This window comes from Petromyzon marinus, unplaced genomic scaffold, assembly GCF_048934315.1.
Source record: "Petromyzon marinus isolate PM22_M1 ecotype Great Lakes invasive population unplaced genomic scaffold, UKy_Petmar_22M1.pri1.0 PM_Scaffold_14, whole genome shotgun sequence".
Lineage (NCBI taxonomy): Eukaryota > Metazoa > Chordata > Hyperoartia > Petromyzontiformes > Petromyzontidae > Petromyzon > Petromyzon marinus.
The window spans coordinates 934,012-1,078,190 of NW_027423102.1; the positions used below are offsets into that span (position 1 = coordinate 934,012).

Genomic DNA, 144,179 nt, shown 5'->3' on the forward strand with positions numbered 1-144,179 from the left:
ACGGTGCACATAGCCTGGCACAAGCGTCGTGGTGACGTCACCGCCACTTAGTGGCGAATGGCGGTTGTTGTTGTGTATGTATGTATGAATTTGTGTGCGTGTAGACGAGGCAAGCTGGACCGAGCGGGAGGCAGCCTCCGCCTATCACCAGGTGGAGTGCGCTGACCGCCAGCTCCACGTTAATCCGCCCCAAATCACCCAAAGGTAAGAACGAGAGAGGAGCAGGAGAATCATCAAAGTCTAAGAATGATGGCAGCTCAGATCAAAGCAGCTCAACCAAGTGGGCTGATATCATCGTCATCATCATCGTCGTCATCATCATCGCCGTCATCATCGTCGTCATCATCATCATCGTCGTCATCATCATTGTCGCTGTCGCGTGGAAATGCATAGCAGCAGCCAAATAACACTTGGATACAAGCGTGGTGATGTTGATTCCTCTAAATGTTGAGCGGGGAGATACTCACAGAGACACCCATAGACATACACTGACAACCATAGACAGAGACACCCATAGACACACAGAGACACTCATAGACACCCACATACACCCATAGACACTCATAGACACACAGAGACACACAGATACACCCGTAGACACACAGAGACCCACAGAGACACCCAGACCCAAAAAGAAGTTTAACTTTCGTAGATGCAACCTGTACCGCCACGTGGGTCTACATTAGCGTTGAAGGGTTCCCGACGACTCGGAGGTTTAGGGGCTTTCGCCGTAAGTTTACTCGAAGCTTATTACAGTACACGAGGGTGTAACAACTTCCCCAGGGGTCCCGGGCTACGTCCCACTAGCCCCCCCGTCACAGCCGGCTGCCCCGTGCTGCCTCCTCTGCGTCCGACCGTGGGTTCAGCCAACCCGGCCGACCGAGGAGCGCGGTCACCTCCAGCCCTGTACGCTGTGCTATCCCCTACTCCTACCCTCTTGCCCCTGGCTCCCCCCGTTCCACCCTACTCCGAGCCCTGGCTCCAGCAACGACCCCGCCTACGTCACGGGGTTCCCCTTTTTATACCAAGGGGAGACGTGACGTCATGGAGCCGCCCGGCGCGCATGACGTCACGTTTCGTGACGCCATCGCGCCGGACGGCACACCTGACGACACGTTTCCATTTGACTCCTCTGCATTAGTAAAGGTCTCTGGTGAGTCTCTGTGAGTCTCTGTGGGTGTCAGTGGGTCTCTGTGGCTCTCTGTGGGTCTCTATGAGTCTCTGTGGGTCTCTGTGGGTCTCAATGAGTCTCTGTGGGTCTCTTTGAGTCTGTAGAAAAATGCGTTTAGAGCATTTGCCTGCCACGTGATGATAACGATGATGATGATGACGATGATGACGACGGTGATGATGACGACGATGATGATGACACCAGCCACTTTGGGGGGGGGGGGGGCATAGCGCGGTTTGTGTATACAAAACAAGTTGATAGCTTCAGTTGTTGTGGCTGATGTTGTTGTTGTTGTCACGTGTGCAGCGATCCAGCGTATCTTCAAGACTTCCCTGACGAAGCGCCAGAAGCTGGAGCTCGCCGCCATGGACGCGGTTTGGTTTTTTACTTTGGACGAGGGGGAGGAGGAAAGCCGAGGGGGCGTGGCCAATGGAGGATATGACGACGACGATAACAACTACATCCTTGTGAGACTCACACACACAGTCACACAAAGATAAAGATAAAGATCCCCCATATAGCCTTAACAGACTGTAGGGGCAAGTGCTGTTAGCGAGCACCTATGAAGGCCGGAACGGTCCACGAGGGGGTGGGTGGCCAGCACCACGCCCGACCGCCTTTGGCTCCCTAGTGGCAATGTTTACACACCGCACCAGGTACTCATTTGAGGCTGAGTCGACCTAGGGGAGGCCCGGGACCGGTTCAGATAATCGTCACTGGTGTTGGCCGTGAGCGGGAATCGAACCCGGGTCGCCAGGTTCATAGCGCAGCGCGCTAACCGCTACACTACCGCTCCCCACTCACACACACAGTCACACACACACACACAGACACACACATACACAGACACACACACACAGACACACACAACTACATCCTTGTGAGACTCACACACACAGACACACAGACACACACAGACACACACAGACACACACATACACACAGACACACACAGACACATACAGACACTCACACAGCCACACACACAAACACAGACACACACAGACACACACAGACACATACACACAGACACAGACACACACAGACACACACAGACACAGACACACACACACAGACACACACACACAGACACACACACAGACACACACAGACACACACAGACACACACCGACACACACAGACACACACACAACTACATCCCTGTGAGACTCACACACAAGACAAAGACAAAGATCCCCTATATAGCCTTCACAGACTGTAGGGGCAAGTGCTGTTAGCGAGCACCTATGAAGGCCAGAACGTTACACGAGGGGGTGGGTGGCCAGCACCACGCCCGACCGCCTTTGTCTCCCCAGTGGCGATGTTTACACACCGCACCAGCTACTCATTTGAGGCTGAGTCGACCTAGGGGAGGCCCGGGACCGGTTCAGATAATCGTCACTGTTGGTGTTGGCCGTGAGTGGGAATCGAACCCCGGGTCGCCAGGTTGATAACGCAGCGTAACGCTAACCGCTGCACCACCACTCCCCACACACACAGACACACACAGACCCCCAATTTGACCTTCACCCTGATGCTTTCCGTGACCTCCCCGTGACCCCACTTTGACCTTCACCCTGACCACTCCGCGTGACCTCCCTCGTGACCCCTGCAAGGTCCAGAACGAGCACTTCTACTACCGCTTCGAGCTGAACGAGACGATTGGGCATGGCGGACAGGGCGTGGTGGTGCAGTGTCTGGACCACAAGACTCGGACAATGGTGGCGCTCAAGATCCTCGCCTCGCCCTCCAAGTGAGTGGGCCCTGGTGCAGCGGTGCAGTCAACAGCAGCAGCAGCAGCACCAACAACAACAACGATGTCAACAACAACAATGGGCCAACTATGGGACTGCTGTTGTCACTGTGAGCTAACACTCACAGTGACAACAATAACAAACTATGGCTGAAACATCCTTTACTTGACTCGCTCGAGCACCCACCACCATCACGACCACTGCCACCCCCATCACCACCACCACTGCCACCACCATCACCACCATCACACTACCACCACCCCTCTCTCGCTACCACCACCATCACGACCACTGCCACCACCATCACCACCACCATCACACTACCACCACCACCATCACACTACCACCACCATCACGACCACTGCCACCACCCCTCTCTCACTACCACCACCACACTACCACCATCACACTACCACCACCACCATCACAACAACAACAACCGCCATTCGCCACTAAGTGGCGGTGACGTCACCACGACGCTTGTGCCAGGCTATGTGCACCCTGAGGCCACGTGAAGTGTCGAACGCCGCTGGCAGGAGGTCACGGGGCAGACCCAGGTGCCACGGGTCGACTGACTGAGATGACTGGCTGATGCACCACCTTTGCCCCCTACTGTGCCAACCTGCTGTGCTTTAGCCACCCGGCACTCCGCTCGTTATTCTGAGTGTCGCTCCTCCGTCCTCCGTTGTTGTTGGAGGGCGACTACCTCCAACTGCCCAGTAGCGTCCTTCACGAGCCTCCTCCACAGAGGCCGATCTTGACACCGCTGGTACCAGTCATTGGCAAGTCCACTCAGCTCCACGTCCTCCTGTACCACATCACTCCATCTCTTCTCTAGCCCGTGCCGCGCCCGCCTAGCCCCCTCAATCCGGCCGAACAAAAGCTGTTTCGGCATGACCCAGCCATCGCAGCCTTCCCCGCCGGAGGAGCTCACCGATGGGACCTTGCCCAGATCTTTCAAGGATTTGTGAGCTCCTCACACAATCCAGTCTGGTTAAACCCAGGATGGATCGTAGGCAGGTCAGCCTAAATGTTTCTAACCGGCGAAGATGTTCCATTAGGGGTTCCACGTTTCGCAAGCATAGAGAAGGGAGGGAATGACCGTGGCTGAGAAGACCTGAAGCTTAGTGCGGAGCGACAGACCAGGTAGCTTCCTCACAGCGTTACGCAACCGATGAAAATATATTGCCGCTCGACTGATTCGGAGAGAGACCTCTGCTGTTAAACTGGAGCCAGTCATAAGCACACTGCCCAGGTATGGGAAACTCTCCACTCTCTCCACAACTGCCCCATCACCGATTGAGAGTTGTGGGGGTGGAGTGTCCGATGGCACAAAATACCCAGGCAGGTGCTAGTTTTGGTGGGGCTGATGGTAAGGCCCCACCTCTTAGTGGCACGCTCCTGTCTCAGCAGCAGCGTCTCCAACTCCTCCTCTGAATGAGCAGCTATTACCAAATCATCAGCATACATAACGTGGTTGAGCTATAGGGAGCCATCCCTTGACCGCACCCGGGCGTCGATCAGCCTCCCATTATATCTGTACTATATGGAGATTCCCCCGGTACAGCTATTGCAGGCTTCACGAACTACGTGGTCAGAATAGATGTTAAATAATGGGGGAGCCAGAGGACATCCCTGTCGCACCCCAAGGTTAACAGGGAATGGCTCTGACTCCCGGCCACGTAGTTTTACCCGGGCCCGCTCACCATCATGAAGGTCCTTAATGATCGTGAGCAGAGCGTCAGGTACTCCAAAAGCACGAAGAACAACCCAGAGCCCAGGCCTACTGATGGTATCATAGGCCTTGACCAGGTCAATAAAGCAGAGATGTAGGTCTTGTTGGAATTCCCTACACCTCTGCTGTAGCAGACGGACAGAAAATATGGCATCTGTGCAGGACCGCCCTTTCCTGAAACCACATTGGGACTCCGCAAGCCTCTCCTCAGCGTGCCTGGCAAGGCGATGTTGAATAATCCTTGCCAGGACCTTTCCCGGCACACTGAGGAGTGAGATGCCCCTGTAGTTGTTACAGTCTGTGCGGTCCCCCTTCTTAAAAAGGGGGACCACCAGGGCATCCTTCCAATCCTGCGGAACCCGTCCAGTGGTCCAGACTGTTGTTATGATGTCATATAGGGCAGTCTGTGCACAAACGCCGCCCTCCCTCAGCATTTCGCTTGGGAGATCATCTCTGCCCGCTGCCTTTCCTCGTCTCAGACTTCGGATTGCCTTCAGTACTTCCTCAACAGATGGCACCTCAGCCAGCCATTCACAGGGGGTGACTTCTTCCAATATTTGAGGCACCGCAGTCTCAGCAGGGTCATCCTCACTTTGTGCCACAATGTTTTCCTGGCTGAGGGATTTTCCCTCCCCCAGGACCTCACAGAAATGCTCAGCAAATCTGCAAACCTGTTCCTGGGGGTTGGAGATTGGGTCACCGTTTTTTCCCCTAATGATGGTAATAGGTGTGGCGCTGCAGATTACTTTTTTGATGGAGTTAAATAGAGATTTGTGATCACGGGCCACTGAGGCAGACTCCATCTCCTCAGCAACCCGCGACCACCACCCATCCTTGCAGCGCCTCACGGCTCTCCGAACCTCCGAGTGAAGGCTGCGGTAAGCCTCCTCATTCTCTGACGTGGGATTCTGTAGCCGATGACAGTGGGCCTGTCGCTTTTTCTCAACCATCCTGAACACCTCCTCTGTCAGCCAGGGTCTCTGGGGAGGTCTGGACCACGTACCCAAAGCAGCCATTGCAGCTGCATGAGTCACAGTCCTAAACCTCGCCCATTTATCCTCGACATCAGGAGGAGTCAGGGACGATGCCAATCCCAGCCGCAAGCGATGATGAAATTCTCGCTTGCAACTTTCATCAGATAACTGAGACCAGGCCACTTTAGGTTGGAATGGGGTCCTGGGTGAATACCCACCATCGGAGTGGAAGAATGGCAGGCGCATCTTACAGATGACTAGTCGATGGTCAGGGGGCAGATCAGCTCCACGGTAGGTCCTGGTGTCAAGGACATGGGCTCGCATCCGCTTGTCCGTCACTATGTAGTCCAGCAGATGTTCTTGCTTGGACCCGGCATGCATCCATGATGTTGTGTGGATGCGCCGATGCCGGAACAGCGTGTTGGTAATTACAAGCCCATGGGCTGCACAACAATCTAGCAGCCTCCTACCGTTGTTATTGAGCTGATCTGGCCCCTGCCCTCCAATCACTCCAGACCAGGTGCCAGTATCATGACCAACTCGGGCATTGAATTCACCCAGCATGATGACTCTATCCCGAGGGGCCACTTTAGCCAGCACCTGCGACAGGAGGTCATAGAAGGCATCTGACTCATCGGCTTTGCCTGCATCCCTCCACGGATGTTCATCTTCAATGGGGGCATAAGTAACGACGACCACCATTCCTCGCCTCCGGTTGATGGGAAGGCGAGCCCAAAGTAGCCTGGGACTTACAGCTTCCCACACCTCACCGCCACGCTCCCACGCCCCCTTCATTCTTTTGTTCAAAAGAAGAGCCACACCCTGTTGTTTGGCAGTCTGCTGCCCCGAGTAGAGGACTGTCCACCCCTCATGGTGGCAGGAGCCAGAGCCGGTCCACCGGACCTCCTGAATGCCACAGAGATCCAGGCGGTACCGGTCCAGCTCCCGACAGAGGAGTGGCAGCCTCTCCTCCGCAGTGAGCGTTCGAACATTCCACGTGGCCACCCGTAATGACTTTTCGTTGTTTCTGGAGGAGCCCCGAGGGTAGATATTCAATCTCCTGGCTCCGCCAATTGGGGTTTGGCCAGGAGACGTCATAGATGCCTGGCCCCCCGGGGCCTCCGGCACAAGCTTATTAGTTACATATTTCAGTTTAACTCGTGGTTTAGTGGTAATTAATTGAAGGTGGAGGGGTTACCAGCCCCTCGCACCCGTCCAGAGCCCCCGTTTAGCCCCTGTGGTGGACACATATGCCATGAGGGGAGGAGCCAATCAAAATTGGACCTCTCCCCACAGCACTCTCCACGACAGAGTTGCCCGTCCGGCACCGCACGGAGGTAGGGGGTTGTTTTGCCGGACCACCATCACACTACCACCACCACCACCATCATCACCATCACACTACCACCACCATCACCATCACACTACCACCACCACCACCCCCACACTACCACCACCATCACGACTACTACCACCACCACCCCCACACCACCACCACCCTTCCCCACCATCACCACCATCCCTCCTCTACGTTATGTCTAAACTCTCTGTCTCTCTGTCTCTGTGTCTCTCTCTGTGCACTCGCTCACTCGCGCGCAGCTCCATGCAAGAGGAGAACCAGCTGAGGGAGATGCAGATGTCCATGGAGCTGCAGAGCCACCGTAGCGACGTGGACTTCAACGTTGCCAGAGTCCTGGAGACTTTCTCCTTCCGAGGACATAAATGCCTTGTCATGGAGCTGTTGAGGTACGAACAGCACCAGCACCAGCACCACTCACTCACTCACCATCACCACTACCGCCATCACCACCACTCACTTACCATCACGACTACCACCATCATCACCGCTACCACCACGACTCACTCACTCACCATCACCACTACCACCAGCACCACCACTCACTCACTCACCATCACCACTACCACCAACACCACCACCACTCACTCACTCATTCACCATCACCACTACCACCAGCACCACCACTCACTCACCATCACTACTACCACCATCACCACCATCACCACCACCACCACCTACTCACTCACCACCACTCACTCACTCACTCACCACTACCACCACCACTCACTCACCCACCATCACCACCACTCACCATCACCACTACCACCATCACCACCCACTCACCACCACCACACCACCACCCACAGAGACCCACAGAGAGGGGCATCGCTGACGCCTCTGTCTCCCCGTCACAGCACGAACCTCCATTGGCTGCTCAGAGACATGGGGCAGGGGCACATCGACGAGGACATCGTGAGGGCCTACACCAGGGGCATCCTCCGCTTCCTCGCCTATGCCAAGTCCCGGGGCATCGTCCACGGGGACATAAAGCTGGTGAGCGGAGGGCAGGCTGGGGGCGCGGACGCTCGCTTCGACGCTCGGCACTCTGACAGATGTAGATGAAACTGGTCCTCCACGTTCTGTAGATGTAGATGCCACTGGTCCTTCACGTTCTGTAGATGTAGATGCCACTGGTCCTTCACGTTCTCCAGATGTAGATGCCACTGGTTCTTCACGCTCTGTAGATGTAGATGCCACTGGTCCTTCACGTTCTGTAGATGTAGATGCCACTGGTCCTTCACGTTCTGTAGATGTAGATGCCACTGGTCCTTCACGTTCTGTAGATGTAGATGCCACTGGTTCTTCACGTTCTGTAGACGCAGATGCCACTGTTCTTCACATTCTGTAGTTGTAGATGTCACTGGTTCTTCACGTTCTGTAGATGTAGATGCCACTGGTTCTTCACTTTCTGTTGATGTAGATGCCACTGGTTCTTCACTTTCTGTAGATGTAGATGCCACTGGTTCTTCACGTTCTGTAGATGTAGATGCCACTGGTCCTTCACATTCTGGAGACGAATATGCCATTGCTTCTTCACGTTCTGCAGATGTAGATGTCACTGGTTACAGATGTAGATGCCACTGGTTCTTCACGTTCTGGAGATATAGATGTCACTGGTTTTTCGCGTTCTGTAGATGTAGATGCCACTGGTCCTTCACATTCTGTAGATGTAGATGCCACTGGTTCGTCACGTTCGAAAGATGTAGATGCCACTGGTTCTTCACATTCTGCAGATGTAGATGCCACTGGTCCTTCACGTTCTGTAGACGAAGATGCCACTGGTTCTTCACGTTCTGTAGATTTAGATGCCACTGGTTTTTCACGTTCTGCAGATGTATATGCCACTGGTTCTTCACGTTATGTAGATGAAGATGCCACTGGTTCTTCACGTTGTGTAGATGTAGACGCCACTGGTTCATCACGTTCTACAGATGTAGATGCCACTGGTTCTTCATGTTCTGTAGATTTAGATGCCACTGCTTCTTCACATTCTGTAGATGTAGAAGCCACTGGTTCGTCACTTTCTGTAGACGCAGATGCCACTGGTTCTTCACATTCTGTAGACGCAGATGCCACTGGTCCTTCACGTTCTGTAGACGTAGATGCCACTGGTTCTTCACTTTCTGTAGATGTAGATGCCACTGGTTCTTCACTTTCTGTAGATGTAGATGCCACTGGTTCTTCACGTTCTTTAGATGTAGATGCCACTGGTCCTTCACATTCTGTAGACGAATATGCCATTGATTCTTCACGTTCTGCAGATGTAGATGTCACAGGTTCATCAAGTTCTACAGATGTAGATGCCACTGGTTCTTCACGTTCTGGAGATATAGATGTCACTGGTTTTTCGCGTTCTGTAGATGTAGATGCCACTGGTCCTTCACATTCTGTAGACGTCGATGCCACTGGTTCTTCACGTTCTTTAAATGTAGATGTCACTGGTTCTTCACATTCTGTAGTTGTAGATGTCACTGGTTCTTCACGTTCTGTAGATGTAGATGCCACTGGTTCTTCACTTTCTGTTGATGTAGATGCCACTGGTTCTTCACTTTCTGTAGATGTAGATGCCACTGGTTCTTCACGTTCTGTAGATGTAGATGCCACTGGTCCTTCACATTCTGGAGACGAATATGCCATTGCTTCTTCACGTTCTGCAGATGTAGATGTCACTGGTTACAGATGTAGATGCCACTGGTTCTTCACGTTCTGGAGATATAGATGTCACTGGTTTTTCGCGTTCTGTAGATGTAGATGCCACTGGTCCTTCACGTTCTCCAGATGTAGATGCCACTGGTTCTTCACGCTCTGTAGATGTAGATGCCACTGGTCCTTCACGTTCTGTAGATGTAGATGCCACTGGTCCTTCACGTTCTGTAGATGTAGATGCCACTGGTCCTTCACGTTCTGTAGATGTAGATGCCACTGGTTCTTCACGTTCTGTAGACGCAGATGCCACTGTTCTTCACATTCTGTAGTTGTAGATGTCACTGGTTCTTCACGTTCTGTAGATGTAGATGCCACTGGTTCTTCACTTTCTGTTGATGTAGATGCCACTGGTTCTTCACTTTCTGTAGATGTAGATGCCACTGGTTCTTCACGTTCTGTAGATGTAGATGCCACTGGTCCTTCACATTCTGGAGACGAATATGCCATTGCTTCTTCACGTTCTGCAGATGTAGATGTCACTGGTTACAGATGTAGATGCCACTGGTTCTTCACGTTCTGGAGATATAGATGTCACTGGTTTTTCGCGTTCTGTAGATGTAGATGCCACTGGTCCTTCACATTCTGTAGATGTAGATGCCACTGGTTCGTCACGTTCGAAAGATGTAGATGCCACTGGTTCTTCACATTCTGCAGATGTAGATGCCACTGGTCCTTCACGTTCTGTAGACGAAGATGCCACTGGTTCTTCACGTTCTGTAGATTTAGATGCCACTGGTTTTTCACGTTCTGCAGATGTATATGCCACTGGTTCTTCACGTTATGTAGATGAAGATGCCACTGGTTCTTCACGTTCTGTAGATGTAAACGCCACTGGTTCATCACGTTCTACAGATGTAGATGCCACTGGTTCTTCATGTTCTGTAGATTTAGATGCCACTGCTTCTTCACATTCTGTAGATGTAGAAGCCACTGGTTCGTCACTTTCTGTAGACGCAGATGCCACTGGTTCTTCACATTCTGTAGACGCAGATGCCACTGGTCCTTCACGTTCTGTAGACGTAGATGCCACTGGTTCTTCACTTTCTGTAGATGTAGATGCCACTGGTTCTTCACTTTCTGTAGATGTAGATGCCACTGGTTCTTCACGTTCTTTAGATGTAGATGCCACTGGTCCTTCACATTCTGTAGACGAATATGCCATTGATTCTTCACGTTCTGCAGATGTAGATGTCACAGGTTCATCAAGTTCTACAGATGTAGATGCCACTGGTTCTTCACGTTCTGGAGATATAGATGTCACTGGTTTTTCGCGTTCTGTAGATGTAGATGCCACTGGTCCTTCACATTCTGTAGATGTAGATGCCACTGGTTCGTCACGTTCGAAAGATGTAGATGCCACTGGTTCTTCACATTCTGCAGATGTAGATGCCACTGGTCCTTCACGTTCTGTAGACGAAGATGCCACTGGTTCTTCACGTTCTGTAGATTTAGATGCCACTGGTTTTTCACGTTCTGCAGATGTATATGCCACTGGTTCTTCACGTTATGTAGATGAAGATGCCACTGGTTCTTCACGTTCTGTAGATGTAAACGCCACTGGTTCATCACGTTCTACAGATGTAGATGCCACTGGTTCTTCATGTTCTGTAGATTTAGATGCCACTGCTTCTTCACATTCTGTAGATGTAGAAGCCACTGGTTCGTCACTTTCTGTAGACGCAGATGCCACTGGTTCTTCACATTCTGTAGACGCAGATGCCACTGGTCCTTCACGTTCTGTAGACGTAGATGCCACTGGTTCTTCACTTTCTGTAGATGTAGATGCCACTGGTTCTTCACTTTCTGTAGATGTAGATGCCACTGGTTCTTCACGTTCTTTAGATGTAGATGCCACTGGTCCTTCACATTCTGTAGACGAATATGCCATTGATTCTTCACGTTCTGCAGATGTAGATGTCACAGGTTCATCAAGTTCTACAGATGTAGATGCCACTGGTTCTTCACGTTCTGGAGATATAGATGTCACTGGTTTTTCGCGTTCTGTAGATGTAGATGCCACTGGTCCTTCACATTCTGTAGACGTCGATGCCACTGGTTCTTCACGTTCTTTAAATGTAGATGTCACTGGTTCTTCACATTCTGTAGTTGTAGATGTCACTGGTTCTTCACGTTCTGTAGATGTAGATGCCACTGGTTCTTCACTTTCTGTTGATGTAGATGCCACTGGTTCTTCACTTTCTGTAGATGTAGATGCCACTGGTTCTTCACGTTCTGTAGATGTAGATGCCACTGGTCCTTCACATTCTGGAGACGAATATGCCATTGCTTCTTCACGTTCTGCAGATGTAGATGTCACTGGTTACAGATGTAGATGCCACTGGTTCTTCACGTTCTGGAGATATAGATGTGACTGGTTTTTCGCGTTCTGTAGATGTAGATGCCACTGGTCCTTCACATTCTGTAGATGTAGATGCCACTGGTTCGTCACGTTCGAAAGATGTAGATGCCACTGGTTCTTCACATTCTGCAGATGTAGATGCCACTGGTCCTTCACGTTCTGTAGACGAAGATGCCACTGGTTCTTCACGTTCTGTAGATTTAGATGCCACTGGTTTTTCACGTTCTGCAGATGTATATGCCACTGGTTCTTCACGTTATGTAGATGAAGATGCCACTGGTTCTTCACGTTCTGTAGATGTAGACGCCACTGGTTCATCACGTTCTACAGATGTAGATGCCACTGGTTCTTCATGTTCTGTAGATTTAGATGCCACTTCTTCTTCACATTCTGTAGATGTAGAAGCCACTGGTTCGTCACTTTCTGTAGACGCAGATGCCACTGGTTCTTCACATTCTGTAGACGCAGATGCCACTGGTCCTTCACGTTCTGTAGTCGTAGATGCCACTGGTTCTTCACTTTCTGTAGATGTAGATGCCACTGGTTCTTCACTTTCTGTAGATGTAGATGCCACTGGTTCTTCACGTTCTTTAGATGTAGATGCCACTGGTCCTTCACATTCTGTAGACGAATATGCCATTGATTCTTCACGTTCTGCAGATGTAGATGTCACAGGTTCATCAAGTTCTACAGATGTAGATGCCACTGGTTCTTCACGTTCTGGAGATATAGATGTCACTGGTTTTTCGCGTTCTGTAGATGTAGATGCCACTGGTCCTTCACATTCTGTAGACGTCGATGCCACTGGTTCTTCACGTTCTTTAAATGTAGATGTCACTGGTTCTTCACGTTCTGTAGATGTAGACGCCACTGGTTCTTCACGTTCTGGAGATGTAGATACCACTGGTTCTTCACGTTTTGCAGATGTAGATGCCACTGGTTCGTCACGTTTTACAGATGTAGATGCTACTGGTTCTTCACGTTATGCAGATGTAGATGCCACTGGTTCTTCCCGTTCTGTAGATGTAGATGCCACTGGTTATTCACGTTCTGTAGATGTAGATGCCACTGGTTCGTCACGTTATACAGATGTAGATGCCACTGGTTCTTCACGTTCTGCAGATGTAGATGCCACTGGTTCTTCACGTTCTGTAGATGTAGATGTCACTGGTTCTTCACGTTTTGCAGATGTAGATGCCACTGGTTCGTCACGTTTTACAGATGTAGATGCCACTGGTTCTTCACGTTCTGCAGATGTAGATGCCACTGGTTCTTCAAGTTCTGTAGATGTAGATGCCACTGGTTATTCACGTTCTGTAGACGAAAATGCCACTGGTTCTTTACGTTCTGTAGATGTAGATGCCACTGGTTTTTCACGTTCTGCAGATGTATATGCCACTGGTTCTTCACGTTATGTAGATGAAGATGCCACTGGTTATTCACGTTCTGTAGATGTAAATGCCACTGGTTCATCACGTTCTACAGATGTAGATGCCACTGGTTATTCACGTTCTGTAGATTTAAATGCCACTGCTTCTTCACATTCTGTAGATGTAGAAGCCACTGGTTCGTCACATTCTGTAGACGCAGATGCCACTAGTCCTTCACGTTCTGTAGACGTAGATGCCACTGGTTCTTCACTTTCTGTAGACGTAGATGCCACTGGTCCTTCACATTCTGTAGTTGTAGATGCCACTGGTCCTTCACATTCTGTAGACGAATATGCCACTGGTTCTTCACGTTCTGTAGATATCACTGGTTCGTCAAGTTCTACAGATGTAGATGCCACTGGTTCTTCACGTTCTGGAGATATAGATGTCACTGGTTTTTCGTGTTCTGTAGAAGTAGATGCCACTGGTCCTTCACATTCTGTAGACGTAGATGCCACTGGTTCTTCACGTTCTTTAGATGTAGATGTCACTGGTTCTTCACGTTCTGTAGATGTAGACGCCACTGGTTCTTCACGTTCTGTAGATGTAGATGCCACTGGTCCCTCACGTTCCGTAGATGTAGATGCCACTGGTTCTTCACGTTCTTCAGATGTGGATGCCACTGGTTCTCCAAGTTCTTTAGATGTAGATGCCACTGGTTATTCACGTTCTGCAGATGTAGATGCCAACGGTTCGTCACGTTCTACAGATGTAGATGCCACTGGTTCTTAACGTTCTGCAGATGTAGATGCCACTGGTTCTTCACGTTCTGTAGATGTAGATTCCACTGGTCCTTCACGTTCTGGAGATGTAGATACCACTGGTTCTTCACGTTTTGCAGATGTAGATGCCACTGGTTCGTCACGTTTTACAGATGTAGATGCTACTGGTTCTTCACGTTCTGCAGATGTATATGCCACTGGTTCTTCACGTTCTGTAGATGTAGATGCCACTGGTTATTCACGTTCTGTAGATGTAGATGCCACTGGTTCGTCACGTTCTACAGATGTAGATGCCACTGGTTCTTCACGTTCTCCAGATGTAGATGCCACTGGTTCTTCACGTTCTGTAGATGTAGATGCCACTGGTTCTTCACGTTTTGCAGATGTAGATGCCACTGGTTCGTCACGTTTTACAGATGTAGATGCCACTGGTTCTTCGCGTTCTTTAGATGTAGATGTCACTGGTTCTTCACGTTCTGTAGATGTAGATGCCACTGGTTATTCACGTTCTGTAGACGAAGATGCCACTGGTTCTTTACGTTCTGTAGATGTAGATGCCACTGGTTTTTCACGTTCTGCAGATGTATATGCCACTGGTTCTTCACGTTATGTAGATGAAGATGCCACTGGTTCTTCACGTTCTGTAGATGTAGATTCCACTGGTTCATCACGTTCTACAGATGTAGATGCCACTGGTTCTTCACGTTCTGTAGATTTAAATGCCACTGCTTCTTCACATTCTGTAGATGTAGAAGCCACTGGATCGTCACATTCTGTAGACGCAGATGCCACTAGTCCTTCACGTTCGGTAGACGTAGATGCCACTGGTTATTCACTTTCTGTAGATGTAGATGCCACTGGTTCTTCACGTTCTGTAGATGTAGATGCCACTGGTCCTTCACATTCTGTAGACGAATATGCCACTGGTTCTTCACGTTCTGTAGATGTAGATGTCACTGGTTCGTCAAGTTCTACAGATGTAGATGCCACTGGTTCTTCACGTTCTGGAGATATAGATGTCACTGGGTCTTCACGTTCTGTAGATGTAGACGCCACTGGTTCTTCACGTTCTGTAGATGTAGATGCCACTGGTCCCTCACGTTCCGTAGATGTAGATGCCACTGGTTCTTCACGTTCTGCAGATGTAGATGCCACTGGTTCTCCACGTTCTGTAGATGTAGATGCCACTGGTTCTTCACGTCCTGCAGATGTAGATGCCAACGGTTCGTCACGTTCTACAGATGTAGATGCCACTGGTCCTTCACATTCTGTAGACGAATATGCCACTGGTTCTTCACGTTCTGTAGATGTAGATGTCACTGGTTCGTCAAGTTCTACATATGTAGATGCCACTGGTTCTTCACGTTCTGGAGATATAGATGTCACTGGTTTTTCGCGTTCTGTAGAAGTAGATGCCACTGGTCCTTCACATTCTGTAGACGTAGATGCCACTGGTTCTTCACGTTCTTTAGATGTAGATGTCACTGGGTCTTCACGTTCTGTAGATGTAGACGCCACTGGTTCTTCACGTTCTGTAGATGTAGATGCCACTGGTCCCTCACGTTCCGTAGATGTAGATGCCACTGGTTCTTCACGTTCTGCAGATGTAGATGCCACTGGTTCTCCACGTTCTGTAGATGTAGATGCCACTGGTTCTTCACGTCCTGCAGATGTAGATGCCAACGGTTCGTCACGTTCTACAGATGTAGATCCCACTGGTTCTTCACGTTCTGCAGATGTAGATGCCACTGGTCCTTCACGTTCTGTAGACACAGATGCCACTGGTTCTTCACGTTCTACAGATATAGATGCCACTGGTTCTTCATGTTCTTCAGATGTAGACGCCATTGGTTTTTCACTTTCTGTAAATGTATATGCCACTGGTCCTTCACGTTCTGTCGATGCAGATTCCACTGGTTTTTCACGTTCTGTAGATGTAGATGTCACTGGTTCTTCACGTTCTGCAGAAGTAGATGCCACTGGTTCTTCACGTTCTGTAGATGTAGATGCCACTGGTTCTTCATGTTCTGCAGATGTAGATGCCACTGTTCCTTCACGTTCTGTAGACGAAGATGCCACTGGTTCTTCATGTTCTGTAGATGTAAATGCCACTGGGTCTTCACGTTCTGCAGATGTATATGCCACTGGTTCTTCACGTTATGTAGATGAAGATACCACTGGTTCTTCACGTTCTGTAGATGTAGATGCCACTGGTTCATCACGTTCTACAGATGTAGATGCCACTGGTTCTTCACTTTCTGTAGATTTAGATGCCACTGCTTCTTCACATTCTGTAGATGCAGATGCCACTGGTCCTTCACGTTCTGTAGACGTAGATGCCACTGGTTCTTCACTTTCTTTAGATGTAGATGCCACTGGTTCTTCACTTTCTGTAGATGTAGATGCCACTGGTTCTTCACGTTCTGTAGATGTAGATGCCACTGGTCCTTCACATTCTGTAGACGAATATGCCATTGGTTCTTCACGTTCTGCAGATGTAGATGCCACTGGTTCTTCACTTTCTGTAGATGTAGATGCCACTGGTTCTTCACGTTCTGTAGCTGTAGATGCCACTGATCCTTCACATTCTGTAGACGAATATGCCACTGGTTCTTCACGTTCTGTAGATGTAGATGTCACTGGTTCGTCAAGTTCTACAGATGTTGATGCCACTGGTTCTTCACGTTCTGGAGATATAGTTGTCACTGGTTTTTCGCGTTCTGTAGAAGTAGATGCCACTGGTCCTTCACATTCTGTAGACGTAGATGCCACTGGTTCTTCACGTTCTGTAGATGTAGATGCCACTGGTTCTTCACGTTCTACAGATGTAGATGCCACTGGATCTTCACGGTCTGCAGATGTAGATGTCACTGGTTCTTCACGTTCTGTAGATGTAGACGCCACTGGTTCTTCACATTCTGTAGATGTATAAGCCACTGGTTCGTTACATTCTGTAGACGCAGATGCCACTGGTTCTTCACATTCTGTAGACGCAGATGCCACTGGTCATTCACGTTCTGTAGACGTAGATGCCACTGGTTCTTAACTTTCTTTAGATGTAGATGCCACTGGTTCTTCACTTTCTGTAGATGTAGATGCCACTGGTTCTTCACGTTCTGTAGATGTAGATGCCACTGGTCCTTCACATTCTGTAGACGCAGATGCCACTGGTCATTCACGTTCTGTAGACGTAGATGCCACTGGTTCTTCACTTTCTTTAGATGTAGATGCCACTGGTTCTTCACTTTCTGTAGATGTAGATGCCACTGGTTCTTCACGTTCTGTAGATGTAGATGCCACTGGTCCTTCACATTCTGTAGACAAATATGCCATTGATTCTTCACGTTCTGCAGATGTAGATGCCACTGGTTCTTCACGTTCTGTAGATGTAGATGCCACTGGTTCTTCACGTTCTGCAGATGTAGATGCCACTGGTTCTTCACGTTCTGGAGATATAGATGTCACTGGTTTTTCGTGTTCTGTAGAAGTAGATGCCACTGGTCCTTCACATTCTGTAGACGTAGATGCCACTGGTTCTTCACGTTCTTTAGATGTAGATGTCACTGGTTCTTCACGTTCTGTAGATGTAGACGCCACTGGTTCTTCACGTTCTGTAGATGTAGATGCCACTGGTCCCTCACGTTCCGTAGATGTAGATGCCACTGGTTCTTCACGTTCTTCAGATGTGGATGCCACTGGTTCTCCAAGTTCTTTAGATGTAGATGCCACTGGTTATTCACGTTCTGCAGATGTAGATGCCAACGGTTCGTCACGTTCTACAGATGTAGATGCCACTGGTTCTTAACGTTCTGCAGATGTAGATGCCACTGGTTCTTCACGTTCTGTAGATGTAGATTCCACTGGTCCTTCACGTTCTGGAGATGTAGATACCACTGGTTCTTCACGTTTTGCAGATGTAGATGCCACTGGTTCGTCACGTTTTACAGATGTAGATGCTACTGGTTCTTCACGTTCTGCAGATGTATATGCCACTGGTTCTTCACGTTCTGTAGATGTAGATGCCACTGGTTATTCACGTTCTGTAGATGTAGATGCCACTGGTTCGTCACGTTCTACAGATGTAGATGCCACTGGTTCTTCACGTTCTCCAGATGTAGATGCCACTGGTTCTTCACGTTCTGTAGATGTAGATGCCACTGGTTCTTCACGTTTTGCAGATGTAGATGCCACTGGTTCGTCACGTTTTACAGATGTAGATGCCACTGGTTCTTCGCGTTCTTTAGATGTAGATGTCACTGGTTCTTCACGTTCTGTAGATGTAGATGCCACTGGTTATTCACGTTCTGTAGACGAAGATGCCACTGGTTCTTTACGTTCTGTAGATGTAGATGCCACTGGTTTTTCACGTTCTGCAGATGTATATGCCACTGGTTCTTCACGTTATGTAGATGAAGATGCCACTGGTTCTTCACGTTCTGTAGATGTAGATTCCACTGGTTCATCACGTTCTACAGATGTAGATGCCACTGGTTCTTCACGTTCTGTAGATTTAAATGCCACTGCTTCTTCACATTCTGTAGATGTAGAAGCCACTGGATCGTCACATTCTGTAGACGCAGATGCCACTAGTCCTTCACGTTCGGTAGACGTAGATGCCACTGGTTATTCACTTTCTGTAGATGTAGATGCCACTGGTTCTTCACGTTCTGTAGATGTAGATGCCACTGGTCCTTCACATTCTGTAGACGAATATGCCACTGGTTCTTCACGTTCTGTAGATGTAGATGTCACTGGTTCGTCAAGTTCTACAGATGTAGATGCCACTGGTTCTTCACGTTCTGGAGATATAGATGTCACTGGTTTTTCGCGTTCTGTAGAAGTAGATGCCACTGGTCCTTCACATTCTGTAGACGTAGATGCCACTGGTTCTTCACGTTCTTTAGATGTAGATGTCACTGGGTCTTCACGTTCTGTAGATGTAGACGCCACTGGTTCTTCACGTTCTGTAGATGTAGATGCCACTGGTCCCTCACGTTCCGTAGATGTAGATGCCACTGGTTCTTCACGTTCTGCAGATGTAGATGCCACTGGTTCTCCACGTTCTGTAGATGTAGATGCCACTGGTTCTTCACGTCCTGCAGATGTAGATGCCAACGGTTCGTCACGTTCTACAGATGTAGATGCCACTGGTCCTTCACATTCTGTAGACGAATATGCCACTGGTTCTTCACGTTCTGTAGATGTAGATGTCACTGGTTCGTCAAGTTCTACATATGTAGATGCCACTGGTTCTTCACGTTCTGGAGATATAGATGTCACTGGTTTTTCGCGTTCTGTAGAAGTAGATGCCACTGGTCCTTCACATTCTGTAGACGTAGATGCCACTGGTTCTTCACGTTCTTTAGATGTAGATGTCACTGGGTCTTCACGTTCTGTAGATGTAGACGCCACTGGTTCTTCACGTTCTGTAGATGTAGATGCCACTGGTCCCTCACGTTCCGTAGATGTAGATGCCACTGGTTCTTCACGTTCTGCAGATGTAGATGCCACTGGTTCTCCACGTTCTGTAGATGTAGATGCCACTGGTTCTTCACGTCCTGCAGATGTAGATGCCAACGGTTCGTCACGTTCTACAGATGTAGATCCCACTGGTTCTTCACGTTCTGCAGATGTAGATGCCACTGGTCCTTCACGTTCTGTAGACACAGATGCCACTGGTTCTTCACGTTCTACAGATATAGATGCCACTGGTTCTTCATGTTCTTCAGATGTAGACGCCATTGGTTTTTCACTTTCTGTAAATGTATATGCCACTGGTCCTTCACGTTCTGTCGATGCAGATTCCACTGGTTTTTCACGTTCTGTAGATGTAGATGTCACTGGTTCTTCACGTTCTGCAGAAGTAGATGCCACTGGTTCTTCACGTTCTGTAGATGTAGATGCCACTGGTTCTTCATGTTCTGCAGATGTAGATGCCACTGTTCCTTCACGTTCTGTAGACGAAGATGCCACTGGTTCTTCATGTTCTGTAGATGTAAATGCCACTGGGTCTTCACGTTCTGCAGATGTATATGCCACTGGTTCTTCACGTTATGTAGATGAAGATACCACTGGTTCTTCACGTTCTGTAGATGTAGATGCCACTGGTTCATCACGTTCTACAGATGTAGATGCCACTGGTTCTTCACTTTCTGTAGATTTAGATGCCACTGCTTCTTCACATTCTGTAGATGCAGATGCCACTGGTCCTTCACGTTCTGTAGACGTAGATGCCACTGGTTCTTCACTTTCTTTAGATGTAGATGCCACTGGTTCTTCACTTTCTGTAGATGTAGATGCCACTGGTTCTTCACGTTCTGTAGATGTAGATGCCACTGGTCCTTCACATTCTGTAGACGAATATGCCATTGGTTCTTCACGTTCTGCAGATGTAGATGCCACTGGTTCTTCACTTTCTGTAGATGTAGATGCCACTGGTTCTTCACGTTCTGTAGCTGTAGATGCCACTGATCCTTCACATTCTGTAGACGAATATGCCACTGGTTCTTCACGTTCTGTAGATGTAGATGTCACTGGTTCGTCAAGTTCTACAGATGTTGATGCCACTGGTTCTTCACGTTCTGGAGATATAGTTGTCACTGGTTTTTCGCGTTCTGTAGAAGTAGATGCCACTGGTCCTTCACATTCTGTAGACGTAGATGCCACTGGTTCTTCACGTTCTGTAGATGTAGATGCCACTGGTTCTTCACGTTCTACAGATGTAGATGCCACTGGATCTTCACGGTCTGCAGATGTAGATGTCACTGGTTCTTCACGTTCTGTAGATGTAGACGCCACTGGTTCTTCACATTCTGTAGATGTATAAGCCACTGGTTCGTTACATTCTGTAGACGCAGATGCCACTGGTTCTTCACATTCTGTAGACGCAGATGCCACTGGTCATTCACGTTCTGTAGACGTAGATGCCACTGGTTCTTAACTTTCTTTAGATGTAGATGCCACTGGTTCTTCACTTTCTGTAGATGTAGATGCCACTGGTTCTTCACGTTCTGTAGATGTAGATGCCACTGGTCCTTCACATTCTGTAGACGCAGATGCCACTGGTCATTCACGTTCTGTAGACGTAGATGCCACTGGTTCTTCACTTTCTTTAGATGTAGATGCCACTGGTTCTTCACTTTCTGTAGATGTAGATGCCACTGGTTCTTCACGTTCTGTAGATGTAGATGCCACTGGTCCTTCACATTCTGTAGACAAATATGCCATTGATTCTTCACGTTCTGCAGATGTAGATGCCACTGGTTCTTCACGTTCTGTAGATGTAGATGCCACTGGTTCTTCACGTTCTGCAGATGTAGATGCCACTGTTCCTTCACGTTCTGTAGACGAAGATGCCACTGGTTGTTCATGTTCTGTAGATGTAAATGCCACTGGGTCTTCACGTTCTGCAGATGTATATGCCACTGGTTCTTCACGTTATGTAGATGAAGATGCCACTGGTTCTTCACGTTCTGTAGATGTAGATGCCACTGGTTCATCACGTTCTACAGATGTAGATGCCACTGGTTCTTCACTTTCTGTAGATTTAGATGCCACTGCTTCTTCACATTCTGTAGACGCAGATGCCACTGGTCCTTCACGTTCTGTAGACATAGATGCCACTGGTTCTTCACTTTCTTTATATGTAGATGCCACTGGTTCTTCACTTTCTGTAGATGTAGATGCCACTGGTTCTTCACGTTCTGTAGATGTAGATGCCACTGGTCCTTCACATTCTGTAGACGAATATGCCATTGGTTCTTCACGTTCTGCAGATGTAGATGCCACTGGTTCTTCACTTTCTGTAGATGTAGATGCCACTGGTTCTTCACGTTCTGTAGATGTAGATCCCACTGATCCTTCACATTCTGTAGACGAATATGCCACTGGTTCTTCACGTTCTGTAGATGTAGATGTCACTGGTTCGTCAAGTTCTACAGATGTTGATGCCACTGGTTCTTCACGTTCTGGAGATATAGATGTCACTGGTTTTTCGCGTTCTGTAGAAGTAGATGCCACTGGTCCTTCACATTCTGTAGACGTAGATGCCACTGGTTCTTCACGTTCTTTAGATGTAGATGTCACTGGTTCTTCACGTTCTGTAGATGTAGATGCCACTGGTTCTTCACGTTCTACAGATGTAGATGCCACTGGTTCTTCACGGTCTGCAGATGTAGATGTCACTGGTTCTTCACGTTCTGTAGATGTAGACGCCACTGGTTCTTCACATTCTGTAGATGTAGAAGCCACTGGTTCGTTACATTCTGTATACGCAGATGCCACTGGTTCTTCACATTCTGTAGACGCAGATGCCACTGGTCATTCACGTTCTGTAGACGTAGATGCCACTGGTTCTTCACTTTCTTTAGATGTAGATGCCACTGGTTCTTCACTTTCTGTAGATGTAGATGCCACTGGTTCTTCACTTTCTGTAGATGTAGATGCCACTGGTTCTTCACGTTCTGTAGCTGTAGATGCCACTGATCCTTCACATTCTGTAGACGAATATGCCACTGGTTCTTCACGTTCTTTAGATGTAGATGTCACTGGTTCTTCACGTTCTGTAGATGTAGATGCCACTGGTTCTTCACGTTCTACAGATGTAGATGCCACTGGTTCTTCACGGTCTGCAGATGTAGATGCCACTGATTCTTCACATTCTGTAGACGTAGATGCCACTGGTTCTTCACGTTCTGTAGATGTAGATGCCACTGGTTCTTCACGTTCTACAGATGTAGATGCCACTGGTTCTTCACGGTCTGCAGATGTAGATGTCACTGGTTCTTCACGTTCTGTAGATGTAGACGCCACTGGTTCTTCACATTCTGTAGATGTATAAGCCACTGGTTCGTTACATTCTGTAGACGCAGATGCCACTGGTTCTTCACATTCTGTAGACGCAGATGCCACTGGTCATTCCCGTTCTGTAGACGTAGATGCCACTGGTTCTTCACTTTCTTTAGATGTAGATGCCACTGGTTCTTCACTTTCTGTAGATGTAGATGCCACTGGTTCTTCACGTTCTGTAGATGTAGATGCCACTGGTCCTTCACATTCTGTAGACGCAGATGCCACTGGTCATTCACGTTCTGTAGACGTAGATGCCACTGGTTCTTCACTTTCTGTAGATGTAGATGCCACTGGTTCTTCACGTTCTGTAGATGTAGATGCCACTGGTCCTTCACATTCTGTAGACGAATATGCCATTGATTCTTCACGTTCTGCAGATGTAGATGCCACTGGTTCTTCACGTTCTGTAGATGTAGATGCCACTGGTTCTTCACGTTCTGCAGATGTAGATGCCACTGTTCCTTCACGTTCTGTAGACGAAGATGCCACTGGTTCTTCATGTTCTGTAGATGTAAATGCCACTGGGTCTTCACGTTCTGCAGATGTATATGCCACTGGTTCTTCACGTTATGTAGATGAAGATGCCACTGGTTCTTCACGTTCTGTAGATGTAGATGCCACTGGTTCATCACGTTCTACAGATGTAGATGCCACTGGTTCTTCACTTTCTGTAGATTTAGATGCCACTGCTTCTTCACATTCTGTAGACGCAGATGCCACTGGTCCTTCACGTTCTGTAGACATAGATGCCACTGGTTCTTCACTTTCTTTAGATGTAGATGCCACTGGTTCTTCACTTTCTGTAGATGTAGATGCCACTGGTTCTTCACGTTCTGTAGATGTAGATGCCACTGGTCCTTCACATTCTGTAGACGAATATGCCATTGGTTCTTCACGTTCTGCAGATGTAGATACCACTGGTTCTTCACGTTCTGTAGATGTAGACGCCACTGGTTCTTCACTTTCTTTAGATGTAGATGCCACTGGTTCTTCACTTTCTGTAGATGTAGATGCCACTGGTTCTTCACTTTCTGTAGATGTAGATGCCACTGGTTCTTCACGTTCTTTAGATGTAGATGTCACTGGTTCTTCACGTTCTGTAGATGTAGATGCCACTGGTTCTTCACGTTCTACAGATGTAGATGCCACTGGTTCTTCACGGTCTGCAGATGTAGATGTCACTGGTTCTTCACGTTCTGTAGATGTAGACGCCACTGGTTCTTCACATTCTGTAGATGTAGAAGCCACTGGTTCGTTACATTCTGTATACGCAGATGCCACTGGTTCTTCACATTCTGTAGACGCAGATGCCACTGGTCATTCACGTTCTGTAGACGTAGATGCCACTGGTTCTTCACTTTCTTTAGATGTAGATGCCACTGGTTCTTCACTTTCTGTAGATGTAGATGCCACTGGTTCTTCACTTTCTGTAGATGTAGATGCCACTGGTTCTTCACGTTCTGTAGCTGTAGATGCCACTGATCCTTCACATTCTGTAGACGAATATGCCACTGGTTCTTCACGTTCTTTAGATGTAGATGTCACTGGTTCTTCACGTTCTGTAGATGTAGATGCCACTGGTTCTTCACGTTCTACAGATGTAGATGCCACTGGTTCTTCACGGTCTGCAGATGTAGATGCCACTGATTCTTCACATTCTGTAGACGTAGATGCCACTGGTTCTTCACGTTCTGTAGATGTAGATGCCACTGGTTCTTCACGTTCTACAGATGTAGATGCCACTGGTTCTTCACGGTCTGCAGATGTAGATGTCACTGGTTCTTCACGTTCTGTAGATGTAGACGCCACTGGTTCTTCACATTCTGTAGATGTATAAGCCACTGGTTCGTTACATTCTGTAGACGCAGATGCCACTGGTTCTTCACATTCTGTAGACGCAGATGCCACTGGTCATTCCCGTTCTGTAGACGTAGATGCCACTGGTTCTTCACTTTCTTTAGATGTAGATGCCACTGGTTCTTCACTTTCTGTAGATGTAGATGCCACTGGTTCTTCACGTTCTGTAGATGTAGATGCCACTGGTCCTTCACATTCTGTAGACGCAGATGCCACTGGTCATTCACGTTCTGTAGACGTAGATGCCACTGGTTCTTCACTTTCTGTAGATGTAGATGCCACTGGTTCTTCACGTTCTGTAGATGTAGATGCCACTGGTCCTTCACATTCTGTAGACGAATATGCCATTGATTCTTCACGTTCTGCAGATGTAGATGCCACTGGTTCTTCACGTTCTGTAGATGTAGATGCCACTGGTTCTTCACGTTCTGCAGATGTAGATGCCACTGTTCCTTCACGTTCTGTAGACGAAGATGCCACTGGTTCTTCATGTTCTGTAGATGTAAATGCCACTGGGTCTTCACGTTCTGCAGATGTATATGCCACTGGTTCTTCACGTTATGTAGATGAAGATGCCACTGGTTCTTCACGTTCTGTAGATGTAGATGCCACTGGTTCATCACGTTCTACAGATGTAGATGCCACTGGTTCTTCACTTTCTGTAGATTTAGATGCCACTGCTTCTTCACATTCTGTAGACGCAGATGCCACTGGTCCTTCACGTTCTGTAGACATAGATGCCACTGGTTCTTCACTTTCTTTAGATGTAGATGCCACTGGTTCTTCACTTTCTGTAGATGTAGATGCCACTGGTTCTTCACGTTCTGTAGATGTAGATGCCACTGGTCCTTCACATTCTGTAGACGAATATGCCATTGGTTCTTCACGTTCTGCAGATGTAGATACCACTGGTTCTTCACGTTCTGTAGATGTAGACGCCACTGGTTCTTCACTTTCTTTAGATGTAGATGCCACTGGTTCTTCACTTTCTGTAGATGTAGATGCCACTGGTTCTTCACTTTCTGTAGATGTAGATGCCACTGGTTCTTCACGTTCTGTAGCTGTAGATGCCACTGATCCTTCACATTCTGTAGACGAATATGCCACTGGTTCTTCACGTTCTTTAGATGTAGATGTCACTGGTTCTTCACGTTCTGTAGATGTAGATGCCACTGGTTCTTCACGTTCTACAGATGTAGATGCCACTGGTTCTTCACGGTCTGTAGACGCAGATGCCACTGGTCATTCACGTTCTGTAGATGTAGATGCCACTGGTTCTTCACGTTCTGTAGATGTAGATGCCACTGGTTCTTCACGTTTTGCAGATGTAGATGCCACTGGTTCGTCACGTTTTACAGATGTAGATGCCACTGGTTCTTCGCGTTCTTTAGATGTAGATGTCACTGGTTCTTCACGTTCTGTAGATGTAGTTTCCACTGGTTCATCACGTTCTACAGATGTAGATGCCACTGGTTCTTCACGTTCTGTAGATTTAAATGCCACTACTTCTTCACATTCTGTAGATGTAGAAGCCACTGGATCGTCACATTCTGTAGACGCAGATGCCAATAGTCCTTCACGTTCGGTAGACGTAGATGCCACTGGTTATTCACTTTCTGTAGATGTAGATGCCACTGGTTCTTCACGTTCTGTAGATGTAGATGCCACTGGTCCTTCACATTCTGTAGACGAATATGCCACTGGTTCTTCACGTTCTGTAGATGTAGATGTCACTGGTTCGTCAAGTTCTACAGATGTAGATGCCACTGGTTCTTCACGTTCTGGAGATATAGATGTCACTGGTTTTTCGCGTTCTGTAGAAGTAGATGCCACTGGTCCTTCACATTCTGTAGACGTAGATGCCACTGGTTCTTCACGTTCTTTAGATGTAGATGTCACTGGGTCTTCACGTTCTGTAGATGTAGACGCCACTGGTTCTTCACGTTCTGTAGATGTAGATGCCACTGGTCCCTCACGTTCCGTAGATGTAGATGCCACTGGTTCTTCACGTTCTGCAGATGTAGATGCCACTGGTTCTCCACGTTCTGTAGATGTAGATGCCACTGGTTCTTCACGTCCTGCAGATGTAGATGCCAACGGTTCGTCACGTTCTACAGATGTAGATGCCACTGGTCCTTCACATTCTGTAGACGAATATGCCACTGGTTCTTCACGTTCTGTAGATGTAGATGTCACTGGTTCGTCAAGTTCTACAGATGTAGATGCCACTGGTTCTTCACGTTCTGGAGATATAGATGTCACTGGTTTTTCGCGTTCTGTAGAAGTAGATGCCACTGGTCCTTCACATTCTGTAGACGTAGATGCCACTGGTTCTTCACGTTCTGTAGATGTAGATGCCACTGGTCCTTCACATTCTGTAGACAAATATGCCATTGATTCTTCACGTTCTGCAGATGTAGATGCCACTGGTTCTTCACGTTCTGTAGATGTAGATGCCACTGGTTCTTCACGTTCTGCAGATGTAGATGCCACTGTTCCTTCACGTTCTGTAGACGAACATGCCACTGGTTGTTCATGTTCTGTAGATGTAAATGCCACTGGGTCTTCACGTTCTGCAGATGTATATGCCACTGGTTCTTCACGTTATGTAGATGAAGATGCCACTGGTTCTTCACGTTCTGTAGATGTAGATGCCACTGGTTCATCACGTTCTACAGATGTAGATGCCACTGGTTCTTCACTTTCTGTAGATTTAGATGCCACTGCTTCTTCACATTCTGTAGACGCAGATGCCACTGGTCCTTCACGTTCTGTAGACATAGATGCCACTGGTTCTTCACTTTCTTTATATGTAGATGCCACTGGTTCTTCACTTTCTGTAGATGTAGATGCCACTGGTTCTTCACGTTCTGTAGATGTAGATGCCACTGGTCCTTCACATTCTGTAGATGTAGATGCCACTGGTTCTTCACGTTCTGTAGCTGTAGATCCCACTGATCCTTCACATTCTGTAGACGAATATGCCACTGGTTCTTCACGTTCTGTAGATGTAGATGTCACTGGTTCGTCAAGTTCTACAGATGTTGATGCCACTGGTTCTTCACGTTCTGGAGATATAGATGTCACTGGTTTTTCGCGTTCTGTAGAAGTAGATGCCACTGGTCCTTCACATTCTGTAGACGTAGATGCCACTGGTTCTTCACGTTCTGTAGATGTAGATGTCACTGGTTCTTCACGTTCTGTAGATGTAGATGCCACTGGTTCTTCACGTTCTACAGATGTAGATGCCACTGGTTCTTCACGGTCTGCAGATGTAGATGTCACTGGTTCTTCACGTTCTGTAGATGTAGACGCCACTGGTTCTTCACATTCTGTAGATGTAGAAGCCACTGGTTCGTTACATTCTGTATACGCAGATGCCACTGGTTCTTCACATTCTGTAGACGCAGATGCCACTGGTCATTCACGTTCTGTAGACGTAGATGCCACTGGTTCTTCACTTTCTTTAGATGTAGATGCCACTGGTTCTTCACTTTCTGTAGATGTAGATGCCACTGGTTCTTCACTTTCTGTAGATGTAGATGCCACTGGTTCTTCACGTTCTGTAGCTGTAGATGCCACTGATCCTTCACATTCTGTAGACGAATATGCCACTGGTTCTTCACGTTCTTTAGATGTAGATGTCACTGGTTCTTCACGTTCTGTAGATGTAGATGCCACTGGTTCTTCACGTTCTACAGATGTAGATGCCACTGGTTCTTCACGGTCTGCAGATGTAGATGCCACTGATTCTTCACATTCTGTAGACGTAGATGCCACTGGTTCTTCACGTTCTGTAGATGTAGATGCCACTGGTTCTTCACGTTCTACAGATGTAGATGCCACTGGTTCTTCACGGTCTGCAGATGTAGATGTCACTGGTTCTTCACGTTCTGTAGATGTAGACGCCACTGGTTCTTCACATTCTGTAGATGTATAAGCCACTGGTTCGTTACATTCTGTAGACGCAGATGCCACTGGTTCTTCACATTCTGTAGACGCAGATGCCACTGGTCATTCCCTTTCTGTAGACGTAGATGCCACTGGTTCTTCACTTTCTTTAGATGTAGATGCCACTGGTTCTTCACTTTCTGTAGATGTAGATGCCACTGGTTCTTCACGTTCTGTAGATGTAGATGCCACTGGTCCTTCACATTCTGTAGACGCAGATGCCACTGGTCATTCACGTTCTGTAGACGTAGATGCCACTGGTTCTTCACTTTCTGTAGATGTAGATGCCACTGGTTCTTCACGTTCTGTAGATGTAGATGCCACTGGTCCTTCACATTCTGTAGACGAATATGCCATTGATTCTTCACGTTCTGCAGATGTAGATGCCACTGGTTCTTCACGTTCTGTAGATGTAGATGCCACTGGTTCTTCACGTTCTGTAGATGTAGATGCCACTGGTTCTTCACGTTCTACAGATGTAGATGCCACTGGTTCTTCACGGTCTGCAGATGTAGATGTCACTGGTTCTTCACGTTCTGTAGATGTAGACGCCACTGGTTCTTCACATTCTGTAGATGTATAAGCCACTGGTTCGTTACATTCTGTAGACGCAGATGCCACTGGTTCTTCACATTCTGTAGACGCAGATGCCACTGGTCATTCCCTTTCTGTAGACGTAGATGCCACTGGTTCTTCACTTTCTTTAGATGTAGATGCCACTGGTTCTTCACTTTCTGTAGATGTAGATGCCACTGGTTCTTCACGTTCTGTAGATGTAGATGCCACTGGTCCTTCACATTCTGTAGACGCAGATGCCACTGGTCATTCACGTTCTGTAGACGTAGATGCCACTGGTTCTTCACTTTCTGTAGATGTAGATGCCACTGGTTCTTCACGTTCTGTAGATGTAGATGCCACTGGTCCTTCACATTCTGTAGACGAATATGCCATTGATTCTTCACGTTCTGCAGATGTAGATGCCACTGGTTCTTCACGTTCTGTAGATGTAGATGCCACTGGTTCTTCACGTTCTGCAGATGTAGATGCCACTGTTCCTTCACGTTCTGTAGACGAAGATGCCACTGGTTCTTCATGTTCTGTAGATGTAAATGCCACTGGGTCTTCACGTTCTGCAGATGTATATGCCACTGGTTCTTCACGTTATGTAGATGAAGATGCCACTGGTTCTTCACGTTCTGTAGATGTAGATGCCACTGGTTCATCACGTTCTACAGATGTAGATGCCACTGGTTCTTCACTTTCTGTAGATTTAGATGCCACTGCTTCTTCACATTCTGTAGACGCAGATGCCACTGGTCCTTCACGTTCTGTAGACATAGATGCCACTGGTTCTTCACTTTCTTTAGATGTAGATGCCACTGGTTCTTCACTTTCTGTAGATGTAGATGCCACTGGTTCTTCACGTTCTGTAGATGTAGATGCCACTGGTCCTTCACATTCTGTAGACGAATATGCCATTGGTTCTTCACGTTCTGCAGATGTAGATGCCACTGGTTCTTCACGTTCTGTAGATGTAGACGCCACTGGTTCTTCACATTCTGTAGATGTAGAAGCCACTGGTTCGTTACATTCTGTATACGCAGATGCCACTGGTCCTTCACATTCTGTAGACGCAGATGCCACTGGTCATTCACGTTCTGTAGACGTAGATGCCACTGGTTCTTCACTTTCTGTAGATGTAGATGCCACTGGTTCTTCACGTTCTGTAGATGTAGATGCCACTGGTCCTTCACATTCTGTAGACGAATATGCCATTGATTCTTCACGTTCTGCAGATGTAGATGCCACTGGTTCTTCACGTTCTGTAGATGTAGATGCCACTGGTTCTTCACGTTCTGCAGATGTAGATGCCACTGTTCCTTCACGTTCTGTAGACGAAGATGCCACTGGTTCTTCATGTTCTGTAGATGTAAATGCCACTGGGTCTTCACGTTCTGCAGATGTATATGCCACTGGTTCTTCACGTTATGTAGATGAAGATGCCACTGGTTCTTCACGTTCTGTAGATGTAGATGCCACTGGTTCATCACGTTCTACAGATGTAGATGCCACTGGTTCTTCACTTTCTGTAGATTTAGATGCCACTGCTTCTTCACATTCTGTAGACGCAGATGCCACTGGTCCTTCACGTTCTGTAGACATAGATGCCACTGGTTCTTCACTTTCTTTAGATGTAGATGCCACTGGTTCTTCACTTTCTGTAGATGTAGATGCCACTGGTTCTTCACGTTCTGTAGATGTAGATGCCACTGGTCCTTCACATTCTGTAGACGAATATGCCATTGGTTCTTCACGTTCTGCAGATGTAGATGCCACTGGTTCTTCACGTTCTGTAGATGTAGACGCCACTGGTTCTTCACATTCTGTAGATGTAGAAGCCACTGGTTCGTTACATTCTGTATACGCAGATGCCACTGGTTCTTCACATTCTGTAGACGCAGATGCCACTGGTCATTCACGTTCTGTAGATGTAGATGCCACTGGTTCTTCACGTTCTGTAGATGTAGACGCCACTGGTTCTTCACTTTCTTTAGATGTAGATGCCACTGGTTCTTCACTTTCTGTAGATGTAGATGCCACTGGTTCTTCACTTTCTGTAGATGTAGATGCCACTGGTTCTTCACGTTCTGTAGCTGTAGATGCCACTGATCCTTCACATTCTGTAGACGAATATGCCACTGGTTCTTCACGTTCTTTAGATGTAGATGTCACTGGTTCTTCACGTTCTGTAGATGTAGATGCCACTGGTTCTTCACGTTCTACAGATGTAGATGCCACTGGTTCTTCACGGTCTGTAGACGCAGATGCCACTGGTCATTCACGTTCTGTAGATGTAGATGCCACTGGTTCTTCACGTTCTGTAGATGTAGATGCCACTGGTTCTTCACGTTTTGCAGATGTAGATGCCACTGGTTCGTCACGTTTTACAGATGTAGATGCCACTGGTTCTTCGCGTTCTTTAGATGTAGATGTCACTGGTTCTTCACGTTCTGTAGATGTAGTTTCCACTGGTTCATCACGTTCTACAGATGTAGATGCCACTGGTTCTTCACGTTCTGTAGATTTAAATGCCACTACTTCTTCACATTCTGTAGATGTAGAAGCCACTGGATCGTCACATTCTGTAGACGCAGATGCCAATAGTCCTTCACGTTCGGTAGACGTAGATGCCACTGGTTATTCACTTTCTGTAGATGTAGATGCCACTGGTTCTTCACGTTCTGTAGATGTAGATGCCACTGGTCCTTCACATTCTGTAGACGAATATGCCACTGGTTCTTCACGTTCTGTAGATGTAGATGTCACTGGTTCGTCAAGTTCTACAGATGTAGATGCCACTGGTTCTTCACGTTCTGGAGATATAGATGTCACTGGTTTTTCGCGTTCTGTAGAAGTAGATGCCACTGGTCCTTCACATTCTGTAGACGTAGATGCCACTGGTTCTTCACGTTCTTTAGATGTAGATGTCACTGGGTCTTCACGTTCTGTAGATGTAGACGCCACTGGTTCTTCACGTTCTGTAGATGTAGATGCCACTGGTCCCTCACGTTCCGTAGATGTAGATGCCACTGGTTCTTCACGTTCTGCAGATGTAGATGCCACTGGTTCTCCACGTTCTGTAGATGTAGATGCCACTGGTTCTTCACGTCCTGCAGGTGTAGATGCCAACGGTTCGTCACGTTCTACAGATGTAGATGCCACTGGTCCTTCACATTCTGTAGACGAATATGCCACTGGTTCTTCACGTTCTGTAGATGTAGATGTCACTGGTTCGTCAAGTTCTACAGATGTAGATGCCACTGGTTCTTCACGTTCTGGAGATATAGATGTCACTGGTTTTTCGCGTTCTGTAGAAGTAGATGCCACTGGTCCTTCACATTCTGTAGACGTAGATGCCACTGGTTCTTCACGTTCTGTAGATGTAGATGCCACTGGTCCTTCACATTCTGTAGACAAATATGCCATTGATTCTTCACGTTCTGCAGATGTAGATGCCACTGGTTCTTCACGTTCTGTAGATGTAGATGCCACTGGTTCTTCACGTTCTGCAGATGTAGATGCCACTGTTCCTTCACGTTCTGTAGACGAAGATGCCACTGGTTGTTCATGTTCTGTAGATGTAAATGCCACTGGGTCTTCACGTTCTGCAGATGTATATGCCACTGGTTCTTCACGTTATGTAGATGAAGATGCCACTGGTTCTTCACGTTCTGTAGATGTAGATGCCACTGGTTCATCACGTTCTACAGATGTAGATGCCACTGGTTCTTCACTTTCTGTAGATTTAGATGCCACTGCTTCTTCACATTCTGTAGACGCAGATGCCACTGGTCCTTCACGTTCTGTAGACATAGATGCCACTGGTTCTTCACTTTCTTTATATGTAGATGCCACTGGTTCTTCACTTTCTGTAGATGTAGATGCCACTGGTTCTTCACGTTCTGTAGATGTAGATGCCACTGGTCCTTCACATTCTGTAGATGTAGATGCCACTGGTTCTTCACGTTCTGTAGCTGTAGATCCCACTGATCCTTCACATTCTGTAGACGAATATGCCACTGGTTCTTCACGTTCTGTAGATGTAGATGTCACTGGTTCGTCAAGTTCTACAGATGTTGATGCCACTGGTTCTTCACGTTCTGGAGATATAGATGTCACTGGTTTTTCGCGTTCTGTAGAAGTAGATGCCACTGGTCCTTCACATTCTGTAGACGTAGATGCCACTGGTTCTTCACGTTCTGTAGATGTAGATGTCACTGGTTCTTCACGTTCTGTAGATGTAGATGCCACTGGTTCTTCACGTTCTACAGATGTAGATGCCACTGGTTCTTCACGGTCTGCAGATGTAGATGTCACTGGTTCTTCACGTTCTGTAGATGTAGACGCCACTGGTTCTTCACATTCTGTAGATGTAGAAGCCACTGGTTCGTTACATTCTGTATACGCAGATGCCACTGGTTCTTCACATTCTGTAGACGCAGATGCCACTGGTCATTCACGTTCTGTAGACGTAGATGCCACTGGTTCTTCACTTTCTTTAGATGTAGATGCCACTGGTTCTTCACTTTCTGTAGATGTAGATGCCACTGGTTCTTCACTTTCTGTAGATGTAGATGCCACTGGTTCTTCACGTTCTGTAGCTGTAGATGCCACTGATCCTTCACATTCTGTAGACGAATATGCCACTGGTTTTTCACGTTCTTTAGATGTAGATGTCACTGGTTCTTCACGTTCTGTAGATGTAGATGCCACTGGTTCTTCACGTTCTACAGATGTAGATGCCACTGGTTCTTCACGGTCTGCAGATGTAGATGCCACTGATTCTTCACATTCTGTAGACGTAGATGCCACTGGTTCTTCACGTTCTGTAGATGTAGATGCCACTGGTTCTTCACGTTCTACAGATGTAGATGCCACTGGTTCTTCACGGTCTGCAGATGTAGATGTCACTGGTTCTTCACGTTCTGTAGATGTAGACGCCACTGGTTCTTCACATTCTGTAGATGTATAAGCCACTGGTTCGTTACATTCTGTAGACGCAGATGCCACTGGTTCTTCACATTCTGTAGACGCAGATGCCACTGGTCATTCCCGTTCTGTAGACGTAGATGCCACTGGTTCTTCACTTTCTTTAGATGTAGATGCCACTGGTTCTTCACTTTCTGTAGATGTAGATGCCACTGGTTCTTCACGTTCTGTAGATGTAGATGCCACTGGTCCTTCACATTCTGTAGACGCAGATGCCACTGGTCATTCACGTTCTGTAGACGTAGATGCCACTGGTTCTTCACTTTCTGTAGATGTAGATGCCACTGGTTCTTCACGTTCTGTAGATGTAGATGCCACTGGTCCTTCACATTCTGTAGACGAATATGCCATTGATTCTTCACGTTCTGCAGATGTAGATGCCACTGGTTCTTCACGTTCTGTAGATGTAGATGCCACTGGTTCTTCACGTTCTGCAGATGTAGATGCCACTGTTCCTTCACGTTCTGTAGACGAAGATGCCACTGGTTCTTCATGTTCTGTAGATGTAAATGCCACTGGGTCTTCACGTTCTGCAGATGTATATGCCACTGGTTCTTCACGTTATGTAGATGAAGATGCCACTGGTTCTTCACGTTCTGTAGATGTAGATGCCACTGGTTCATCACGTTCTACAGATGTAGATGCCACTGGTTCTTCACTTTCTGTAGATTTAGATGCCACTGCTTCTTCACATTCTGTAGACGCAGATGCCACTGGTCCTTCACGTTCTGTAGACATAGATGCCACTGGTTCTTCACTTTCTTTAGATGTAGATGCCACTGGTTCTTCACTTTCTGTAGATGTAGATGCCACTGGTTCTTCACGTTCTGTAGATGTAGATGCCACTGGTCCTTCACATTCTGTAGACGAATATGCCATTGGTTCTTCACGTTCTGCAGATGTAGATGCCACTGGTTCTTCACGTTCTGTAGATGTAGACGCCACTGGTTCTTCACATTCTGTAGATGTAGAAGCCACTGGTTCGTTACATTCTGTATACGCAGATGCCACTGGTCCTTCACATTCTGTAGACGCAGATGCCACTGGTCATTCACGTTCTGTAGACGTAGATGCCACTGGTTCTTCACTTTCTGTAGATGTAGATGCCACTGGTTCTTCACGTTCTGTAGATGTAGATGCCACTGGTCCTTCACATTCTGTAGACGAATATGCCATTGATTCTTCACGTTCTGCAGATGTAGATGCCACTGGTTCTTCACGTTCTGTAGATGTAGATGCCACTGGTTCTTCACGTTCTGCAGATGTAGATGCCACTGTTCCTTCACGTTCTGTAGACGAAGATGCCACTGGTTCTTCATGTTCTGTAGATGTAAATGCCACTGGGTCTTCACGTTCTGCAGATGTATATGCCACTGGTTCTTCACGTTATGTAGATGAAGATGCCACTGGTTCTTCACGTTCTGTAGATGTAGATGCCACTGGTTCATCACGTTCTACAGATGTAGATGCCACTGGTTCTTCACTTTCTGTAGATTTAGATGCCACTGCTTCTTCACATTCTGTAGACGCACATGCCACTGGTCCTTCACGTTCTGTAGACATAGATGCCACTGGTTCTTCACTTTCTTTAGATGTAGATGCCACTGGTTCTTCACTTTCTGTAGATGTAGATGCCACTGGTTCTTCACGTTCTGTAGATGTAGATGCCACTGGTCCTTCACATTCTGTAGACGAATATGCCATTGGTTCTTCACGTTCTGCAGATGTAGATGCCACTGGTTCTTCACGTTCTGTAGATGTAGACGCCACTGGTTCTTCACATTCTGTAGATGTAGAAGCCACTGGTTCGTTACATTCTGTATACGCAGATGCCACTGGTTCTTCACATTCTGTAGACGCAGATGCCACTGGTCATTCACGTTCTGTAGACGTAGATGCCACTGGTTCTTCACTTTCTTTAGATGTAGATGCCACTGGTTCTTCACTTTCTGTAGATGTAGATGCCACTGGTTCTTCACTTTCTGTAGATGTAGATGCCACTGGTTCTTCACGTTCTGTAGCTGTAGATGCCACTGATCCTTCACATTCTGTAGACGAATATGCCACTGGTTCTTCACGTTCTTTAGATGTAGATGTCACTGGTTCTTCACGTTCTGTAGATGTAGATGCCACTGGTTCTTCACGTTCTACAGATGTAGATGCCACTGGTTCTTCACGGTCTGCAGATGTAGATGCCACTGATTCTTCACATTCTGTAGACGTAGATGCCACTGGTTCTTCACGTTCTGTAGATGTAGATGCCACTGGTTCTTCACGTTCTACAGATGTAGATGCTACTGGTTCTTCACGGTCTGCAGATGTAGATGTCACTGGTTCTTCACGTTCTGTAGATGTAGACGCCACTGGTTCTTCACATTCTGTAGATGTATAAGCCACTGGTTCGTTACATTCTGTAGACGCAGATGCCACTGGTTCTTCACATTCTGTAGACGCAGATGCCACTGGTCATTCACGTTCTGTAGACGTAGATGCCACTGGTTCTGCACTTTCTTTAGATGTAGATGCCACTGGTTCTTCACTTTCTGTAGATGTAGATGCCACTGGTTCTTCACGTTCTGTAGATGTAGATGCCACTGGTCCTTCACATTCTGTAGACGCAGATGCCACTGGTCATTCACGTTCTGTAGACGTAGATGCCACTGGTTCTTCACTTTCTGTAGATGTAGATGCCACTGGTTCTTCACGTTCTGCAGATGTAGATGCCACTGTTCCTTCACGTTCTGTAGACGAAGATGCCACTGGTTCTTCATGTTCTGTAGATGTAAATGCCACTGGGTCTTCACGTTCTGCAGATGTATATGCCACTGGTTCTTCACGTTATGTAGATGAAGATGCCACTGGTTCTTCACGTTCTGTAGATGTAGATGCCACTGGTTCATCACGTTCTACAGATGTAGATGCCACTGGTTCTTCACTTTCTGTAGATTTAGATGCCACTGCTTCTTCACATTCTGTAGACGCAGATGCCACTGGTCCTTCACGTTCTGTAGATGTAGATGCCACTGGTCCTTCACATTCTGTAGACGAATATGCCATTGATTCTTCACGTTCTGCAGATGTAGATGCCACTGGTTCTTCACGTTCTGCAGATGTAGATGCCACTGTTCCTTCACGTTCTGTAGACGAAGATGCCACTGGTTCTTCATGTTCTGTAGATGTAAATGCCACTGGGTCTTCACGTTCTGCAGATGTATATGCCACTGGTTCTTCACGTTATGTAGATGAAGATGCCACTGGTTTTTCACGTTCTGTAGATGTAGATGCCACTGGTTCATCACGTTCTACAGATGTAGATGCCACTGGTTCTTCACTTTCTGTAGATTTAGATGCCACTGCTTCTTTACATTCTGTAGACGCAGATGCCACTGGTCCTTCACGTTCTGTAGACATAGATGCCACTGGTTCTTCACTTTCTTTAGATGTAGATGCCACTGGTTCTTCACTTTCTGTAGATGTAGATGCCACTGGTTCTTCACGTTCTGTAGATGTAGATGCCACTGGTCCTTCACATTCTGTAGACGAATATGCCATTGGTTCTTCACGTTCTGCAGATGTAGATGCCACTGATTCTTCACTTTCTGTAGATGTAGATGCCACTGGTTCTTCACGTTCTGTAGCTGTAGATCCCACTGATCCTTCACATTCTGTAGACGAATATGCCACTGGTTCTTCACGTTCTGTAGATGTAGATGTCACTGGTTCGTCAAGTTCTACAGATGTTGATGCCACTGGTTCTTCACGTTCTGGAGATATAGATGTCACTGGTTTTTCGCGTTCTGTAGAAGTAGATGCCACTGGTCCTTCACATTCTGTAGACGTAGATGCCACTGGTTCTTCACGTTCTTTAGATGTAGATGTCACTGGTTCTTCACGTTCTGTAGATGTAGATGCCACTGGTTCTTCACGTTCTACAGATGTAGATGCCACTGGTTCTTCACGGTCTGCAGATGTAGATGTCACTGGTTCTTCACGTTCTGTAGATGTAGACGCCACTGGTTCTTCACATTCTGTAGATGTAGAAGCCACTGGTTCGTTACATTCTGTAGACGCAGATGCCACTGGTTCTTCACATTCTGTAGACGCAGATGCCACTGGTCATTCACGTTCTGTAGACGTAGATGCCACTGGTTCTTCACTTTCTTTAGATGTAGATGCCACTGGTTCTTCACTTTCTGTAGATGTAGATGCCACTGGTTCTTCACTTTCTGTAGATGTAGATGCCACTGGTTCTTCACGTTCTGTAGCTGTAGATGCCACTGATCCTTCACATTCTGTAGACGAATATGCCACTGGTTCTTCACGTTCTTTAGATGTAGATGTCACTGGTTCTTCACGTTCTGTAGATGTAGATGCCACTGGTTCTTCACGTTCTACAGATGTAGATGCCACTGGTTCTTCACGGTCTGCAGATGTAGATGCCACTGGTTCTTCACGTTCTGCAGATGTAGATGCCACTGGTTCTTCACATTCTGTAGATGTAGATGCCACTGCACGTTCGTTAGATGCAGATTCCACTGGTTCTTCACGTTGTGTAGATGTAGATGTCACTGGTTCTTCACGTTCTGTAGATGTAGATGTCACTGGTTCTTCACGTTTTGCAGATGTAGATGCCACTGGTTCTTCACCTTCTGCAGATGTAGATGCCACTGGTTCTTCACGTTCTGTAGATGTATATGCCACTGGTTATTCACGTTCTGTAGACGAAGATGCCACTGGTTCTTTACGTTCTGTAGATGTAGATGCCACTGGTTTTTCACGTTCTGCAGATGTATATGCCACTGGTTCTTCACGTTATGTAGATGAAGATGCCACTGGTTCTTCACGTTCTGTAGATGTAAATGCCCCTGGTTCATCACGTTCTACAGATGTAGATGCCACTGGTTCTTCACGTTCTGTAGATTTAAATGCCACTGCTTCTTCACATTCTGTAGATGTAGAAGCCACTGGTTCGTCACATTCTGTAGACGCAGATGCCACTAGTCCTTCACGTTCTGTAGACGTAAATGCCACTGGTTCTTCACTTTCTGTAGACGTAGATGCCACTGGTCCTTCACATTCTGTAGTTGTAGATGCCACTGGTCCTTCACATTCTGTAGACGAATATACCACTGGTTCTTTACGTTCTGTAGATGTCACTGGTTCGTCAAGTTCTACAGATGTAGATGCCACTGGTTCTTCACGTTCTGGAGATATAGATGTCACTGGTTTTTCGTGTTCTGTAGAAGTAGATGCCACTGGTCCTTCACATTCTGTAGATGAAGATGCCACTGGTTCTTCACGTTCTTTAGATGTAGATGTCACTGGTTCTTCACGTTCTGTAGATGTAGACGCCACTGGTTCTTCACGTTCTGTAGATGTAGATGCCACTGGTCCCTCACGTTCCGTAGATGTAGATGCCACTGGTTCTTCACGTTCTTCAGATGTGGATGCCACTGGTTCTCCAAGTTCTGTAGATGTAGATGCCACTGGTTATTCACGTTCTGCAGATGTAGATGCCAACGGTTCGTCACGTTCTACAGATGTAGATGCCACTGGTTCTTAACGTTCTGCAGATGTAGATGCCACTGGTTCTTCACGTTCTGTAGATGTAGATTCCACTGGTCCTTCACGTTCTGGAGATGTAGATACCACTGGTTCTTCACGTTTTGCAGATGTAGATGCCACTGGTTCGTCACGTTTTACAGATGCAGATGCTACTGGTTCTTCACGTTCTGCAGATGTAGATGCCACTGGTTCTTCACGTTCTGTAGATGTAGATGCCACTGGTTATTCACGTTCTGTAGATGTAGATGCCACTGGTTCGTCACGTTCTACAGATGTAGATGCCACTGGTTCTTCACGTTCTGCAGATGTAGATGTCACTGGTTCTTCACGTTCTGTAGATGTAGATGCCACTGGTTATTCACGTTCTGTAGACGAAGATGCCACTGGTTCTTTACGTTCTGTAGATGTAGATGCCACTGGTTTTTCACGTTCTGCAGATGTATATGCCACTGGTTCTTCACGTTATGTAGATGAAGATGCCAATGGTTCTTCACGTTCTGTAGATGTAGATGCCACTGGTTCATCACGTTCTACAGATGTAGATGCCACTGGTTCTTCACGTTCTGTAGATTTAAATGCCACTGCTTCTTCACATTCTGTAGATGTAGAAGCCACTGGTTCGTCGCATTCTGTAGACGCAGATGCCACTAGTCCTTCACTTTCTTTAGATGTAGATGCCACTGGTTCTTCACTTTCTGTAGATGTAGATGCCACTGGTTCTTCACGTTCTGTAGATGTAGATGCCACTGGTCCTTCACATTCTGTAGACGAATATGCCATTGGTTCTTCACGTTCTGCAGATGTAGATGCCACTGGTTCTTCACTTTCTGTAGATGTAGATGCCACTGGATCTTCACGTTCTGTAGCTGTAGATCCCACTGATCCTTCACATTCTGTAGACGAATATGCCACTGGTTCTTCACGTTCTGTAGATGTAGATGTCACTGGTTCGTCAAGTTCTACAGATGTTGATGCCACTGGTTCTTCACGTTCTGGAGATATAGATGTCACTGGTGTTTCGCGTTCTGTAGAAGTAGATGCCACTGGTCCTTCACATTCTGTAGACGTAGATGCCACTGGTTCTTCACGTTCTTTAGATGTAGATGTCACTGGTTCTTCACGTTCTGTAGATGTAGACGCCACTGATTCTTCACGTTCTGTAGATGTAGATGCCACTGGTCCCTCACGTTCCGTAGATGTAGATGCCACTGGTTCTTCACGTTCTTCAGATGTGGATGCCACTGGTTCTCCAAGTTCTGTAGATGTAGATGTAGATGCCACTGGTTATTCACGTTCTGCAGATGTAGATGCCAACGGTTCGTCACGTTCTACAGATGTAGATGCCACTGGTTCTTAACGTTCTGCAGATGTAGATGCCACTGGTTCTTCATGGTCTGCAGATGTAGATGTCACTGGTTCTTTACGTTCTGTAGATGTACACGCCACTGGTTCTTCACATTCTGTAGATGTAGAAGCCATTGGTTCATTACATTCTGTAGACGCAGATGCCACTGGTTCTTCACATTCTGTAGACGCAGATGCCACTGGTCATTCACGTTCTGTAGACGTAGATGCCACTGGTTCTTCACTTTCTTTAGATGTAGATGCCACTGGTTCTTCACTTTCTGTAGATGTAGATGCCACTGGTTCTTCACGTTCTGTAGATGTAGATGCCACTGGTCCTTCACATTCTGTAGACGAATATGCCATTGATTCTTCACGTTCTGCAGATGTAGATGCCACTGGTTCTTCACTTTCTGTAGATGTAGATGCCACTGGTTCTTCACGTTCTGTAGCTGTAGATGCCACTGATCCTTCACATTCTGTAGACGAATATGCCACTGGTTCTTCACGTTCTTTAGATGTAGATGTCACTGGTTCTTCACGTTCTGTAGATGTAGATGCCACTGGTTCTTCACGTTCTACAGATGTAGATGCCACTGGTTCTTCACGGTCTGCAGATGTAGATGCCACTGGTTCTTCACGTTCTGCAGATGTAGATGCCACTGGTTCTTCACGTTCTGTAGATGTAGATGCCACTGCACGTTCGTTAGATGCAGATTCCACTGGTTCTTCACGTTGTGTAGATGTAGATGTCACTGGTTCTTCACGTTCTGTAGATGTAGATGTCACTGGTTCTTCACGTTTTGCAGATGTAGATGCCACTGGTTCGTCACGTTTTACAGATGTAGATGCCACTGGTTCTTCACGTTCTGCAGATGTAGATGCCACTGGTTCTTCACGTTCTGTAGATGTAGATGCCACTGGTTATTCACGTTCTGTAGACGAAGATGCCACTGGTTCTTTACGTTCTGTAGATGTAGATGCCACTGGTTTTTCACGTTCTGCAGATGTATATGCCACTGGTTCTTCACGTTATGTAGATGAAGATGCCACTGGTTCTTCACGTTCTGTAGATGTAAATGCCACTGGTTCATCACGTTCTACAGATGTAGATGCCACTGGTTCTTCACGTTCTGTAGATTTAAATGCCACTGCTTCTTCACATTCTGTAGATGTAGAAGCCACTGGTTCGTCACATTCTGTAGACGCAGATGCCACTAGTCCTTCACGTTCTGTAGACGTAGATGCCACTGGTTCTTCACTTTCTGTAGACGTAGATGCCACTGGTCCTTCACATTCTGTAGTTGTAGATGCCACTGGTCCTTCACATTCTGTAGACGAATATGCCACTGGTTCTTCATGTTCTTTAGATGTCACTGGTTCGTCAAGTTCTACAGATGTAGATGCCACTGGTTCTTCACGTTCTGGAGATATAGATGTCACTGGTTTTTCGTGTTCTGTAGAAGTAGATGCCACTGGTCCTTCACATTCTGTAGACGTAGATGCCACTGGTTCTTCACGTTCTTTAGATGTATATGTCACTGGTTCTTCACGTTCTGTAGATGTAGACGCCACTGGTTCTTCACGTTCTGTAGATGTAGATGCCACTGGTCCCTCACGTTCCGTAGATGTAGATGCCACTGGTTCTTCACGTTCTTCAGATGTGGATGCCACTGGTTCTCCAAGTTCTGTAGATGTAGATGTAGATGCCACTGGTTATTCACGTTCTGCAGATGTAGATGCCAACGGTTCGTCACGTTCTACAGATGTAGATGCCACTGGTTCTTAACGTTCTGCAGATGTAGATGCCACTGGTTCTTCACGTTCTGTAGATGTAGATTCCACTGGTCCTTCACGTTCTGGAGATGTAGATACCACTGGTTCTTCACGTTTTACAGATGTAGATGCTACTGGTTCTTCACGTTCTGCAGATGTAGATGCCACTGGTTCTTCACGTTCTGTAGATGTAGATGCCACTGGTTATTCACGTTCTGTAGATGTAGATGCCACTGGTTCGTCACGTTCTACAGATGTAGATGCCACTGGTTCTTCACGTTCTGCAGATGTAGATGCCACTGGTTCTTCACGTTCTGTAGATGTAGATGCCACTGGTTCTTCACGTTTTGCAGATGTAGATGCCACTGGTTCGTCACGTTTTACAGATGTAGATGCCACTGGTTTTTCACGTTCTTTAGATGTAGATGTCACTGGTTCTTCACGTTCTGTAGATGCCACTGGTTATTCACGTTCTGTAGACGAAGATGCCACTGGTTCTTTACGTTCTGTAGATGTAGATGCCACTGGTTTTTCACGTTCTGCAGATGTATATGCCACTGGTTCTTCACGTTATGTAGATGAAGATGCCACTGGTTCTTCACGTTCTGTAGACGTAGATGCCACTGGTTCTTCACTTTCTTTAGATGTAGATGCCACTGGTTCTTCACTTTCTGTAGATGTAGATGCCACTGGTTCTTCACGTTCTGTAGATGTAGATGCCACTGGTCCTTCACATTCTGTAGACGAATATGCCATTGATTCTTCACGTTCTGCAGATGTAGATGCCACTGGTTCTTCACTTTCTGTAGATGTAGATGCCACTGGTTCTTCACGTTCTGTAGCTGTAGATGCCACTGATCCTTCACATTCTGTAGACGAATATGCCACTGGTTCTTCACGTTCTTTAGATGTAGATGTCACTGGTTCTTCACGTTCTGTAGATGTAGATGCCACTGGTTCTTCACGTTCTACAGATGTAGATGCCACTGGTTCTTCACGGTCTGCAGATGTAGATGCCACTGGTTCTTCACGTTCTGTAGATGTAGATGCCACTGGTTCTTCACGTTTTGCAGATGTAGATGCCACTGGTTCGTCACGTTTTACAGATGTAGATGCCACTGGTTTTTCACGTTCTTTAGATGTAGATGTCACTGGTTCTTCACGTTCTGTAGATGCCACTGGTTATTCACGTTCTGTAGACGAAGATGCCACTGGTTCTTTACGTTCTGTAGATGTAGATGCCACTGGTTTTTCACGTTCTGCAGATGTATATGCCACTGGTTCTTCACGTTATGTAGATGAAGATGCCACTGGTTCTTCACGTTCTGTAGACGTAGATGCCACTGGTTCTTCACTTTCTTTAGATGTAGATGCCACTGGTTCTTCACTTTCTGTAGATGTAGATGCCACTGGTTCTTCACGTTCTGTAGATGTAGATGCCACTGGTCCTTCACATTCTGTAGACGAATATGCCATTGATTCTTCACGTTCTGCAGATGTAGATGCCACTGGTTCTTCACTTTCTGTAGATGTAGATGCCACTGGTTATTCACGTTCTGTAGCTGTAGATGCCACTGATCCTTCACATTCTGTAGACGAATATGCCACTGGTTCTTCACGTTCTTTAGATGTAGATGTCACTGGTTCTTCACGTTCTGTAGATGTAGATGCCACTGGTTCTTCACGTTCTACAGATGTAGATGCCACTGGTTCTTCACGGTCTGCAGATGTAGATGCCACTGGTTCTTCACGTTCTGCAGATGTAGATGCCACTGGTTCTTCACGTTCTGTAGATGTAGATGCCACTGCACGTTCGTTAGATGCAGATTCCACTGGTTCTTCACGTTGTGTAGATGTAGATGTCACTGGTTCTTCACGTTCTGTAGATGTAGATGTCACTGGTTCTTCACGTTTTGCAGATGTAGATGCCACTGGTTCGTCACGTTTTACAGATATAGATGCCACTGGTTCTTCACGTTCTGCAGATGTAGATGCCACTGGTTCTTCACGTTTTGCAGATGTAGATGCCACTGGTTCGTCACGTTTTACAGATGTAGATGCCACTGGTTCTTCACGTTCTGCAGATGTAGATGCCACTGGTTCTTCACGTTCTGTAGATGTAGATGCCACTGGTTCTTCACGTTCTGTAGACGTAAATGCCACTGGTTCTTCACTTTCTTTAGATGTAGATGCCACTGGTTCTTCACTTTCTGTAGATGTAGATGCCACTGGTTCTTCACGTTCTGTAGATGTAGATGCCACTGGTCCTTCACATTCTGTAGACGAATATGCCATTGATTCTTCACGTTCTGCAGATGTAGATGCCACTGGTTCTTCACTTTCTGTAGATGTAGATGCCACTGGTTCTTCACGTTCTGTAGCTGTAGATGCCACTGATCCTTCACATTCTGTAGACGAATATGCCACTGGTTCTTCACGTTCTTTAGATGTAGATGTCACTGGTTCTTCACGTTCTGTAGATGTAGATGCCACTGGTTCTTCACGTTCTACAGATGTAGATGCCACTGGTTCTTCACGGTCTGCAGATGTAGATGCCACTGGTTCTTCACGTTCTGCAGATGTAGATGCCACTGGTTCTTCACGTTCTGTAGATGTAGATGCCACTGCACGTTCGTTAGATGCAGATTCCACTGGTTCTTCACGTTGTGTAGATGTAGATGTCACTGGTTCTTCACGTTCTGTAGATGTAGATGTCACTGGTTCTTCACGTTTTGCAGATGTAGATGCCACTGGTTCGTCACGTTTTACAGATGTAGATGCCACTGGTTCTTCACGTTCTGCAGATGTAGATGCCACTGGTTTTTCACGTTCTGTAGATGTAGATGCCACTGGTTATTCACGTTCTGTAGACGAAGATGCCACCGGTTCTTTACGTTCTGTAGATGTAGATGCCACTGATTTTTCACGTTCTGCAGATGTATATGCCACTGGTTCTTCACGTTATGTAGATGAAGATGCCACTGGTTCTTCACGTTCTGTAGATGTAAATGCCACTGGTTCATCACGTTCTACAGATGTAGATGCCACTGGTTCTTCACGTTCTGTAGATTTAAATGCCACTGCTTCTTCACATTCTGTAGATGTAGAAGCCACTGGTTCGTCACATTCTGTAGACGCAGATGCCACTAGTCCTTCACGTTCTGTAGACGTAGATGCCACTGGTTCTTCACTTTCTGTAGACGTAGATGCCACTGGTCCTTCACATTCTGTAGTTGTAGATGCCACTGGTCCTTCACATTCTGTAGACGAATATGCCACTGGTTCTTCACGTTCTTTAGATGTCACTGGTTCGTCAAGTTCTACAGATGTAGATGCCACTGGTTCTTCACGTTCTGGAGATATAGATGTCACTGGTTTTTCGTGTTCTGTAGAAGTAGATGCCACTGGTCCTTCACATTCTGTAGACGTAGATGCCACTGGTTCTTCACGTTCTTTAGATGTATATGTCACTGGTTCTTCACGTTCTGTAGATGTAGACGCCACTGGTTCTTCACGTTCTGTAGATGTAGATGCCACTGGTCCCTCACGTTCCGTAGATGTAGATGCCACTGGTTCTTCACGTTCTTCAGATGTGGATGCCACTGGTTCTCCAAGTTCTGTAGATGTAGATGTAGATGCCACTGGTTATTCACGTTCTGCAGATGTAGATGCCAACGGTTCGTCACGTTCTACAGATGTAGATGCCACTGGTTCTTAACGTTCTGCAGATGTAGATGCCACTGGTTCTTCACGTTCTGTAGATGTAGATTCCACTGGTCCTTCACGTTCTGGAGATGTAGATACCACTGGTTCTTCACGTTTTACAGATGTAGATGCTACTGGTTCTTCACGTTCTGCAGATGTAGATGCCACTGGTTCTTCACATTCTGTAGATGTAGATGCCACTGGTTATTCACGTTCTGTAGATGTAGATGCCACTGGTTCGTCACGTTCTACAGATGTAGATGCCACTGGTTCTTCACGTTCTGCAGATGTAGATGCCACTGGTTCTTCACGTTCTGTAGATGTAGATGCCACTGGTTCTTCACGTTTTGCAGATGTAGATGCCACTGGTTCGTCACGTTTTACAGATGTAGATGCCACTGGTTCTTCACGTTCTTTAGATGTAGATGTCACTGGTTCTTCACGTTCTGTAGATGCCACTGGTTATTCACGTTCTGTAGACGAAGATGCCACTGGTTCTTTACGTTCTGTAGATGTAGATGCCACTGGTTTTTCACGTTCTGCAGATGTATATGCCACTGGTTCTTCACGTTATGTAGATGAAGATGCCACTGGTTCTTCACGTTCTGTAGACGTAGATGCCACTGGTTCTTCACTTTCTTTAGATGTAGATGCCACTGGTTCTTCACTTTCTGTAGATGTAGATGCCACTGGTTCTTCACGTTCTGTAGATGTAGATGCCACTGGTCCTTCACATTCTGTAGACGAATATGCCATTGATTCTTCACGTTCTGCAGATGTAGATGCCACTGGTTCTTCACTTTCTGTAGATGTAGATGCCACTGGTTCTTCACGTTCTGTAGCTGTAGATGCCACTGGTTCTTCACGTTATGTAGATGAAGATGCCACTGGTTCTTCACATTCTGTAGACGAATATGCCACTGGTTCTTCACGTTCTTTAGATGTAGATGTCACTGGTTCTTCACGTTCTGTAGATGTAGATGCCACTGGTTCTTCACGTTCTACAGATGTAGATGCCACTGGTTCTTCACGGTCTGCAGATGTAGATGCCACTGGTTCTTCACGTTCTGCAGATGTAGATGCCACTGGTTCTTCACGTTCTGTAGATGTAGATGCCACTGCACGTTCGTTAGATGCAGATTCCACTGGTTCTTCACGTTGTGTAGATGTAGATGCCACTGGTTCGTCACGTTTTACAGATGTAGATGCCACTGGTTCTTCACGTTCTGCAGATGTAGATGCCACTGGTTCTTCACGTTCTGTAGATGTAGATGCCACTGGTTATTCACGTTCTGTAGACGAAGATGCCACTGGTTCTTTACGTTCTGTAGATGTAGATGCCACTGGTTTTTCACGTTCTGCAGATGTATATGCCACTGGTTCTTCACGTTATGTAGATGAAGATGCCACTGGTTCTTCACGTTCTGTAGATGTAAATGCCACTGGTTCATCACGTTCTACAGATGTAGATGCCACTGGTTCTTCACGTTCTGTAGATTTAAATGCCACTGCTTCTTCACATTCTGTAGATGTAGAAGCCACTGGTTCGTCACATTCTGTAGACGCAGATGCCACTAGTCCTTCACGTTCTGTAGACGTAGATGCCACTGGTTCTTCACTTTCTGTAGACGTAGATGCCACTGGTCCTTCACATTCTGTAGTTGTAGATGCCACTGGTCCTTCACATTCTGTAGACAAATATGCCACTGGTTCTTCACGTTCTTTAGATGTCACTGGTTCGTCAAGTTCTACAGATGTAGATGCCACTGGTTCTTTACGTTCTGTAGATGTAAATGCCACTGGTTTTTCACGTTCTGCAGATGTATATGCCACTGGTTCTTCACGTTATGTAGATGAAGATGCCACTGGTTCTTCACGTTCTGTAGATGTAAATGCCACTGGTTCATCACGTTCTACAGATGTAGATGCCACTGGTTCTTCACGTTCTGTAGATTTAAATGCCACTGCTTCTTCACATTCTGTAGATGTAGAAGCCACTGGTTCGTCACATTCTGTAGATTCAGATGCCACTAGTCCTTCACGTTCTGTAGACGTAGATGCCACTGGTTCTTCACTTTATGTAGACGTAGATGCCACTGGTCCTTCACATTCTGTAGACGAATATGCCACTGGTTCTTCACGTTCTTTAGATGTCACTGGTTCGTCAAGTTCTACAGATGTAGATGCCACTGGTTCTTCACGTTCTGGAGATATAGATGTCACTGGTTTTTCGTGTTCTGTAGAAGTAGATGCCACTGGTCCTTCACATTCTGTAGACGTAGATGCCACTGGTTCTTCACGTTCTTTAGATGTATATGTCACTGGTTCTTCACGTTCTGTAGATGTAGACGCCACTGGTTCTTCACGTTCTGTAGATGTAGATGCCACTGGTCCCTCACGTTCCGTAGATGTAGATGCCACTGGTTCTTCACGTTCTTCAGATGTGGATGCCACTGGTTCTCCAAGTTCTGTAGATGTAGATGTAGATGCCACTGGTTATTCACGTTCTGCAGATGTAGATGCCAACGGTTCGTCACGTTCTACAGATGTAGATGCCACTGGTTCTTAACGTTCTGCAGATGTAGATGCCACTGGTTCTTCACGTTCTGTAGATGTAGATTCCACTGGTCCTTCACGTTCTGGAGATGTAGATACCACTGGTTCTTCACGTTTTACAGATGTAGATGCTACTGGTTCTGTACGTTCTGCAGATGTAGATGCCACTGGTTCTTCACGTTCTGTAGATGTAGATGCCACTGGTTATTCACGTTCTGTAGATGTAGATGCCACTGGTTCGTCACGTTCTACAGATGTAGATGCCACTGGTTCTTCACGTTCTGCAGATGTAGATGCCACTGGTTCTTCACGTTCTGTAGATGTAGATGCCACTGGTTCTTCACGTTTTGCAGATGTAGATGCCACTGGTTCGTCACGTTTTACAGATGTAGATGCCACTGGTTCTTCACGTTCTTTAGATGTAGATGTCACTGGTTCTTCACGTTCTGTAGATGCCACTGGTTATTCACGTTCTGTAGACGAAGATGCCACTGGTTCTTTACGTTCTGTAGATGTAGATGCCACTGGTTTTTCACGTTCTGCAGATGTATATGCCACTGGTTCTTCACGTTATGTAGATGAAGATGCCACTGGTTCTTCAGGTTCTGTAGATGTAGATGCCACTGGTTCATCACGTTCTACAGATGTAGATGCCACTGGTTCTTCACGTTCTGTAGATTTAAATGCCACTGCTTCTTCACATTCTGTAGATGTAGAAGCCACTGGTTCGTCACATTCTGTAGACGCAGATGCCACTAGTCCTTCACTTTCTTTAGATGTAGATGCCACTGGTTCTTCACTTTCTGTAGATGTAGATGCCACTGGTTCTTCACGTTCTGTAGATGTAGATGCCACTGGTCCTTCACATTCTGTAGACGAATATGCCATTGGTTCTTCACGTTCTGCAGATGTAGATGCCACTGGTTCTTCACTTTCTGTAGATGTAGATGCCACTGGTTCTTCACGTTCTGTAGCTGTAGATCCCACTGATCCTTCACATTCTGTAGACGAATATGCCACTGGTTCTTCACGTTCTGTAGATGTAGATGTCACTGGTTCGTCAAGTTCTACAGATGTTGATGCCACTGGTTCTTCACGTTCTGGAGATATAGATGTCACTGGTTTTTCGCGTTCTGTAGAAGTAGATGCCACTGGTCCTTCACATTCTGTAGACGTAGATGCCACTGGTTCTTCACGTTCTTTAGATGTAGATGTCACTGGTTCTTCACGTTCTGTAGATGTAGATGCCACTGGTTCTTCACGTTCTACAGATGTAGATGCCACTGGTTCTTCACGGTCTGCAGATGTAGATGTCACTGGTTCTTCACGTTCTGTAGATGTAGACGCCACTGGTTCTTCACATTCTGTAGATGTAGAAGCCACTGGTTCGTTACATTCTGTAGACGCAGATGCCACTGGTTCTTCACATTCTGTAGACGCAGATGCCACTGGTCATTCACGTTCTGTAGACGTAGATGCCACTGGTTCTTCACTTTCTTTAGATGTAGATGCCACTGGTCCTTCACATTCTGTAGACGAATATGCCATTGATTCTTCACGTTCTGCAGATGTAGATGCCACTGGTTCTTCACTTTCTGTAGATGTATATGCCACTGGTTCTTCACGTTATGTAGATGAAGATGCCACTGGTTCTTCACGTTCTGTAGATGTAGATGCCACTGGTTCATCACGTTCTACAGATGTAGATGCCACTGGTTCTTCACGTTCTGTAGATTTAAATGCCACTGCTTCTTCACATTCTGTAGATGTAGAAGCCACTGGTTCGTCACATTCTGTAGACGCAGATGCCACTAGTCCTTCACGTTCTGTAGACGTAGATGCCACTGGTTGTTCACTTTCTGTAGATGTAGATGCCACTGGTTCTTCACGTTCTGTAGATGTAGATGCCACTGGTCCTTCACATTCTGTAGACGAATATGCCACTGGTTCTTCACGTTCTGTAGATGTAGATGTCACTGGTTCGTCAAGTTCTACAGATGTAGATGCCACTGGTTCTTTACGTTCTGGAGATATAGATGTCATTGGTTTTTCGCGTTCTGTAGATGTAGATGTCACTGGTTCGTCAAGTTCTACAGATGTTGATGCCACTGGTTCTTCACGTTCTGGAGATATAGATGTCACTGGTTTTTCGCGTTCTGTAGAAGTAGATGCCACTGGTCCTTCACATTCTGTAGACGTAGATGCCACTGGTTCTTCACGTTCTTTAGATGTAGATGTCACTGGTTCTTCACGTTCTGTAGATGTAGACGCCACTGGTTCTTCACGTTCTGTAGATGTAGATGCCACTGGTCCCTCACGTTCCGTAGATGTAGATGCCACTGGTTCTTCACGTTCTTCAGATGTGGATGCCACTGGTTCTCCAAGTTCTTTAGATGTAGATGTAGATGCCACTGGTTATTCACGTTCTGCAGATGTAGATGCCAACGGTTCGTCACGTTCTACAGATGTAGATGCCACTGGTTCTTAACGTTCTGCAGATGTAGATGCCACTGGTTCTTCACGGTCTGCAGATGTAGATGTCACTGGTTCTTTACGTTCTGTAGATGTAGACGCCACTGGTTCTTCACATTCTGTAGATGTAGAAGCCACTGGTTCATTACATTCTGTAGACGCAGATGCCACTTGTTCTTCACATTCTGTAGACGCAGATGCCACTGGTCATTCACGTTCTGTAGACGTAGATGCCACTGGTTCTTCACTTTCTTTAGATGTAGATGCCACTGGTTCTTCACTTTCTGTAGATGTAGATGCCACTGGTTCTTCACGTTCTGTAGATGTAGATGCCACTGGTCCTTCACATTCTGTAGACGAATATGCCATTGATTCTTCACGTTCTGCAGATGTAGATGCCACTGGTTCTTCACTTTCTGTAGATGTAGATGCCACTGGTTCTTCACGTTCTGTAGCTGTAGATGCCACTGATCCTTCACATTCTGTAGACGAATATGCCACTGGTTCTTCACGTTCTTTAGATGTAGATGTCACTGGTTCTTCACGTTCTGTAGATGTAGATGCCACTGGTTCTTCACGTTCTGTAGATGTAGATGCCACTGCACGTTCGTTAGATGCAGATTCCACTGGTTCTTCACGTTGTGTAGATGTAGATGTCACTGGTTCTTCACGTTCTGTAGATGTAGATGTCACTGGTTCTTCACGTTTTGCAGATGTAGATGCCACTGGTTCGTCACGTTCTTCAGATGTGGATGCCACTGGTTCTCCAAGTTCTGTAGATGTAGATGTAGATGCCACTGGTTATTCACGTTCTGCAGATGTAGATGCCAACGGTTCGTCACGTTCTACAGATGTAGATGCCACTGGTTCTTAACGTTCTGCAGATGTAGATGCCACTGGTTCTTCACGGTCTGCAGATGTAGATGTCACTGGTTCTTTACGTTCTGTAGATGTAGACGCCACTGGTTCTTCACATTCTGTAGATGTAGAAGCCACTGGTTCATTACATTCTGTAGACGCAGATGCCACTTGTTCTTCACATTCTGTAGACGCAGATGCCACTGGTCATTCACGTTCTGTAGACGTAGATGCCACTGGTTCTTCACTTTCTTTAGATGTAGATGCCACTGGTTCTTCACTTTCTGTAGATGTAGATGCCACTGGTTCTTCACGTTCTGTAGATGTAGATGCCACTGGTCCTTCACATTCTGTAGACGAATATGCCATTGATTCTTCACGTTCTGCAGATGTAGATGCCACTGGTTCTTCACTTTCTGTAGATGTAGATGCCACTGGTTCTTCACGTTCTGTAGCTGTAGATGCCACTGATCCTTCACATTCTGTAGACGAATATGCCACTGGTTCTTCACGTTCTTTAGATGTAGATGTCACTGGTTCTTCACGTTCTGTAGATGTAGATGCCACTGGTTCTTCACGTTCTGTAGATGTAGATGCCACTGCACGTTCGTTAGATGCAGATTCCACTGGTTCTTCACGTTGTGTAGATGTAGATGTCACTGGTTCTTCACGTTCTGTAGATGTAGATGTCACTGGTTCTTCACGTTTTGCAGATGTAGATGCCACTGGTTCGTCACGTTTTACAGATGTAGATGCCACTGGTTCTTCACGTTCTGCAGATGTAGATGCCACTGGTTCTTCACGTTCTGTAGACGAAGATGCCACTGGTTATTCACGTTCTGTAGACGAAGATGCCACTGGTTCTTTACGTTCTGTAGATGTAGATGCCACTGGTTTTTCACGTTCTGCAGATGTATATGCCACTGGTTCTTCACGTTATGTAGATGAAGATGCCACTGGTTCTTCACGTTCTGTAGATGTAAATGCCACTGGTTCATCACGTTCTACAGATGTAGATGCCACTGGTTCTTCACGTTCTGTAGATTTAAATGCCACTGCTTCTTCACATTCTGTAGATGTAGAAGCCACTGGTTCGTCACATTCTGTAGATTCAGATGCCACTAGTCCTTCACGTTCTGTAGACGTAGATGCCACTGGTTCTTCACTTTCTGTAGACGTAGATGCCACTGGTCCTTCACATTCTGTAGACGAATATGCCACTGGTTCTTCACGTTCTTTAGATGTCACTGGTTCGTCAAGTTCTACAGATGTAGATGCCACTGGTTCTTCACGTTCTGGAGATATAGATGTCACTGGTTTTTCGTGTTCTGTAGAAGTAGATGCCACTGGTCCTTCACATTCTGTAGACGTAGATGCCACTGGTTCTTCACGTTCTTTAGATGTATATGTCACTGGTTCTTCACGTTCTGTAGATGTAGACGCCACTGGTTCTTCACGTTCTGTAGATGTAGATGCCACTGGTCCCTCACGTTCCGTAGATGTAGATGCCACTGGTTCTTCACGTTCTTCAGATGTGGATGCCACTGGTTCTCCAAGTTCTGTAGATGTAGATGTAGATGCCACTGGTTATTCACGTTCTGCAGATGTAGATGCCAACGGTTCGTCACGTTCTACTGATGTAGATGCCACTGGTTCTTAACGTTCTGAAGATGTAGATGCCACTGGTTCTTCACGTTCTGTAGATGTAGATTCCACTGGTCCTTCACGTTCTGGAGATGTAGATACCACTGGTTCTTCACGTTTTACAGATGTAGATGCTACTGGTTCTTCACGTTCTGCAGATGTAGATGCCACTGGTTCTTCACGTTCTGTAGATGTAGATGCCACTGGTTATTCACGTTCTGTAGATGTAGATGCCACTGGTTCGTCACGTTCTACAGATGTAGATGCCACTGGTTCTTCACGTTCTGCAGATGTAGATGCCACTGGTTCTTCACGTTCTGTAGATGTAGATGCCACTGGTTCTTCACGTTTTGCAGATGTAGATGCCACTGGTTCGTCACGTTTTACAGATGTAGTTGCCACTGGTTCTTCACGTTCTTTAGATGTAGATGTCACTGGTTCTTCACGTTCTGTAGATGCCACTGGTTATTCACGTTCTGTAGACGAAGATGCCACTGGTTCTTTACGTTCTGTAGATGTAGATGCCACTGGTTTTTCACGTTCTGCAGATGTATATGCCACTGGTTCTTCACGTTATGTAGATGAAGATGCCACTGGTTCTTCACGTTCTGTAGATGTAGATGCCACTGGTTCATCACGTTCTACAGATGTAGATGCCACTGGTTCTTCACGTTCTGTAGATTTAAATGCCACTGCTTCTTTACATTCTGTAGATGTAGAAGCCACTGGTTCGTCACATTCTGTAGACGCAGATGCCACTAGTCCTTCACTTTCTTTAGATGTAGATGCCACTGGTTCTTCACTTTCTGTAGATGTAGATGCCACTGGTTCTTCACGTTCTGTAGATGTAGATGCCACTGGTCCTTCACATTCTGTAGACGAATATGCCATTGGTTCTTCACGTTCTGCAGATGTAGATGCCACTGGTTCTTCACTTTCTGTAGATGTAGATGCCACTGGTTCTTCACGTTCTGTAGCTGTAGATCCCACTGATCCTTCACATTCTGTAGACGAATATGCCACTGGTTCTTCACGTTCTGTAGATGTAGATGTCACTGGTTCGTCAAGTTCTACAGATGTTGATGCCACTGGTTCTTCACGTTCTGGAGATATGGATGTCACTGGTTTTTCGCGTTCTGTAGAAGTAGATGCCACTGGTCCTTCACATTCTGTAGACGTAGATGCCACTGGTTCTTCACGTTCTTTAGATGTAGATGTCACTGGTTCTTCACGTTCTGTAGATGTAGATGCCACTGGTTCTTCACGTTCTACAGATGTAGATGCCACTGGTTCTTCACGGTCTGCAGATGTAGATGTCACTGGTTCTTCACGTTCTGTAGATGTAGACGCCACTGGTTCTTCACATTCTGTAGATGTAGAAGCCACTGGTTCGTTACATTCTGTAGACGCAGATGCCACTGGTTCTTCACATTCTGTAGACGCAGATGCCACTGGTCATTCACGTTCTGTAGACGTAGATGCCACTGGTTCTTCACTTTCTTTAGATGTAGATGCCACTGGTCCTTCACATTCTGTAGACGAATATGCCATTGATTCTTCACGTTCTGCAGATGTAGATGCCACTGGTTCTTCACTTTCTGTAGATGTATATGCCACTGGTTCTTCACGTTATGTAGATGAAGATGCCACTGGTTCTTCACGTTCTGTAGATGTAGATGCCACTGGTTCATCACGTTCTACAGATGTAGATGCCACTGGTTCTTCACGTTCTGTAGATTTAAATGCCACTGCTTCTTCACATTCTGTAGATGTAGAAGCCACTGGTTCGTCACATTCTGTAGACGCAGATGCCACTAGTCCTTCACGTTCTGTAGACGTAGATGCCACTGGTTGTTCACTTTCTGTAGATGTAGATGCCACTGGTTCTTCACGTTCTGTAGATCTAGATGCCACTGGTCCTTCACATTCTGTAGACGAATATGCCACTGGTTCTTCACGTTCTGCAGATGTAGATGCCACTGGTCCTTCACGTTCTGTAGAAGAAGATGCCACTGGTTCTTCACGTTCTGTAGATGTAGACGCCATTGGTTCTTCACGTTCTGTAGACAAAGATGTCACTGGTTCGTCAAGTTCTACAGATGTAGATGCCACTGGTTCTTCACGTTCTGGAGATATAGATGTCATTGGTTTTTCGCGTTCTGTAGAAGTAGATGCCACTGGTCCTTCACATTCTGTAGACGTAGATGCCACTGGTTCTTCACGTTCTTTATATGTAGATGTCACTGGTTCTTCACGTTCTGTAGATGTAGACGCCACTGTTTCTTCACGTTCTGTAGATGTAGATGCCACTGGTCCCTCACGTTCCGTAGATGTAGATGCCACTGGTTTTTCACGTTCTGCAGATGTAGATGCCACTGGTTCTTCACGTTCTGTAGATGTAGATGCCAACGGTTCATCACGTTTTGTAGACGCAGATGCCACTAGTCCTTCACTTTCTTTAGATGTAGATGCCACTGGTTCTTCACTTTCTGTAGATGTAGATGCCACTGGTTCTTCACGTTCTGTAGATGTAGATGCCACTGGTCCTTCACATTCTGTAGACGAATATGCCATTGGTTCTTCACGTTCTGCAGATGTAGATGCCACTGGTTCTTCACTTTCTGTAGATGTAGATGCCACTGGTTCTTCACGTTCTGTAGCTGTAGATCCCACTGATCCTTCACATTCTGTAGACGAATATGCCACTGGTTCTTCACGTTCTGTAGATGTAGATGTCACTGGTTCGTCAAGTTCTACAGATGTTGATGCCACTGGTTCTTCACGTTCTGGAGATATAGATGTCACTGGTTTTTCGCGTTCTGTAGAAGTAGATGCCACTGGTCCTTCACATTCTGTAGACGTAGATGCCACTGGTTCTTCACGTTCTTTAGATGTAGATGTCACTGGTTCTTCACGTTCTGTAGATGTAGACGCCACTGGTTCTTCACGTTCTGTAGATGTAGATGCCACTGGTCCCTCACGTTCCGTAGATGTAGATGCCACTGGTTCTTCACGTTCTGCAGATGTAGATGCCACTGGTTCTCCACGTTCTGTAGATGTAGATGCCACTGGTTCTTCACGTTCTGCAGATGTAGATGCCAACGGTTCGTCACGTTCTACAGATGTAGATGCCACTGGTTCTTAACGTTCTGCAGATGTAGATGCCACTGGTCCTTCACGTTCTGTAGACACAGATGCCACTGGTTCTTCACGTTCTACAGATATATATGCCACTGGTTCTTCATGTTCTGCAGATGTAGACGCCATTGGTTTTTCACGTTCTGTAAATGTAGATGCCACTGGTCCTTCACGTTCTGTCGATGCAGATTCCACTGGTTTTTCACGTTCTGTAGATGTAGATGTCACTGGTTCTTCACGTTCTGCAGAAGTAGATGCCACTGGTTCTTCACGTTCTGTAGATGTAGATGCCACTGGTTCTTCACGTTCTGCAGATGTAGATGCCACTGTTCCTTCACGTTCTGTAGACGAAGATGCCACTGGTTCTTCATGTTCTGTAGATGTAAATGCCACTGGGTCTTCACGTTCTGCAGATGTATATGCCACTGGTTCTTCACGTTATGTAGATGAAGATGCCACTGGTTCTTCACGTTCTGTAGATGTAGATGCCACTGGTTCATCACGTTCTACAGATGTAGATGCCACTGGTTCTTCACTTTCTGTAGATTTAGATGCCACTGCTTCTTCACATTCTGTAGACGCAGATGCCACTGGTCCTTCACGTTCTGTAGACGTAGATGCCACTGGTTCTTCACTTTCTTTAGATGTAGATGCCACTGGTTCTTCACTTTCTGTAGATGTAGATGCCACTGGTTCTTCACGTTCTGTAGATGTAGATGCCACTGGTACTTCACATTCTGTAGACGAATATGCCACTGGTTCTTCACGTTCTGTAGATGTAGATGCCACTGGTCCCTCACGTTCCGTAGATGTAGATGCCACTGGTTCTTCACGTTCTGCAGATGTAGATGCCACTGGTTCTCCACGTTCTGTAGATGTAGATGCCACTGGTTCTTCACGTTCTGCAGATGTAGATGCCAACGGTTCGTCACGTTCTACAGATGTAGATGCCACTGGTTCTTAACGTTCTGCAGATGTAGATGCCACTGGTCCTTCACGTTCTGTAGACACAGATGCCACTGGTTCTTCACGTTCTACAGATATATATGCCACTGGTTCTTCATGTTCTGCAGATGTAGACGCCATTGGTTTTTCACGTTCTGTAAATGTAGATGCCACTGGTCCTTCACGTTCTGTCGATGCAGATTCCACTGGTTTTTCACGTTCTGTAGATGTAGATGTCACTGGTTCTTCACGTTCTGCAGAAGTAGATGCCACTGGTTCTTCACGTTCTGTAGATGTAGATGCCACTGGTTCTTCACGTTCTGCAGATGTAGATGCCACTGTTCCTTCACGTTCTGTAGACGAAGATGCCACTGGTTCTTCATGTTCTGTAGATGTAAATGCCACTGGGTCTTCACGTTCTGCAGATGTATATGCCACTGGTTCTTCACGTTATGTAGATGAAGATGCCACTGGTTCTTCACGTTCTGTAGATGTAGATGCCACTGGTTCATCACGTTCTACAGATGTAGATGCCACTGGTTCTTCACTTTCTGTAGATTTAGATGCCACTGCTTCTTCACATTCTGTAGACGCAGATGCCACTGGTCCTTCACGTTCTGTAGACGTAGATGCCACTGGTTCTTCACTTTCTTTAGATGTAGATGCCACTGGTTCTTCACTTTCTGTAGATGTAGATGCCACTGGTTCTTCACGTTCTGTAGATGTAGATGCCACTGGTACTTCACATTCTGTAGACGAATATGCCACTGGTTCTTCACGTTCTGTAGATGTAGATTCCACTGGTCCTTCACGTTCTGGAGATGTAGATACCACTGGTTCTTCACGTTTTGCAGATGTAGATGCCACTGGTTCGTCACGTTTTACAAATGTAGATGCTACTGGTTCTTCACGTTCTGCAGATGTAGATGCCACTGGTTCTTCACGTTCTGTAGATGTAGATGCCACTGGTTATTCACGTTCTGTAGATGTAGATGCCACTGGTTCGTCACGTTCTACAGATGTAGATGCCACTGGTTCTTCACGTTCTGCAGATGTAGATGCCGCTGGTTCTTCACGTTCTGTAGATGTAGATGACACTGGTTCTTCACGTTTTGCAGATGTAGATGCCACTAGTTCGTCACGTTTTACAGATGTAGATGCCACTGGTTCTTCACGTTCTTTAGATGTAGATGTCACTGGTTCTTCACGTTCTGTAGATGTAGATGCCACTGGTTATTCACGTTCTGTAGACGAAGATGCCACTGGTTCTTTACGTTCTGTAGATGTAGATGCCACTGGTTTTTCACGTTCTGCAGATGTATATGCCACTGGTTCTTCACGTTATGTAGATGAAGATGCCACTGGTTCTTCACGTTCTGTAGATGTAGATGCCACTGGTTCTTCACGTTCTGCAGATGTAGATGCCACTGTTCCTTCACGTTCTGTAGACGAAGATGCCACTGGTTCTTCATGTTCTGTAGATGTAAATGCCACTGGGTCTTCACGTTCTGCAGATGTATATGCCACTGGTTCTTCACGTTATGTAGATGAAGATGCCACTGGTTCTTCACGTTCTGTAGATGTAGATGCCACTGGTTCATCACGTTCTACAGATGTAGATGCCACTGGTTCTTCACTTTCTGTAGATTTAGATGCCACTGCTTCTTCACATTCTGTAGACGCAGATGCCACTGGTCCTTCACGTTCTGTAGACGTAGATGCCACTGGTTCTTCACTTTCTTTAGATGTAGATGCCACTGGTTCTTCACTTTCTGTAGATATAGATGCCACTGGTTCTTCACTTTCTTTAGATGTAGATGCCACTGGTTCTTCACTTTCTGTAGATGTAGATGCCACTGGTTCATCACGTTCTACAGATGTAGATGCCACTGGTTCTTCACGTTCTGTAGATTTAAATGCCACTGCTTCTTCACATTCTGTAGATGTAGAAGCCACTGGTTCGTCACATTCTGTAGACGCAGATGCCACTAGTCCTTCACTTTCTTTAGATGTAGATGCCACTGGTTCTTCACTTTCTGTAGATGTAGATGCCACTGGTTCTTCACGTTCTGTAGATGTAGATGCCACTGGTCCTTCACATTCTGTAGACGAATATGCCATTGGTTCTTCACGTTCTGCAGATGTAGATGCCACTGGTTCTTCACTTTCTGTAGATGTAGATGCCACTGGTTCTTCACGTTCTGTAGCTGTAGATGCCACTGATCCTTCAAATTCTGTAGACGAATATGCCACTGGTTCTTCACGTTCTGTAGATGTAGATGTCACTGGTTCGTCAAGTTCTACAGATGTTGATGCCACTGGTTCTTCACGTTCTGGAGATATAGATGTCACTGGTTTTTCGCGTTCTGTAGAAGTAGATGCCACTGGTCCTTCACATTCTGTAGACGTAGATGCCACTGGTTCTTCACGTTCTTTAGATGTAGATGTCACTGGTTCTTCACGTTCTGTAGATGTAGATGCCACTGGTTCTTCACGTTCTACAGATGTAGATGCCACTGGTTCTTCACGGTCTGCAGATGTAGATGTCACTGGTTCTTCACGTTCTGTAGATGTAGACGCCACTGGTTCTTCACATTCTGTAGATGTAGAAGCCACTGGTTCGTTACATTCTGTAGACGCAGATGCCACTGGTTCTTCACATTCTGTAGACGCAGATGCCACTGGTCATTCACGTTCTGTAGACGTAGATGCCACTGGTTCTTCACTTTCTTTAGATGTAGATGCCACTGGTCCTTCACATTCTGTAGACGAATATGCCATTGATTCTTCACGTTCTGCAGATGTAGATGCCACTGGTTCTTCACTTTCTGTAGATGTATATGCCACTGGTTCTTCACGTTATGTAGATGAAGATGCCACTGGTTCTTCACGTTCTGTAGATGTAGATGCCACTGGTTCATCACGTTCTACAGATGTAGATGCCACTGGTTCTTCACGTTCTGTAGATTTAAATGCCACTGCTTCTTCACATTCTGTAGATGTAGAAGCCACTGGTTCGTCACATTCTGTAGACGCAGATGCCACTAGTCCTTCACGTTCTGTAGACGTAGATGCCACTGGTTGTTCACTTTCTGTAGATGTAGATGCCACTGGTTCTTCACGTTCTGTAGATGTAGATGCCACTGGTCCTTCACATTCTGTAGACGAATATGCCACTGGTTCTTCACGTTCTGTAGATGTAGATGTCACTGGTTCGTCAAGTTCTACAGATGTAGATGCCACTGGTTCTTTACGTTCTGGAGATATAGATGTCATTGGTTTTTCGCGTTCTGTAGATGTAGATGTCACTGGTTCGTCAAGTTCTACAGATGTTGATGCCACTGGTTCTTCACGTTCTGGAGATATAGATGTCACTGGTTTTTCGCGTTCTGTAGAAGTAGATGCCACTGGTCCTTCACATTCTGTAGACGTAGATGCCACTGGTTCTTCACGTTCTTTAGATGTAGTTGTCACTGGTTCTTCACGTTCTGTAGATGTAGACGCCACTGGTTCTTCACGTTCTGTAGATGTAGATGCCACTGGTCCCTCACGTTCCGTAGATGTAGATGCCACTGGTTCTTCACGTTCTTCAGATGTGGATGCCACTGGTTCTCCAAGTTCTGTAGATGTAGATGTAGATGCCACTGGTTATTCACGTTCTGCAGATGTAGATGCCAACGGTTCGTCACGTTCTACAGATGTAGATGCCACTGGTTCTTAACGTTCTGCAGATGTAGATGCCACTGGTTCTTCACGGTCTGCAGATGTAGATGTCACTGGTTCTTTACGTTCTGTAGATGTAGACGCCACTGGTTCTTCACATTCTGTAGATGTAGAAGCCACTGGTTCATTACATTCTGTAGACGCAGATGCCACTGGTTCTTCACATTCTGTAGACGCAGATGCCACTGGTCATTCACGTTCTGTAGACGTAGATGCCACTGGTTCTTCACTTTCTTTAGATGTAGATGCCACTGGTTCTTCACTTTCTGTAGATGTAGATGCCACTGGTTCTTCACGTTCTGTAGATGTAGATGCCACTGGTCCTTCACATTCTGTAGACGAATATGCCATTGATTCTTCACGTTCTGCAGATGTAGATGCCACTGGTTCTTCACTTTCTGTAGATGTAGATGCCACTGGTTCTTCACGTTCTGTAGCTGTAGATGCCACTGATCCTTCACATTCTGTAGACGAATATGCCACTGGTTCTTCACGTTCTTTAGATGTAGATGTCACTGGTTCTTCACGTTCTGTAGATGTAGATGCCACTGGTTCTTCACGTTCTGTAGATGTAGATGCCACTGCACGTTCGTTAGATGCAGATTCCACTGGTTCTTCACGTTGTGTAGATGTAGATGTCACTGGTTCTTCACGTTCTGTAGATGTAGATGTCACTGGTTCTTCACGTTTTGCAGATGTAGATGCCACTGGTTCGTCACGTTTTACAGATGTAGATGCCACTGGTTCTTCACGTTCTGCAGATGTAGATGCCACTGGTTCTTCACGTTCTGTAGACGAAGATGCCACTGGTTATTCACGTTCTGTAGACGAAGATGCCACTGGTTCTTTACGTTCTGTAGATGTAGATGCCACTGGTTTTTCACGTTCTGCAGATGTATATGCCACTGGTTCTTCACGTTATGTAGATGAAGATGCCACTGGTTCTTCACGTTCTGTAGATGTAAATGCCACTGGTTCATCACGTTCTACAGATGTAGATGCCACTGGTTCTTCACGTTCTGTAGATTTAAATGCCACTGCTTCTTCACATTCTGTAGATGTAGAAGCCACTGGTTCGTCACATTCTGTAGATTCAGATGCCACTAGTCCTTCACGTTCTGTAGACGTAGATGCCACTGGTTCTTCACTTTCTGTAGACGTAGATGCCACTGGTCCTTCACATTCTGTAGACGAATATGCCACTGGTTCTTCACGTTCTTTAGATGTCACTGGTTCGTCAAGTTCTACAGATGTAGATGCCACTGGTTCTTCACGTTCTGGAGATATAGATGTCACTGGTTTTTCGTGTTCTGTAGAAGTAGATGCCACTGGTCCTTCACATTCTGTAGACGTAGATGCCACTGGTTCGTCACGTTCTTTAGATGTATATGTCACTGGTTCTTCACGTTCTGTAGATGTAGACGCCACTGGTTCTTCACGTTCTGTAGATGTAGATGCCACTGGTCCCTCACGTTCCGTAGATGTAGATGCCACTGGTTCTTCACGTTCTTCAGATGTGGATGCCACTGGTTCTCCAAGTTCTGTAGATGTAGATGTAGATGCCACTGGTTATTCACGTTCTGCAGATGTAGATGCCAACGGTTCGTCACGTTCTACTGATGTAGATGCCACTGGTTCTTAACGTTCTGAAGATGTAGATGCCACTGGTTCTTCACGTTCTGTAGATGTAGATTCCACTGGTCCTTCACGTTCTGGAGATGTAGATACCACTGGTTCTTCACGTTTTACAGATGTAGATGCTACTGGTTCTTCACGTTCTGCAGATGTAGATGCCACTGGTTCTTCACGTTCTGTAGATGTAGATGCCACTGGTTATTCACGTTCTGTAGATGTAGATGCCACTGGTTCGTCACGTTCTACAGATGTAGATGCCACTGGTTCTTTACGTTCTGGAGATATAGATGTCATTGGTTTTTCGCGTTCTGTAGATGTAGATGTCACTGGTTCGTCAAGTTCTACAGATGTTGATGCCACTGGTTCTTCACGTTCTGGAGATATAGATGTCACTGGTTTTTCGCGTTCTGTAGAAGTAGATGCCACTGGTCCTTCACATTCTGTAGACGTAGATGCCACTGGTTCTTCACGTTCTTTAGATGTAGTTGTCACTGGTTCTTCACGTTCTGTAGATGTAGACGCCACTGGTTCTTCACGTTCTGTAGATGTAGATGCCACTGGTCCCTCACGTTCCGTAGATGTAGATGCCACTGGTTCTTCACGTTCTTCAGATGTGGATGCCACTGGTTCTCCAAGTTCTGTAGATGTAGATGTAGATGCCACTGGTTATTCACGTTCTGCAGATGTAGATGCCAACGGTTCGTCACGTTCTACAGATGTAGATGCCACTGGTTCTTAACGTTCTGCAGATGTAGATGCCACTGGTTCTTCACGGTCTGCAGATGTAGATGTCACTGGTTCTTTACGTTCTGTAGATGTAGACGCCACTGGTTCTTCACATTCTGTAGATGTAGAAGCCACTGGTTCATTACATTCTGTAGACGCAGATGCCACTGGTTCTTCACATTCTGTAGACGCAGATGCCACTGGTCATTCACGTTCTGTAGACGTAGATGCCACTGGTTCTTCACTTTCTTTAGATGTAGATGCCACTGGTTCTTCACTTTCTGTAGATGTAGATGCCACTGGTTCTTCACGTTCTGTAGATGTAGATGCCACTGGTCCTTCACATTCTGTAGACGAATATGCCATTGATTCTTCACGTTCTGCAGATGTAGATGCCACTGGTTCTTCACTTTCTGTAGATGTAGATGCCACTGGTTCTTCACGTTCTGTAGCTGTAGATGCCACTGATCCTTCACATTCTGTAGACGAATATGCCACTGGTTCTTCACGTTCTTTAGATGTAGATGTCACTGGTTCTTCACGTTCTGTAGATGTAGATGCCACTGGTTCTTCACGTTCTGTAGATGTAGATGCCACTGCACGTTCGTTAGATGCAGATTCCACTGGTTCTTCACGTTGTGTAGATGTAGATGTCACTGGTTCTTCACGTTCTGTAGATGTAGATGTCACTGGTTCTTCACGTTTTGCAGATGTAGATGCCACTGGTTCGTCACGTTTTACAGATGTAGATGCCACTGGTTCTTCACGTTCTGCAGATGTAGATGCCACTGGTTCTTCACGTTCTGTAGACGAAGATGCCACTGGTTATTCACGTTCTGTAGACGAAGATGCCACTGGTTCTTTACGTTCTGTAGATGTAGATGCCACTGGTTTTTCACGTTCTGCAGATGTATATGCCACTGGTTCTTCACGTTATGTAGATGAAGATGCCACTGGTTCTTCACGTTCTGTAGATGTAAATGCCACTGGTTCATCACGTTCTACAGATGTAGATGCCACTGGTTCTTCACGTTCTGTAGATTTAAATGCCACTGCTTCTTCACATTCTGTAGATGTAGAAGCCACTGGTTCGTCACATTCTGTAGATTCAGATGCCACTAGTCCTTCACGTTCTGTAGACGTAGATGCCACTGGTTCTTCACTTTCTGTAGACGTAGATGCCACTGGTCCTTCACATTCTGTAGACGAATATGCCACTGGTTCTTCACGTTCTTTAGATGTCACTGGTTCGTCAAGTTCTACAGATGTAGATGCCACTGGTTCTTCACGTTCTGGAGATATAGATGTCACTGGTTTTTCGTGTTCTGTAGAAGTAGATGCCACTGGTCCTTCACATTCTGTAGACGTAGATGCCACTGGTTCGTCACGTTCTTTAGATGTATATGTCACTGGTTCTTCACGTTCTGTAGATGTAGACGCCACTGGTTCTTCACGTTCTGTAGATGTAGATGCCACTGGTCCCTCACGTTCCGTAGATGTAGATGCCACTGGTTCTTCACGTTCTTCAGATGTGGATGCCACTGGTTCTCCAAGTTCTGTAGATGTAGATGTAGATGCCACTGGTTATTCACGTTCTGCAGATGTAGATGCCAACGGTTCGTCACGTTCTACTGATGTAGATGCCACTGGTTCTTAACGTTCTGAAGATGTAGATGCCACTGGTTCTTCACGTTCTGTAGATGTAGATTCCACTGGTCCTTCACGTTCTGGAGATGTAGATACCACTGGTTCTTCACGTTTTACAGATGTAGATGCTACTGGTTCTTCACGTTCTGCAGATGTAGATGCCACTGGTTCTTCACGTTCTGTAGATGTAGATGCCACTGGTTATTCACGTTCTGTAGATGTAGATGCCACTGGTTCGTCACGTTCTACAGATGTAGATGCCACTGGTTCTTCACGTTCTGCAGATGTAGATGCCACTGGTTCTTCACGTTCTGTAGATGTAGATGCCACTGGTTATTCACGTTCTGTAGATGTAGATGCCACTGGTTCGTCACGTTCTACAGATGTAGATGCCACTGGTTCTTCACGTTCTGCAGATGTAGATGCCGCTGGTTCTTCACGTTCTGTAGATGTAGATGACACTGGTTCTTCACGTTTTGCAGATGTAGATGCCACTAGTTCGTCACGTTTTACAGATGTAGATGCCACTGGTTCTTCACGTTCTTTAGATGTAGATGTCACTGGTTCTTCACGTTCTGTAGATGTAGATGCCACTGGTTATTCACGTTCTGTAGACGAAGATGCCACTGGTTCTTTACGTTCTGTAGATGTAGATGCCACTGGTTTTTCACGTTCTGCAGATGTATATGCCACTGGTTCTTCACGTTATGTAGATGAAGATGCCACTGGTTCTTCACGTTCTGTAGATGTAGATGCCACTGGTTCTTCACGTTCTGCAGATGTAGATGCCACTGTTCCTTCACGTTCTGTAGACGAAGATGCCACTGGTTCTTCATGTTCTGTAGATGTAAATGCCACTGGGTCTTCACGTTCTGCAGATGTATATGCCACTGGTTCTTCACGTTATGTAGATGAAGATGCCACTGGTTCTTCACGTTCTGTAGATGTAGATGCCACTGGTTCATCACGTTCTACAGATGTAGATGCCACTGGTTCTTCACTTTCTGTAGATTTAGATGCCACTGCTTCTTCACATTCTGTAGACGCAGATGCCACTGGTCCTTCACGTTCTGTAGACGTAGATGCCACTGGTTCTTCACTTTCTTTAGATGTAGATGCCACTGGTTCTTCACTTTCTGTAGATATAGATGCCACTGGTTCTTCACTTTCTTTAGATGTAGATGCCACTGGTTCTTCACTTTCTGTAGATGTAGATGCCACTGGTTCATCACGTTCTACAGATGTAGATGCCACTGGTTCTTCACGTTCTGTAGATTTAAATGCCACTGCTTCTTCACATTCTGTAGATGTAGAAGCCACTGGTTCGTCACATTCTGTAGACGCAGATGCCACTAGTCCTTCACTTTCTTTAGATGTAGATGCCACTGGTTCTTCACTTTCTGTAGATGTAGATGCCACTGGTTCTTCACGTTCTGTAGATGTAGATGCCACTGGTCCTTCACATTCTGTAGACGAATATGCCATTGGTTCTTCACGTTCTGCAGATGTAGATGCCACTGGTTCTTCACTTTCTGTAGATGTAGATGCCACTGGTTCTTCACGTTCTGTAGCTGTAGATGCCACTGATCCTTCAAATTCTGTAGACGAATATGCCACTGGTTCTTCACGTTCTGTAGATGTAGATGTCACTGGTTCGTCAAGTTCTACAGATGTTGATGCCACTGGTTCTTCACGTTCTGGAGATATAGATGTCACTGGTTTTTCGCGTTCTGTAGAAGTAGATGCCACTGGTCCTTCACATTCTGTAGACGTAGATGCCACTGGTTCTTCACGTTCTTTAGATGTAGATGTCACTGGTTCTTCACGTTCTGTAGATGTAGATGCCACTGGTTCTTCACGTTCTACAGATGTAGATGCCACTGGTTCTTCACGGTCTGCAGATGTAGATGTCACTGGTTCTTCACGTTCTGTAGATGTAGACGCCACTGGTTCTTCACATTCTGTAGATGTAGAAGCCACTGGTTCGTTACATTCTGTAGACGCAGATGCCACTGGTTCTTCACATTCTGTAGACGCAGATGCCACTGGTCATTCACGTTCTGTAGACGTAGATGCCACTGGTTCTTCACTTTCTTTAGATGTAGATGCCACTGGTCCTTCACATTCTGTAGACGAATATGCCATTGATTCTTCACGTTCTGCAGATGTAGATGCCACTGGTTCTTCACTTTCTGTAGATGTATATGCCACTGGTTCTTCACGTTATGTAGATGAAGATGCCACTGGTTCTTCACGTTCTGTAGATGTAGATGCCACTGGTTCATCACGTTCTACAGATGTAGATGCCACTGGTTCTTCACGTTCTGTAGATTTAAATGCCACTGCTTCTTCACATTCTGTAGATGTAGAAGCCACTGGTTCGTCACATTCTGTAGACGCAGATGCCACTAGTCCTTCACGTTCTGTAGACGTAGATGCCACTGGTTGTTCACTTTCTGTAGATGTAGATGCCACTGGTTCTTCACGTTCTGTAGATGTAGATGCCACTGGTCCTTCACATTCTGTAGACGAATATGCCACTGGTTCTTCACGTTCTGTAGATGTAGATGTCACTGGTTCGTCAAGTTCTACAGATGTAGATGCCACTGGTTCTTTACGTTCTGGAGATATAGATGTCATTGGTTTTTCGCGTTCTGTAGATGTAGATGTCACTGGTTCGTCAAGTTCTACAGATGTTGATGCCACTGGTTCTTCACGTTCTGGAGATATAGATGTCACTGGTTTTTCGCGTTCTGTAGAAGTAGATGCCACTGGTCCTTCACATTCTGTAGACGTAGATGCCACTGGTTCTTCACGTTCTTTAGATGTAGTTGTCACTGGTTCTTCACGTTCTGTAGATGTAGACGCCACTGGTTCTTCACGTTCTGTAGATGTAGATGCCACTGGTCCCTCACGTTCCGTAGATGTAGATGCCACTGGTTCTTCACGTTCTTCAGATGTGGATGCCACTGGTTCTCCAAGTTCTGTAGATGTAGATGTAGATGCCACTGGTTATTCACGTTCTGCAGATGTAGATGCCAACGGTTCGTCACGTTCTACAGATGTAGATGCCACTGGTTCTTAACGTTCTGCAGATGTAGATGCCACTGGTTCTTCACGGTCTGCAGATGTAGATGTCACTGGTTCTTTACGTTCTGTAGATGTAGACGCCACTGGTTCTTCACATTCTGTAGATGTAGAAGCCACTGGTTCATTACATTCTGTAGACGCAGATGCCACTGGTTCTTCACATTCTGTAGACGCAGATGCCACTGGTCATTCACGTTCTGTAGACGTAGATGCCACTGGTTCTTCACTTTCTTTAGATGTAGATGCCACTGGTTCTTCACTTTCTGTAGATGTAGATGCCACTGGTTCTTCACGTTCTGTAGATGTAGATGCCACTGGTCCTTCACATTCTGTAGACGAATATGCCATTGATTCTTCACGTTCTGCAGATGTAGATGCCACTGGTTCTTCACTTTCTGTAGATGTAGATGCCACTGGTTCTTCACGTTCTGTAGCTGTAGATGCCACTGATCCTTCACATTCTGTAGACGAATATGCCACTGGTTCTTCACGTTCTTTAGATGTAGATGTCACTGGTTCTTCACGTTCTGTAGATGTAGATGCCACTGGTTCTTCACGTTCTGTAGATGTAGATGCCACTGCACGTTCGTTAGATGCAGATTCCACTGGTTCTTCACGTTGTGTAGATGTAGATGTCACTGGTTCTTCACGTTCTGTAGATGTAGATGTCACTGGTTCTTCACGTTTTGCAGATGTAGATGCCACTGGTTCGTCACGTTTTACAGATGTAGATGCCACTGGTTCTTCACGTTCTGCAGATGTAGATGCCACTGGTTCTTCACGTTCTGTAGACGAAGATGCCACTGGTTATTCACGTTCTGTAGACGAAGATGCCACTGGTTCTTTACGTTCTGTAGATGTAGATGCCACTGGTTTTTCACGTTCTGCAGATGTATATGCCACTGGTTCTTCACGTTATGTAGATGAAGATGCCACTGGTTCTTCACGTTCTGTAGATGTAAATGCCACTGGTTCATCACGTTCTACAGATGTAGATGCCACTGGTTCTTCACGTTCTGTAGATTTAAATGCCACTGCTTCTTCACATTCTGTAGATGTAGAAGCCACTGGTTCGTCACATTCTGTAGATTCAGATGCCACTAGTCCTTCACGTTCTGTAGACGTAGATGCCACTGGTTCTTCACTTTCTGTAGACGTAGATGCCACTGGTCCTTCACATTCTGTAGACGAATATGCCACTGGTTCTTCACGTTCTTTAGATGTCACTGGTTCGTCAAGTTCTACAGATGTAGATGCCACTGGTTCTTCACGTTCTGGAGATATAGATGTCACTGGTTTTTCGTGTTCTGTAGAAGTAGATGCCACTGGTCCTTCACATTCTGTAGACGTAGATGCCACTGGTTCGTCACGTTCTTTAGATGTATATGTCACTGGTTCTTCACGTTCTGTAGATGTAGACGCCACTGGTTCTTCACGTTCTGTAGATGTAGATGCCACTGGTCCCTCACGTTCCGTAGATGTAGATGCCACTGGTTCTTCACGTTCTTCAGATGTGGATGCCACTGGTTCTCCAAGTTCTGTAGATGTAGATGTAGATGCCACTGGTTATTCACGTTCTGCAGATGTAGATGCCAACGGTTCGTCACGTTCTACTGATGTAGATGCCACTGGTTCTTAACGTTCTGAAGATGTAGATGCCACTGGTTCTTCACGTTCTGTAGATGTAGATTCCACTGGTCCTTCACGTTCTGGAGATGTAGATACCACTGGTTCTTCACGTTTTACAGATGTAGATGCTACTGGTTCTTCACGTTCTGCAGATGTAGATGCCACTGGTTCTTCACGTTCTGTAGATGTAGATGCCACTGGTTATTCACGTTCTGTAGATGTAGATGCCACTGGTTCGTCACGTTCTACAGATGTAGATGCCACTGGTTCTTTACGTTCTGGAGATATAGATGTCATTGGTTTTTCGCGTTCTGTAGATGTAGATGTCACTGGTTCGTCAAGTTCTACAGATGTTGATGCCACTGGTTCTTCACGTTCTGGAGATATAGATGTCACTGGTTTTTCGCGTTCTGTAGAAGTAGATGCCACTGGTCCTTCACATTCTGTAGACGTAGATGCCACTGGTTCTTCACGTTCTTTAGATGTAGTTGTCACTGGTTCTTCACGTTCTGTAGATGTAGACGCCACTGGTTCTTCACGTTCTGTAGATGTAGATGCCACTGGTCCCTCACGTTCCGTAGATGTAGATGCCACTGGTTCTTCACGTTCTTCAGATGTGGATGCCACTGGTTCTCCAAGTTCTGTAGATGTAGATGTAGATGCCACTGGTTATTCACGTTCTGCAGATGTAGATGCCAACGGTTCGTCACGTTCTACAGATGTAGATGCCACTGGTTCTTAACGTTCTGCAGATGTAGATGCCACTGGTTCTTCACGGTCTGCAGATGTAGATGTCACTGGTTCTTTACGTTCTGTAGATGTAGACGCCACTGGTTCTTCACATTCTGTAGATGTAGAAGCCACTGGTTCATTACATTCTGTAGACGCAGATGCCACTGGTTCTTCACATTCTGTAGACGCAGATGCCACTGGTCATTCACGTTCTGTAGACGTAGATGCCACTGGTTCTTCACTTTCTTTAGATGTAGATGCCACTGGTTCTTCACTTTCTGTAGATGTAGATGCCACTGGTTCTTCACGTTCTGTAGATGTAGATGCCACTGGTCCTTCACATTCTGTAGACGAATATGCCATTGATTCTTCACGTTCTGCAGATGTAGATGCCACTGGTTCTTCACTTTCTGTAGATGTAGATGCCACTGGTTCTTCACGTTCTGTAGCTGTAGATGCCACTGATCCTTCACATTCTGTAGACGAATATGCCACTGGTTCTTCACGTTCTTTAGATGTAGATGTCACTGGTTCTTCACGTTCTGTAGATGTAGATGCCACTGGTTCTTCACGTTCTGTAGATGTAGATGCCACTGCACGTTCGTTAGATGCAGATTCCACTGGTTCTTCACGTTGTGTAGATGTAGATGTCACTGGTTCTTCACGTTCTGTAGATGTAGATGTCACTGGTTCTTCACGTTTTGCAGATGTAGATGCCACTGGTTCGTCACGTTTTACAGATGTAGATGCCACTGGTTCTTCACGTTCTGCAGATGTAGATGCCACTGGTTCTTCACGTTCTGTAGACGAAGATGCCACTGGTTATTCACGTTCTGTAGACGAAGATGCCACTGGTTCTTTACGTTCTGTAGATGTAGATGCCACTGGTTTTTCACGTTCTGCAGATGTATATGCCACTGGTTCTTCACGTTATGTAGATGAAGATGCCACTGGTTCTTCACGTTCTGTAGATGTAAATGCCACTGGTTCATCACGTTCTACAGATGTAGATGCCACTGGTTCTTCACGTTCTGTAGATTTAAATGCCACTGCTTCTTCACATTCTGTAGATGTAGAAGCCACTGGTTCGTCACATTCTGTAGATTCAGATGCCACTAGTCCTTCACGTTCTGTAGACGTAGATGCCACTGGTTCTTCACTTTCTGTAGACGTAGATGCCACTGGTCCTTCACATTCTGTAGACGAATATGCCACTGGTTCTTCACGTTCTTTAGATGTCACTGGTTCGTCAAGTTCTACAGATGTAGATGCCACTGGTTCTTCACGTTCTGGAGATATAGATGTCACTGGTTTTTCGTGTTCTGTAGAAGTAGATGCCACTGGTCCTTCACATTCTGTAGACGTAGATGCCACTGGTTCGTCACGTTCTTTAGATGTATATGTCACTGGTTCTTCACGTTCTGTAGATGTAGACGCCACTGGTTCTTCACGTTCTGTAGATGTAGATGCCACTGGTCCCTCACGTTCCGTAGATGTAGATGCCACTGGTTCTTCACGTTCTTCAGATGTGGATGCCACTGGTTCTCCAAGTTCTGTAGATGTAGATGTAGATGCCACTGGTTATTCACGTTCTGCAGATGTAGATGCCAACGGTTCGTCACGTTCTACTGATGTAGATGCCACTGGTTCTTAACGTTCTGAAGATGTAGATGCCACTGGTTCTTCACGTTCTGTAGATGTAGATTCCACTGGTCCTTCACGTTCTGGAGATGTAGATACCACTGGTTCTTCACGTTTTACAGATGTAGATGCTACTGGTTCTTCACGTTCTGCAGATGTAGATGCCACTGGTTCTTCACGTTCTGTAGATGTAGATGCCACTGGTTATTCACGTTCTGTAGATGTAGATGCCACTGGTTCGTCACGTTCTACAGATGTAGATGCCACTGGTTCTTCACGTTCTGCAGATGTAGATGCCACTGGTTCTTCACGTTCTGTAGATGTAGATGCCACTGGTTCTTCACGTTTTGCAGATGTAGATGCCACTGGTTCGTCACGTTTTACAGATGTAGTTGCCACTGGTTCTTCACGTTCTTTAGATGTAGATGTCACTGGTTCTTCACGTTCTGTAGATGCCACTGGTTATTCACGTTCTGTAGACGAAGATGCCACTGGTTCTTTACGTTCTGTAGATGTAGATGCCACTGGTTTTTCACGTTCTGCAGATGTATATGCCACTGGTTCTTCACGTTATGTAGATGAAGATGCCACTGGTTCTTCACGTTCTGTAGATGTAGATGCCACTGGTTCATCACGTTCTACAGATGTTGATGCCACTGGTTCTTCACGTTCTGTAGATTTAAATGCCACTGCTTCTTCACATTCTGTAGATGTAGAAGCCACTGGTTCGTCACATTCTGTAGACGCAGATGCCACTAGTCCTTCACTTTCTTTAGATGTAGATGCCACTGGTTCTTCACTTTCTGTAGATGTAGATGCCACTGGTTCTTCACGTTCTGTAGATGTAGATGCCACTGGTCCTTCACATTCTGTAGACGAATATGCCATTGGTTCTTCACGTTCTGCAGATGTAGATGCCACTGCTTCTTCACTTTCTGTAGATGTAGATGCCACTGGTTCTTCACGTTCTGTAGCTGTAGATCCCACTGATCCTTCACATTCTGTAGACGAATATGCCACTGGTTCTTCACGTTCTGTAGATGTAGATGTCACTGGTTCGTCAAGTTCTACAGATGTTGATGCCACTGGTTCTTCACGTTCTGGAGATATAGATGTCACTGGTTTTTCGCGTTCTGTAGAAGTAGATGCCACTGGTCCTTCACATTCTGTAGACGTAGATGCCACTGGTTCTTCACGTTCTTTTATATGTAGATGTCACTGGTTCTTCACGTTCTGTAGATGTAGATGCCACTGGTTCTTCACGTTCTACAGATGTAGATGCCACTGGTTCTTCACGGTCTGCAGATGTAGATGTCACTGGTTCTTCACGTTCTGTAGATGTAGACGCCACTGGTTCTTCACATTCTGTAGATGTAGAAGCCACTGGTTCGTTACATTCTGTAGACGCAGATGCCACTGGTTCTTCACATTCTGTAGACGCAGATGCCACTGGTCATTCACGTTCTGTAGACGTAGATGCCACTGGTTCTTCACTTTCTTTAGATGTAGATGCCACTGGTCCTTCACATTCTGTAGACGAATATGCCATTGATTCTTCACGTTCTGCAGATGTAGATGCCACTGGTTCTTCACTTTCTGTAGATGTATATGCCACTGGTTCTTCACGTTATGTAGATGAAGATGCCACTGGTTCTTCACGTTCTGTAGATGTAGATGCCACTGGTTCATCACGTTCTACAGATGTAGATGCCACTGGTTCTTCACGTTCTGTAGATTTAAATGCCACTGCTTCTTCACATTCTGTAGATGTAGAAGCCACTGGTTCGTCACATTCTGTAGACGCAGATGCCACTAGTCCTTCACGTTCTGTAGACGTAGATGCCACTGGTTGTTCACTTTCTGTAGATGTAGATGCCACTGGTTCTTCACGTTCTGTAGATGTAGATGCCACTGGTCCTTCACATTCTGTAGACGAATATGCCACTGGTTCTTCACGTTCTGTAGATGTAGATGTCACTGGTTCGTCAAGTTCTACAGATGTAGATGCCACTGGTTCTTCACGTTCTGGAGATATAGATGTCATTGGTTTTTCGCGTTCTGTAGAAGTAGATGCCACTGGTCCTTCACATTCTGTAGACGTAGATGCCACTGGTTCTTCACGTTCTTTATATGTAGATGTCACTGGTTCTTCACGTTCTGTAGATGTAGACGCCACTGTTTCTTCACGTTCTGTAGATGTAGATGCCACTGGTCCCTCACGTTCCGTAGATGTAGATGCCACTGGTTTTTCACGTTCTGCAGATGTAGATGCCACTGGTTCTCCACGTTCTGTAGATGTAGATGCCACTGGTTCTTCACGTTCTGCAGATGTAGATGCCAACGGTTCATCACGTTTTGTAGACGCAGATGCCACTAGTCCTTCACTTTCTTTAGATGTAGATGCCACTGGTTCTTCACTTTCTGTAGATGTAGATGCCACTGGTTCTTCACGTTCTGTAGATGTAGATGCCACTGGTCCTTCACATTCTGTAGACGAATATGCCATTGGTTCTTCACGTTCTGCAGATGTAGATGCCACTGGCTCTTCACTTTCTGTAGATGTAGATGCCACTGGTTCTTCACGTTCTGTAGCTGTAGATCCCACTGATCCTTCACATTCTGTAGACGAATATGCCACTGGTTCTTCACGTTCTGTAGATGTAGATGTCACTGGTTCGTCAAGTTCTACAGATGTTGATGCCACTGGTTCTTCACGTTCTGGAGATATAGATGTCACTGGTTTTTCGCGTTCTGTAGAAGTAGATGCCACTGGTCCTTCACATTCTGTAGACGTAGATGCCACTGGTTCTTCACGTTATTTAGATGTAGATGTCACTGGTTCTTCACGTTCTGTAGATGTAGACGCCACTGGTTCTTCACGTTCTGTAGATGTAGATGCCACTGGTCCCTCACGTTCCGTAGATGTAGATGCCACTGGTTCTTCACGTTCTGCAGATGTAGATGCCACTGGTTCTCCACGTTCTGTAGATGTAGATGCCACTGGTTCTTCACGTTCTGCAGATGTAGATGCCAACGGTTCGTCACGTTCTACAGATGTAGATGCCACTGGTTCTTAACGTTCTGCAGATGTAGATGCCACTGGTCCTTCACGTTCTGTAGACACAGATGCCACTGGTTCTTCACGTTCTACAGATATATATGCCACTGGTTCTTCATGTTCTGCAGATGTAGACGCCATTGGTTTTTCACGTTCTGTAAATGTAGATGCACTGGTCCTTCACGTTCTGTCGATGCAGATTCCACTGGTTTTTCACGTTCTGTAGATGTAGATGTCACTGGTTCTTCACGTTCTGCAGAAGTAGATGCCACTGGTTCTTCACGTTCTGTAGATGTAGATGCCACTGGTTCTTCACGTTCTGCAGATGTAGATGCCACTGTTCCTTCACGTTCTGTAGACGAAGATGCCACTGGTTCTTCATGTTCTGTAGATGTAAATGCCACTGGGTCTTCACGTTCTGCAGATGTATATGCCACTGGTTCTTCACGTTATGTAGATGAAGATGCCACTGGTTCTTCACGTTCTGTAGATGTAGATGCCACTGGTTCATCACGTTCTACAGATGTAGATGCCACTGGTTCTTCACTTTCTGTAGATTTAGATGCCACTGCTTCTTCACATTCTGTAGACGCAGATGCCACTGGTCCTTCACGTTCTGTTGACGTAGATGCCACTGGTTCTTCACTTTCTTTAGATGTAGATGCCACTGGTTCTTCACTTTCTGTAGATGTAGATGCCACTGGTTCTTCACGTTCTGTAGATGTAGATGCCACTGGTACTTCACATTCTGTAGACGAATATGCCACTGGTTCTTCACGTTCTGTAGATGTAGATTCCACTGGTCCTTCACGTTCTGGAGATGTAGATACCACTGGTTCTTCACGTTTTGCAGATGTAGATGCCACTGGTTCGTCACGTTTTACAGATGTAGATGCTACTGGTTCTTCACGTTCTGCAGATGTAGATGCCACTGGTTCTTCACGTTCTGTAGATGTAGATGCCACTGGTTATTCACGTTCTGTAGATGTAGATGCCACTGGTTCGTCACGTTCTACAGATGTAGATGCCACTGGTTCTTCACGTTCTGCAGATGTAGATGCCGCTGGTTCTTCACGTTCTGTAGATGTAGATGCCACTGGTTCTTCACGTTTTGCAGATGTAGATGCCACTAGTTCGTCACGTTTTACAGATGTAGATGCCACTGGTTCTTCACGTTCTTTAGATGTAGATGTCACTGGTTCTTCACGTTCTGTAGATGTAGATGCCACTGGTTATTCACGTTCTGTAGACGAAGATGCCACTGGTTCTTTACGTTCTGTAGATGTAGATGCCACTGGTTTTTCACGTTCTGCAGATGTATATGCCACTGGTTCTTCACGTTATGTAGATGAAGATGCCACTGGTTCTTCACGTTCTGTAGATGTAGATGCCACTGGTTCTTCACGTTCTGCAGATGTAGATGCCACTGTTCCTTCACGTTCTGTAGACGAAGATGCCACTGGTTCTTCATGTTCTGTAGATGTAAATGCCACTGGGTCTTCACGTTCTGCAGATGTATATGCCACTGGTTCTTCACGTTATGTAGATGAAGATGCCACTGGTTCTTCACGTTCTGTAGATGTAGATGCCACTGGTTCATCACGTTCTACAGATGTAGATGCCACTGGTTCTTCACTTTCTGTAGATTTAGATGCCACTGCTTCTTCACATTCTGTAGACGCAGATGCCACTGGTCCTTCACGTTCTGTAGACGTAGATGCCACTGGTTCTTCACTTTCTTTAGATGTAGATGCCACTGGTTCTTCACTTTCTGTAGATATAGATGCCACTGGTTCTTCACGTTCTGTAGATGTAGATGCCACTGGTACTTCACATTCTGTAGACGAATATGCCACTGGTTCTTCACGTTCTGTAGATGTAGATTCCACTGGTCCTTCACGTTCTGGAGATGTAGATACCACTGGTTCTTCACGTTTTGCAGATGTAGATGCCACTGGTTCGTCACGTTTTACAGATGTAGATGCTACTGGTTCTTCACGTTCTGCAGATGTAGATGCCACTGGTTCTTCACGTTCTGTAGATGTAGATGCCACTGGTTATTCACGTTCTGTAGATGTAGATGCCACTGGTTCGTCACGTTCTACAGATGTAGATGCCACTGGTTCTTCACGTTCTGCAGATGTAGATGCCGCTGGTTCTTCACGTTCTGTAGATGTAGATGCCACTGGTTCTTCACGTTTTGCAGATGTAGATGCCACTGGTTCGTCACGTTTTACAGATGTAGATGCCACTGGTTCTTCACGTTCTTTAGATGTAGATGTCACTGGTTCTTCACGTTCTGTAGATGTAGATGCCACTGGTTATTCACGTTCTGTAGACGAAGATGCCACTGGTTCTTTACGTTCTGTAGATGTAGATTCCACTGGTTTTTCACGTTCTGCAGATGTATATGCCACTGGTTCTTCACGTTATGTAGATGAAGATGCCACTGGTTCTTCACGTTCTGTAGATGTAGATGCCACTGGTTCATCACGTTCTACAGATGTAGATGCCACTGGTTCTTCACGTTCTGTAGATTTAAATGCCACTGCTTCTTCACATTCTGTAGATGTAGAAGCCACTGGTTCGTCACATTCTGTAGACGCAGATGCCACTAGTCCTTCACTTTCTTTAGATGTAGATGCCACTGGTTCTTCACTTTCTGTAGATGTAGATGCCACTGGTTCTTCACGTTCTGTAGTTGTAGATGTCACTGGTCCTTCACATTCTGTAGACGAATAAGCCATTGGTTCTTCACGTTCTGCAGATGTAGATGCCACTGGTTCTTCACTTTCTGTAGATGTAGATGCCACTGGTTCTTCACGTTCTGTAGCTGTAAATCCCACTGATCCTTCACATTCTGTAGACGAATATGCCACTGGTTCTTCACGTTCTGTAGATGTAGATGTCACTGGTTCGTCAAGTTCTACAGATTTTGATGCCACTGGTTCTTCACGTTCTGGAGATATAGATGTCACTGGTTTTTCGCGTTCTGTAGAAGTAGATGCCACTGGTCCTTCACATTCTGTAGACGTAGATGCCACTGGTTCTTCACGTTCTTTAGATGTAGATGTCACTGGTTCTTCACGTTCTGTAGATGTAGATGCCACTGGTTCTTCACGTTCTACAGATGTAGATGCCACTGGTTCTTCACGGTCTGCAGATGTAGATGTCACTGGTTCTTCCCGTTCTGTAGATGTAGACGCCACTGGTTCTTCACATTCTGTAGATGTAGAAGCCACTGGTTCGTTACATTCTGTAGACGCAGATGCCACTGGTTCTTCACATTCTGTAGACGCAGATGCCACTGGTCATTCACGTTCTGTAGACGTAGATGCCACTGGTTCTTCACTTTCTTTAGATGTAGATGCCACTGGTTCTTCACTTTCTGTAGATGTAGATGCCACTGGTTCTTCACGTTCTGTAGATGTAGATGCCACTGGTCCTTCACATTCTGTAGACGAATATGCCATTGATTCTTCACGTTCTGCAGATGTAGATGCCGCTGGTTCTTCACGTTCTGTAGATGTAGATGCCACTGGTTCTTCACGTTTTGCAGATGTAGATGCCACTAGTTCGTCACGTTTTACAGATGTAGATGCCACTGGTTCTTCACGTTCTTTAGATGTAGATGTCACTGGTTCTTCACGTTCTGTAGATGTAGATGCCACTGGTTATTCACGTTCTGTAGACGAAGATGCCACTGGTTCTTTACGTTCTGTAGATGTAGATGCCACTGGTTTTTCACGTTCTGCAGATGTATATGCCACTAGTTCTTCACGTTATGTAGATGAAGATGCCACTGGTTCTTCACGTTCTGTAGATGTAGATGCCACTGGTTCTTCACGTTCTGCAGATGTAGATGCCACTGTTCCTTCACGTTCTGTAGACGAAGATGCCACTTGTTCTTCATGTTCTGTAGATGTAAATGCCACTGGGTCTTCACGTTCTGCAGATGTATATGCCACTGGTTCTTCACGTTATGTAGATGAAGATGCCACTGGTTCTTCACGTTCTGTAGATGTAGATGCCACTGGTTCATCACGTTCTACAGATGTAGATGCCACTGGTTCTTCACTTTCTGTAGATTTAGATGCCACTGCTTCTTCACATTCTGTAGACGCAGATGCCACTGGTCCTTCACGTTCTGTAGACGTAGATGCCACTGGTTCTTCACTTTCTTTAGATGTAGATGCCACTGGTTCTTCACTTTCTGTAGATATAGATGCCACTGGTTCTTCACGTTCTGTAGATGTAGATGCCACTGGTACTTCACATTCTGTAGACGAATATGCCACTGGTTCTTCACGTTCTGTAGATGTAGATTCCACTGGTCCTTCACGTTCTGGAGATGTAGATACCACTGGTTCTTCACGTTTTGCAGATGTAGATGCCACTGGTTCGTCACGTTTTACAGATGTAGATGCTACTGGTTCTTCACGTTCTGCAGATGTAGATGCCACTGGTTCTTCACGTTCTGTAGATGTAGATGCCACTGGTTATTCACGTTCTGTAGATGTAGATGCCACTGGTTCGTCACGTTCTACAGATGTAGATGCCACTGGTTCTTCACGTTCTGCAGATGTAGATGCCGCTGGTTCTTCACGTTCTGTAGATGTAGATGCCACTGGTTCTTCACGTTTTGCAGATGTAGATGCCACTGGTTCGTCACGTTTTACAGATGTAGATGCCACTGGTTCTTCACGTTCTTTAGATGTAGATGTCACTGGTTCTTCACGTTCTGTAGATGTAGATGCCACTGGTTATTCACGTTCTGTAGACGAAGATGCCACTGGTTCTTTACGTTCTGTAGATGTAGATGCCACTGGTTTTTCACGTTCTGCAGATGTATATGCCACTGGTTCTTCACGTTATGTAGATGAAGATGCCACTGGTTCTTCACGTTCTGTAGATGTAGATGCCACTGGTTCATCACGTTCTACAGATGTAGATGCCACTGGTTCTTCACGTTCTGTAGATTTAAATGCCACTGCTTCTTCACATTCTGTAGATGTAGAAGCCACTGGTTCGTCACATTCTGTAGACGCAGATGCCACTAGTCCTTCACTTTCTTTAGATGTAGATGCCACTGGTTCTTCACTTTCTGTAGATGTAGATGCCACTGGTTCTTCACGTTCTGTAGTTGTAGATGTCACTGGTCCTTCACATTCTGTAGACGAATAAGCCATTGGTTCTTCACGTTCTGCAGATGTAGATGCCACTGGTTCTTCACTTTCTGTAGATGTAGATGCCACTGGTTCTTCACGTTCTGTAGCTGTAAATCCCACTGATCCTTCACATTCTGTAGACGAATATGCCACTGGTTCTTCACGTTCTGTAGATGTAGATGTCACTGGTTCGTCAAGTTCTACAGATTTTGATGCCACTGGTTCTTCACGTTCTGGAGATATAGATGTCACTGGTTTTTCGCGTTCTGTAGAAGTAGATGCCACTGGTCCTTCACATTCTGTAGACGTAGATGCCACTGGTTCTTCACGTTCTTTAGATGTAGATGTCACTGGTTCTTCACGTTCTGTAGATGTAGATGCCACTGGTTCTTCACGTTCTACAGATGTAGATGCCACTGGTTCTTCACGGTCTGCAGATGTAGATGTCACTGGTTCTTCCCGTTCTGTAGATGTAGACGCCACTGGTTCTTCACATTCTGTAGATGTAGAAGCCACTGGTTCGTTACATTCTGTAGACGCAGATGCCACTGGTTCTTCACATTCTGTAGACGCAGATGCCACTGGTCATTCACGTTCTGTAGACGTAGATGCCACTGGTTCTTCACTTTCTTTAGATGTAGATGCCACTGGTTCTTCACTTTCTGTAGATGTAGATGCCACTGGTTCTTCACGTTCTGTAGATGTAGATGCCACTGGTCCTTCACATTCTGTAGACGAATATGCCATTGATTCTTCACGTTCTGCAGATGTAGATGCCACTGGTTCTTCACTTTCTGTAGATGTATATGCCACTGGTTCTTCACGTTATGTAGATGAAGATGCCACTGGTTCTTCACGTTCTGTAGATGTAGATGCCACTGGTTCATTACGTTCTACAGATGTAGATGCCACTGCTTCTTCACATTCTGTAGATGTAGAAGCCACTGGTTCGTCACATTCTGTAGACGCAGATGCCACTAGTCCTTCACGTTCTGTAGACGTAGATGCCACTGGTTGTTCACTTTCTGTAGATGTAGATGCCACTGGTTCTTCACGTTCTGTCGATGTAGATGCCACTGGTCCTTCACATTCTGTAGACGAATATGCCACTGGTTCTTCACGTTCTGTAGATGTAGATGTCACTGGTTCGTCAAGTTCTACAGATGTAGATGCCACTGGTTCTTCACGTTCTGGAGATATAGATGTCACTGGTTTTTCGCGTTCTGTAGAAGTAGATGCCACTGGTCCTTCACATTCTGTAGACGTAGATGCCACTGGTTCTTCACGTTCTTTAGATATAGATGTCACTGGTTCTTCACGTTCTGTAGATGTAGACGCCACTGGTTCTTCACGTTCTGTAGATGTAGATGCCACTGGTCCCTCACTTTCCGTAGATGTAGATGCCACTGGTTCTTCACGTTCTGCAGATGTAGATGCCACTGGTTCTCCACGTTCTGTAGATGTAGATGCCACTGGTTCTTCACGTTCTGCAGATGTAGATGCCAACGGTTCGTCACGTTCTACAGATGTAGATGCCACTGGTTCTTAACGTTCTGCAGATGTAGATGCCACTGGTCCTTCACCTTCTGTAGACACAGATGCCACTGGTTCTTCACGTTCTACAGATATATATGCCACTGGTTCTTCATGTTCTGCAGATGTAGACGCCATTGGTTTTTCACTTTCTGTAAATGTAAATGCCACTGGTCCGTCACGTTCTGTCGATGCAGATTCCACTGGTTTTTCACGTTCTGTAGATGTAGATGTCACTGGTTCTTCACGTTCTGCAGAAGTAGATGCCACTGGTTCTTCACGTTCTGTAGATGTAGATGCCACTGGTTCTTCACGTTCTGCAGATGTAGATGCCACTGTTCCTTCACGTTCTGTAGACGAAGATGCCACTGGTTCTTCATGTTCTGAGATGTAAATGCCACTGGGTCTTCACGTTCTGCAGATGTATATGCCACTGGTTCTTCACGTTATGTAGATGAAGATGCCACTGGTTCTTCACGTTCTGTAGATGTAGATGCCACTGGTTCATCACGTTCTACAGATGTAGATGCCACTGGTTCTTCACTTTCTGTAGATTTAGATGCCACTGCTTCTTCACATTCTGTAGACGCAGATGCCACTGGTCCTTTACGTTCTGTAGACGTAGATGCCACTGGTTCTTCACTTTCTTTAGATGTAGATGCCACTGGTTCTTCACTTTCTGTAGATGTAGATGCCACTGGTTCTTCACGTTCTGTAGATGTAGATGCCACTGGTACTTCACATTCTGTAGACGAATATGCCACTGGTTCTTCACGTTCTGTAGATGTAGATTCCACTGGTCCTTCACGTTCTGGAGATGTAGATACCACTGGTTCTTCACGTTTTGCAGATGTAGATGCCACTGGTTCGTCACGTTTTACAGATGTAGATGCTACTGGTTCTTCACGTTTTGCAGATGTAGATGCCACTGGTTCTTCACGTTCTGTAGATGTAGATGCCACTGGTTATTCACGTTCTGTAGATGTAGATGCCACTGGTTCGTCACGTTCTACAGATGTAGATGCCACTGGTTCTTCACGTTCTGCAGATGTAGATGCCACTGGTTCTTCACGTTCTGTAGATGCCACTGGTTCTTCACGTTTTGCAGATGTAGATGCCACTGGTTCGTCACGTTTTACAGATGTAGATGCCACTGGTTCTTCACGTTCTTTAGATGTAGATGTCACTGGTTCTTCACGTTCTGTAGATGTAGATGCCACTGGTTATTCACGTTCTGTAGACGAAGATGCCACTGGTTCTTTACGTTCTGTAGATGTAGATGCCACTGGTTTTTCACGTTCTGCAGATGTATATGCCACTGGTTCTTCACGTTATGTAGATGAAGATGCCACTGGTTCTTCACGTTCTGTAGATGTAGATGCCACTGGCTCATCACGTTCTACAGATGTAGATGCCACTGGTTCTTCACGTTCTGTAGATTTAAATGCCACTGCTTCTTCACATTCTGTAGATGTAGAAGCCACTGGTTCGTCACATTCTGTAGACGCAGATGCCACTAGTCCTTCACTTTCTTTAGATGTAGATGCCACTGGTTCTTCACTTTCTGTAGATGTAGATGCCACTGGTTCTTCACGTTCTGTAGATGTAGATGCCACTGGTCCTTCACATTGTGTAGACGAATATGCCATTGGTTCTTCACGTTCTCCAGATGTAGATGCCACTGGTTCTTCACTTTCTGTAGATGTAGATGCCACTGGTTCTTCACGTTCTGTAGATGTAGATGCCACTGGTCCTTCACATTCTGTAGACGAATATGCCACTGGTTCTTCACGTTCTGTAGATGTAGATGTCACTGGTTCGTCAAGTTCTACAGATGTTGATGCCACTGGTTCTTCACGTTCTGGAGATATAGATGTCACTGGTTTTTCGCGTTCTGTAGAAGTAGATGGCACTGGTCCTTCACATTCTGTAGACGTAGATGCCACTGGTTCTTCACGTTCTTTAGATGTAGATGTCACTGGTTCTTCACGTTCTGTAGATGTAGATGCCACTGGTTCTTCACGTTCTGTAGATGTAGAAGCCACTGGTTCGTCACATTCTGTAGACGCAGATGCCACTAGTCCTTCACGTTCTGTAGACGTAGATGCCACTGGTTGTTCACTTTCTGTAGATGTAGATGCCACTGGTTCTTCACGTTCTGTAGATGTAGATGCCACTGGTCCTTCACATTCTGTAGACGAATATGCCACTGGTTCTTCACGTTCTGTAGATGTAGATGTCACTGGTTCGTCAAGTTCTACAGATGTAGATGCCACTGGTTCTTCACGTTCTGGAGATATAGATGTCACTGGTTTTTCGCGTTCTGTAGAAGTAGATGCCACTGGTCCTTCACATTCTGTAGACGTAGATGCCACTGGTTCTTCACGTTCTGTAGATGTAGATGCCACTGGTCCCTCACGTTCCGTAGATGTAGATGCCACTGGTTCTTCACGTTCTGCAGATGTAGATGCCACTGGTTCTCCACGTTCTGTAGATGTAGATGCCACTGGTTCTTCACGTTCTGCAGATGTAGATGCCAACAGTTCGTCACGTTCTACAGATGTAGATGCCACTGGTTCTTAACGTTCTGCAGATGTAGATGCCACTGGTCCTTCACGTTCTGTAGACACAGATGCCACTGGTTCTTCACGTTCTACAGATATATATGCCACTGGTTCTTCATGTTCTGCAGATGTAGACGCCATTGGTTTTTCACGTTCTGTAAATGTAGATGCCACTGGTCCGTCACGTTCTGTCGATGCAGATTCCACTGGTTTTTCACGTTCTGTAGATGTAGATGTCACTGGTTCTTCACGTTCTGCAGAAGTAGATGCCACTGGTTCTTCACGTTCTGTAGATGTAGATGTCACTGGTTCTTCACGTTGTGCAGATGTAGATGCCACTGTTCCTTCACGTTCTGTAGAGGAAGATGCCACTGGTTCTTCATGTTCTGTAGATGTAAATGCCACTGGGTCTTCACGTTCTGCAGATGTATATGCCACTGGTTCTTCACGTTATGTAGATGAAGATGCCACTGGTTCTTCACGTTCTGTAGATGTAGATGCCACTGGTTCATCACGTTCTACAGATGTAGATGCTACTGGTTCTTCACTTTCTGTAGATTTAGATGCCACTGCTTCTTCACATTCTGTAGACGCAGATGCCACTGGTCCTTCACGTTCTGTAGACGTAGATGCCACTGGTTCTTCACTTTCTTTAGATGTAGATGCCACTGGTTCTTCACTTTCTGTAGATGTAGATGCCACTGGTTTTTCACGTTCTGTAGATGTAGATGCCACTGGTCCTTCACATTCTGTAGACGAATATGCCATTGGTTCTTCACGTTCTGCAGATGTAGATGCCACTGGTTCTTCACTTTCTGTAGATGTAGATGCCACTGGTTCTTCACGTTCTGTAGCTGTAGATGCCACTGATCCTTCACATTCTGTAGACGAATATGCCACTGGTTCTTCACGTTCTGTAGATGTAGATGTCACTGGTTCGTCAAGTTCTACAGATGTTGATGCCACTGGTTCTTCACGTTCTGGAGATATAGATGTAACTGGTTTTTCGTCTTCTGTAGAAGTAGATGCCACTGGTCCTTCACATTCTGTAGACGTAGATGCCACTGGTTCTTCACGTTCTTTAGATGTAGATATCACTGGTTCTTCACGTTCTGTAGATGTAGATGCCACTGGTTCTTCACGTTCTACAGATGTAGATGCCACTGGTTCTTCACGGTCTGCAGATGTAGATATCACTGGTTCTTCACGTTCTGTAGATGTAGACGCCACTGGTTCTTCACATTCTGTAGATGTAGAAGCCACTGGTTCGTTACATTCTGTAGACGCAGATGCCACTGGTTCTTCACATTCTGTAGACGCAGATGCCACTGGTCATTCACGTTCTATAGACGTAGATGCCACTGGTTCTCAACGTTCTGTAGATGTAGATGCCACTGGTTCTTCACGTTCTGCAGATGTAGATGCCAACGGTTCGTCACGTTCTACAGATGTAGATGCCACTGGTTCTTAACGTTCTGCAGATGTAGATGCCACTGGTCCTTCACGTTCTGTAGACACAGATGCCACTGGTTCTTCACGTTCTACAGATATATATGCCACTGGTTCTTCATGTTCTGCAGATGTAGACGCCATTGGTTTTTCACGTTCTGTAAATGTAGATGCCACTGGTCCTTCACGTTCTGTCGATGCAGATTCCACTGTTTTTTCACGTTCTGTAGATGTAGATGTCACTGGTTCTTCACGTTCTGCAGAAGTAGATGCCACTGGTTCTTCACGTTCTGTAGATGTAGATGCCACTGGTTATTCACGTTCTGCAGATGTAGATGCCACTGTTCCTTCACGTTCTGTAGACGAAGATGCCACTGGTTCTTCATGTTCTGCAGATGTATATGCCACTGGTTCTTCACGTTATGTAGATGAAGATGCCACTGGTTCTTCACGTTCTGTAGATGTAGATGCCACTGGTTCATCACGTTCTACAGATGTAGATGCCACTGGTTCTTCACTTTCTGTAGATTTAGATGCCACTGCTTCTTCACATTCTGTAGACGCAGATGCCACTGGTCCTTCACGTTCTGTAGACGTAGATGCCACTGGTTCTTCACTTTCTGTAGATGTAGATGCCACTGGTTCTTCACTTTCTGTAGATGTAGATGCCACTGGTTCTTCACGTTCTGTAGATGTAGATGCCACTGGTCCTTCACATTCTGTAGACGAATATGCCATTGGTTCTTCACGTTCTGCAGATGTAGATGACACTGGTTCTTCACTTTCTGTAGATGTAGATGCCACTGGTTCTTCACGTTCTGTAGCTGTAGATGCCACTGGTCCTTCACATTCTGTAGACGAATATGCCACTGCTTCTTCACGTTCTGTAGGTGTAGATGTTACTGGTTCGTCAAGTTCTACAGATGTAAATGCCACTGGTTCTTCACGTTCTGGAGATATAGATGTCACTGGTTTTTCGCGTTCTGTAGAAGTAGATGCCACTGGTCCTTCACATTCTGTAGACGTAGATGCCACTGGTTCTTCACGTTCTGCAGATGTAGATGCCGCTGGTTCTCCACGTTCTGTAGATGTAGATGTAGATGCCACTGGTTCTTCACGTTCTGCAGATGTAGATGCCAACGGTTCGTCACGTTCTACAGATGTAGATGCCACTGGTTCTTCACGTTCTGCAGATGTAGATGCCACTGGTCCTTCACGTTCTGTAGACACAGATGCCACTGGTTCTTCACGTTCTACAGATATAGATGCCACTGGTCCTTCACGTTCTGTAGACGCAGATGCCACTAGTTCTTCACGTGTTGTAGATGTAGATGCCACTGGTTCTTCACGTTCTACAGATGTAGATGCCACTGGTTCTTTATGTTCTACAGATGTAGATGCCACTGGTTCTTCACGGTCTGCAGATGTAGATGCCACTGGTTCTTCACGTTCTGCAGATGTAGATGCCACTGGTTCTTCACGTTCTATAGATGTAGATGCCACTGGTCCTTCACGTTCTGTAGATGCAGATTCCACTGGTTCTTCACGTTCTGTAGATGGAGATGTCACTGGTTCTTCACGTTCTGCAGAAGTAGATGCCACTGGTTCTTCACGTTCTGTAGATGCCACTGGTTCTTCACGTTCTGCAGATGTAGATGCCACTGGTCCTTCACGTTCTGTAGACGAAGATGCCACTGGTTCTTCACGTACTGTAGATGTAGATGACACTGGTTCTTCACATTCTGCAGATGTATATGCCACTGGTTTTTCACGTTATGTAGATGAAGATGCCACTGGTTCTTCACGTTCTGTAGATGTAGATGCCACTAGTTCATCACGTTCTACAGATGTAGATGCCACTGGTTCTTCACGTTCTGTAGATTTAGATGCCACTGCTTCTTCACATTCTGTAGAGGTAGAAGCCACTGGTTCGTTACATTCTGTAGACGCAGATGCCACTGGTTCTTCACATTCTGTAGACGCAGATGCCACTGGTCCTTCACGTTCTGTAGACGTAGATGCCACTGGTTCTTCACTTTCTGTAGATGTAGATGCCACTGGTTCTTCACTTTCTGTAGATGTAGATGCCATTGGTTCTTCACGTTCTGTAGATGTAGATGCCACTGGTCCTTCACATTCTGTAGAGGAATATGCCATTGGTTCTTCACGTTCTGCAGATGTACATGTCACTGGTTCGTCAAGTTCTACAGATGTAGATGCCACTGGTTCGTCAAGTTCTACAGATGTAGATGCCACTGGTTCTTCACGTTCTGGAGATTTAGATGTCACTGGTTTTTCGCGTTCTGTAGATGTAGATGCCACTGGTCCTTCACATTCTGTAGACGTAGATGCCACTGGTTCTTCACGTTCTTTAAATGTAGATGTCACTGGTTCTTCACATTTTGTAGATGTAGACGCCACTGGTTCTTGACGTTATGTAGATGTAGATACCACTGGTCCTTCATGTTCTGTAGATGTAGATACCACTGGTTCTTCACGTTTTGCAGATGTAGATGCCACTGGTTCGTCACGTTCTAAAGATGTAGATGCCACTGGTTCTTCACGTTCTGCAGATATAGATGCCACTGGTCCTTCACGTTCTGTAGACGAAGATGCCACTGGTTCTTTACGTTCTGTAGATGTAGATGCCACTGGTTCGTTACATTCTGTAGACGCAGATTCCACTGGTTCTTCACATTCTGTAGACGCAGATGCCACTGATTCTTCACATTCCGTAGACGCAGATGCAACTGGTTCTTCACGTTCTGTAGATGTAGATGTCACTGGTTCGTCAAGTTCTACAGATGTAGATGCCACTGGTTCTTCACGTTTCTAGAGATATAGATGTCACTGTTTTTTTGCGTTCTGTAGAAGTAGATGCCACTGGTCCTTCACATTCTGTAGATGTAGATGCCACTGGTTCTTCACGTTCTTTAGATGTAGATGTCACTGGTTCGTCAAGTTCTACAGATGTAGATGCCACTGGTTCTTCACGTTCTGGAGATATAGATGTCACTGGTTTTTCGCGTTCTGTAGATGTAGATGCTACTAGTCCTTCACATTCTGTAGACGTAGATGCCACTTGTTCTTCACGTTCTTTAAATGTAGATGTCACTGGTTCTTCACGTTCTGTAGATGTAGACGCCACTGGTTCTTCACGCTCTGTAGATGTAGATGCCACTGGTCCTTCACGTTCTGTAGATGTAGATACCACTGGTTCTTCACGTTTTGCAGATGTAGATGCCACTGGTTCGTCACGTTATACAGATGTAGATGCCTCTGGTTCTTTACGTTCTGCATATGTAGATGCCACTAGTTCTTCACGTTCTGTAGATGTAGATGCCACTGGTTCTTCACGTTCTCTAGATGTAGATGCCACTGGTTCGTCACGTTCTAAAGATGTAGATGCCACTGGTTCTTCACGTTCTGCAGATGTAGATGCCACTGGTCCTTCATGTTCTGTAGACGAAGATGCCACTGGTTCTTTACGTTCTGTAGATGTAGATGCCACTGGTTCTTCACGTTCTGCAGATGTGTATGCCATTGGTTCTTCACGTTATGTAGATGAAGATGCCACTGGTTCTTCACGTTCTGTAGATGTAGATGCCACTGGTTCATCACGGTCTACAGATGTAGATGCCACTGCTTCTTCACATTCTGTAGATGTAGAAGCCACTGGTTCCCACATTCTGTAGACGCAGATGCCACTGGTTCTTCACATTCTGTAGACGCAGATGCCACTGGTCCTTCACGTTCTGTAGACGTAGATGCCACTGGTTCTTCACTTTCTGTAGATGTAGATGCCACTGGTTCTTCACGTTCTGTAGATGTAGATGCCACTGGTCCTTCACATTCTTTAGACGAATATGCCACTGGTTCTTCACGTTCTGTAGATGTTGATGTCACTGGTTCGTCAAGTTCTACAGATGTAGATGCCACTGGTTCTTCACGTTCTGGAGATATAGATGTCACTGGTTTTTCGCGTTCTGTAGATGCCACTGGTCCTTCACATTCTGTAGACGTAGATGCCACTGGTTCTTCACGTTCTTTAGATGTAGATGTCACTGGTTCTTCACGTTCTGTAGATGTAGATGCCACTGGTTCTCCACGTTCTGTAGATGTAGATGTAGATGCCACTGGTTCTTCACGTTCTGCAGATGTAGATGTCACTGGTTCGTCACGTTCTACAGATGTAGATGCCACTGGTTCTTCACGTTCTGCAGATGTAGATGCCACTGGTCCTTCACGTTCTGTAGAAGAAGATGCCACTGGTTCTTCACGTTCTGTAGATGTAGACGCCATTGGTTCTTCACGTTCTGTAGACAAAGATGCCACTGGTTCTTCACGTTCTACAGATATAGATGCCACTGGTTCTTCACATTCTGTAGACGCAGATGCAACTGGTTTTTCACGTTCTGTAGACGTAGATGCCACTGATCCTTCACATTCTGTAGACGAATATGCCACTGGTTCTTCACGTTCTGTAGATGTAGATGTCACTGGTTCGTCAAGTTCTACAGATGTAGATGCCACTGGTTCTTCACGTTTCTAGAGATATAGATGTCACTGGTTTTTTGCGTTCGGTAGAAGTAGATGCCACTGGTCCTTCACATTCTGTAGATGTAGATGCCACTGGTTCTTCACGTTCTTTAGATGTAGATGTCACTGGTTCGTCAAGTTCTACAGATGTAGATGCCACTGGTTCTTCACGTTCTGTAGACGAAGATGCCACTGGTTCTTCACGTACTGTAGATGTAGATGACACTGGTTCTTCACATTCTGCAGATGTATATGCCACTGGTTTTTCACGTTATGTAGATGAAGATGCCACTGGTTCTTCACGTTCTGTAGATGTAGATGCCACTAGTTCATCACGTTCTACAGATGTAGATGCCACTGGTTCTTCACGTTCTGTAGATTTAGATGCCACTGCTTCTTCACATTCTGTAGAGGTAGAAGCCACTGGTTCGTTACATTCTGTAGACGCAGATGCCACTGGTTCTTCACATTCTGTAGACGCAGATGCCACTGGTCCTTCACGTTCTGTAGACGTAGATGCCACTGGTTCTTCACTTTCTGTAGATGTAGATGCCACTGGTTCTTCACTTTCTGTAGATGTAGATGCCACTGGTTCTTCACGTTCTGTAGATGTAGATGCCACTGGTCCTTCACATTCTGTAGAGGAATATGCCATTGGTTCTTCACGTTCTGCAGATGTAGATGTCACTGGTTCGTCAAGTTCTACAGATGTAGATGCCACTGGTTCTTCACGTTCTGGAGAATTAGATGTCACTGGTTTTTCGCGTTCTGTAGATGTAGATGCCACTGGTCCTTCACATTCTGTAGACGTAGATGCCACTGGTTCTTCACGTTCTTTAAATGTAGATGTCACTGGTTCTTCACATTTTGTAGATGTAGACGCCACTGGTTCTTGACGTTATGTAGATGTAGATACCACTGGTTCTTCACGTTTTGCAGATGTAGATGCCACTGGTTCGTCACGTTCTAAAGATGTAGATGCCACTGGTTCTTCACGTTCTGCAGATATAGATGCCACTGGTCCTTCACGTTCTGTAGACGAAGATGCCACTGGTTCTTTACGTTCTGTAGATGTAGATGCCACTGGTTCGTTACATTCTGTAGACGCAGATTCCACTGGTTCTTCACATTCTGTAGACTCAGATGCCACTGGTTCTTCACATTCTGTAGACGCAGATGCAACTGGTTTTTCACGTTCTGTAGACGTAGATGCCACTGATCCTTCACATTCTGTAGACGAATATGCCACTGGTTCTTCACGTTCTGTAGATGTAGATGTCACTGGTTCGTCAAGTTCTACAGATGTAGATGCCACTGGTTCTTCACGTTTCTAGAGATATAGATGTCACTGGTTTTTTGCGTTCTGTAGAAGTAGATGCCACTGGTCCTTCACATTCTGTAGATGTAGATGCCACTGGTTCTTCACGTTCTTTAGATGTAGATGTCACTGGTTCGTCAAGTTCTACAGATGTAGATGCCACTGGTTCTTCACGTTCTGGAGATATAGATGTCACTGGTTTTTCGCGTTCTGTAGATGTAGATGCTTCTAGTCCTTCACATTCTGTAGACGTAGATGCCACTTGTTCTTCACGTTCTTTAAATGTAGATGTCACTGGTTCTTCACGTTCTGTAGATGTAGACGCCACTGGTTCTTCACGCTCTGTAGATGTAGATGCCACTGGTCCTTCACGTTCTGTAGATGTAGATACCACTGGTTCTTCACGTTTTGCAGATGTAGATGCCACTGGTTCGTCAAGTTATACAGATGTAGATGCCTCTGGTTCTTTACGTTCTGCATATGTAGATGCCACTAGTTCTTCACGTTCTGTAGATGTAGATGCCACTGGTTCTTCACGTTCTCTAGATGTAGATGCCACTGGTTCGTCACGTTCTAAAGATGTAGATGCCACTGGTTCTTCACGTTCTGCAGATGTAGATGCCACTGGTCCTTCATGTTCTGTAGACGAAGATGCCACTGGTTCTTTACGTTCTGTAGATGTAGATGCCACTGGTTCTTCACGTTCTGCAGATGTATATGCCATTGGTTCTTCACGTTATGTAGATGAAGATGCCACTGGTTCTTCACGTTCTGTAGATGTAGATGCCACTGGTTCATCACGTTCTACAGATGTAGATGCCACTGCTTCTTCACATTCTGTAGATGTAGAAGCCACTGGTTCGTCACATTCTGTAGACGCAGATGCCACTGGTTCTTCACATTCTGTAGACGCAGATGCCACTGGTCCTTCACGTTCTGTAGACGTAGATGCCACTGGTTCTTCACTTTCTGTAGATGTAGATGCCACTGGTTCTTCACGTTCTGTAGATGTAGATGCCACTGGTCCTTCACATTCTTTAGACGAATATGCCACTGGTTCTTCACGTTCTGTAGATGTTGATGTCACTGGTTCGTCAAGTTCTACAGATGTAGATGCCACTGGTTCTTCACGTTCTGGAGATATAGATGTCACTGGTTTTTCGCGTTCTGTAGATGCCACTGGTCCTTCACATTCTGTAGACGTAGATGCCACTGGTTCTTCACGTTCTTTAGATGTAGATGTCACTGGTTCTTCACGTTCTGTAGATGTAGATGCCACTGGTTCTCCACGTTCTGTAGATGTAGATGTAGATGCCACTGGTTCTTCACGTTCTGCAGATGTAGATGCCACTGGTTCGTCACGTTCTACAGATGTAGATGCCACTGGTTCTTCACGTTCTGCAGATGTAGATGCCACTGGTCCTTCACGTTCTGTAGAAGAAGATGCCACTGGTTCTTCACGTTCTGTAGATGTAGACGCCATTGGTTCTTCACGTTCTGTAGACACAGATGCCACTGGTTCTTCACGTTCTACAGATATAGATGCCACTGGTTCTTCATGTTCTGCAGATTTAGACGCCATTGGTTTTTCACGTTCTGTAAATGTAGATGCCACTGGTCCTTCACGTTCTGTAGACGCAGATGCCACTGGTTCTTCACGTTCTGTAGATGTAGATGCCACTGGTTCTTCACGTTCTACAGATGTAGATGCCACTGGTTCTTCACGTTCTACAGATGTAGATGCCACTGGTTCTTCACAGTCTGCAGATGTAGATTCCACTGGTTCTTCACGTTCTGCAGATGTAGATGCCACTGGTTCTTCACGTTCTGTAGATGTAGATGCCACTGGTCCTTCACGTTCTGTAGATGCAGATTCCACTGGTTCTTCACGTTCTGTAGATGTAGATGCCACTGGTTCTTCACGTTCTGCAGATGTAGATGCCACTGGTTATTCACGTTCTGCAGATGTAGATGCCACTGGTTCTTCACATTCAGCAGATGTAGATTACCACTGGTTCTTCACGTTCTGCAGATGTAGATGCCACGACCGCCATCTATCGAACTTATGAACTCTCGGTTCTGAACAGCAGCAACTGGAGCGTACGGACTGGGTTTGGTTCGTATCTCTGATAGTTCGCAAGCTGAACGTTCATAAGTAGAGGTAGTTACCGTACATAGACGTACAGTCCTAGAGAGTGTTCGACGCCTTGACCCCGCTGAGTGTGAATCCTCTCTCTCCCTGCCGCTCGCTCCCCATCCAGGGCAACATTCTGGTGAAAAACATCGCGAGCCGCGTTGCCAGAGTCACCGACTTTGGCTTCAGCTTCTTTGTGGACCGTCCACGTGAGTGGTGACCCTCATACACCTGCACTTGTGTGTGTGGGTGTGTGTGGGTGTGTGGGTGTGTGTGTGGGTGTGTGTGTGGGTGTCTGTGTGTGTGGGTGTGTGGGTGTGTGTAGTGGGTGTCTGTGTGTGTGTGTGGGTGTGTGGGTGTGTGGGTGTGGGTGTGTGGGTGTGTGGGTGTGTGGTTATGGGTGTGTGGGTGTGTGAGTGGGTGTGTGTGTGTGGGTGTGTGGGTGTCTGTGTGCGGGTTTCTCCTCCCACCCACCCACCCACCACCGCCCCCCACACACGCGCACGTACCCAGTCCACATTCACCATCACCGCCGCTGTCGCTTGCCGTCGTCCGCACAGCCTCGCACGTGGGAGGCACCCTCGTCTACGTGGCGCCCGAGGTGCTGCTGGGCTACCCGGTCACCTGCGCCGCGGACACGTGGTCCCTGGGCTGCACCGTCGCCAAGATGGCCACCGGCAGGGACCTCTTCCTCTCCTTCGGCCGCGACGACCACCTGGCATGCTGCATCGAGGTGACCGGGGAGCCTCCTTGGGGGAAAGGGGGGGGGACACCTCAAGCGGGAGACTTGGCCCAGACCGGCCCCGCAGACATCCACCCAGCCAGTCACCCAGCCAGACACCCAGCCAGCCACACAGCCAGACACCCAGCCAGCCACCCAGTCAGACACCCAGCCAGTCACCCAGTCAGACACCCAGCCAGTCACGCAGCCAGTCACCCAGTCAGACACCCAGCTAGACACCCAGCTAGTCACCCAGCCAGTCACCTGGCCAGTTACCCAGTCAGACACCCAGCCAGTCACGCAGCCAGTCATCCAGCCAGTCACGCTGCCAGACACCCAGCCAGTCACGCTGCCAGACACCCAGTCAGACACCCAGCCAGTTACCCAGCCAGACACCCAGCCAGTCACCTGGCCAGTTACCCAGCCAGTCACCTGACCAGTTACCCAGCCAGTCACCCAGCCAGACACGCAGCCAGTGACCCAGCCAGTCACCCAGCCAGTCACCCAGCCAGTCACCCAGCCCGATACACAGCCACCCGGCCAGCCACCTGACCAGTCACCCAGTCAGTCACCCAGTAAGTCACCCAGCCAATCACCCAGCCAGACACCCAGACAAATACGCAGTTACCCAGCCAGTCACCCAGCCAGTGACCCACCGACTCGCCAAACCCACCGACCGACCCACTCACCCACCCACCTACCAACCCACCTACCTACCGACACACCCACCCACCTACCAACCTATCTACCCACCTACACACTCACCCACCCACCTACCAACCTACCCACCTATCTACCCACCTACGCACCCATAATGCTCAATGTGACAATGTCACATAGAGATCTTTTTCTGCCGTACGGCCGATGAGAAATAGCTACGTAGCTCTGTGGGCGCCTTACCTGGTTAAAGAAAAATAGTTTAGCTGTAGCTTGGGTCCCTGTGTAGGTCACTGTCCTTCTATATGAGTCTCTAGATCTCCAAGGTGCTCTGTATGGGTCTCTGTGAGTTCCTTTTGTTCTTTGTAAGTCTATGGGTCTCTATGGGTCTCTGTATGGGTCTCTGTGAGTCCCTATTGTTCTATGTAAGTATATGGGTCTCTATGGGTCTCTGTATGGGTCTCTGTGAGTCCTTATTGTTCTATATAAGTATATGGGTCTCTATGGGTCTATGTATGGGTCTCTGTGAGTCCCTATTGTTCTATGTAAGTCTATGGGTCTCTATGGGTCTCTGTATGGGTTTCTGTGAGTCCCTATGGTTCTATGTGAGTCTCTGAATCTCTGTCGGTCTCTATGCATCTATGTATGGGTCTCTAGGAGTCCCTATGTTTCTATATGTCTCTGAATCTCTATGGGTCTCTCTGTGTAACACGCGTGTAACATGCGTGTAACACGCGTGTAACATGCGTGTAAAATGCATGTAACAAGCGTGTCTCTCTTTGTCGCTGTCTTGAAATGGTTGTGCAGATCCTGGGCATGCCTCCAAAAGAAATGGTGGAGAGATCTCGCAACAAAGAGCACTTCTTTGGTGAGTAGAAGGGTGGTGTGGTGGTGGTGTGGTGGTGGTGCTGTGTTGGTGGTGGTTCAGTGGTGGTGGTGTCGTGGTGTGGTGTGTTGTTGATGTGGTGGTGGCGATGGTGGTGGTGTGGTGGTGGGGGGGGCCTGGGGGGAGCGGTAGGGAGGAGGTGGTGGTTGGGGTTTGGGCCCACTCAATTACGACCTGGGTTGGGGTTGATAAGCAACCCAAGTATGGATAGGTGGGTCGATAGGTTGGTGGGTGGGTAGGTGGGTGGGTGAGTTGGTGGATAGGTCGGGTGGTAGGTGGGTTGAGTGGATAGGTAGTTAGGTGAGTAAGTGGGTGGGTGGGAGTCGGTGTGGGTGGGTGAGTTGATATGTTGTTGACGTGGTGGTTAGTGACACTGTGCGTGTGTCTGTCTCTCTCTCCCTGTCTCTCTCTTTATCTCTTTATGTGTCTCTCTCTGTGTCTCTGTCTCTCTCTGCCTCTCTCTCTATCTCTCTGTCTCTCTCTGTCTCTCTCCCTGTCTCTCTATCCATCTCTCTCTATCTCTCTATCTCTGTCTATCTGTGTCTCTCTCTGTCTCTCTCGCTCTCCTGCAGACCGATTCGGCCATCCTCTCTGCCCGGCCACGAAGCGTCACCCGGGAAGCATTCCCCTGCATTTCGTGCTGTGGGGATGTGGAGCTCAGCTCGTGAACTTTATCAGAAACTGCCTACAGTAAGAACAAAGACAAAGATCCCCCATGTAGCCTCTAGCAGGCTGTAGGGGCAAGTGCTGTTAGTAGTAGCGAGTAGCAGCACCTACACACAGACAAAATCCCCCGTGTAGCCTCTAGCAGACTGTAGGGGCAAGTGCTGTTAGTAGTAGCGAGTAGCAGCATCTATGAAGGCCGGTGCTGTGGCACACACAGAGGGGGTGGGTGGCCAGCACCACGCCCGGCCGCCTTTGTCTCAGGGTTGGAGATGTTTACACACCGCACCAGGTACTCTTTTGAGGCTGAGTCGACCGAGGGGAGGACCAGGACCGGTTGTTCAGATAATCGCAGTCACTGGTGTTGGCTGTGAGCGGGAATCGAACACGTACACACACGTACACACACTCACACGCCACTAAGTGGCAGTGATGTCACCACGACGCTTGTGCCAGGCCATGTGCACCTTGAGGCCACGTGAAGTGTCGAACGCCCGCCCGCTGGCAGGAGGTCACGGGGCAGACCCAGGTGCCACAGGTCGACTGACTGAGATGACTGGCTGATGCACCACCTGTGCCCCCTACTGTGCCAACCTGCTGTGCTTTAGCCACCCGGCGCTCCGCTCGTTGTTGTGAGCGTCGCTCCTCCGCCCTCTGTTGTTGTTGGAGGGCGACTGCCTCCAACTGCCCAGTAGCGTCCTTCACGAGCCTCCTGCACAGAGGCCGATCTTGACACCGCTGGTACCAGTCATCAGCAAGTCCACTCAGCTCCACGTCCTCCTGTACCACGTCACTCCATCTCTTCTCTAGCCCGTGCCGTGCCCGTTTAGCCCCCTCAATCCGGCTGAACAAAAGCTGTTTCAGCATGCGGTGGCTGGGCATGCGGGCTACATGACCCAGCCATCGCAGCCTTGCCCGCCGGAGGAGCTCACCGATGGGACCTTGCCCAGATCTTTCAAGGATTTGTGAGCTCCTCACACAATCCAGTCTGGTTAAACCCAAGATGGATCGTAGGCAGGCCAGCCTAAATGTTTCTAACCGGCAAAGATGTTCCATTAGGGGGGTCCACGTTTCGCAAGCGTAGAGAAGGGAGGGAATGACGGTGGCCGAGAAGACCTGAAGCTTAGTGCGGAGCGAGAGACCAGGTAGCTTCCACACAGCGTTACGCAACCAATTAAAAGATATTGCCGCTCGACTGATTCGGAGTGAGACCTCTGCTGTTAAACTGGAGCCGGTCATAAGCACACTGCCCAGGTATGGGAAACTCTCCACTCGCTCCACAACTGCCCCATCACCGATTGGGAGTTGTGGGGGTGGAGTGTCCGATGGTACAATACCCAGGCAGGTGCTTAGTTTGGGTGGGGCTGATGGTAAGGCCCCACCTCTTAGTGGTACGCTCCAGTCTCAGCAGCAGCGTCTCCAACTCCTCCTCTGAATGAGCAGCTATTACCCAATCATCAGCATACATAACGTGGTTGAGCAATACGGAGCCATCCCTTGACCGCACCCGGGCATCGATCAGCCTCCCATTATATCTGTACCATATAGAGATTCCCCCGGTACAGCTATTGAAGGCTTCACGAACTATGTGGTCAAAATAGATGTTAAATAATGTGGGAGCCAGAGGACATCCCTGTCGCACCCCAAGGTGTACAGGTAATGGCTCTGACTCCCGGCCACGTAGTTTTACCCGGGCCCGCTCACCATCATGAAGGTCCTTAATGATCGTGAGCAGAGCGTCAGGTACTCCAAAAGCACGAAGAACAACCCAGAGCCCAGGCCTACTGATGGTATCATAGGCCTTGACCAGGTCAATAAAGCAGAGATGTAGGTCTTGTTGGAATTCCCTACACCTCTGCTGTAGCAGACGGACAGAAAATATGGCATCTGTGCAGGACCGCCCTTTCCTGAAACCACATTGGGGCTCCGCAAGCCTCTCCTCAGCGTGCCTGGCAAGGCGATGCTGAATAATCCTTGCCAGGACCTTTCCCGGCACACTGAGGAGTGAGATGCCCCTGTAGTTGTTACAGTCTGTGCGGTCCCCCTTCTTAAAAAGGGGGACTACCAGGGCATCCTTCCAATCCTGCGGAACCCGTCCAGTGGTCCAGACTGTTGTTATGATGTCATATAGGGCAGTCTGTGCACAAACGCCACCCTCCCTCAGCATTTCGCATGGGAGATCATCTCTGCCCGCTGCCTTTCCTGGTCTCAGACTCCGGATCGCCTTCAGTACTTCCTCAACAGATGGCACCTCAGCCAGCCACTCACAGGGGGTGACTTCTTCCAATATTTGAGGCACCGCAGCCTCAGCAGGGTCATCCTCACTTTGTGCCACGATGTTTTCCTGGCTGAGGGATTTTCCCTCCCCCAGGACCTCACAGAAATGCCCAGCAAATCTGCAAACCTATTCCTGGGGGTTGGAGATTAGATCACCGTTTTTTCCCCTAATGATGGTAATAGGTGTGGCGCTGCAGGTTACTTTTTTGATGGAGTTAAATAGAGATTTGTGATCACGGGCCACGGAGACAGACTCCATCTCCTCAGCAACCCGCGACCACCACCCATCCTTGCAGCGCCTCACGGCTCTCCGAACCTCCGAGCGAAGGCTGCGGTAAGCCTCCTCATTCTCTGACGTGGGATTCTGTAGCCGATGACAGTGGGCCTGTCGTTTTTTCTCAACCATCCTGAACACCTTCTCTGTCAGCCAGGGTCTCTGGGGAGGTCTGGACCGCGTACCCAAAGCAGCCATTGCAGCTGCATGAGTCACAGTCCTAAACCTCGCCCATTTCCCCTCGACATCAGGAGGAGTCGGGGACGATGCCAATCCCAGCCGCAAGCGATGATTAAATTCTCGCTTGCAACTTTCATCAGATAACTGAGACCAGGCCACTTTAGGTTGGCATGGGGTCCTGGGTGTACACCCACCACCGGAGTGGAAGAATGGCAGGCGCATCTTACATATGACTAGTCAATGGTCAGAGGGCAGATCAGCTCCACGGTAGATCCTGGTGTCAAGGACATGGGCTCGCATCCGCTGGTCCGTAACTATGTAGTCCAGCAGATGTTCTTGCTTGGACCCGGCATGCATCCATGATGTTGTGTGGATGCGCCGATGCCAGAACAGCGTGTTGGTAATTACAAGCCCATGGGCTGCACAAAAATCTAGCAGCCTCCTACCGTTGTTATTGAGCTGATCTGGCCCATGCCCTTCAATCACTCCAGACCAGGTGCCAGCATCATGACCAACTCGGCCATTGAAGTCACCCAACATGATGACTCTATCCCGAGGGGCCACTTTAGCCAGCACCTGTGACAGGAGGTCATAGAAGGCATCTGACTCATTGGCTTTGCCTGCATCCTTTCACGGATGTTCATCTTCGGTGGGGGCATAAGTAACCACGACCACCATTCCTCGCCTCCGGTTGATGGGAAGGCGAGCCCAAAGTAGCCTGGGGCTTACAGCTTCCCACACCTCACCGCCACGCTCCCACGCCCCCTTCGTTCTTTTGTTCAACAGAAGAGCCACATCCTGTTGTTTGGCAGTCTGCTGCCCCGAGTAGAGGACTGTCCACCCATCATGGTGGCAGGAGCCAGAACCGGTCCACCGGACCTCCTGAATGCCACAGAGATCCAGGCGGTACCGGTCCAGCTCCCGACAGAGGAGTGGCAGCCTCTCCTCCGCAGTGAGCGTTCGAACATTCCACGTTGCCACCCGTAGTGGTTTTTCGTTGTTTCTGGAGGAGCCCCGAGGGTAGATATTCAATCTCCTGGCTCCGCCAATTGGGGTTTGGCCAGGAGACGTCATAGACGCCTGGCCCCCCGGGGCCTCCGGCACAAGCTTATTAGCTATATACTTAATTCGCGGTTTAGTGGTAATTAATTGAAGGTGGAGGGGTTACCAGCCCCTCGCACCCGTCCAGAGCTCCCGTTTAGACCCTGTGGTGGACACAGATGCCATGAGGGGAGGAGCCAATCGAAATTGGACCTCCCCCCACAGCACTGTCCACGGCAGAGTTGCCCGTCCGGCACCACGAGGAGGTAGGGGGTTGTTTTGCCGGACGGACCTACACACACGTACACACACACGTACAGATACACACGTACACACACACGTACACACACACACGTACACACACACGTACAGACACACACGTACACACACACACGTACACACACACACACGTACAGACACACACGTACACACACACACGTACACACACACACGTACAGACACACACGTACAGACACGATCAGATCGGAACGTGACGTACGTCTAGCGAACGTCATATCCTCACCCCGCCTCACCCCCCTTCTTGTCCTTCCCCCCCCCCTCCGTGCCCCCCCTAACCCCCTCCGTGCCCCCCCTTACCCCCCTCCATGCCCCCCCTCACCCTAGCTGGGATCCGGAACTCCGCATGACACCGGAGCAGGCGCTGGCTCACGGCTGGCTCCAGAGCGACGACACCGCCAGCCCCAGCGACGACCTCCCCACCACCAGCCGGGCCCTCCCCACCACCAGCCGGGCCCTCCCCACCACCAGCCATGCCCTCCCCACCACCAGCCGGGCCCTCCCTACCACCAGCCGGGCCCTCCCCACCACCAGCCGGGCCCTCCCCAGAGCTGTGAAGCCACGGTGAGGCTCTCTCTGTGTGTATGGGTCTCTGTGGGTCTCTATGAGTCTCTATGAGTCTCTGTGTGTATGGGTCTCTGTGTGTATGGGTCTCTGTGTGTCTCTGTATGTGTATGGGTCTCTAAGAGTATGGGTCTCTGTGAGTATGGGTCTCTGTGAGTTTCTGTGGGTCTCTATGAGTATGGGTCTCTGTGAGTCTCTGTGGGTCTCTATGAGTATGGGTCTCCATGAGTATGGGTCTCTGTGAGTCTCTGTGGGTCTCTATGAGTATGGGTCTCTGTGTGTATGGGTCTCTGCTGGTCTCTATGAGTATGAGTCTCTGTGAGTCTCTGTGAGTCTCTATGAGTATGGGTCTCTGCTGGTCTCTATGAGTATGGGTCGCTGTGAGTCTCTGTGGGTCTCTATGAGTATGGGTCTCTGTGAGTCTCGGTGGGTCTCTATGAGTATGGGTCTCTGTGAGTCTCGGTGGGTCTCTATGAGTATGGGTCTCTATGAGTATGGGTCTCTGTGGGTCTCTGCTGGTCTCTATGAGTATGGGTCTCTGTGAGTCTCTGTGGGTCTCTATGAGTATGGGTCTCTGTGAGTCTCTGTGGGTCTCTATGAGTATGGGTCTCTGTGAGTCTCTGTGGGTCTCTATGGGTATGGGTCTCTATGAGTATGGGTCTCTGTGAGTCTCTGTGGGTCTCTATGAGTATGGGTCTCTATGTGTATGGGTCTCTGTGTGTATGGGTCTCTGCTGGTCTCTATGAGTATGGGTCTCTGTGAGTCTCTGTGGGTCTCTATGAGTATGGGTCTCTGTGTGTATGGGTCTCTGCTGATCTCTATGAGTATAGGTCTCTATGAGTCTCTGTGGGTCTCTATGGGTATGGGTCTCTATGAGTATGGGCCTCTGTGAGTCTCTGTGGGTTTCTATGAGTATGGGTCTCTGTGAGTCTCTGCGGGTCTCTATGAGTATGGGTCTCTATGAGTATGGGTCTCTGTGAGTCTCTGTGGGTCTCTATGAGTATGGGTCTCTGTGAATCTCTGTGGGTGTTTATGAGTATGGGTCTCTATGAGCATGGGTCTCTATGAGTATGGGTCTCTATGAGTATGGGTCTCTGTGAATCTCTGTGGGTGTCTATGAGTCTGTAGAAACTCGTGATGGGCAAGTCCACTCCTGGGGGTGGGGACCGACTGTGACCTCTGGCCGTAGTCGCGCGATGCTGACGTGGTGGTGCTGTGGTGTTGCTGCCTCTCTCTCCACAGAGCTCAGCCGGAGAAGAGGCTCCCATCATCATCATCATCAACATCCTCCTCCTCCGATGAGGAGGGGGAGGAGGAGGAGCAGGAGGAGGAGGAGAAGGAGGAGGATGAGGAGGAGATGGAGGAGGACGAGGACGAGGAGGAGGATGAGGATGAGGAGGATGAGGATGAGGAGGATGAGGAGGAGGAGGAGGATGAGGAGGATGAGGAGGAGGATGAGGAAGATGAGGATGAGGAGGATGAGGATGAGGAGGATGAGGAGGAGGATGAGGACGAGGAGGAGGAGACGGAGGATGAGGAGGAGATGGAGGAGGACGAGGAGGCGGAGGAGGCGATGGAGGAGGAGGAGTTGGATGAGGATGAGATGGATGAGGAGATAGAGGAGGAAACGGGGGATGAGGAAAAGGATGAGAATGAGGAGCAGGAGAACAAATGTGAGGAGGAGGGGGGTGATGAGGAGACAGAGGAGGAGGTGGAGAAGGTGGTGGTCGTGGTGGTGCAAGAGGTCGAGACGAAGGTGGTGAAGATGGAAGTGAACGAGGACAAGATGGAGGAGGAGGAGAAGACGGAGGAGGAGAAGGAGGAGAAGGACGAGAAGATGGAGGAGAAGGAGGTGGAGGAGGTGGAGGAGGAGACGGATGAGGAGAAGGAGGAGGAGAAGGAGGTGGTGGTGGTGGTGGCCGTGGTGCAAGAGGTCGAGACGAAGGAGTTGGAGGAGGAGACAGAAGAGAACAAGGAGAAGATGGAGAAGATGGAGGAGGTGGAGATGCGGCAACAGCAGAAGAAGGAGGAGGAGGAGGAGGAGAAGAAGAAGAGGAAGCGAGGGGGCTTGGCCCAACTGGGCAGGGCGCTCCGCTCACTCCGGTCGCTCTTCGGCCGCCTGCTGCTGTGTGGTGGACGGCCCACGGCAGAGTAGCGGCGTGGTGGTGGTGGTGGAGTCGGTGCCATCCACCACCACGAGCAGCACCACCACCGCACGCACCACCCACTCACCCCGTAACACCACACTCACCACACACACCCAGCCACACACACCCAGCCCACACACACACACTCACCCCACACACACACACACTCACCCCACACACACACACACTCACCCCACACACACACTCACCCCACACACACACTCACCACACACACACACACTCACCACACACACTCACCACACACACACACTCACCCCACACACTCCCGTGGGGAAACAGCTGTGGCAGAAGACGAAAGAGTGGAAACCCAGACATGGACTGGACACAGCCACTCTGACTGCACTCACCACACAGCCCACCACTCACTCACCACACACTCAGCCCAGTAGCCTACCCAGGGCCCACTTACCCCGGGACTCCAGCCCATGCTGGTTTTCATCCGGTGGCAGTCCTCAAAGGAGGAGGATGAGGGAGGGAGTGACCTCGCCACACGGTTTCCAGGACATGGGGAGGGGGAAGGGAGGCCTGGTGCAGGCACTGGGCGAGAAGCCTGTCTAGGCCCTGCCACGTGAAGTTTGTTTAAGAAAAAATGTTATAATTTAATCATATATAGCTCTGTACATAATATCGTAGTTTTGAATGTTATTATTGTAAATATTATAATTATTGTAAGAATGTTGTGTTCTTCTAAGAGGGTTGTTATTGTGCATAAAGTCACCGGGACGTGAGATGACCTTGCGGACGTTGATTTTGTGGGGTCTGGTGCCGTCGATTGTCAGTGACGTGTGGGGTCTGGGTTCATCTTGGCCGTGTCACTGGGGTTTATAATGGGCAGGTAGGGTGGGTTCATCTTGGCCGTGTCACTGGGGTTTATAATGGACAGGTAGGGTGGGTTTATAATGGGCAGGTAGGGTGGGTTTATAATGGACAGGTAGGGTGGGTTTATAATGGGCAGGTAGGGTGGGTTCATCTTGGCCGTGTCACTGGGGTTTATAATGGGCAGGTAGGGTGGGTTTATAATGGACAGGTAGGGTGGGTTATAATGGACAGGTAGGGTGGGTTTATAATGGGCAGGTAGGGTGGGTTTATAATGGGCAGGTAGGGTGGGTTTATAATGGGCAGGTAGGGTGGGTTTATAATGAACAGGTAGGGTGGGTTTACAATGGGCAGGTAGGGTGGGTTTATAATTGGCAGGTAGGGTGGGTTTATAATGGGCAGGTAGGGTGGGTATTTAATGGTCAGGTAGGATGGGTTTATAATGGACAGGTAGGGTGGGTTTATAATGGACAGGTAGGGTGGGTTTATAATGGGCAGGTAGAGTGGGTTAATAATGCGCAGGTAGAGTGGGTTTATAATGGACAGGTAGGGTGGGTTTATAATGGGCAGGTAGAGTGGGTTTATAATGGGCACGTAGAGTGGGTTCATAATGGACAGGTGGGGTGGATTTATAATGGGCAGGTAGGGTGGGATGGCGATTGGACGCCTTCCCCACGTAAGATGGCGGTTAGGTGCCTTCCCTATGCAAGATGGCGGTTGGGCGCCTTCCCTTGGTCCCTTTCCAAATAGATTGGTCCCTTTCCACGTTAATGGGTCTCTTTGTGAGTCTGTGGGCGTATGTTGTGAGTCTACCGGCGTCCGTTGTGAGTCTGCTTGTGTCCGTTGTGAGTCTGTGGGTGTCCGTTCTGAGTCTGCGGGTGTCTGTTGCGAGTCTGTGGGTGTCCGTTGTGAGTCTTCCGGCGTCCGTTGTGAGTCTGCTTGTGTCCGTTGTGTGTCTGTGGGTGTCTGTTCTGAGTCTGCGGGTGTCTGTTGTGAGTCTGTGGGTGTCTGTTGCGAGTCTGTGGGTGTCCGTTGCGAGTCTGCGGGTGTCTGTTGTGAGTCTGTGGGTGTCCGTTCTGAGTCTGCGGGTGTCTGTTGTGAGTCTGCGGGTGTCTGTTGTGAGTCTGTGGGTGTCCATTGTGAGTCTGTGGGTGTCCGTTGTGAGTCTGCGGGTGTCCGTTGTGAGTCTGTGGATGTCCATTGTGAGTCTGCGGGTGTCCGTTGTGAGTCTGTGGGTGTTCCTTGTGAGTCTGTTGGTGTCCGTTGCGAGTCTGTGGGTGTCTGTTGTGAGTCTGTGGGTGTCCATTGTGAGTCTGCGGGTGTCCGTTGTGAATCTGTGGGTGTTCATTGTGAGTCTGCGGGTGTCCGTTGTGAGTCTGTGGGTGTTCATTGTGAGTCTGTGGGTGTCCGTTGCGAGTCTGTGGGTGTCCGTTCTGAGTCTGCGGGTGTCTGTTGTGAGTCTGCGGGTGTCCGTTGTGAGTCTGTGGGTGTCCGTTGCGAGTCTGTGCGTGTCCGTTGTGAGTCTGCGGGTGGTGTTAGTGATTGTGGTTGTTAGTAGTGGTGATAGTGGTGGTGTTACTGGTGTTAGTGATGGTGGTGTTGGTGGTATTAGTGATGGTGGTGTAAGTGAGGTGATCAGATGCCATGGTGGTCCCCATCTTTAAGAAGGGAGACCGCACAGACTGTAACAACTACAGGGGCATCTCACTCCTCAGTGTGCCGGGAAAGGTCCTGGCAAGGATTATTCAACACTGCCTTACCAGGCATGCTGAGGAGAGGCTTGCGGAGCCCCAATGTGGTTTCAGGAAAGGGTGGTCCTGCACAGATGCCATATTTTCTGTCCGTTTGCTAAAGCAGAGGTGTAGGGAATTCCAACAAGACCTACATCTCTGCTTTATTGACCTGGTAAAGGCCTATGACACCATAAGTAGGCCTGCTCTCTGGCTTCTTCGTGCTTTCGGAGTCCCTGACCCGCTGCTCACGATCTTTAAGGACCTTCATTATGGTGAGCGGACCCGGGTAAAACTACATTGCCGGGAGTCGGAGCCATTCCCTGTTCACCTTGGGGTGCGACAGGGATGTCCTCTGGCTCCAACATTATTTAACATCTATTTCGACCACGTAGTTCGTGAGGCCTTCAGTAGCTGTACCGGAGGAATTTCCATCTGGTACAGATACAGTGGGAGGCTGATCAATGCCCGGATGCCGTCAAGGGATGGCTCCCTATTGGTCAACCACGTTATGTATGCCGATGACGTGATAATTGCGGCTCACTCAGAGGAGGAGTTGGAGGCGCTGCTGCTAAAACTGGAGTGTGCCACTAAGAGGTGGGGCCTTACCATCAGCCCCACCAAAACGAAGCACCTGCCTGGGTATTTTGTACCATCGAGCACTCCACCCCCACAACTCCCAATCGGTGATGGGGCAGTTGTGGAGAGAGTGGAAAGTTTCCCATACCTGGGCAGTGTGCTCATGACCGTCTCCGGTTTAACAGCAGAGGTCTCACTCCGAATCAGTCGAGCGGCATTATCTTTTCAGCAGTTGGGTAACGCTGTGTGGAAGCTACCTGGTCTGTCGCTCCACACGAAGCTTCGGGTCTTCTCAGCCACAGTCATTCCCTCCCTTCTCTACGCTTGTGAAACGTGGACCCCCCTAATGGAACATCTTTGCCGGTTAGAAACGTTGAGGCTGGTCTGCCTCCGATCAATCCTGGGTTTAACAAGGCTGGATTGTGTGAGGAGCTCACAAATCCTCGAAAGATCTGGACAAAGCCCCATCAGTGAGCTCCTCCGGCAGTCAAGGCTGCGTTGGCTGGGCCATGCAGCCTGCATGCCCAATCACCGCATGCCCAAGCAGATTTTATTTGGCCGGATCGAGGGGGCTGAACGGACGCAGCACGGGCTAGAGAAGAGATGGAATGATGTGGTACAGCAGGATGTGGAGCTGAGTGGACTTGCCGATAACTGGTACCAGCTGTGTCAAGATCGGCCTCTGTGGAAGAGGCTCGTGAAGGACGCTACTGGGCAGTTGGAGGCAGTCGCCCTCCAACAACAACGGAGAGCGCAGGAACGACGCTCCCAACAACGAGCAGAGCGCCGGATGGCTAAAGCACAGCAAGTTGGCACAGTAAGGGGCACAGGTGGTGCATCAGCCAGTCATCTCAGTCAGTCGACCTGTGGCACCTGGGTCTGCCCCGTGACCTCCTGCCAGCGGGCGGGCGTTCGACACTTCACTTGGCCTCAAGGTGCACATGGCCTGGCACAAGCGTCGTGGTGACATCACCGCCACTTAGTGGCGAATGGCGATTGTTGTTGTTGGTGTTAGTGATGGTGGAATTTTTGTTGCTGGTGTTAGTCGTGGTGGTGTTAGTGATGGTGGTATTATTGGTGCTGGTAGTGGTGTTCGTGGTGGTCTTAGTGGTGGTGTTAGTGTTGGTGGTATTATTGGTGGTGGTGTTAGTAGTGGTGTTAGTTATGGTGTTAGTGGGGTAGTGTAGCGGTTAGCGCGCTGCTCTAAGAACCTGGCGACCTGGGTTTGATTCCCGCTCACAGCCAACATTGGTGACGATTATCTGAACTGGTCCTGGGCCTCACCCTAGATCGACTCAGCCTTAAATGAGTACCTGGTGGGAGGTGCAAACATTGCCACTGGGGAGACAAAGGCGGCCGGGCGTGGTGTTGGCTACCCACCCTCTCGTGTGCCGTGCCGGCCTTCATAGGTGCTCGCGGACAGCACTTGCCCCAACAGTCTGTTAAGGCTATACGGGGGATCTTTGTCTTTGTTCGTGGTGTTAATTGTGGTGTTAGTAGTGGTGTTCGTAGTAGTGGTGTTCGTAGTAGTGGTGTTCGTAGTGGTGGTGTTCGTAGTGGTGGTGTTGGTGGTGTTAGGAGTAGTGTTAGTAGTGGTGTCCGAACAGAGGAGCAATGCTCACGACAACAACCTTTGAGCCGGGCATCTAAAATGCAGCAAGTTGGCACAGTCATCTCAGTCAGACAACTCATGGCACCTGGGTCTGACCTGTGACCGCCTGTCAGTGAGCCTTCGGCACTTCACGTGGTCTCAAAGTGCACCTGGCCTGGCACAGGCGCCGTGGTCACATCACCGCTACTTAGTGGCGAATGGCAGTTGTTGTTTTTTGTATTTTTCGTATTGTGTGACTGGTGAGGATGTGAGTCCGTGTTGATGAGAGTCCGCATTGTGACGTGACGTGGGTTTAGACGTGGGTGTGTCATGCCCCTTCAACTCTGCGTGTCCCTTGCCTCTGTCTGCCGCTCTCCACGCAGAGACCCGGACCGCGCGAGAGACACCGTGAGCTCTGAGCACCCTCGTCTGCAAGTTGCTACCATGGAGGTACATGTGGCTCCTCGACTCGTGTGGTGAAGTATGGGTGGACGTGTGTTCTCCCCTCTGCGTGTGCCTACCTGTCACCTGTATACCTGGGTGTGCTTCTCCTTGCCCGCCTAAGTGTGTGCGCGTCTATCAGAGTGTCTCTCCGAGATCCTGTTGGTGTACGTGCCCGTCTACGCGTGAGCATCTACAGCGCTGTTATCTATCCACTGATGGATGAACGCCTCTCTCCCTGAGACCCTACTACCCCTCACATCCTGTGATGGAATAATCTGCCAAGCGCCGATTTCGTCGCACCATCTCTCTAGCGGCTCTCCTCTCTGATGTGTTCTGTTCCTTGGTTGTCGCTCCGTTATTATTCTTGACCGTGAGCCATTGTTGTCCCTCCTAGCCATGGCTCGTCCGGCCCGAGTCCCACTCACTCCTCTTAACAGTTTGAACGATGCCATTGACCTGCGTGTGACCTCGAAATCCACACGTCTTTCATTGTAAATCCAAGCATGGCAACTGATATTGGCCAAATATCCCAACGCTGAGAACTGGCAACATCTCGGCAGGACCCTCCTGAATGTGGAGCCCAGGATGTCAGAGATGCTGGCTCAGTGCTCGCCCACTGCACTTGCTCCAACATCTTAATCAAGCCCATGTGGTGGACGTTTGGCTTTGTGTGTGTAGATCAGCCGAGCTGGAGAGGCTCAGAGTAACGGCGAGTCTTGCACCACGTGGAGTGCGCTGTCCTCAGCGCGCACCGGCTCCATCCGCAGCAAATCGCCACAAGGTAAGAATAGAAATGAGTGACGTCAAGATGGCCACGCTGAATGGTGGGACATCACGACGGTCATGTTTCAAGGGGGACGTCACAGTGACCATGATGCATGGGGGACTTCATGGTGGCCATGTTGCATGGGTGATGTACCGTTCGAATTTTGCCGTTCTCTGGTCTAACACCGACGAGACAAGGTCATAAAGAAGGCTGTCTCTGGTGCGGGCCAGTCAGTTTCAAAGACAATGCCCATATATTATCGGAGCATGTTTGTTTGCATATTTTTCCACAAGTACGTGTGGTAAATGCAGACTTGATGCCTTGCAAAAGGTATCTATTTGGTGTTTGAACATATTAACACCTGTTTTTGTGCCAGAAAGGGTAAAAGCTATTCTTATTTCATAAAATCCTTCTTGGCATATCTGTGTTATATTTATCTAATTCGTTAACCCCGTTTTCAAACCCAAGCAACCTAAGATGTCCTCAGAGCTGCATATAGCTGGACATCGAACAAAGATGGTCACTGCATGGCACGCTTTCAGATGTGCTTCTGCAGTCATCTGGAATGCTCTTCCGACATTAGGCAGCCACTGGAGCGATGCACTTTTAAATCAATAATTTTTGCGAACTTGTTAGTTTGTTGCCTTTCCCCCTCACTTCTGATTAGCAGGGCTGCCGAAGCACGGTTTAACATACGGACATAACTGGTATTGGCCAAAACATCCAAATCCCCTGCAAATTCCTCAAATTGGGATCACACAGCAGACGTAATGACAGCAGCGTCGCCCCCATTCTCTGTAAAGCATCTGCAGGAACCTCCTGAAAAGGAATCTTGAGACTTTTTGAGGCTGTGCTGCTTAAATGAAAGATCACCGACAGCTGTTGTTATTCTCTTGCCTGCAGCAATCCTGGCTCTCTTTGGCCCACAAATGACCCACCGGGAGAAGCTGGAGCTTGTCGCCATACAGAAAGTATGGTACTTTGCGCTCCGCAACAGATCCCGGGGACACAACAACGATGGATACGACGACCACGAACATCATTACATTCCGGTGAGACTCGCCACAAAGCCCCCGCCGTGGGGGCGGTCACAGGGCGCAGCAGTCGCGGGGTTCGTGGCTTCTTGTCATTGCAATTTAAGCACCAACCAACCAGAGAAAGCACACGTGCACTCTCCCACACACTTCACAATCAGAAGTGTATTTCCCAAGTTAAGCCCATTGAGCTAAATAGCTTTTTTTAGGGTGACTCGGCCAGCAGACATCAGAGCATTCCACAATTACAGATTTAAGAAAACCAAACGCTTAATAAAAGCAATTATTTCGTAAAATAATGCTCACATGTTGTGATTTTCAAAATATAGTCAGTCTAAATTTGTGTAATTTTGTGCAGGTCCACCATGAGCACCTCCACTACCGCTATGAGGTGCTGAAGAAGATTGGGGATGGAGCTCAAAGCCAGGTGATCCGGTGCCTTGACCAAAAGATGAACACCCTGGTGGCAGTGAAGATCTTGAGATCACCATTGAGGTAAGAATTCAGAGTGGTGTCGTCACAAGGACGACGTTGTTGTTATGTCCAGTGCTGTGGGCGGCCGTGTGATGAGGTGGTGACAACTCGTGCCTCACGTAGAGGGTCCCCGGTTCGACTCCTGACTCGGGTGTCCTCCTGTGTGGAGTTTGTATGTTCTCCCCCTGTTTTGGATCAGTTCACTCTTACATTACATTAAGTCTTCATTTAACCCGGTAGATGCATTCCTGAAAAGTGCCGCATTAAGGGAAAGCACATTAAGCAAACATAATATCCCCATATATAATGTAACGATAAAGTTTTGCAAGATATAATACACGCACACAGTGATGTAAAGAGATCAATAACGGAGGGCATGCTGTCACGTCACGTGATCATTCCGCATTCCACCTACTGTGTCATACCGCTCAGCCTTGCAATTTTATAGCGGGCACATTCCACGTTATAATGGGCGCCTTCCTGCATTAGAACAGAAGCATTCCGGATTATAATGGGTGCGGTCCGTGTTATAACGGGAGCCTTCCACATTATCATGGGCACGTTCCACGCTATAAAAGGCGTGTTCCACGCTGTAATGGGGTTGTCCCATGTCATAACGGGCGTGTTACATGTTATAACGGGTGCGTTCTGCGTTATAGCAGCTACTTCATGGGACCTCCTTTGCCAGTACCAAAATATACTCCCAAAGAAGGTCCATGATGTAGCCGTTCACCCTGAGCTCTCATTACTCTGATAACGCTTGTCTTTGTGCTGTACACCTTTTGGCGTACTCTGGTCTAACATCGTTTTTGAGACGAGGCTCAAAAGAAAGCTGTCTCTGGTGTGGACCAATCAGTTTCAAAGACAATGCATATATTATCAGAGTATGTTTTTTGTTTGCATTCTGACCACAAGTATTATGGTTAATGCAGACATGATTCCTTGTAAAAGGTTTCAGTTTGGTGTTTTAACATCTTAACACCTGTTTTGTTGCCAGAAAAAAAGGGAAAATCTATTCTGATATTTTGGTACTGGCAAAGGAGGTCCCATGATATCCCACGTTATAATGCCTTGCTCTGTGAGAGCCACATTTAGTCACGACTCAGCTGTGGCTCAGTCTCTAAAACTCAGGCTCAGCTCTCGCTCAGCCGTGGTTTGGCTCAGGCTTGAGCCGCTCAGCTGCTGTTAAAGATACATGAGTGGCTCAGCCGTGGCTTGGCTCAGCTTCTGGGAATCCTGAGTGTGGCTGGGGCCATGCTCGGAGTCGGCTCAATTCACACATTAGGGAATCACTACGTTCAGGCAACACCCCAAACCCCCTTCTATCCCTTGCTTATTTGATCCTCTTCTCGATCCTTTCTGGAACCTTCCATGAGCGCGGTACCGGAACTCACAATGCCATTACACTTGGGGAACGTATATTTATTTATTTAATTCGGAATAGAATTTGTTTCTGGTCATTCCTTTAGCAAGTCTAAGTCATGATTCATTTGTGGATTTTCTCTGCACAGCTCCAAGGATGATAAATTTCAGAGAAAGGAGCTCCAGATGGCTCTGGAACTTCAGGGCGAGGGCAGTGATGAGGAGTACAACGTCATCAAAGTCCTGAACCATTTTGACTTCAGAGGACACCACTGCATTGTCCTGGAGCTGTTGAAGTACGTACCATGTGTTCCCACCGCCCCCCCCCCCCCCATAGCGTGGTTAACTACATTAGCTAAACTAAAACTTTTATTTAACAGGTAAAGCCCACTGCCCTATCAGTTATTTTTCACAAGCGGCCTGGCTACAAATGATAGCTAAAAAAAATGGCTGATGTGGAAATGTATAGCAGCCAAATACTCTAAACACATGTTTCTAAATGTGGAGGGACAAACCAGAGAACCCGGAGAAAAATCCACGTGACCAGGGGTAGAACATGCAAACTCAAAATATACATGCGTCACGGTCGGGATCAAAGCCCCGATCTCTTCCACACCAGGGGAGGGTGATAACGTCACACCACCGGGGCTAGATGTTACTTTTGGGATTCCTGTGCCACCCACGCATTGTGATACTGTGGAGCTGTAATGTGTCCCGGGTGCACGAGGCCACTCCTCTTTTCTCAATCAGCCCCGCCCACTTTTATATAGCCACGCCTCCACTCGATCAGCAGGTTGGCTGCAGCGCAGTGGTGACGCTTGTGCCCCTCGGTGAAAATCCCTGAGTTCGATTCTCAACTCGGACGCCTTTCTGCGTGGAGTTTGTATCTCCTAATGGATAATTCCACCACCCGGAAACAGAGCCAATGAAAGCAAGTGGACAGATGTGCTAACTGATTTGGTTTATCAACAAACCGATGACCTAAACCCACACTGAGCTATGAATCATATTAGTCGTGAATGTGCAAATATCATATTAATATTGTCGTTATCAGAATCCACGCAGTATTGCAGGGTATGACACTGACGCTGCTTCGTTGTTGTCATTGTTGTTGCTGCTGCTGCCTCTTTCACAGGGAGAGCCTCTATGATGTGATTACGGAAGCGGGGTTCCGGAAATTGCACATGGGGATGGTGAAAACTTACACCAGGGGCATCCTCAAGTTCCTTTGCCACACCAAGGCCAGGAGCATCATCCATGCAGACATCAAGCCAGTGAGTGGACACAGCAATCAGCGTGACTTTGTTCCGGAGTTGTGTCATTATTGGGGACTCGGTCCATAGAGAAAACTAACCACGTTGGTCACAGGGTCGATGTGTTAGCTCTGTCCGTCTATCTGGAAGGAAGCAGGGTCACCTTACCTCTGGTGATGATCTGGTATGAATTAAACTGTTGTGTAGAGTCGTGTCGCTATTGCGGGACTCACCACAGATAAAACCAGCAATGTAGATGACAGCGTTGCCCCAAACTTTGGGAAACACAAACCGGAGCCGAAAAGAATGATTTTCAAAACGTGCCAAACACGCGTTTGAACTGACAGCTGCCCGTTGTCAGCTTCCATGCTGTGAATGGAAAACTTCCCAAGACAAACGTGCGGTGGAAAGCGTCACGAAATCCGTGCGCCCTCGATTGTGTTTTTTGGTCCGTAACTCGTTATCGGGCAGCTGTGAGCAACTAGGATAAGTTGCCTATAGAGCCGCACCCTTTTACTTAGATGGTGCTTCAGAGAGCTTTAAATGTGATGAGCCTCGACTAACATCGCTCATCTTGACGCATTTGAAAGGGGCACCCCCAGTGGCAGCTGTCAGAAAACAGCGAATGTTGCACTTGACTCAAGGTTGATGACGGCGCTACGCCTCACCTAGTTCCCCTGTTTAGTTTGCACCGTGGTACGTGATTGATCCACTGCTGGCTGAATGCTATCGGCGTAACCTCCGAGTGTGAATTACTTCTGCCTTTCTTCCTTTAGGAAAATGTTCTACTCAAGGATACCGTGACTGGCACCATCAGGGTCACGGACTTTGGCACCAGCTTTTTTGTGAAAAGGCAACGTGAGTAACCTCACCTGGGTGTGAGTTTCTGCGTGTGGGTGTGAGTTTCTGCGTGTGGGTGTGTCTGTGTTCCAGTGTGTGTGTGTGTGTGCAAGTCTCTTAGTGTCTGTACATGTGACAGTGTGTGATAACGATGCTGTTCATGACACAGTGAGTATACACACACACGTACTTATATATTCGTTGTTGTTGTGCAGCTCTGCATGTGGGTGGGACCCTGCCATACCTCTCTCCGGAGGTATTGCTGGGCTACAGATTAACGTGTGCAGTGGACATGTGGGCACTGGGCTGCACAGTGGCAGAGTTGGCGACCGGCAGGAAATTATTCCATTCGGACAGCCGCGATGACCACCTCCCGTGCTGCATGGAGGTATTTCCAACTGGACGTTCACCCGCTCGTGATTCCCCCCTCCTTTCTTGAAGTTGTAGGCTATGGGGGGGGGGGGGGAGCCAGGAGAGGGGGGGCGATTGGCTACTTGGTGATCTGGCGAATGGCAGCCATCGTATGTTTTATGCGTGTACACGTGTGTGTCTTGAACGTGTGGGGGGAGGAGTGGTGTAGCGGTTAGCGTGCTCAGCTACAAACCCGGTAATGCGAGTTTGATTCCAATTCACGGCCAACATCAGTGAGGATTATCTGAACCGGTACTGGGCATCCCCTAGTACAAATCAGCCTCAAATGAGTACCTGGTGCCGTGTGCACCTGCTTCAATATGGCCAACTATCCCCTCTCTGTGTGTACCACAGTCCTGGCCCTCAACAGGTGCCGCTACTGTTGCTGCTGCTGTTTCTACTCACTACTAAAAGCACTTGCCCCTACAGTCTGCTGCGGCTACACGGGTGACTTTTGCCTTTATCTCAACCATGTGCAGATCCTTGGGTTGCCTCCAAGATGCATTATGTATGCAGCTCCTGACGGAATGCACTACTTTGGTTAGTTGAAGGGTGGGGCGAGCAACTGGACGGATTCAGTGTTAGGGTGTGGCCTGGAGCTGTTGTAGTATTTTGGGGGGGTGGCCATGCGGGGGGGCCTCTTTGTATTTTCAATTCCTTGGGTGAGTGGGTGTGTAAATGGGCGCGTGGGCAAGTGGGTAGGTGGGCAAAGTGGTGGTTGGTGACTGTGTGTCTCTCCTGCTGTGCATGTCTCCTGCAGATCGTTTGGGCATGATGTTCTCCCCAGTCAAGAGAAGGGTGCCAGGGAGCTTGTCACTTCACGGGGCACTCAAAAGCCACGACCCGGAGTTTGTTGACTTTGTCAGCTCCTGCCTGCGGTAAGAATCATCCCCCACCCCCTCCCCCCTCCCCATGAGGATTTCTCCCACCAAGGTGATCAACGATCGCCCTCCACCGATCACCAGGAAGATGTGGAGCTGAGTTAACCTGCCGATAACCAGTACCACCGGTGTTAAGATCGCCCTCTTTGGAGGTCCGTTAAAGATGCTCCTCGGCAGTGCGAGGCTCAGGGCATTATTAGAGTACCGCGTATTGAAGGATTGCCGCTGCTACCAAGACTACCGCTGATGCCGTGCGATCCTGGACCTCGTGGGAGAAGGGAAGGAACGTCAATCCTCTCACCACGCCTCTCTCAGCATGTGAGCCACGTGTGACCCCGGTGCGTCTCTCAACAGATGGGATCCGGATTGTCGTATGATGCCAGCGCAGGCGCTGGGTCACAGCTGGCTCCGGACCGTGGCCACCAGCACCACCAGCAACGCCACCGCCACCACCATTGCTGCTCCTGGCAGTGTACAGTGTTTTGGAGCTGCTGAGTGACGGTAAGCCATGAGTTGCTTGTCCAATGTTCAAGGCAGTCCATAGGGAGGTGTGGGGCCCGGGGCAAGTCACAATTAAATCGGAAGTATTACCAACAATACAGGGGTTTTTTCGGTTAGATCGCATAGATATACATGTGTTGTTAAACTCACCACTACCCAACACAGCCAATTAGTAAGGTGTATCATGTAAACAAAATGTGCCAATTAGTTACTAGATCAGCACACCAGTGTTGGAAAGTAAACCCACCACATTTACTATTCGAGTACGACATTTTGCCGGGGATTGCAACCAGCCTCATAAGGTGACGGCCAGAATTGTGGAGAAATACTCCTGTTTCGGTCTTAGTGATAAATGTGAATGTGATGTCATCATTTGTGAGCCAATCTGGTGCGAAAGCCTACGTGTTAAAAAGACATTTGATGTCTGACACCGTGACATCGAAGCACAGGGCCGCCAAAAGCACGGTGCCTGGGGCGGTTTCCTCAGTACACCGTACCCGGGGGACGGCTCTGCTCCCGTTAATGTATTTATATTTATTACTACTACCCTTATTTAGCCAGCATGAGCCTCACTCAGTCTCAAGACTCTTTTTCAGTAGAGTCCTGCCAAGTTGTTTGCAGTACAGAACAAATTTGCTTTTGCTACTGCTGCTATGTGATCCCAATTGAGTGATTTGGAGGTTCAATTTCTAACACTGGCGAGGATGTCCATCCAACACTGGTTGCGTGGCGTGTGTCAGGGTTCAGTTACGTGGAGGAAAATGCCAAACCCAAAGGAATGAAAGTTACATTTTAATGTACAATTTTATTGAGGGACTGTGTGTTGTCTTGGAGGGGTCTGGGGCTGTTTTTGTTGATGTTTTGCTGCCTTGCCCAAGTTTACATTTAGTGTTGAAAATCTGGCAGGATTTTATGTACTTTGTGCTTATGTGCTCAATTTTTTGTGACTTGCTTACATTTTTACACGTTGCACTCCTCTTGTTTGTTGTAACTTGCTGACCCTGTGCCTCGACTGCATATCTGTGAAAGAAGAGCTTCATAGCTTATCGGATTCCTCTTCATCCAGTCTAAATAATGTATTCTGATTTTGGAAACCAATGCAGGACAAAACGGGGGGGGGGGGGGTAGAACACACTCCACATTCCACACGGAGAAAGTGGCCCAAGTATGGGAATCAAACCCAGGTCCCTCTTTGACTGAGTTCCAGCCCTGCTGCCTGCAAACGAACACATGTACAGTTCAAACCCCACGTATACATTCGGTTATATACGGATGTATTTTTATAATTGGTTCCTGGGTGAGGACAAATAATGAGGCAGCCATATCTTTACCATGTAGCCCTTCATCCTTTGTGATATCGCAAGACTAATGCCCATTCTGTAACCAGACCCACGATGGGCAAAGGTATGCTGCATTATTGCACCATCGTTATTAGCCTGGTCAATCTATCTCTGCACACAGTCCGTACGCGGACGATGGTGGGGGGGGGGGGGGGGGGGGCTGTGATCTCTGCTGTAGCAGGAAGTTGGAACGGTGTCGTGCGCATCTCTTTATAGAGCGGAGCCGGCCCTGCCCCCATCCTCCGCGCTTGCCCTGGCCTCTAAATGGAAGCTGACGTTTGTGGTGGAAGAGGAGACCCTGGTGGAGGAGCTGGTGGTGCAGGAGGAGACCCTGGTGGAGGAGCTGGTGGTGCAGGAGGAGACCCTGGTGGAGGAGCTGGTGGTGCAGGAGGAGGAGACCCTTGTGGAGGAGCTGGTGGTGCAGGAGGAGGACACCCTGGTGGAGGAGCTGGTGGTGCAGGAGGAGACCCTGGTGGAGGAGCTGGTGGTGCAGGAGGGGGAGGAGACCCTGGTGGAGGAGCTGGTGGTGCAGGAGGAGACTCTGGTGGAGGAGCTGGTGGTGCAGGAGGAGACCCTGGTGGAGGAGCTGGTGGTGCAGGTGGAGGAGGAGACCCTGGTGGAGGAGCTGGTGGTGCAGGAGGAGGAGACCTTGGTGGAGGAGCTGGTGGTGCAGGACGAAGAGGAGATGGAGGGGGAGACAGAGGAGGTGGAGATGAAGAAGGAGCAGGAGGAGGAGATGGTGGTGCAGGAGATGGTGGTGGAGGAGAAGGAGATGACAAGGAAAGAGGATCAGGCGATGGTGATGCAGGAGGAGAAGAGGAAGCGAGGGGGCCTGGCCCGCATAGGGAGAACCATCCGTTCACTCCTCCGACGCGCGCTGCTGTGTGGTGGCCGGTCCACCACACAGTAGAGGTGGTGGTCATGGATCGTTGTGAACCACGACCACTATCACCACACCCACCACATGCACACTCCACACATACACCCCCCTGTGATACCCACCACCCACCACACACACCCTGCACCCACCAACCCCGTGACACCCACCACACACTACACAAAGGGCTAGGGGTTTAGAGGGTTAGGGGTTTATAAAGTTATGGGTTTAGAGGTTTTGGGGTATTTTGGGGATAAGGGGTTTATATGTTTAGGTATTTCGAGGGTTATAGGGTTTAGGGGTTGAGAGTGTTAGGGGTTTAGGGGATTCTAGAGTTAGGGGTTTAGAGGGTTAGGGTTTTAAGGGTAAAGGGGTTTAAAGGGTTAGGTGTTTAGAGGATTAGGCTATTAGGGGTATAGGGTTTTAAAGAGTTAGGGGTTTAGGGGTTAAGAGGGTTAGGGATTTAGAGGGTTTTGAATTTAACGATTTTGTGTTTAAGGGTTTAGGTTAGGGGTTCAGTGGGTTAGAGGTTTGGGGGTTTATGGGTTAGGATTTTAGAGCGTGATGGGTTTAGACCGTTATGGTTTTAAGGGTAAAGAGGTTTTGAGGGTTGAGTTTTAGAGGGTTACAGTTTAGAAGGTTATGGTTTTAAAGGGTTCTCGGTTTAGATAATTAGGTGTTTAGAGGGTTTATGGGGTTTGATTGTTAAAGGGTTAGTGGTTTAGAGGGTTAGGAGTTTATAAGGTTATGGGCTTAGGGGTTTAGAGGTTTTGGGGTTTTTAGGGGGTAAGCAGTTTAGAGGTTTGGGGGGTTTTAAGGGTTATGATGTTTAGGGTTTGAGCGTATTAGGGGTTTTGAGGGTTAGGGTTTTAGTGGGTTAAGGGTGTAGAGGGTTAGGGGATTAGAGGGTGAGGGGTTTAGAGGGTTGGGGTTTTCAAGGTATTTGGGTTAGGATTTCAAACGGTGAGGAGTTTAGACGGAGAGGGTTTTAAGGGTGAAGGGGTTGAGGTCTTTATTTGGTAGAGTTTAGGTTATGGGTTTAGAGGGTTAAGGGTTTAGAGTTACTGTCGGTGTTTAGAGGTTTAGGGGGTTTATGGGTTTTGATTGCTCGGTGTTTTGGTTTACAAGGTTACGAGTTTGAGAAGGTTATGGGTTTAGAGGTTTCGGTGTTTCGGGGATTAGAGGTTTATAAGGTGAGGGGTTTAAAGGGTTATGGTTTTACAGGTTTATGGGTTTAGACAATTTGGGGTTTAAGGGTTTAGAACAGGGGTGGGCAAATTTTTTGACTCGCGGGCCACAATGGGTTCTAAAATTTGACAGAGGGGCCGGGCCAGGAACAGATGGATGGAGTGTTTGTGTGAACTAATATAAATGGCATGTAAAAATAATAACATGAAAGGATTTGGCCTTTAACAGGTAGCAAAGCATTTATTTGCAAGGCAATTTAACAAATTGTACGAACATGAACATACAAAAACATGTCGTAACTCCCGGTCAAAGTCCGCCATCTAATGGGGAAATGGGGGCATTACAGGAGAAAGGTAAAATTTAATTTAGTAATAATAATATTTGTACAAGTTCGGCGGGCCGGATTAAAAAGCCCAACGGGCCGTATACGGCCCGGGGGGCGTGCTTTTCCCATGTCTGGTTTAGAAGGTTAAGGGTTTAGACAGCTAAGAGTTTTTGGGGTTTATGGGTTAGGGTTCTAAAGGGTGAGGTGTTTAGACGGTTGGAGTCTTCAGGGTAAAGTCCTTTAGAGAATTTGGTGTTTAGAGGGTTAGGGATTTAGAGTGTTAGGGGTTTAGTGGTTTGAGAGTTGAGGGTTAACACCTAGACTTTCACAACTAATATTGGGTTAGTCTCCAACACTAAATGGCACTTTTTGTTGATGTGACAAATTTTCCTAATTGGCTGTGTCAGGTGGTGGCTGGTTTAACGACACATTTATAGTTACACAATCTAACCCCAAAATTTTTTTTATGGGTTTAGAGGGGTAGGGGTTTAGTGGGTTATGTGTTTAGAGGGTTAGCATTTTAGGGGTATAGGTGTTTTAAGGGTTAGGCATCTAGAGGGTTAGTTCTTTAGAGGGTTGGGGTTTAAATGTGTTGGGATTAGATTAGGGATTTAGGGTTTTAGAACGTTAGGGTTTTGAGGGTTAGGGTTTTAGAAGTTGAGGATTTAGAAGGTTGTGAGTTCAGAGGGTTAGGGGTCTAGAGGGTTAGTTCATTACAGGGGTTTGGTTTAGATTGGTTGGTATTTAGAATATTAGGGATGTAGGGTTTTAGAAGCCTAGAGTTTCAAGGTTTAGAGGGTTAGGGATTCAGAGGGTTGAGGGTTTGATTTTTAATGGCTTCGAAGGTTAGGGTTAAAAGACTAAGGGGTTTGGAGAGTGAGGGGTTTTTGGTGGGTTAGGGTTTTAAGGGTAAAGGGTTTGAGAGGGTTAGCGGTTTAGATGGTTATGGGTTTAAATGGTTAGGGATTTAGATAGTTACGGGGTTTAGAGGTTTTAGAGGGTTTTATTTGTTCGAGGTTTAGTGGTTAAGGTCTCTGTGCGAGTCCAACAGGTTTATTTTAGTCTATGGTAAGATAAAAACAGTTCAGTTTAATTTGTATATATTTAAACAATTTGTTTACCTTCCCTGTCGTGTTTTTGTATTGTATTTTTGTTATGTTCTGACCTGCCCGATTGGACGTCTGTGAAAACAGATCGTTATAGCTCATCAGATTCATCCAGTATAAATAAATATTCAGATTAAAATTCTATTGACCTCTGTGCGAATCTATGGATTTCTGTGTGAGTTTTTCGGTCTCTTGAGTGTATGGATCTCTGTGTGAGGCTATTGGTCTCTGTGCATGTCAAAAGGACTCTGTGTGAGTCTATGGGGTTGCTGTGTGAGTCTGAGTGTCTGTAGGAATGCATGGGTCTCTGTTGGAGTCTATGGGTTTCTGGGTATGGTTGTTTGTGCGAGTTTTACATGCACAAATGGAACTTAAAAAGGTCATTGAGGGTTGCAGAATCCAAATTGAATATTAAGTTCCCCGCAGTGCAAGCCAGCTCCCTAGTCGTGTCATCAAACAGCCCCTGTAATTCTTTATAATAAAAGACTTACTCCAAGAAATCCACACTGAGTCACAGTAGGGTCCTGAATTGGGGTTTTATTTTATAATCTTTGGTTTTATTCGGTTAAGTCACGTAGGTAAAAAATAAATTAAAATTAAATAAAAGAATAAATTAAAACACGACGTTTCGAAGGCAACACAAGCTTCCATCTTCAGGTGGAAACAGTCACAGCAAAAAATCGCTGCACCAAGTGGCGAGGCTCTGGAAACCTCTGGCTTAAATACAGGTTATGGGAGGGGGGGGGAGGAGCCATGTAGGGGGACCTTGGTGGGGTGAGGGGCTGACTTAATCCGTCTTTTGTTGTGTAGAGGGTGTGGGGGGAGGGTCACTGTGTATGTGCAATAGAAACGGAAAAATAGAAAAAAATTAAAGATCGGCAAGAATGTGCTGTAAGGTGCGGAGTAGAAAACCGTGGAAATAGAAAAGCTTAAATGCAGGTTAAGGGGGGGCGGGTGGGAGGAGCCATGTAGGGGGACCTTGGTGGGGTGCGGGGCTGAGTTAATCCGTCTTTTGTTGTGTAGAGGGTGCGGGGGATGGGTCACTGTGTATGTGCAATAGAAACGGAAAAAAAATAGAAAAATTAAAGATCGGCAAGAATGTGCTGTCAGGGGGAAGTAGAAAAAAGGGAAATAGAAAGTTCGGAAGGAATATGCTTGGTATACCACTACTTGAAATTGCTGTTAGAAATTAGTTGACGGTTGGTATGATTTAAAACGTCCTTCCAGTGGTTGCTTAATTTGAAACTATCCTCTCGGTTGAAGGTATGCCTGTATTTGTATATCTGAATGGCTTGGTGAACACATCTCTGGTGATAACCTATAGGTTTACAGAGAACCTTGGTATCGGAGAAGACAATCTCATGATCACCCATAGCGTTGTGACAATGATCAGCCACAGCAGAAGAATTCGTTCTGCCGTGTTTCAAATCTCATTTGTGCTCGCGAATTCGGTCAGAGACATGTCGCTTTGTCTCCCCGATATAGCAATCACCACAGGTACAACTCAATTTGTAAACCCCGGGGTACTGTAAGTCAGGAATGACATCCAGGATCAATTTAAAGATCATACTCGGCATTCTGAAGGTCCTCCGTGGTCTGACAATGATCACGTTGCCATGTTTACGCTTCTTACAAATATTTTTGCCCTGTTGAATCGATCACCAAACCCAAGTGACGGTAATGTTACGGTAAAAAAAAATCTCAGTGGGTGACCTCTGGGCAGAGCATGACCTTGCAAACAGACGACCAATCGAGTGAAATAAACATGGGAAACGCACCTCGATGAACAAGCTGACTTCCCTGTGTGTTTGGACAAACTCATTCATCACAGGCAAAACGAACATGTCCCGAATGCCCACGTCCTTCAGGAACTGCATCTGGAGGTGTTGGCACACCAATTGCATCACCTAGCAAAAGAGGAAAACAGCAGGAACGACGTGAATACATCATCGCCATGCAGCAGTCTACGCCCGTCAATTTCTCACAGCGGTAGTAAGGTCCTTAGGTGTCTGGGAGCACAAGGCAGGTGCAGGTGGGTGAGTCATAATTTCCATCCCTGACGCCAAAACTTATTTCAGGCTGTGCAAGAGATAATGACATGGGTTAATTGTCACACAAGCCAATTAGAAAGCTGCCATGCTGTTAATGGTTAGTAAACTGAACTCACAGACCATAGGTCGCTAAATGGGTACACCACAGTTAGCTGATCGGCAAGTCACGTGTGATGCAGCAAAGTGTGGCTTTCAGCCGGCTCTTCCAACACATCTGGTCAACGTGGAAAAGTAGAATATGGGACCTTCCTGGTGTGGACTAATCAGTTTCAAAGACAATGCATATATTATCAGAGCATGTTTGCATGTTCACCACAAGTACGTGTGGTTAATGCAGACAGGATTCCTTGAATGAGGATTCTGTTTGGTGTTTTAACATCTTGACACCTGTTGTATTGCCAGAAAGGGTAAAACCTATTGTTATATGGAAAAGTAGACCAAATACTCGTAAAGAGTTCGCTCTCATGAAAGTCTTTTCACCAGCGGTGGTGTGACCAAGCAATTGCAGAGCTGCACTTTTATATAAGTCAGGTCAGAGCCAGTTACACATTGGAGGATAAACATCCCACGGTGGCTGGGCAATTGTTGTGCAATAATGTCAGGTCAAACTTACTTAGGATATTTACAGGTGCATTTTATTCATGCCGTATATATTAATGCACACATTGTGTAGTAGTGGTATTATTATTAAACTCACCTTTAATGACGATGACCATAAACATGATTAAGAGTAACTAGTAATGAATGTGCGACTGTACGATGTGGACGTAGCGGAGGGGCCCCCCACGGTGAGCGGTGACGCAACGCGCGCAGTGGCCCGCGTCACGTGGTTGGCACCTCACGTGCACAGAGCGAGGCAGGCAGAGCCAGAGGGGCGGGGGGGCGGCGTTGCCTAGGCGACGTTGGCGTCCTCGCGGTCTACTCCACGGTCAAGCTGCGTGTCACTTGGTGACCCCCCCACCGCCTTTTACTGGACACCTGTGAGTGAGAGCTTGATAGCGCTTCGGATTTCTCCAGGGTCAAAACAGATTTTGATTCCCAGTACAGTGTGCACAGCACCTGTACGACGGGTCCTCGTTTAACGCAGTAGATGCGTTCCTGAAAAGTGCCGCGCTAAGCGAAAACTATTTCCCCCGTAATGAATGTCCAAGCGCAGTCAGAATTGGGTTACAAACAACTTGAGGGGACGCCGCCGCGTTACCGTCTCGTCTCGCTCAACCGCGCAGCTCAAGAAAGTAGTTCGGTGTCGACTGCTCACAAGTCGCCTTATGGCGGTGCGCGTTCCCTAAATGAAGGCAACCGCGTTATAGCGTGAACACGCGGGACAGACCCAGTTGTCGTGTGCGGGTCAACTCCCTGAGATAAACTTGCTGCCGACTTCATGCGTTGTATACGCCCAGTGCTCAGCCAATTGTTGTGAGCGTCGCTCCTCTGTCCTCTGTTGTTAATGGAGGGAGACTGCGCCCAACTGCCAAGTATCATCCTTCGCGAGCCTCTTCAAAACGCTCACCTTGACACCGCTGGAAGCAGCCATCGGACTTGACCTCACCCCACAACAGTGCAAGTTTAACCGCTCAACATTAAAACACAACGATGGGTCGCTTGCACCAATCGCACAACATCACAGCGTTGACTCTCAACTGTTACTTGTGTAGAGGGGGTCAGATTGTCCAGACATTCGGTTGATACTAATAGGGTTTATTTTTCCAGTATTGTAGATTATTTGAATTACATTTGTTTGGGCGTCAGGGTGGTGCAGTGGTCACGCCCGTGCATGGCATCTTCTGAAGGAGTGCCTGGCATCGCTTTCCTAATTCTGGTCCCTTTCTCTGCATGGGTTTACTCCCATAGCAAAACAACAACAAAAACATACACTGTAACTGGTACTAGCCAAACATCTGGGATTGTTTTTGTTATGCTGCCTTGCCCAAAATGGCATTTGGTGATAAAAAAATTTGGCAGGAATTGATGCACTAATGCAATTTGAACTCTTATATATTTTCATTTCATGACTTGCTTAGCGTTCATATTCTTGGTAAAGTCACGTAAATAGAAAACAAGAAATAAAATTCAAATTAAATAAAAAATAACAAATAAAAAATAAATTGAAAATAATAAAAGCAAAAAACCCAGGACGTTTCAATCGCAACACAAGTGGTCTTTATTTTATTGTTTTTTGTTTTCTATTTACGTGACTTTACCGAAAGAACCAAGAATATGATTTCCTGCAGTCACGAAAGTTTTAAGTCAAAATTTGCTTCGCGTTCCTTTACTTTGCCCTCCTATCTGTTTGTATTGCTGTTTGTTGTTGTAACTTTCTGACTCGCCCCGACTGGACATCTGTGAAAAAAAGAGCTTCATAGCTCATCAGATTCGTCCAGCCTAATTAAAGATTCTGATTCTAACATTAACTGACCCAGTTTTCGCGCAGATATCATGGCCAGGATGCGGAACAAAGGGACCCCCGGTCACACTCACGTGGAATGCCTAGGGCATTGCACAGCAATTAAATGGACTAGTTTTGTGAGATTTATTTGGTGGCTTAGGGAAGGCCTTTATTCAACAATGTATATCATGGCCGATAAGAATTTTTATAGTTATACACCATAGCCCACGATTTCCTGCACCGTTCATTCACTTGAGGAGACTGCGCATGGTGGAGATGGATTACCCTCGGTATCCTGTCCCAAAGTAATTCCAGTGGTTCAGGTAGTGGAAGAGTTGCTAGAGCTTCTGGTTCTTGCCGAAGCCTTGTGACTTTGGGATGAGAGCGTGGTAGGATGAGTGAAGCGTAGAGCTAAAGCTCCTGGAACATCCTGTACCCAAACAACACCAAACATTCAAAATCTTACAATGCTGCTGTTCCAGCACGAACAACATAACAATGAACACATTTTAACAAATTCAACGTAATGCAGGTAATTGAGTGGCTCGAGGTTAATTTCAATGTCAGAGCACCGAGCCAATGCCATTGAGGTCCTCCATTCAAAATTCAGTGAGCCATCTATCAACAAACGTTCCTGCGAATTAAGTGCAGGAATGCTGTGGTCTCAACTTGGTCACCAATGGCTGCACAGTAAACATCATGTCAAATGTGTTTTTGTTCACTGAAGCATATCCCAGCTCTGAGGGTTTGAATTCCATTTGACGTGTAATGAATTATCTTCAGCTTGGATTTCTGGTAAAGCACATCAGTGGCAACTTGTCTCTGAACCAGGGGTTCCTTGTTCGACAAACTGTGTTTCTGGAACATTCAAGCATCCTCAAGTGCCGTGGATAAGTAAGAGTTTTATCGTTCCACTATTGTTTTGTTGACTGTATCAGCTTTAACAGGATTTGCCCAAAACGCCTTAGCAAGGAAGGATGAGTCTTTGTAAGTTAGCAAATAGAGAGGGTGGAGACCTCAGCATGTAGACATCTCAACCACAACTCTACCTGGTCTCTGTTATTTATTAAATGAGCCAGCCCTTGCCACACTGAGGTTATACGAATGAACCTTGCATGCCACAGACAGGGCAGTGAACGGCAGTTGCTGCTATTGTTTTGGTTGTTTGTAGCTTTTTTTTGTACCCAGCGATGGCAAGCTCGTACTCCGAGTGCCCATAGAAGGAGGCTGGGTCAAAGATGACGGGCCCTTCATTAATCTCTGCAGCATTCCCAGTCCATATATCACTGTGGAGCAGTGCCAGAACCACCTCTACGTCCCGGAAAAAATCCCCCAACCGAAGCTGCACACCACGCAAAAAACAACACCGCTTTATTCATGATAACGTTTTTTTCGAGTTAGATCGCATAAATTTACATGCGTCGTACACCCACCTCCAATTGCAATGAGGCAATTGCCAGAAGTCAGAACGCTTCTGGCAATTGCTTGATGATGCTGGTTGTAATCACCAGCGAAAGGTCGTACTCATTTTAAAATGTTCCGCGTTTCCTCTCTAACACACCAGAGTGCCGAAGCAATAACATAAATGGCACGTTCTGTTCATGTCAGAAACATTACTAATGGGCGATCTAAGCCAAAAAAAACTTTATCATGAATAATATTGGTCGCGAAAGCCTGCGTGTGAAACACCACTTTACCTTTAAAGTCACCTCGAAAACCCACTGCGATCAAATGGGTTTCCCATATGGCTGTGCACATGATGAGCTACACTGCTGCATGTATTAACTCTTTCCTGCTCAGAGATGACCGCAAGTTGCGGGGTGCATCCCGTTCACCGCTGAATCTCGTGTACGTCATCGGAACGTAATAGGAAGTAAATATTAATTAACTTTATTAGTACCGAGGATCCCACAAGGCCGTGCGGGAACGTGTGTAGCACAGTTTGGTACCAGCTATAATAGAGTGCTGTCCTGTTGCTACGGTGCTCTGCGGCGAGTACAATGTCTTTAAAAACAACGGCGCTATGCCTCTCTAAATAAAATTACCGCTGAACCGCTTGCGGGTTCCGAGATTCGGTGGTGAACGAGACCCATCCTGAAATGAGCAGTCGTCTCGGAACAGGAAAGGGTTAAGGGCGAGAGTGAAACAGCTTACGAACCTGAAGCCGAGACCAGAGCTCGCGGGTTTCCCGTTCACCGTAGTCCTTCTCTATCATGTCCAGCTGAAGCTGCAGTTGCTGCCGTGAGAAGAACGTCACCCAGTCCTCCTGCCACTCATTCAGCTGGTGGCATAAATATAGTTTTATTACGGACATTTAGAAACATAAGCAAATAATACCTACTTTATTTGGCCAATCCTTGACCTAAAACAGTGATATTCACTCATTTTCGGAGGGGGGCCACTTTCGCGAATAAGACATTATCAGTGAAAGAGCCATCTCACATTTGAAACCATTGGGGGGTTTGACAGCATGATGGGGTGTTTTCACTTGTGTGTATTGTCGGGGACTGCACGTCAGGGGTCGCAGTAAAAAGGACACCAGGGACTGCCACCGGCCCACGGGCCTTGCAATGAAGAACACGGACTTAAGATGTCACCCAGAAACGTTGAATTTTACGTACAAATGGCTGGGTAATTCTTAAGACATAATTCGACACTCATGTTATGTACCGATTATCATGCTGTAGTCTTTGAACATCTCATTTTAGCCACCAATTGATATCCTCATAAAAAAATTACAACAGCATTGATCCTAACGATAGGTTCTGCGCTTAATTCCCACACCTCCGTTTAGCACGGTTGGCTATGTACGGTGGAAAGGAAGTTCAACATACATTCATACAAGTCTCTCAAACCCGGCTGAGTGTAATTGGTAATTAGCGAAAACATAACTGATTACGTGAACACTGGTTATGCAAGATCGATCTCTGAGGGAACTTCAGTGATATCTGGTGATGTCAGTTGTAACTGTGTGCCCTGTTATCAATGGTACAACTGTGTGCAATGGAAGAAAATATATGCATTTTTTTATCAAATATATTGTTTTATAAATTTGTGTACTTGCACAAGATAAAATGTACGCCAATCTAGTTCTTCTTAAAATGTAACCTTAAACCAATGTTACCATCATCAGTGGTTAATAGAATATTACACAAAGGACTCTCATATTTCTACGATGTAATACTAATTAGACTGACATCTGAACAACAGCTGATTTCACCGCTCCATGATAAAACTAATTTAATCAAGTAAACATTATTGCCGTTCCTATAAAACTTTGGTCACCCAGGCTGTCCTTCAACAAAAGGGTATATTAAATCTATAACATAGTTTTTTCTGGGTTAGATCGCATAAAAATGAATGAGCCGTTAAACCTACCACCACCTAACAGCTAATTAGTAAGGTTGTCACGTAAACGGAACATGCCAATCCGCTACTTGAACAGCAAACCGAAGTGTTGGAGAGAAAATCCACAACATTTACAATCTGAGTATGACGTTTCGCTGGTATTTACAACTATCATCATTAGGTGGACAGCCAAAATCATAGAGAAATCCTCCTGTTTCATTCCTTGGAGGGATAGATGTGATGACGTCACTTGTGAGCCCTTCACGAATTGGAATGTTCTGTTTATGTGACAAACCTTACGAATTGGCTGTCGGTGGCGGGTTTAACGACAAATTTATATTTCAACGATCTAACCCAAAAAAAAACGATATTATGGATGATATTGGCCGCGAAAGCCTACGTGTTAAACGGGTATATTCAAATTTAAATGGGCTACAACCAGTTTCATGACTTTAAAGCGGAGATCACATGTGGGATGTAACCACAGCATATAGCCGTATGAAACCCACATACTCTACATCCTCCTGCCCAGGGTCTATACCTGTTGGGAGAAATTCAAGACTGAAATTTTTATCAAAATCTGTAAAACACATGAGAACCTTAATTTAGCAGTCTCAAACTGACTGGGACCCCTGTCGTGACGGAGCAGCTGAACATTGCACAAAATCATCAACGCATATACAGATATATACCAAGGGTGACCAACTTTCCTGACCCTACCAGCAGCATACCATAATCTTCAGATGGCCGCGGGAGCCACAAGAGATAAAGATTAGCCATACAGAAGTTGACTCGTGTCGACTGGCTGTGGAATTTTGACTTTAGAAATCTCAGTGCCCTGGGAGTACTCATGGCCTGCCTCCGATACCAGATTGTTCTCACTTCATATAAAGTTAAATTGAAGAGTTACAAATTAGCAGCGCCTCTGCAGAGCCACACTTGAACTGCCCAGGAGCCACATGCAGATGCCGAGCAATGGTCTGGCCAACCATGGTATTTTCTGTACATTATAGACTTGTAAATCTAGCGTATATAAATAATTAGCTGAAAACATTTATTTTAGCATTTACTCTATTGCCCTTTAATGAATGAATAGCAAAACTACATGAACTCTCTCCTAAAACCTTCTTTTGGCTAGCAGACCTTGACATTTATCTCCTGAACATATTGCGATTATATTCTTGGTTCTTTCGGCAAAGTCACGTAGAAGGGAAATAATACAAATAAAACATAATATAATAAAATTCTCACGACATTTCGGCCACAACGCAAACAGCCGTCCTCAGGTGAAGAAACAGAGCTGTCGGAAAGACAGCGTCTTAATGAACACTACCCAGCGTTCATTAAGACGCTGTCTTTCCGACAGCTCTGTTTCTTCATCTGAGGACGTCTGCTTGCGTTGTGGTCGAAACTTCGTGAAAATTTTATTATATAATGTTTTATTTGTATTATTTTATTATTTCCCTTCCACGTGACTTTACCGAAAGAAACAAAAATATGAATCCCTGCAGTCACGAAAGCTTTAAATCGAAAAATATTGCGATTAGCAAAAATATAAAGGGACGCAATGTTGAATGCTCTAAGTCTCCTTTGCAGAAGAGTTTGCCCTGATGGACTTAAATACAGATACTTTTAATAGCCATAATTCATATATTACCCAACATAATTCATATTCTGAAAAGTACATTGCACACACATGAACAATACAGTTCCCTTCATCACAAAGATGGCTAAAACAAAGAGATGAATGTGATTAGGTGTGGAAAAGCATGACCGCTGGCTGGCTAGTTGTGTTCATGTATGAAATAATGACAGCATGTGTCTATCTCATTCACTAGCTCAATCGCTTGATTTTTACGATTAATAAACAGCTGTATGAAATGTGTGTTTGTTTACACACAAATCGCCTGTTTACACATATTCATTAGATCCGATTAGCATGCCTACTCTCAGTGCGAAGGAATGTCAACATAATACATAGTTGACATGATGCTAGGGTTGGATCGGTGGGCCTAGTTTTCCACATGTTTTACATTTTCATGATTCAATACCGATAGTTTCTCTTCCTTGTGAAGCCTCTCTCCAATCTTCCTGTTGTGAAGGTGCATTTCAGCCAGATGCTGCCCCAACAAGCCTGAGCCCCTGTCAGAGTGTACAACACAATAGACCTGTCAAAGAAAACATTAACTTTATCATGTCAACAAACCCCAAGTAATAATTCATATGCAAACTAAACTACATCATATTTGTCCAGGTGGTCTGTGGCCAAGAACCTCGCTTGAAAATACGAATATATCAGTTCACATTCTGGTTTAGGTGACTCAAAACAATATTCTTCTGGGGTTTATACAATGAGTGTTACTTCCTGGGAAGTCAATCCTATGTAGACTATAAATGAAACCATTTTTTATATTACCAGAGCTATTTTTCAGAACCGACCTGGCCACAAATGATAGCCTAACGAAGTGGCTTATCACATGGAAATGTATAGCAGCCAAATGCTCAAAATACTCATGTTTCTAAATGTGCAGGGAAAAACTGGAGAAACCGGAGAAAAATCTGCACGACCACGGGGAGAACATGCAAACTTAAAATATACAGCAGGCGTCAAGGTCGGGATCGAACCTACGAAGTCCAATATACCAGGCGAGGCAGTTAACATCTCCTAGCCACCATGGCGCCCCATTCTCTGACTTATCCACCCACCCACCCACTCGTAAAGCCACCCACTCACTCACCCTGCCACGTACTGAATCTCTAAACCAACAACTCAACCACCCACTCACTCACCCTGCCACGTACTTAATCTCTAAACCAACAACTCAACCACCCACCCACTCATCCAACCTCTCACTTACTAAACCAGCCACTCACCAACCCACCGACCCACTCATCCACCTATTCACTTAAAATAGTTCAACTACAATTGAATTATTTTAAATTCACCAGGCAAGGCCCACTGAGCTATATAGATCCTTGTCGGAAACGACGTGGCAAACAAATGATAGCTCAAAGAAGTGGCTTATCACGTGGACATTTATAGCAGCCAAAGCCTCTAAATGTATATTTCTAAATATGCATGAAAAACTCGGAGGTCCCAGAGAAAAATCCATGCAACCACAGGGAGAACATGCAAACTCCAAATATACAGGCGTCACGATCGAGATCGAACCCACGATGTCTTATACAAATGGCGAGGGAGTTAACATTCCGCTACCCTGGCGCTCCACTCTGACTCAGCCTCCCACCCACCCACTCAAACACCCAGCCAAGCACTCATGAACCCAATCACCGTGGCACCCACTTAATCGCGAAACCCACTCACTCATCAACACACCCAGCCACTCACTTAACCACTTACCTACGAACCCACCTGCATACCCCCCACTCACTAACTCAACGACCCACTCACTCAACACTCCACTAACCCACCCAATCACCTATTCATGCCCCAAATCACACACTGACCCATTCACCCACTTAATCTATAACTCATGCACTCATCCACCCACCTGCTCACCAGCCACTTATCTACTCACCCACCCACTCATCCTGCCACCTACTCAACCTCTAACCCACCCACGCACCGAACTACCCACCTACCCAATCACCCATCCAATAAACTACAACTAAACTATTTTGTATTTTACCAGGTAAGCCCCACAGAGCTATATAAAACATTTTAGAAGTGATCTGGCTACAACTGATACGTGAACGAAGTGGCTTATCAAGCTGACATTTCTTCTAAACAAATCTTGACTCTAAATGGGGAGGGATGAATCTGGAGGACCCGGAGAAAGATCTACGAAGACACAGGCAAAACATTAAAACTCATAATATACAGGCAGCAGGGTCAGAATCGAATACACGATTTCCTGTATACTTAGTGAGGTAGTTAATATCTCACCATAGTGGCACCCCGCTCTCTGACCCACTCACCCAATTACACACTAACTCACCCACTCAACCTCCCACATTAACTTACCCACCCACCAGTCACTCCCCCATTCACCCAACCACCCCCTCACTCACCCAACCACGCACCAACTCACCTACCCACTAACTCACCCACCCATCTTCTCCCGCACTCAGCCAGCCACCCGCTCAATCACGTGCCGACTAACTTACTCACACACTCACCGACCAATACACCCATTCACCCATTCACTTACCCACCCACAATCTCACTAGCCAAGCCAACCACCCAGCCCCTCACTCACCCACTTATTCAATCACTCACTACCCCACACACTCACCCAACCACTTGCTCACTTACCCATACGCTAACCCAACCACTCACTCACCGACTCACCCACCCACTAACTCATCAAAATTAATTCTCAACCACTCACCCAACCACCCACGCAATCTCATACCCACTAACTCACTCACCTACCCATTTATGCACTCACGCACCCACTTACTCACTCACGCACCCACCAACCAACCCACCTACCCATCTCTTCACTCACTCACCCACCCACACAGTCAATCACTCACCTACATACCTACCCACTAATACTCACCCACTCATCCAACAACGAACTCACCAACCCACCCGCCGACTCACTCAGGTACTAACCCACTCAACTTATAACCCACACACTAACCACCTAACCACCTACCCACACACTCACTCACTCACTCACCCACACACTCACTCACTCATCCACCCACCCAAACATCCACTCACCCACCCACTAATTCACCCACCCACTCACTCCCTCATCCATCCACTCACCTACTCGCCCATCCACTCACTTACTCAATGAGCCACTCACCTTCTCACCCAGTACTTACACATCAACTGACTCTGCCACCCACTCAATTCCTAACCCACCCACTCACCCAACCAGCTGCCCACTCCCTCAGCCACTCACCTACTTACCCACCCCACTTACACATCCACTTACCCTGCAATCCACTCAATTTCTAATCCCCCACTCACCCAACCACCCGCCCACTCATCTACTCACCCATTACCACGGAATTATTCACCCACCCATCAGTCAACCACCCAATAATTCAACCACTCACAAACTAAATCGCCTATTAATTAAACCACCCACTACCTCAACCACCCACTAACTTAACCACCGAGCCACTCACCCACTCAGCAAGCCACCCACCTATATCTCTAACCCAATATTTCACTCACCCACCGCCCACTCACCTACACACTAAATTATGTTTATTTTACCAGGTTAGGCCCAATGAGCTACGTAGCTCGTTTTCAAAACAACCTTCACCACAAATAAACCGACCATTAAAATTATAGACTGATCATTTCTTTGTCAGTGGGCAAACGTACAAAATCAGCAGAGGATCAAATACTTTTTTCCCTCACTGTACATTGCGGGGGTCACAAAAATATCTCCAAAATCCTGAATAAACACAAAATCCAGGTCCAATTCAACACAGTACAAAAAAATCCGTGATCTGGTTCCATCTGTAAAGGATGTGGTTCCAGACATACAGTACCCGGGCGTTTACAAACTAAAGTGCGTCTGTGGTAGCAGCTACATTGGAGAAACCACACGACATATATCAGACCCCATCCGCGAACATAAAGCAGACTTGAAACACGGTAGGACGAACTCCTCTGCCGTGGCAGATCACTGTTATAATTCAGTGGGCTCACATGACATTGACTTCTCCAAGACAGAGGTTCTTTGCAAGCCAACCGGCTACCATGAGAGATTCGTTCATGAGGCCATCCACATATACAAGCACAGATACAATTTCAACCGAGAAGATGGATTCTGGCTTAGTAACCATTGGAAAGATGTTTTAAACCATTTCGGTTCTTAATTGATTGTATTTTATGGTGATTTTCAGACCGCAGCCCTTTCGCTGGCACTGCCTCTTAATACTTCTCACACCACGGTCAATGGTATGGTTTACAACATGTAGTATAATAATTAATAGTATAACATTGTAATGTTTAACATAACTCATAAGGCAATATATAGCATCGTAATTGCATAATGAATATACATCAGTGTGGTATATAGTTGGGTTCATAGAATAAGACAGTGTAATATCACAAGTCTAATAGTTTATAATCTAAAGTATAGGGTAGTGTAAAGTAACGCATTGTATAATTCAAAAGTGGAATTTGTCTATGATATGATGTTATACAATGTAGTTTAGATTGGAAGGTATAATATTGTATTATATAGTAGTCCAGTTTACAGCATAGTCATAAGGCAACTCAGGACACAACAGCGCACCTTGGCTGTTGCACTTGCCCCTTTTCTTGTTTCCTCTCTGCCTGTGTTCCCAGCCCCCTCCCTCCTCCTCTCCGGAGGTGATGCAGGTAACATGCAAATTCATATTTTAACTCCGCCCACACAGCTTAATAGACGCGGTCCTTGCATGTCAGCGTTCATTCAAGCTCTGTCTTCCGGACAGACCTGTCTCTTCACTTGAAGAAGGCCACTTGTGTTGTGGCCAAAACGTCGTGAGAATTTTATTGTCTTATTTAATTTTATTATTTTATTCCCATTCTACGTGACTTTACCGAAAGAACCAAGAAGATGAATCCTTGCAGTCATGAAAGCTTTAAACTGAAATTTACTTTTTATTTCACCAGGCAAGGCCCATTAAGCTATATAGATCCTTTTCAGAATAGACCTGGCTACAAATGATAGATATACGAGTGGCTTATCACAGATACATTTATTGCAGCCAAATCCTCTAAACACATGTTGCTTCTAAATGCAGAGGGAAAACCCTGAGTATCTAGAACAAAATCCAGGCGACCACGGGTGAGAACTTGCAAACTCCAAATATACAGGCGACAGGGTCGGGATCGAATCTACCACCTCCTGTATACTAGGCAAAATAGTGAACATCTCACCACCTTGGCGCCTCACTCTCTGACTCAGCCATCCACTCACTTACACGCTAACTTACCCACTCAACTTCCCATGTTAAATTACCCACCCAGCCGTCACTCACCCATTCACTCACTCACCCAACCCGTCACTCACCCCTCCACTAACCCACCCACTCACTCATTAACTTGCCCACCTATCTTCTCAACCACTCACCCAGCATCCCACTCAATCTCATACCAAACTAATCTACACACACCCACACACCCACTCACTGACCCACTCACTTATGCACTCGCCCAACCACCCACTTACTCCCTCATGCACTCACCAACCCACCCACCCATCTCCTCACTCACACACCCACCCCATCAATCACCCACCCACTAACTAACACCCACACACTCACCTACTCACCCACTCACCGACCCAGCACTCACTCACCGAGCCACTCAATTGCTAACCCACCCACTCACCCACCCACCTGCCCACTCACTCACCCACCCACCTGCCCACTCACTCACCCAGTCACTAACGCACTCACTCAATGTATAACCCACCCACTACCCACCTAACCTCCTTCCCACACACTCATTCACCCAACCACATACCCACCCACACTCACCCATACACTCACCTACTCGCCCAGCTGCTCAATAATTTACCGAGCCACTCACCTAATTACCCAGCCACTCACCTACTCACTCACCCACTTACACATCCACTCACCCTGCCACCCACTCCATTTCTAACCCACACACTCACCCAACCACCTCCCACTCCCTCAGCCACTCACCGACTCACCAAATCACCCACTACCCAAATAACTAATCATCCACCCATCACTCAACCAAACAATAATAAAGCCACCCAATAATTAAACCACCCATTAACTCAACCACCCACTAACTCAACCAGGTTTATTTTACCAGGTCAGGCCCACTGAGCTATAAATATCGTTTTCAGAAGCACCATCGCCAAAAATTATAGCTCAAAAAAGTGGCTTATCATGTATACATTTATAGCAACCAACTCCTCTAAATACATGTTTCTAAATGTGGAGGGAAATCTACAGGCATTAGGTTCAGGATCGAACCCACAACCTTCTGTATACGAGGCGAGGTAGTTAACATATCGCCACTGTGGCCCCCCACTATATGACTCTCCCACCCACTAACCCACACAGTCACCCACTCACTTAAATACCCACCGTCACATGCATCCAGGCACTGACTCACCCAGCCACTCAGTACCCATAAACCCACCCAGGCACTCACCCATGCACTTGCCCACTCACCCACCCACCCAATTATCCACAAACTAAACTAAATGTTAAATATTTTTTTTTATTTTACCAGGTCAGGCCCACAGCAAAATAGATATTTTTCAGAAGCCACGTGACCACAAATAGCAGTTCAATGAAGTGGCTTTTCACGTAGAAGCTAAATTCTATAAATGCATGTGTCTAAATGCAGCAGGACAACCCGAAGAACTCTGATTAAATGTCACGCGACCACAGGAACAACATGCACACTCCAAATTTCCAGGCGTCAGGGTCGGGATTGAACTCACAACCTCCTGCATAAAATACGAGGAAGTTAACATCTCGCCACAATGGCACTCCACTATCTGACGTAGCCACCCACTCACCCACCCACTCACAACAAACCCACTCAACCCTGACAACTACTCAATCTCTAACCCACCAACCCAAGCACACAACAACCCACCTACCCATTCACCAACCCAGCCAATAAACTAAACTAATTTTATTTTACCAGGTAAGGGTCACAGAGCTATATACTGTACATCACTTTCAGTAGTGACCTGGTTACAAATGATAGGCCAACGAAGTGGCTTATCACGTAGACATTTATTGCAGCCAAATCCTATAAATGCATGTTGATTTTATATGCAGAGGGAAAACCCGGAGGACATGGAGAAAAATCCATGCGACCAAGGGGAGAACGTGCAAACTCCAAATATACAGGCAGAAGGGTCGAGATCGAAACCACAACCTCCTGTTTTCCAGGTGAAGTGGCTCGCATCTCACCACAATGGCGCTCCATTGTCCGACTCTCCCATCCATGAACCCACACACCCATCCACTCAAATACCCACCCATTAACTCAACAACCCATGAACTCAACCACCCACTAACTCAACCAGCCACTTACTCAACCAGCTACTTACTCAACCACCCACAAACTCAACCACCGAGCCACTCACACACTCACCAAGCCATTCTCTCAATCTATAACTCACACTCATGCATCCAGCTACTCACCCATCCACTCATCCACCCACCCACACACCAACCCACTCACCCACGCACCCAGCCAATCATAAAAAAACACTGAACTAAAACGATTTTTTTTTCCAGGTAAGGCCCACAGCTATATAAATCTTTATCAGAAGCAATCTGCCCACAAATAACAGCTCAATGAAGTGGCTTTTCACGTAGAACGTTATAGCAGCCACATTCTATAAATGCATGTTTCTAAATACGGAGGGACAACCCGGAGAACCCGGAGAAAATTCCACCCGACCATGGGGAGAAGATGCAAACTCCAAATGTATACAGGCTTTAGGGTTGGGGGGAACCTACGAACTCCAATATACCAGGCGAGGGAGTTAACATCTCGCCACTGTGGCGCCTCATTATCTGACTCACCCACCAACTCAACTACTAAAGCCACCCACACACTCACTCACCCACTCACAAACCCACTCATTCACTAACCCACTGACTCATCAACACACCAAGCCACTCACTCAAGAACTTACCTATGCACCCACCTACACACCCACTCACTCTAAATATACAGACGTCAGGGTCGGGATCGAACCCATGACCTCGTTTATAAAAGACGAGGCAGTTAACATCTCGCCACCATGGCACTCCACACTCCGACTCAGCCACCTACTCACCCACCCACTCACAAACCCACCCACTGGATCTCAAACACACTCACTCACCAATTTACCCACCCACTCACCCTGACACCCACTCAATCTCCAACTGACCCACCCACGCACTCAAAATCCCACCTACCCACTCAACCATCCAATAAACTGAAACTAAACATTTTTTTTTTTACCAGGTAAGGCACACAGAGGTATAGCAAGTGACCTGGTTACAAATAATAGGTCGACGAAGTGGCTTATCACGTAAACATTTATTGCATTCAAATCCTTTAAACGCATGTTGATTTGAAATGCGGAGGGAAAACCCGGCTATTTTAATGCACACAATGGACCAGAAGGACAAGCGCAAAGGGTTCACATAATGCGCATGCATAATGTACGTTGACTCATTAATCTCTCCCCCCCTCCCCACTTTGCATCAAGAGCGCCAAAGTGTGGTCACCACATCTATGCCTCTTTATAAGGAACGAAACAGACTAACTTCTCCACAAATCTGGCTGTCGCCTGATGAAGCTAGTTGTAATTACTGGCGAAAAGTTGTACTCAGATTGTAAATGTTGTGGCTTGACTCTCCAACACACCGGTGTGCTGTACTAGTGATAAATTGGCATGTTCTGATTACGTGACAACCCTTACTAGTTGGCTGTGTCGGGTGGTGGTGGGTTTTAACGACACATTTATATATTTATGCGATCTAACCCAAAAAACCCTCTATTATGGATAATATTGGTCGCGAAAGCCTACGTGTAAAACAAATCCCAAGGAATAAAAAAAATCGATGCGACCACGGAAGAAGATGAAAACTCCAAATATACAGGCTTCAGGGTCGGGATCGAATTGATTACATCCTGTATTCTGGGCGAGGGAGTTAACATCTCGCCACTGCGGTGCCTCATTATCTGACTCACCCACCCGCTCAACTACTAAAGCCACCCACACCCTCACTCACCCACTCAAAAACCCACTCACCCTGCCACCCACTCGCTCATACAAATCGGGCATCAATACCGTTGCTTTGTATGATCTGTGAAACGCAGAATATTGCAGATAAAATCGGACATTTCGAGCTTGCTGCAGGATCGATTGAGTGGAATCAATACAATTAGTCTTGATTCACGATCAACAAAGACCATATATAGGAAAATCTCTGATCGGTGATTTGGATTGCATCATATTGCAGCGCCCCTTTGATGATGTTATAAAGCACTTGCCCCAACAGTCTGTTAAAGGCTACACGGGGGATCTTTGTGTGCGAGTAGCTCACAGATGCTTGAGAGATCTGGGCACTGTCCGATCATCAGTGAGCTCCTCCGGCAGGCGAGGCTGAGTTGGCTGTTGTCTGTGCATTAAGAGGTGTTAAATATCCCACGCAGAGGAGTCTGCTTATAGGACAGATAAAAGGTTCATCTTCTTTGGTTCTTTCGGTAAAGTCACGTAGAATTAGAATAAAATAATAAATTGATAAAATAAAATAACACAATAATATTTTCCCGACGTTTCGGCCACAACACAAGCGGCCTTCATCGGGTGAAGGGACGAGACTGTCTGGTAGGACAACACTCCAGCGTTGTCCTACCAGACAGTCTCGTCCCTTCACCCGATGAAGGCCGCTTGTGTTGTGGCCGAAACGTCGTGAGAATATTATTGTGTTATTTTATTTTATCAATTTATTATTTTATTCTAATTCTACGTGACTTTACCGAAAGAACCAAAGAAGATGAATCATTGCAGTCACGAAAGCTTTAAATCGAAAGATAAAAGGTTCTTCACGTACCGTGTCCCGTGTCACCTAAACGTTAAATGGGGCCCCGGTAAATTCAGTGTCCACCGCTGAATCATCTTTCACCATCACCACTCGTCCATGAAGGCCAATGCGACGAGGCCATAGATAGACGGCGCGTTATAACGGAGAAGGGGGGGACCAGGAGAAACGTCGTACTACGTGACATCACAACACCCTGCACACAACCGTAGTGGCAGATTAGGGTGCGCATCATTCACGAATATGTGGTTTAAGTGGTTGAGAGTAGATTTTGGTGTAAACTGATCACGATGCTTTGCGTGGCCTGCATTTAAAATGTAATGTGTGGGTGCGTGAGCAGATATGAGTGGGTGAGTGCGTCAGTAAGCCGGTAGGTGAGTATGTGGGTGGATGGAGGGGGATGGGCGGGAACGCCATGGGCTGGAGTGGAGGCGGACTGATGCGTTACGGGAGGATATGGAGCTGAGTGGGCTTTGCCGACGACTGGTACCAGCGGTGTCGGGATCGGCCTCTGCGGGGGAGGCTCGTGAAGGACGCTTCTACTGGGCAGTTGGAGACAGTCGCCCTCCACCAACAACGGAGGAGTGACGCTCACAACAACGAGCGGAACACCGGATGATGAATATGCAGCAATTTGGCACAGTACGGGGTACAGGTGGTGCATCTGCCAGTCATCTCAGTCAGCCAACCCATGGCACCTGGGTCTGTTCCAGGACCTCCGGTCAGCGAGCCTTCGACACTTCACGTGGCTTCAAAGTGCACCTGGCCTGGCACAGGCGCCGTGGTGACGTCACTGTCACATATTGGCGAATGGCGACGGTCGATAACGCGGCGGTGGTTGTGAGAAATGCCATTTTGGGGGGGGGGGGGGGGGGGGGCGCCAAACCTGACCAGCTGTAAACCTCACGTCGCCTCGCAGCCACACAGTGGCAACAGGGAGTTCTGGATGGGTGCAAGGGGCTGGTAATCCCCCTCCATCTTCAACTAAATAACCACACACGCGAGCCCTTGGGGCTCTCTGTGAGTCGATGGATCTGTGTGTGGTGAGTCTATGGGTCTCTGTGAGAGTCCGTGGGTCTCTGTGTGGTGAGTTTATGTGTGTCTGTTTTATGAGTCTATAGGGCTCTGTACGAGTCTGTTTGATTCGGTGGTTCTCTGTGTGATGAGTCTATGCGTTTTTGTATGACTCTATGGGTCTCTATGTGGTGATTCTATGGGTCTGTTTGGTGAGTCTATGGGTCTCTCTCTGAGTCTATGGGTCTCTGTGGGGTGAGTCTATGCGTCTTTGTGGGGTGAGTCTATGCGTCTCTGTCTGATGTGTCTATGGGTCTCTGTGGTGAGTCTATGGGTCTCTGTGGTGAGTCTATGGGTCTCTGTGGTGAGTCTATGGGTCTCTGTGGTGAGTCTATGGGTCTCTGTGTGAGTATGGGTACGATTGAGTCTATGGGTATCTGTCTGGTGAGTCTATGTCTCTGTTTGGTGAGTCTATGTCTCTGTTTGGTGAGTCTATAGGGCTCTGTGCGAGTCTGTGGATCTGTTTGAGTCTGTGGTTCTCTGTCTGATGAGTCTATGGGTCTCTGTGGTGAGTCTATGGTTCTCTGTGCAAGTCTGAGGGTATGTGCGTGGTGAGTGTATAGGTCTATGTGTGATGACTCTATGGGTCTCTATGTGATGGATATCTGTGGTGCACATATCCTGGCACAAGCGCCGTGGCGTCATCACCACCACTAAGTGGAGAATGCTCCTACCCCTGCTCCTGCTTGTTTTTGTGCTCGGGAAGGAGAGAGAAAACTAGACTAAGGTCCACTGAGCTAAACATCTCTTCTTCAGAAGCGATTTGGCACCAATGATAGCTCAACGAAGTGGCTCATCATCACAGTCACGAAAGTTTTAAGTAAAAACTTTAAACGAATGTTTCTAAATGTGGAGGGAAAAACCGGAGGACCCGGAGAAAAAGTCCACACGACCACGGGGAGAGACAGAGACACGCAAACTCCAAATATACAGCAGGCATCAGGGTCGGGGTCGAACCCACAACCTCCTGTACACCAGGCGAGGTAGTTAGGGGGGAAAGCAGAGACAGCGAGAGAGAGGAGAATTAGTCAAACTCACACTCAGTATTACTAACTAACCATGATACACTCGCCATGATACTCACCATCATACTCACGCATTCACCATCATACTCACACACAAGCCCACACACATCAACTGTCGCCATTCACCACTACGTGGCGGTGATGTCCCCACAATAACTCAGGTGCCAAGGTTTGACGGCTGTGCCAGGCTAAGTGCAGGAGGAGGCCACGGGCCAGACTCAGGTGCCATGGGTTGACTGCTCTACCTGGCTAGGTACAAGAGGAGGGCTAGACCCTGGTGCTATGGGTTAACTCGTGTGCCACCACCTGCACAACCACCACAATAACAACCACACAACAATAACCACGACCAACAACTGTAACCACAGTTTAACACGTAGGCTTTCGCGACCAATATTATTAATAATAACGGTTTTTGGGTTAGATCGCGTTTATTTATAAATGTGTCGTAACCCTCCACCACCCGACACGGCCAATCAGCAAAAAAAGTGTCACGTTGACAAAAGACAAAT

The 144,179-nt window shown here is 47.0% G+C and overlaps 1 protein-coding gene and 1 long non-coding RNA gene across 3 annotated transcripts in view; one reads left to right on the top strand and one right to left on the bottom strand.

The window, feature by feature from the left end:
- Positions 1-2,542: 2,542 nt before the first annotated feature.
- On the top strand, positions 2,543-102,743 carry LOC142922687 (dual specificity tyrosine-phosphorylation-regulated kinase 4-like). Of its 2 annotated transcripts, XM_076063515.1 has the most exons (8): positions 2,543-2,924; positions 7,234-7,380; positions 7,849-7,987; positions 95,136-95,217; positions 95,569-95,741; positions 97,194-97,254; positions 97,845-97,962; positions 102,332-102,743. In XM_076063515.1, exons 1-8 carry the CDS (start codon positions 2,890-2,892, stop codon positions 102,570-102,572), a joined length of 996 nt encoding a protein of 331 aa, XP_075919630.1. In that variant the 5' UTR covers positions 2,543-2,889; the 3' UTR covers positions 102,573-102,743. The 2 variants fall into 2 exon arrangements, with proteins under 2 accessions (XP_075919630.1, XP_075919629.1); XM_076063514.1 differs by lacking the exons at positions 97,194-97,254; positions 97,845-97,962; positions 102,332-102,743 and having other exon boundaries at positions 95,569-96,466.
- Positions 102,744-125,987: 23,244 nt separating this feature from the next.
- Positions 125,988-144,179, bottom strand: part of LOC142922691 (uncharacterized) — an 18,751-nt gene continuing 559 nt past the window's right edge. The window contains exons 2-4 of the long non-coding RNA XR_012940239.1: positions 132,091-132,181; positions 128,850-128,972; positions 125,988-127,121 (exon numbers count right to left, since the gene is read on the bottom strand). This is a non-coding gene — a long non-coding RNA (uncharacterized LOC142922691). The remainder of the gene's footprint in view (positions 127,122-128,849; positions 128,973-132,090; positions 132,182-144,179) is intronic.

Bases quoted from the DNA above. Each gene is read 5' to 3' on its own strand.
- LOC142922687 (XM_076063514.1), top strand. From the start codon at position 2,890: ATGGTGGCGCTCAAGATCCTCGCCTCGCCCTCCAA. The intron at 2,925-7,233 runs GTGAGTGGGCCC...ACTCGCGCGCAG, and splicing joins ATCCTCGCCTCGCCCTCCAA to CTCCATGCAAGAGGAGAACC. The intron at 95,218-95,568 runs GTGAGTGGTGAC...TCGTCCGCACAG, and splicing joins CTTCTTTGTGGACCGTCCAC to CCTCGCACGTGGGAGGCACC.